Source organism: Mastigoproctus giganteus, chromosome 11, assembly GCF_048544385.1.
Source record: "Mastigoproctus giganteus isolate SK-2022 chromosome 11, ASM4854438v1, whole genome shotgun sequence".
Classification (NCBI taxonomy): domain Eukaryota; kingdom Metazoa; phylum Arthropoda; class Arachnida; order Uropygi; family Thelyphonidae; genus Mastigoproctus; species Mastigoproctus giganteus.
The window spans coordinates 33,967,090-34,111,268 of NC_143585.1; the positions used below are offsets into that span (position 1 = coordinate 33,967,090).

Consider the following 144,179-nt stretch of genomic DNA (forward strand, 5'->3'; position numbering starts at 1 on the left):
CAAGAACCGCTGTATCAAATTTTCTTGTAATGCACTTGACCACAGATTTGAGCTGTGGGGAAGCTGAGTGAGTACAGTAATACCCCGAAGTTACGCGATAGGTGGGTCTGACGAGAATCGCTTAAGTCGAATTCGCATAAGTCGGGGTACAACTTTGCATATAAATACATAAATTTTGTTTAATTGGGACCAAGAACTAACAAAAACACTAGTTTAAAAGAAAAATATTTAATAAAATTGCAGTTTTTTATACATATTAATATAAAATATGTATTAAAAAAATAAATGAGTTACGTAAAAAAAAGTTATTTCGATGTCGATGGCTTCATAAAATCTAACAAATTCGTCTGACGACACAGCGCCTTTTTTTTTTTTTCACGCAGAATTTCTTCGTAGCAAGCTAATAATTTTTTATTCCTTGCTTTGTAGCTATAACGTTTTCTTCGTTGGAGTCTGTTTTCTAAAATTTTTAAGCCCTTTTCAATTGAGCTGAGACCTGTCAAGCTTGCAATTCTCATGTGCTTTTCTGGTGGAACTGTGTCTGAAATGTCGGATACTTCGGTGATGTTTTGCTCACGCATCTCTATGAGCTCATTCATTGTCAGCTCCTCACAATGTGAATCCAACAGCTCGACACTATCACCATTGACTTCCAAATCTAATTGCCTGGCAAGATTAACAACTTCTTCTATCATATGAGCGACATGATCAGTTTCTGGCGTTGTTTTCGTCTCGTTTTTGAAAAAAAAATGGACAAAGTTTCTTCCAGACACCATTCAATGTTTTTTGTGAATTTCATCCCAAGATTCTTCAATGATTCTTACGGCACCTAAAACATTGAATTGTTTCCAAAAGTCTTTAACATATCTTACTATTTTGTCTCATACCTTCAATTCAGACGTGCAAACGAACGCCTCGTGTAGTAGGCCTTGAATGTTTTGATAACTCCATGGTCCATCGGTTGAAGCAAGCTAGTTGTGTTTGGAGGCAAAAGCACAACTTTCACACGTCGGTCGAAATTAATTAGGGTGGCAGGAGGGTGACCGGGTGCATTGTTAATTAGAAGGATCGATTTAAATGGAATCTGTTTAGACTTGCAATAACGTTCGACTTCGGGTATGAAGTGGTGCCAAACCAGTCCTCAAAAACGAAGCTGTCACCCAAGCTTTATGATTTGACTTCCAAATCACTGGTAAGCTAATTTTAGATATATTTTTTAAAACTCTTGGGTTTTCGGAGCGATAAATTAAGAGAGGTTTTAACTTGCAGTCACCAGCTGCATTCCCGCCGACCATCATTGTCAATCGGTCTTTGGAAACCTTAAAGCCTGGAAAATTTTTTTATTCGTGAAAACGATGTAATTTCCGACAAAAGCTGAGCGCGAATTCGAACGCACACATAAATATGACAGTTGGAATGCAAATTCTTGTATATGTGTGCATCTCATGCAGCAGCAAAGTTGAATTTTGTTCATCTTTTGCTCTCACTCTCCGCCGTCGCACCGTATATCGATAGCATATGAAAAACGACCTTGAAGATAGTGGGCGGCAGTGTTGCCAAACGAAAAAATTAAGAACCGCGTAAGTCGGGGTATTACTGTAGAGACAAACTACTAGAAGGTATGGTTAGGCAATGTACACCACCCCATGGTCATGTAGCCATCTTAGTAAATTCAAAAATCCCATCTAGGCACATTGCCCTTAAATATGAGAGTGAATCTCACATTAAAGGTAATAAAAGTGGAGATCACCGTTTTTATTGCCTTTAATAATAGTAGGCACCCTCTGTATAAATAAAAGTGGAGACTCTCTGTCTCTACTTTCATTCAGCCTAGTTGTTATGCTCCTAAAAAGCTTACCTAACTGTAGGATTCCCCTTATCTAATGTAAATGCAGTGGCATTTGCTGATGACCTCGTTCTAGCGGCCAACACTGCAACTGGGTTTGCAATGTCTGCTTGAGAGCAAATTCCCTTCTGTTGAAGAGATGTCTCTTAATCAATTTAAAAAAATAGTGGACGATATCTCTGGTCCCTTTGGTGCAGGAGAAGGTAAAGGTCCGACCTGGTTGGTTTGTTTTGGGTGAGATGTTACCATCACTTGAAGTATTAGACAGATGGGAATACCTTGGGGTTGAATTTTCCACAACTGGGAAAATGTTTGGGACTGACTTTGATCTGCTTCTGGGAAGGCTAACTAAAGCTCCCCTAAAGCCGCAGCAAAGGTTCTTTATTTTAAAGCACTATTTGATACCCAGATTTTGTCATCTTGTACTGGTCAACTGGGTAATTTAATGCTTTAAATCTTCAGATCAGGTTGGCCATTAAAAGATTGTTAAGATTACCCAAGGATCTTGTCACTCCCTATCTGTATGCTGATGTCTTTGCTGTAGGGTTGGGAGTTCCCTCCCTTCGGTGGGTTGTCCCGGTCCTAAAGCAGAGACATCTAGAGAAGCTTCAGTGTTCCTCCCCTTTGATTAGGGCAATTGCTTCTTCCCCTTTAAAGGAGGAAATTAATAATGCCAGACCACTGCAGGTTGATGAGTGTTTCTTCAGACTCCAGCAGTAAGGTGAAAGTTAGTTGGCGATTCCTTATCACAAGACCTTTGATGGTCGTGCTCTGGAAAAGTCAGCCAAAGTCCTTGCCCAGCAACAGTGGGTTGAAGATGGGATCCAGCTCTTGGCTGGTCATTTCTATATTGACTTGGTCAAGACCCATATAAATGCCCTCTCCAGGATGTCTAGAGGGCGGTCTTCAGATCGATCTTGTAGGGCAGGGTGTGATGCTGTAGAAACACTTTCTCACATTTTCCTCCGGTGTCATAGGTCCCATGGCATCAGGAGTAAAAGGCATGATACTGTGGTGAATTTAGTGAACAATCGTCTAAGTCAGAAAGGCTGGGTAATTCTCTAGAGCCTCATTATAATACTCTGAAAGTCTTAGAAAGCCAAATCTGTGGGTGAAGGAAGGAAGGATCAACATATGTCTTGGATACTCAGGTTGTAGGCTCTGGGTTCTCGCTAGAGACTTCCCATAGGCTGAAGGAGAGAAAATATGATAGAAACGTCAGTCTTAAGCAGCTAATTAAGGATCAGTTTAGTATTATGCCAGTCGCATCAACAGTCACTTTAAATTATCGAGGTGTGTGGTGTTTAACCTCAGCAAACCTCTTGCAGTCTCTGGGTTTAACCAGATCTGATCTTAAAATGATCTCAGACTGGGTATTACAAGGAACTCTTGGATGCTGGCGGGTTCATCAGTAGTTGACTAGTGTGGTATGGTGACCCTCCAAGTTGGCCTTTGGCAGGCATAATTGCAAAGTTACCACAACCATAAGAGTGGGAATTCAAATAAATAAATATATATATATACAGGGTGTCTCAAAAATATTGGTACAAACGTTTAGGAGAGGTAGGTAACGTCTAAAGGAATGTGAATCGCATAGGAACCCATAACTGGAAACATCACGGGAAAATAGTAGCAGAAATGACACAAGACAATAATTAGTGGAAAACATTTATTTGACATAATATTAACAATGGAGTACGATATGGATGCATTTCATGATACAACAGATGCTCGAAGGTTCCACCATGAGACGCGATGCATGCGTGACACCAACGCAGCATGGATTGATGGACACAGTCGAACACACCTGGAGTTTCTTTGACAGTTGCAGCCCAGACGAGTCTCGCCACGAGATCCATTTCCGTCTCCAGAGGCGATTCATACGCGATAGATTTGAGGGCCCCCCACAAAGAAATCAAGGCTCGATAAATCAGGTGAGCGTGGGGGCCAGGCAACGGGTCCACCACGCCCAATACATCAATGCCAAAACGCCTGTTCAAATGGTGACGAACACACCTTCCATAATGGGCAGGTGCCCCGTCATGTTGAAACCAAATGTTGCGTCTCACATTTGCTGTGACATCGTCAAGTAACCCTGGTAGAACTTGTTCAAGAAAGATCCGATATTTAGTGAAGTTCATGCGGGATATAACAGATATGGGCCGACTAAGCAGTCACCGACCATACCTGCCCACACATTCATTGCGAAGCGATGTTGTGCCGCATGGGGTCGCACACCGTGTGGGTTGTCGTGAGCCCACACATAAGCATTGTGCTGATTGAATAAGCCTTCCCGAGTGAAATTAGCCTCATCCGTGAACAAAACATATGCTGAAAAATTCGGGTCTTGAACACTTTCTCAGAGAAACCACTGCGCAAAAGCCACACGTGCAGGATGATCTTGGGGAGCAGTAACTGAACTCTTTGGAGATGAAGGGGGTGTAAGGAATCGTCGTGCCAGACACACTGTACACTGCAACGAGACACTCCTAAGGCAGAGGCAACGGCACGTGTGCTGGTAATAGGATTATTCTGGACGGCATTCAATACACTTTCTTCCATGGTGGCAGTTCGCTTCGAACGTGGTCTACCCGCACTACTCCTGTTACCTCTAAATGACCCATAATTGCACAAATTTTGATGCACATGTGCAAACGGTGGTCCGGTACATGTCTGTCTGTCTGGGAAGCGTTCTCCATAAATTCTTTGAGCTTCTGCTAATCCATACATAGGTGAATGTCTGCCAGCTCACAGTTCGTATATCGATGCATGCTCATCGTGCGGCGACTACTGCTTGAATGAGTAAACCAGAAATTTTCCCTCTCGTGAACTGAAAAACAGCACCGTCTACCGGCTAACGATGCCGTTTCCGGTTATGGGTTCCTGTGCAATTCACATTCCTTTAGATGTTACCTACCTCCCCTAAACGTTTGTACCAATATTTTTAAGACACCCTGTATATATGGATAGGCAATGTACTCCACCCCATCATGGTCATGTAGCCATCTTAGTAAATTCAATAATCCCATCTAGGCACATTTCCCTTAAATGTGAAATTGAATATCGCATTAAAGGGAGTGGGGTGATGGCAAACTATTCTGTCATTGCCAAACCATACTCGACACCACGGACACCACCGGAACAGCTGGTGTAATGCACAATGTATGAAGCTAAAAAAAAACACCAAAAGTAAAGCATGAACTTCTTTTGCAGACCTCTACCTCAAACCTGAAAAACTAGAAGAAACTTAGGCCTTCTGGTAGCACAGTATAATCACCTTTCCCCACACAATGGAAAACACCACAGTTCAAATCCAGTCATTGATATAAGGAATTTTATGGGTCTTTTTCACCATGTGCTGAGTTCATCAGTTTCGGGAAAGGGTCGAACTGTTTTTTTCCCTCCCACAAACTCAGATTATTGTCCAGCGTACAGAGAAATCGATCACAGAGATGCAATTTACAGACCTAATATATACGGAATATATTGCCTAAGGTGCTGATGTGCCAAAACCGCTATAACACTAACAACAAACAGGGCAAAAGTTAGTCAAGATAGAATATAAGCAAAAAAAGGAAAAAGAAAATATTCCTGAACCAAGTTTGCTTCAACCATTAACAAAGATTCTGACCCTAATTTAGTTTGAAAAGAACTTAATGGCAAGTTTCCTCCAGTCTAGTAAGCTGAATAAAGAAAGGTCTCCTTCACAGATTGCATATTTCCTGGGAAAACAATTTTGTAGGTATCTGCAACAGAAGCATGCTGTCAGAACTTCCAAAGGATTAAAAAAACAAAAAAAAAAAAAAACTATCATATTAGGGCCACCCAAGATGGAAGTCATAAGCTCCTTGCATTTTGTCCATAAATTGGGTGGGTACCTTTTCTTCTCGATTTGCCTGTTTTTCTGGACAAAAAAAAAGTGAGTTTCTAGGGGGATGATCTTGCTTTCCATGCCTAAACTAACTCGGGCACAATGTAAAAAAAGCCCATAAAAGTTCCTCGGGTCACTGATGGGTTTGAAACCGGTCCCTTTTTCACCAGTGTGGGATTATGGTAGTTATAACCGCTGTCCTCCTGCACAGACACTTCTAAAGTGTAAAAATTTTATCAAAACAGCATAAGCATAATTTTGCAAAATTAAGCAAAACTTTTCTAATTTTGGTGCAACACAGTCCTTGTATGATTAGCATTAGCATTAGTGGTGGCAAATGATGCAGGAAAACAAGCCAAGACAGTCTTTTGCCTTTAGCCAGTGGGTGGTCGATTGCTGGAACAAACTTCCATCTGTTGTTGTAGAAGTTGATAGCTTAAATAGATTAAAGGCAGAACTAAACAAACATTTGGAGTGAGTGGATGGGTGAATTGAGAAGGTTTTTTTTTGGCTGATGCTGTATAAGCTTGCTTTCTTGCATCATGTGCCTTTGGTAATGCTAATGTGTTTCGTGCCAACTTGACAAGAATATCTTGTAACGTTGGCACGATACCTTTTGTGCCATCAAAAGATATCTGCTCTGCAGTGTCATCAACTTTGCTTTTGCAAGCAAACCCTGTTCCTATTTAACCTATCTATTTTGTACAATATATTTCCACTTTCACTCACAACAGTGTCACCGAGAACAACTAGCCCTTATGGGACCAGCGCATTCTCCGAACTTCGCTACTATCCTTGAATCCCATAAGATGTCTTTGAACCTGATGAAAACTTCTCTCTAATTTTGCAACCTCTTTATGAAAATACATGGCATCTAAATTTTTACAGTAGAATATTCCAGAGTCTATCTTAAATCATGACCCATTTTAATTATTCTAGCTTTTCCAAAACCTGGAAAAGATGGATCAAATTCAGGTAAGTATAGATCAATCTCCCTTATCATCTGCCGGGGAAAACATTCATGAGCAATTAATGCTTCATCATGTTTTCACTTGTCTTATTTATATCTTGACATCCATTCCGCTTTTGATGCCATCTATATACCTAATCTCCTACGTCTCTTAGAAAACTACTTCAATTTTCGCGGCGATGTTCTCTGGTTCCTAGAATCTCTCCTATCGAAGAGGACCCTTGTTCTAAAGATCGGAACAAAGACCTTCACGCGCCACATAACTGCCGGTGTACCTCAAGGGGAGGGGTCCTGTCTGGCATTCTCTTCTCAGCAATCATGGTGCCATTTGTGACCAATAAGTGCAATTGGATCACATATGCTGACGATGTCAAGCTCCTTACTAAAATATCGCCATCCAACTCGGCAGCCGAAATCACTCAGCAAATCACTAGCAAACTGCAGGACATGGCTGACTACCTCAATACCTTCAACCTCCAAATCAACCCCCTAAAATCAGCACAAATAACTTACTCTCTAAAGGGCAGCCCAACAACGTTGGAGCCTGTGCTTAACGGCTCCTCAGTTCCAAGTGTTCAAACACACAAAGATCTGGGAGTCGTCTTCGACTCCAAACTATCTTTCAACGATCACATAAACCTCATACAGTCGAGGCTGAACTCACTACGCTGGATCGCCAAACAACAGCTGTTCCACACCACCGACCCGGGTCGGTGGTGTGGAACAGCTGAAACAGAAAATCCTTTACCCAACAATACTGTATGCTTCAGAGATATGGGCCTCGGCCGCCGAATCCAACATCAAAAGAATATTCTCTGCCGAATTCTGGCTTCTAAAATGGGCCAACAGCAAACTCCACCTTCCCCCAGCTCTCAGATCAACGCAGTTAGCAGAAGCTCTTCAACTACGCAGGCTCCGGTCCTACATCGCAGAAAGAAGGCTGCTGTTCACCATCAAGATGGCCACCGGTAAAATTACAGAGCCGAACTTCTGGGATCACTGCTCTTGGCGCATTCCTCCCCTTATCTCCGGTCTTCAGCACAGCTGCTAGCAAACCGTAACCGGCTAGTACTAACCGACAGATTCCTGCCAAAGCAAATGCGGCCCTCACTGCAAGCCATCGACGGGTACCTCCAAGAAGTGGTCAATAATAAAAAATACAGGAAGGGTATCCTCGTCAAACTGAAAATGTAAAACTGTGCCTTGTTAATAATCTGATTTATCTTTTTTCTCATGTGTATCTCTTTTGTAAATATGTTTTGTTAACCCCTGGCACCACCATGCCGTGACGGGACTAATTGTATGTCTATCATTGCTGCAATTAAAGATTCTATATATATATATATATATATATATATATAAATAAAAAACCGAATAAGTAACACTCAATATGGTTTTCGTAAAAACCGATCCATCTGGATCTAGTAGTTAAATTTGAATATGATACACACAATGGCTTCAATAGAAATGAATATTTGGTAATGGTGTAATGGTCTGAATGGTGATTTGGGTCTCTTAAAGAACTTTACATTCTTGAACTACATGGAATCTTCCCTTTATTTATTGCAAACTTGCTTTAAAATCGATCGTTCCAAGTCCTGTACCAAAATTCTTGGTCACTGCATTTTGTCCAGAAAAGTGTACAAACTTCGGTTGTGACACTCACAAGGTTCGGTTGTGAGTGCCCCATTATATATCTTAGAATAAACCAAATAAAGCTGCAACTCCCTGACACAGTGGAAACCTTCATCTATACAGATAATTTTTCTGTTTCTTGCTATTCGGCAGACATGGGTACTATAGAGAGACAACCCATACTTATTAAATCAGTTACTTTCAGCATCCAAGTCTAATGGCTCACTACTGTCTCAAGAAATTACAATAGCTATATATTTATTTACAAAACATTATATTATATTATAGTATCATATGCGAGTTTAATAAAACCTATTTGTTTAGAATTTTCATGTGGTATAATAGTGTTATTTTATTATTATATATTAATATATACATCCACACGTTGGACAAGATTTTGCAGCTCCGGGAACACTAAGTTTTTAATTATATATAGTCATTTTATTGACTTAATTGTTATATTAAATTATTTTATATAAGTAGCTTATAGACATAGTCAAGCTCCTTGGTTTATTTGGAATTTAATTAGCGATTTTGATCATTGAAAAAAGAAGTTCTGCAGTATAACATTTGTCAGTCAAACGAGTTATTTCAAAATGGGCTTTTAATTCAATATACTGTTATACTGGCGTTTGCTTTTCTTTGGACGGCACGGCTGTGTTGCGGGATTGGTTTCCTTCCTTATATTTCCTTCCTTTAACAAGTACAGGTCACTTTTGAACAAAAGCCGAGAATTAGGGTTGAATTTGAAAGTGTCTGCAATTTTGCCCAGACACGATAGGAGGGAGTAACAGGAGAGATTGCTTCTACAGGGATGGGATACACTTAAATAGTAAGGGTGCAAGAATATTTGCTGATGCTATCGAGGCAGTGTTAGGTGGGTCGGAAAACTGCTAGCTTGGGGGGAGACAAAGACCAATAGATTGACAGTAGCCACTGGCAGAGGTGAAAGAGATTCTTGCACTGCTTCTATAAGAATGAGCAGAAGCCTGAAAAACAAGATGCATGGTATTTCAGAGACTGCTGGGAGCCATTGCGGTACAAGTAAACACATGGGTTGTGTTATGGTAGCTAAGAATAGAAACAGGTGCAGGTATACTTGCGTGTACACCAATGCTAGGAGTTTGGTAAATAAATTTGATGAATTTGAGGTATTGCTCAAAACATCAAAGGCAGATATTGTTGGGATATCAGAGACGTGGTGTCACACGGATATAGGGGATGCAGAACTGCAATTTGGGGAGTACAACGTCTACAGAAAGGATAGACAGGATAGGAAGGGTGGAGGGGTTATGCTATTAGTTAAGAAACACATAAAAACCAAGGAAGTGAAGCCAGTCGACATCGCTAGACAGTGCAGTGTTGAGTCAGTTTAGTGTGACATAAGCATTGGGAGATCAAAATTGAGAGTAGGAGTGTGCTATAGGCCTAATGACTCTGATGAGTATAATAAGGAACTGTACAGGGAAATAGAGTGGGCCAGTAAATCAGAGAGTCTTATAATGGGAGATTTTAATTTCCCAGATATTGACTGGAATTTGGGGGCTGGTTACTCACACACTAGCAGGGCTTTTGTGGATTTATTGGATGATTGTTTTCTACATCAGCATGTTCGGGAGGCAACTAGAGGGAGTAATACTCTTGATTTGATTATCAGCAGTGATTCTTCATGCATTAAGAATCTGCAGATAAATGAACCACTAGGTGGCAGTGATCACAGTGTGCTGAAGTGGGAGTTACTGAAAGAGGTAACTACCATTAGGGGTAAAGGGAAGGGTTATTGCTTCCGTAAAGGCGACTACGATGGACTGAGACAGTATTTAAATTCTATACAGTGGGACCAACTGATGATGTTACCAACAGCAAATTCAAAATGGGAAGCATTCAAAGAACTTATCTTGGAAGCTACTAGGCTTTACATACCAACTAAGAAATATTGTTCAAGGTTTAGGCCAAAATGGATGTCAGATGAACTAATGAGGCATATGGCAGAGAAGAAAAATGCATGGGATACTTACAAATTAACACATGACACAGAAGCCTATGATAGATACAAGTTGATATGCAACCAAGTTACAAAGGAGGTTAGGCAGGCGAAGGCAGATTACGAGAAACCCTTGGCAAGGGATGCAAAGAAAAACAGCAAAGAGTTCTTTACTTATGTATACTCTAGAAGGAAGGGGATGAATCAGATTGGTCCACTTGATATTGATGGGTCAAGTGTTGATGATCCTGCTCAGGTAGCTAACAAACTAAATGAATATTTTGCATCGACATTCACACATGAGGAGTTATTCAGCAAGGGGAATGCCAGAGGTGTATTGAACTCTAGCAGTCAGCTACAGAATCTTGAAATAACTGGGAGTAAAGTGGAGGAGAAACTGTTGAAGATAAACACAAGAAAGGCACCCGGGGTGGATGGGATCTATCCAGTTATATTAAAGGAGGCAGCAAAGGAAGTAAGCAAACCCTTAGCCATAATTATGAGAGCTTCCTTGGACTCAGGGGAGGTACCCATAGACTGGAAATGTGCAAATGTGACCCCAATTCACAAAGGAGGATCAAAGGCTGACACAAGTAATTATAGACCTGTGAGCTTAACTTCTGTTCCAGGAAAATTAATGGAGGCACTGGTTAAAGAAGCACTGCAGGATCATTTAGACAAGACTTCAGTTATAGCTCAGACACAGCATGGTTTTGTTAAGGGGAAGTCTTGCCTGACCAACTTGATTGGATACTATGATGCAGTCACAAAAGAACTGGATGCAGGGAATAACTTTGATATTATATACTTGGATCTTAGAAAGGCTTTTGATACTGTTGCACATGGAAGACTGCTACACAAATTGGAGCAGTGTGACATTGGAGGCAAATTGCTGCTATGGATAAAGGGGTGGTTGAGGGGGAGAAGACAGAGAGTGGTAATCAATGGACACTGCTCATCGTGGACTAATGTTATTAGTGGAGTCCCTCAGGGCTCAGTGTTGGGTCCATTATTGTTTTCTGTATTTATAAATGATATTGATGATGGTATATCAAGCCTAATGTCCAAGTTTGCAGATGATACAAAGGTTGGCAGGGTTGTCAAGGACACTACTGACACTATGCTGCTGCAACAGGATCTGGAAAGGTTGAGCAGATGGGCTGAGAGGTGGCAAATGAAGTTTAACATTGACAAATGTAAAGTACTACACATGGGAAACAGCAACCCCAGAGCAACGTATCAACTCTGTGGTACTACACTGACAGTGGTAGAGAATGAAAGGGACTTGGGGGTGATTGTGCAGGCAGATATGAAGTTTTCTGAGCAGTGCAGACGGGCTGCAAGAGTAGCTCATGGAGTATTGTCAATGATATACAGGAATTTTTCCAGCAGGGATAAGGAGGTGATTATTCCATTGTATAAGGCAATGGTCAGGCCACACCTAGAGTACTGTATACAGGTCTGGAGGCCTCATTTCAAGAAGGATGTAGAGCTGCTGGAACGAGTACAGAGAAGGGCAACAAGATTAGTGAATGGAACAAAGGGGTGCTCTTACGAAGAAAGGCTTAAGTTTTGCAAATTACAGTGTCTGGAGACTAGGCACCAGCGAGGTGATCTGATAGAGGTGTATAAAGCCTTGAATGGTTTAAGCATGCTCAATGCTGATGGGATTCTTCCTCTAGCTCAGAAAAATCACCTGAGAGGGCATAAATTCAAATTGAGGAAAGACAGATGTAGGATAGATGTGCGGAAATTTGCCTTTAGCCAGCGGGTGGTTGGTTGGTGGAACAGACTGCCATCCCTTGTGGTGGAGGTCGATAGCCTAAATAAATTTAAGGCTCAGCTGGACAGGTATTTTGAACGAACAGAGGGGTGAAGTGGAAGTGGGTTTTTTTTTTTTTTTTTTTTTTTTGGCTGATGCTGCATAAGCTTGCTTTCTTGCATCAAATGCCTCTACTAATGCTAATGCTAATGCTATATTTGGTCCCGAGCGTACTGCCAATATACTTGCGTAACTGCCTAGTGGCTTTTATAATAGGACAATGGTCTCGGCCCTCATGAACCATTCGCCAGAAGGGAGTAGAACTTGCGGCGTTGACCAGCGCTGTGTTATCACCACAAAACCCTTTCAATTATAGTCGGATCTTCAGTGCCGCAATGCAAGTTCTTTTATTCTAATCATTCTAATTTACATTCTGAGCATCTTGTAGTAAGAGAACGGGTCGTCTGAGGCAAGGAGGCTTAAACAAAACTTTGTTTATTATTAAAAACATACTAGAAAGGACCATACACAAAAATTCATAGACGTTTTAATATTAATAGCCTTAAGTAAACTGGCGGGTTATACATGAGTATATAAACAGTGATTAATTTACTGTGAGGCAAATATAACACATATACATATATTCTCAGCTTGAGTGATAGTTAACACTAAGACAAGAAAGAGATGCATTCATAAGCCATTTATAGTTGCATTCTTCTTGTGGTATTTCCTCTGGGAGACTCCATCTTGGATGGTAAGTAATGAGTGAAAAGATACGTTATTCTATTTAGTATTATTTACCAATATAGGTACTTAACATTATGGGTATACAATAGCCTAAGTGAGGGGAGATACTAGTAGATTAGAGAGGCTAAAGATATTATATCTTACAAATCTGGGGGAAATAAACCACACTCTTTAACCAGACTATTATCGGGTATTCCCTTCGTTCTCAGTCCGTCGCCTTGGAATTCTCTCTTCCGCTCTCGGGTCGCTGGCTCTTCCGATGTCTTCTCTTATAACAGTCTTTCTCCCTGGACTTCCTTGCTTCGTTCTGACCTCTCCATTTCCTCTCTCTTCCAACCGTATATATTTCCTTCTTATCATTCGACAGTCTGGTCTCGGTTTGCGCGAGGGTGCTCGCCTTTTGCCCTCATCAGGGGGCTAAGGGCGGGGGGGAGAAAGTGCTTTACGAGAGTGTACGGTCGGATTTGTTGACCTACCTTTCGTATGTGGTCGTTATCAGTGGCCATATTACTATATGTGACGGAAGATTAGCATCACGTGACGACGGTACTTCTGTTTGTTCGGTGCGAACTTTCGAGCCGCCGAACTCTTAGAATCTCCGTTTCGTGCAAAGACTGATTATGGAGTGCGCCTTATCCCTATTTGGGCGGCTGACCAATTTGCATAGAGGTGAAAAACAGGCGCTAGAAGAAAACACTTCTCTACCCGAAAAATATACAGCGTGGGAACATAAAGAAAAAGGGTATTGGTAATATTATCGGTAAAATGTACGCATTTTGCACCCTTCACGGCCACCACTGAGCATTTCGGTCATGGTTTTACAGACATTACAGAACTTATGACCGAAATTCTGGGTGTCCACTCGGGTTGGGTCTTGCTGTGGGGGGGGCGACCTCTAGAAGTATGTCTCCTCTTACAAAGTAAACACATCTTAACTAACAATAGCAATTTATGATAAGCAAAGTCAACATATTGTCTCTTAAGTTCAATTCAAGGCGATGATGAGCCATAAAGGGTTGAAGCACAGGTTGTGACGCTGGGGCAGCGACTTTCCCAAAGTTTTCTTTTGATAGTCTCTTCCTAGGGACTCCTTGTCTTGGGTGCTCAGGAGTTTGGCCTGCAGCATGTGGACTACCCTACTAGGGCTCAGCTATTCACGTTTTTTTTTTTTTTTTTCTGAAGCGTAAGATTTTCTTCCATGTGGTGGTGCGGAGCAACTTTTTCCACCTTCCATGTTCCTCCAGTCAATTGCCTTCTGAGTTGGGAATGTAGAGTTCTTAAGAGCGGCATCCCTTCGTGCCCTGTGCTCATAACGAGGATGGCATTGTGCTGCTTATATGAAAACCTGACTCAGCTGAGGTACAACAGAAAAGTAATGGTCTCTTCCTGTTATGTAGTTTTTTCTTCCGCATGTATCATTTCTCGTACACATCAAAACATGAAAACAAAAGAAATAGTGTTACTGTCCAAATCAGTTATAACATTATTATTTAAGGAATACTAAAACAAAAGAGAGCTGTTTACGAAAGTAGCTGGGGCTACTTCGGCATAATGGATCACCTTGAAGGGATCTATTAATATTCGTTGATCTGTAACTAATACAATATAAAAATATATAAAGAATATATATGTACATTCTTTATATGGATTGATCATTTAGTACAAGTTATATGGTTAATCATTCCATACTAATGCCCTTTTTGCTTAATATTGAGGTACAGTTAATGGTATATGGATAACATTAGTTCGATATAAAACATTGATGATATATGGATAAAAACTGTTATGGTTAACAAGACTATGATACTATATATATATATTTTTTTTTTATTTTTTTTTTCAACACTCAGTCATCCCGCCACTCTGATTGAGTGGAGCTCTTTCTCATCTTCACTACTCCTTGTTCCAACCATCGGGTATATGCCTTGGCGGCATATACCACGCAATGCTTTTCTGGGTGGTCCCACTGGCATATGAACTGGTCATTCTTCCTGGGCGGTGTCAGTGTCTCCTTCTCCGGGCAGGCAAAGTTCCTGATGTCTATAATGTTTTTATCCGGGAGAACTGTCTTGAAGTAACACAACTGTTCTCTATCCTCGGTGAGGATCGTCCCATAAGTCCTGGTGAGCGGCCTAATCCATGGCCAGAAAAACGTTGACGTGCACTCTCCGCGTTCCCATGGGAGGCCCAGTCGCTGGTCACACAGCCAAAGATTGTAACACTTTAGCTGGTTCGGAAGTGAGGAGGATTTGGTCGCTCCCTTCAATACTATATTCCTGTGGAGTTCATCGCATCCGATGAGAGTGGCTTCCTTTGGGGAGGAGAAGCCTTTCTCATCTTTACAAAACTGAATGTCGATGAACGCCCAGTCATCGAAGGGGAGCAGCGGTGATGGATGGGGCTCTCTGTCGATGGCATCTGGGAGACCGAGGATCGTATCACAGTAGGCCGGAAAGGATGCTCCATGACAGGCTCGTTGGCTGCTGAGGTTTTTGATGGAGGGGAGTGGACACGGGTCGGGCAAAGGGATTGTCCTGCCGAACCGATGTCAGCCGGGGCCACCCATATTTCGTATCGGTCGTTGAGGAAATCCCTCCTCCTGTCGTTTGGCTCCCTCTCGAGTACTGGCAGGATGGTCACTGTATCCCCTCGAGTAGGGGGGTTCCAAGCCGAAAGCCCTGCGCTTCCGGGGCAGGGCGCAGAATGACGGTCCTGTGTGTGGTGTCCAAGCTTCTCCGGGAAACAGACCACGCCGACGGTGGCACTGCCGACACAGATGCTGGGGCCGTCGTTCTGCCCTTGTGCTGGCGCACTGAACGTAATTGGCGTCCCTGCGTTCCAGCAGCGCCTAACGAGCAGCTGGGGTGGGCGAAAAATGGCTCCTGGTTGGCTGAGTGCTGAGGCCTTGGTGTCAGCTGCGGGGGTCAGGTCCTGTTTGGCGTCCTCGTGAGCCATATCCCCTTACCATCAACACATGAGGGTTATGTAAACTCTAGAAGGAAAGGGATGAATGAGATTGGTCCACTGAATATTGATGGTTCAACAGTTGAGGATCCTGTGCAGGTGGCTAACAAATTAAACGAGTATTTTGCATCTACATTCACACATGAGGAGTTATTCAGGAAGGGGGAATGCCAAAGGTGAAGCAAACTCTGGCAGTGAGCTAGATGCTTTTGTAATAACTGAGAGGAAAGTGGAGGAGAAATTGTTGAGGATAAACATAAAAAGGAACCTGGGGTGGATGGGATCTACCCAGTTATATTAAAGGAGGCAGCAAAGGAAGTAAGCAAACCCCTAGCCATAATTATGAGAGCTTCTTTGGACTCAGGGGAGGTACCCATAGACTGGAGATGTGCAAATGTAACCCCAATTCACAGAGTAGGATCAAAGGCTCACACAAGTAATTATAGACCTGTTAGTTTAACTTCTGTTCCAGGTAAGTTAATGGAGGCACTGGTTAAAGAAGCATTGCAGGATCATCTAGACAAGAATTCAGTTATAGCTCAGACGCAGCATGGTTTTGTTAAGGGCTGGTCTTGCCTAACCAATTTGATTGGATACTATGATGTAGTCACAAAAGAACTGGATGCAGGGAATAACTTTGATATTATATATTTGGATCTTAGAAAGGCTTTTGATACTTTTGCACATGAAAGACTGCTGCACAAATTGGAGAAGTGTGGCATTGGAGGCAAATTGCTGCTATGGATAAGGGGATGGTTGAGTGGCAGAAGACAGAGAGTGGTAATCAATGGACACTGCTCAAAGTGGACTAATGTTATTAGTGGAGTTCCTCAGGGTTCAGTGTTGGGTCCGTTGTTGTTTTCGGTGTTTATGAATGATATTGATGATGGGATATCAAGTTTAATGTCCAAGTTTGCAGATGATAGAAAGGTTGGCAGGGTTGTTAAGGACACTACTGACGCTATGCTGCTGCAACAGGATCTGGAAAGGTTGAACAGATGGGCTGAGAGGTGGCAAATGAAGTTTAACATTGACAAATGTAAAGTACTACATATGGGAAACAGTAACCCCGGAGCAAAGTATCAACTCTGCGGTACTACACTGACAGTGGTGGAGAATGAAAAGGACCTGGGGGTAATTGTGCAGGCAGATATGAAGTTCTCTGAGAAGTGCAGACGAGCTGCAAGAGTAGCTCATGGTGTCTTGTCAATGATATACAGGAATTTTTCTAGCAGGGATAAGGAGGTGATTATTCCCTTGTAAAAGGCAATGGTTAGGCCACATCTTGAGTACTGTATACAGGTCTGGAGGCCTCATTTCAAGAAGGATGTAGAGCTGCTGGAACGGGTACAGAGAAGGGCAACACGATTAGTGAATGGAACAAAGGGTTGCCCTTACGAAGAAAGGCTTAAGTTTTGCAAATTACAGAGTCTGGATACTAGGCACCGGCGAGGTGATCTGATAGAGGTGTATAAGGCTTTGAATGGTTTGAGCATGCTCAATGCCAATGGGATTCTTCATCTTGCTCAGAATAATCACCTCAGAGGGCATAAATTCAAATTGAGGAAGGACGGATGTCGGATAGATGTGCGGAAATTTGCCTTTGGCCAGCGGGTGGTTGGTTGGTGGAACCGACTTCCATCGCTTGTTGTTGAAGTTGATAGCCTAAACAAATTTAAAGCTCAACTGGACAGGTATTTCGAACGAACGGAGGGGTGAAATGGGAGTGGGTTTTTTTTTTTTTTTTTTGGCTGATGCTGAATAAGCTTGCTTTCTTGCATCATATGCCTCTACCAATGCTAATGCTAATGCTAATATGTTCTCCCATTTTTAATTAATATAGTCTCAAAACGATCATAATTGCTGCCATTTCTCCATAAACTCCGGGGCTCACATCTGGTGAGTATGGGCTTTGGCACACCCAGGATCCTGAGTTGGATATCATCATTCTTCTCTATCTTGGTGATTGCCTTCTACTTCTCTCTCTCTCTCTCTCTCTCTCAGGGTAACTTGGGAATTTTTTTTTTTTTTTTTGTTTGGCTGGTGCAGCTTAAGCTCAAACTTCCTTACACCATATGGCTAATAATAATAATAATAATAATAATAATAAATTTCTAATAACAAAAACCACGGAATCGGCTCTTCGCAGGAGTCGACACTCATCACTAGACTCCAGTGTTTGGGCGTTTGTGTTCAGTACTAGTCAAATTGTTCATATTAGAAACAAATGAAGATGCACTGAGAGTTTCATCACTTAATTTCCATAATTTCAGATCTGTAAATGTATGTTTATTTTTTACAGATTTCAACATAAAACAAAGAAGTAAGTATTATTACTTTCAATAACGTGTTTTTTTTCCTTTACACTTTAGGGTTAACATTTCTGTTCTCAATCCTGTGATATCATTACACACAACCGAAAGGAAATTATTTAAAATGTGAACTGCGAAGGTTCTATTATAATAATTTTAAATAATACAAAAATGAAAATCCTTTTCTTATATGTATGTTTTTTAATTCTTCCAATTGTGAACGAAACCGTGAGTGGCACCAGCTGACAACAAAATGTTGAAGTAATTGTGGACGCTAAAAGCGATTAATTGTTTGCTTTGGTTTGGTTGCGGTAATTTTGAATTGTGGCAATGAATTGATATGATGTACTGAGATAAAGGTTGTATCTCCCGTGAATTATGCCAATATGGTTAATCTGAATGCGCTACGTGTTATTTCTCTTATAATTTATTATTAATTGGACCAGTTTGAAACTTTTGGTTTATGTTGTAAAGTGTTTTAAATTAAACAATCATAAATTGATTGTTAATAAACCCCAGGGGCTCACATCTGGTGAGTATGAGCTTGGCACACACCCAAGGTCCTGAGCTGGATATCATTATTCTTCTCTTCTTGGTGATTCCCTTCTACTTCTGACTCTTGCTCGCTCTCAGATAGTTGTAATCAATGGACACTGCTCATCGTGGACTAATGTTATTAGTGGAGTCCCTCAGGGCTCAGTGTTGGGTCCATTATTGTTTTCTGTATTTATAAATGATATTGATGATGGTATATCAAGCTTAATGTCCAAGTTTGCAGATGATACAAAGGTTGGCAGGGTTGTCAAGGACACTACTGACACTATGCTGCTGCAACAGGATCTGGAAAGGTTGAGCAGATGGGCTGAGAGGTGGCAAATGAAGTTTAACATTGACAAATGTAAAGTACTACACATGGGAAACAGCAACCCCAGAGCAACGTATCAACTCTGTGGTACTACACTGACAGTGGTAGAGAATGAAAGGGACTTGGGGGTGATTGTGCAGGCAGATATGAAGTTCTCTGAGCAGTGCAGACGGGCTGCAAGAGTAGCTCATGGAGTATTGTCAATGATATACAGGAATTTTTCCAGCAGGGATAAGGAGGTGATTATTCCATTGTATAAGGCAATGGTCAGGCCACACCTAGAGTACTGTATACAGGTCTGGAGGCCTCATTTCAAGAAGGATGTAGAGCTGCTGGAACGAGTACAGAGAAGGGCAACAAGATTAGTGAATGGAACAAAGGGGTGCTCTTACGAAGAAAGGCTTAAGTTTTGCAAATTACAGTGTCTGGAGACTAGGCACCAGCGAGGTGATCTGATAGAGGTGTATAAAGCCTTGAATGGTTTAAGCATGCTCAATGCTGATGGGATTCTTCCTCTAGCTCAGAAAATTCACCTGAGAGGGCATTAATTCAAATTGAGGAAAGACAGATGTAGGATAGACGTGCGGAAATTTGCCTTTAGCCAGCGGGTGGTTGGTTGTTGGAACAGACTTCCATCCCTTGTGGTGGAGGTTGATAGCCTAAATAAGTTTAAGGGTCAGCTGGACAGGTATTTTGAACGAACAGAGGGGTGAAGTGGAAGTGGGTTTTTTTTTTTTTTTTTGGCTGATGCTGCATAAGCTTGCTTTCTTGCATCAAATGCCTCTACTAATGCTAATGCTCTCCCTTCCTCAGGGTAACTCCGAATTTTTTTTTGGCTGGTGCAGCAAAGGCCTCAAGCTTCCTTGCACTATATGGCTAGTAATAATAATAATAATTTCGAAAATTTAATTTATGTTAATTACATAGTGAGGTGTGCCTCTTATTTTATATAGTGTATCTGTAAGATTCAGTTGTTGCCTTCTGTTCTTATTTCAGAAGTGAACCAATTTCTGTTACCTTTGGTTATGTATGCCTATGAATTTTAAGTATAGTGCAGACCACTGGGTTAAACTTCAGAAAAAGACTCGGTTAATATTTACGAGTGGATACCCCTTCCTATCGACTGTTGTGAGTAGTAGATTGACGTAGTCAACCATGGTTAGTCTTAGTTAGGGTGTTTATCCACCTAATTAAACTCTTACCCATGGATCTTTGTGACAGCAAATGATGGCCAGATCTCGCTCTGTCCACTGGTTTGGCTTTTTGGCTGCTAATCACAATTTTATGTTAAAGTGAATGCAATATATAATAGACAGGCCTGTAAACTTGACCTTCGTTTGTAGTAGGAGTTTTCTTAACAGCTTTCATTTCCACTAGTGAAAAAAAGGTCAGGTTAGATTACTCCACTAAGTTCGAGATGGATTCAAGCAAAAAAAATATCACACTAAACTTTACAGATACCATTTTTCTCTAGAATCCATCTTGAATTTGGTGGCGTAAACTAACCTAACTAACATTTAGTGTACACTGTAATTTTTTGGTACAGAGTACACACTAAATGTACACTCTGTACTAAATTCGGAGTATAAAGTAACCTAACCTTTTTTAAAAAGCTATTACAGCAAATTAAACATAAATGCTAATTACAAATTAAACATAAACATAAATAGACAGGCTGTTACCAGCCTATCTATTGTATTCCTGCTGGCTCTACTTTCTTGCAGCATTGCATTTACTCTAATGCAAAATCATGGTGATTGGCAGCCAATCAGCTCGAAGCAGTGGGCAAAGCTAGATCTGGCCATCATCTGCTGTCACAAAAATCTATGGGTAGGAGTCTTTTTCTTTAGTTTAACCCACCACTGTTATAATCAGTGTAATAAAAAAACTCAATAGTTTTTGTCATCACTATTGTACCAAAATTGACCCCCAGGGGCTCACATCTGGTGAGTATGGGCTTGGCACACCCAGGGTCCTGAGCTGGATATCAACATTCTTCTCTTTCTTGGTGACTCCCTTCTATTTCTGACCCCCCCCCCCCCCCTCTCTTCTCTCTCTCTCTCTCTCTCTCTCTCTCTCTCTCTCTCTCTCTCTCTTCTCTCTCTCTCTCTCTCTCTCTCTCAGGTGTAACTCAGAATTTTTTTTTTTTTTTTGGCTGGTGCAGCAAAAGCCTCAGGCTTCCTTGCATCATATGGCTAATTATAATAATAATAAATTTCCAAGAACTTACATTCTGTGAAAGGCGTTATGTTGAAATGAATGTATGGCTGCTGTAACCGAGTAGTCAAATGTAACAGTACAGGTGTCCACAAGAGTATAGTAGTTTCACCATTTGTGATTCATTCAGAAAGATCTAGGTTTGAGCACTTTAGTGGACTGGAGAAATTTCTAACAGTTTTTTCATTCAGGGCTATAGTTAGCCAACCTCAAGTGGAGGAAGTAGAGTTTTCGTCCTTGAGAGTTATTCCAGGTTTTTTGGTCTGCAATGCATGTCATGGAAATTATTTTGTGAATGCAGACATTGCACAATATGGTCTCGGTCACTGATGCACCTAAAACTCAAAACAAGTGAAGGTACAATAGTACATAATTTGAGTTAACTGTGGTTGAAGTCCACATGATGGGCTGAATAATAGTTATGATCTTGTATTTCTGTTTTTAAACTTTTCTGATCTTATATGGTCGTTGTGGAGTATAAACAGAAAAGTTATTTTATTTAACTTCATAAATCTGACACTTTTAGAATTTTTCTCTGTGGGTAGTCAATCAAGAGCACAGCAGAAATAGTCTGGCTAGATTTAAAAGGGAAAAAAATAAAGCAGTTAATGCTAATTTTAATCGCTGAAATTAGCATTAGTAGAGGCATATGATGCAAGAAAGCAAGCTTATGCAGCATCAGCCAAAAAAAAACCTTCCACTTCATCCCTCCGTTCGAAATACCTGTCCAGCTGAGCCTTAAATTTATTTAGGCTATCAACCTCCACAATAAGGGATGGAAGTCTGTTCCACCAACCAACTACCCACTGGCTAAAGGCAAATTTCTGCATGTCTATCCTACATCTGTCTTTCCTCAATTTGAATTTATGCCCTCTCAGGTGATTATTCTGAGCAAGAGGAAGAATCCCATCAGCATTTAGCATGCTCAAACTATTCAAGGCTTTATACACCTCTATCAGATCACCTCGCCGGTGCCTAGTCTCCAGACACTGTAATTTGCAAAACTTAAGCCTTTCTTCGTAAGAGCAACCCTTTGTTCCATTCACTAATCTTGTTGCCCTTCTCTGTACTCGTTCCAGCAGCTCTACATCCTTCTTGAAATGAGGCCTCCAGACCTGTATACAGTACTCAAGGTGTGGCCTGACCATTGCCTTATACAAGGGAATAATCACCTCCTTATCCCTGCTAGAAAAAGGGTGCTAGAAAAATTCCTGTATATCATTGACAAGACACCATGAGCTACTCTTGCAGCCTGCACTGCTCAGAGAACTTCATATCTGCCTGCACAGTTACCCCCAGGTCTTTTTCATTCTCTACCACTGTCAGTGTAGTACCACAGAGTTGATATGTTGCTCTGGGGTTGCTGTTTCCCATATGTAGTACTTTAGATTTGTCAATGTTGAACTTCATTTGCCACCTCTCAGCCCATCTGCTCAACCTTTTCAGATCCTGTTGCAGCAGCATAGCGTCAGTAGTGTCCTTAACAACCCTGCCAACCTTTGTATCATCTACGAACTTGGATATGAATCAATATTATTTATAAATACAGAAAACAATAATGGACCCAACACTGAACCCCTAGGGACTCCACTAATAACATCAGTCCACGATGAGCAGTGTCCATTGATTACCACTCTCTGTCTTCTCCCCCTCAACCACCCCTTTATCCATAGCAGCAATTTGCCTCCAATGCCACACTGCTCCAATTTGTGTAGCAGTCTTCCATGTGCAACAGTATCAAAAGCCTTTCTAAGATCCAAGTATATAATATCAAAGTTATTCCCTGCATCCAGTTCTTTTGTGACTGCATCATAGTATCCAATCAAATTGGTCAGGCAAGACTTTCCCTTAACAAAACCATGTGTCCGAGCTATAACTGAAGTCTTGTCTAGATGATCTGCAGTGCTTCTTTAATCAATGCCTCCATTAATTTTCCTGGAACAGAAGTTAAACTCACAGGTCTATAATTAATTGTGTCAGCCTTTGATCCTCCTTTGTGAATTGGGGTCACATTTGCACATCTCCAGTCTATGGGTACCTCCCCTGAGTCCAAGGAATTGCACAACTACAATATTGCACCTTTTATACTTGATCCATGCTAGAGGTGTGATTTGAACTCATGAACTTTATTCCTTAGGCAAGCATACCACCTGTTGGACCGATTCTGCAGCATAGGTTTGCATTTTGGCTAATGCCTGTGTCTTTAGCTGTGTAGGGATTACAGGAATCAGAGTTACGTGTATTATCTAATAATATATTGAAATGTGATTTCTGTGCTGTTAAAATGGTTGGTATGTGCATATGCATATATACATGCATGTGTGCATACATATGTCATGACTGATTTTGGAATTGTAATGAGAACCAAAACTATGTAGGATATTTCCAGATTTCACCAACAAGTACGTAGGTGCAGTTCTATATACAAAAGCAAGTAAAGTTTATATAAATGCTTGGAAAATCTTCCTTTCTGAGTTACAGCTGTGTTTTGTGTATTTTTAGAAATAGTTCTCTGTTTCAAAACAAGTAAGGAAGTGTGTGTATATATCCAGAAAACACTTCCTTTCTGAGTTGCATCAATTTTGCATGTTCTGTGAACATTCCAACACAACTACATAAATTAGACACCCCACACTTACTATTGGCAGTGTTAGTGTTTGAAATAATCAAAATTTGGAAATTTATTAATTAGTAAAAGTGTTAGTTTTATTTTAAAATGAAATGAAATGATATGATAATAGTATACCACTCTGGATTTTTCTAGTCTATCTAGAGACGCTTTTTCCTTTCATTGTGTATGTGATAATGTTTTGGGTATATGACATTGTTATCCACCAGTCAACCTAAAGTTGCTGAATTAATTTTTAATTTGAATATTTTCACTGAAAGAGGCAAATTTGCTACTCAGTTAACTCTGAGACTCTGCTGTGATGATCATTTCGAGATCCAGAGTTGATTGTTGTTTGGAATGACATAGGGTGTAGCAATAATTTTGAAATTTCAAGCAAATTGTTGATTTTATCTCTTTCAGATGCTTTTTGAATAATATAGAACTAAACAATTGCACTCACCAAAATTGTTGTCACTTGTAACTCTTGCCATCTATTGCAACTCTTATAATAGGAAGCCAGAGTGGTTGTTGAGTTTCATTCTAGATACAGTAAATCCTCGTTAATCTGGAGTAATTGGGGAGAGAGAGGTCATCCAGATTAGTGAAGCAAAAGATAGTCCTAAAAGACAAAAAAAAAAAAACTTAGAACACAAATAAATGGAAAATTTAATGATATAGGTAGTGCTGATAAAAATAAATTTAAAAAATATCACTGTTGGAGCCTTTATTTAAAAACTATAAAAAGGCAATACATTTATCTATAAAAAGCATTTACATTTATCTATAAAATGCAATACATTTATTTATTGTATTGCATTTTAAAAAGGCAATGCAATATGAATAAGTGTATTGTCTTTTTATACATTTATCGGGTGGCACTGGTGTCGCACGCCAACGCCACTTGATCATTGCTGTGAATACCACTTAATTAATACAGCTTCTTCCAGCTTTTGGCTTTTTTATGTCTATCTATTTGATACACTGCTTTTATCACTCCCTACATGGAATTTTAAAGGAAATGTCTTTATAGATTCTGTTTTTTAATATCTGACATAGCCTATTGGCCAGTACCAAATTCTTCAGCAATTTTTTTTCCAGGAACACCAATTTCAAGTTATTATATTATTATTTTTTTTATTATTGCTCATATTATTTCTCCCTGATTGGGGGTTCTACATCATGATGAGTATTGCTACCAAATAAACAGGGTGGTTGTTATGTCTGGTAATACTGTTGGCTGAAGAACTCTCTGACTATCCTACAGTATTAGCCATATGGTGCAAGAAAGTTTGAGGCTTATGCTGCATGCACAAGCCAAAAAAGATTCCCAAATTACCCTGAGAGAGAGAGAGAGAGAGAGAGAGTTTGTTTTTTTAGGAGCATTAGCAACTAAGGCCATATTGCTCCGGGATATGCAGTGGTCATTCCCTGACCATTCCGCATCCTCCATATTTGGTGGTGACGGGCTCGAACCCCGGTCTAATCAAGAAGCGTGTGCTATGCACTGCTGCTCCTTCCCACCTGGCTACGGAGTCGCCAGAGAGAGAGAGAGAGAGAGAGAGAGAGAGAGAGAGAGAGAGAGAGAAAGAAAAAGTAGTAGTAGTAGTAGTGGCATGTGATGCAGGAAAGCAAATGTATGAGCTTATGCAGCATCAGCCAAAAAAAAAAAAAAAAAAAAATCACACCATTCCCTCCAAATGCCTGTCCAGTTCCTCCTTAAATTTATTCAACCTATCAACTTCCACAACGACAGATGGAAGTTTGTTCCAGCAATTAACCACCCGCTGGCTAAAGGCAAATTTCCGCACATCTAGTCTACCTCTGTCTTTTCTTAATTTGAATTTATGCCCCCTTAGGTTCGTAATCTGAACAAGTGGAAGGATCCCATCAGAATTCAGCGTGCTCAACCCATTCAAGGCCTTATATACCTCAATCAGATCACCGCGCAGATGCCTAGTCTCCAGCCACTGCAATTTGCAGAACTTAAGCTTCTCTTGGTAAGAGGATCCCCTCATTCCCCTCACCAATCTTGTTGCCCTTCTCTGTACATGCTCAAGTAAATCTACATCCTTCCTAAAATGAGGCCTCCAGACCTGTACACAGTACTCAAGGTGTGGCCTGACCATTGCCTTATACAGAGGGACAATCATTTCCTTCTCCCTGCTAGCAAAATTCCTATATATATCATTGACAGAACCCATGACCTACCCTGGAAGCCTGTCTGCATTGCTCAGAGAACTTCATATCTGACTGCACAATTACTCGGGCGCCTCCGTAGCCAGGTGGGAAGGAGCAGCAGTGCGTAGCACACGCTTCTTGATTAGACCGGGGTTCGAGCCGGTCACTACCAAATATGGAGGATGCGGACAGGTCAGAGAATGACCACCGCATATCCCGGAGCAATATGGCCTTAGTTGCTAATGCTCCTAAAAACCAAAATAACAACAACAACATAACAACAGCACAATTACTCCCAGGTCTTTTTCATTTTCTACCACCTTAAGTGTAGTACCACAAAGTTAGTACGTTTTTCTGAGGTTACTTCTACCCATATGCAGTACTTTGCATTTGTCAAGGTTAAACTTCAGTTGCCACTTCTTAGCCCATCTGCCCAAATTATCTAGATCCTGTTGCAGTAGCACACTGCCATTACTGTCATTAACAACCCTGCCAAAATTTGTATCATCTGCAAACTTCGACATTAAGCCTGATATACTTTCATCAATATCATCGATAAATATACAAAACAACAGTGGACCTAACACCGAACCCTGTGGGACTCCACTAATAACATTAGTCCAAGAAGAGCAGCACCCATTGATTACCATCCTCTGTCTTCTCGCGCTTAACCATCCTTTTATTCCTTGTAGCAACTTACCCTTAATACCATTCTGCTCCAATTTGTACAATAGTCTTCCATGCACAACAGTGTCAAAAGCTTTCCTGAAATCCAAATATATGATATCAAAATTATTTTTTGCATCTAGTTCCTTTGTAACCACATCATAATATCCTATCAAATTTGTCAGACAAGACTTTCCCTTAACAAACCCATGCTGTGTCTGAATTATTGCTGCAGTCTTGTCTAGATGATCCTGCAATGCATCTTTAACCAGCGACTCCATTATTTTACCCGGAACAGAAGTTAAACTAACTGGTCTGTAATTGCTCATGTCACCCTTCGATCCCCCTTTGTGAATTGGGGATACATTTGCACATCTCCAGTCCGTGGGAACCTCCCCTGAGTCCAAGGATGCTCTCATAATTATGGCTAAGGGTTTGCTTAGTTGTTTGCCGCCTCCTTTAATATAACTGGATAGATCCCATCCACCCCAGGTGCTTTTCTTACGTTTAACTTCAACAAATTCTCTTCCACTTTGCTCTCAGTTATTACAAGATCATTAAGCACCCTGCTACAATTTGATAACCTTCTGCCATTTTCAAACCTTAATAATTCCTAACGTGTGAATGTAGATGCAAAATACTCATTCAGTTTGTTTGCTATCTGAGCAGGATCATCAACAGTCGAACCATCTATATCAAATGGACCAATGAGATTCATCCCCTTCCTTTTAGAGTTTATATAAGTAAAGAAACCTTGCTGTTTTTCTTAGCATCTTTTGCCAAGGATTTCTCGTAATCTGCGTTCGCCTGCCGAACCTCCTTTGTGACCTGATTACAGATTAACTCATATCTGCCATAGGCTTCTGAGTCGCTTGATAATTTATATGCATCCCATGCATTTTTCTTCTCTGTTACAGTCTCATTAGTTCATTTGACAACCATTTAGGCCTAAACCTTGAACAGTATTTCTTAATAGGTATGAAACTTTTAGTAGCTTCCACGATTAATTCCTTGAATGCTTCCCACTTAGAATTTACTGTTGGTAACATCGTCAGTTGATCCCACTGTACAGAATTTAAAAACTGTTGGAGACCACTGTACTCGCCTTTACGGAAGCAAAAACCCTTTCCTTTACCCCTGATGGTAACTAAATCTTTAAGTAAATCCCACGTCAGTACACTGTGATCACTGCCACCTAGTGGTTCTTTTATCTGCAAATTCCTAATACATGAATGATCACTGCTGATAACCAGATCAAGAGTATTACTTTCTCTGGTTGCCTCTCGAACATGCTGCTGCAGAAAACAATCATCCAATAAATCCACAAAAGTCTGACTAGTGTTTGAGTGCCCAACCCACAAGTTCCAGTCAATATCTGGGAAGTTAAAATCCCCCATTATATAAGACATTCCGATTTACTAGCCCACTCTATTTCTCTGTACAATTGTTCATTGTACTCATTGGAGTCATTAGGCCTATAACACACTCCTACTCTAATTTTTGCTTTCGTAGTGCTTATGTCACACCAAACTGACTCAACAGTGCACTGTTCATCTATATCAACTGGATGCACTTCTTTTGATTTTGTTTTTCTTTATTAACAGCATAACACCTCCTCCCTTCCTATCCTGTCTATCCTTTCTGTACACATTGTACTCCCCAAATTCCAGTTCGGCATTCCTTATATCTGTGTGACACCACGTCTCTGATATCCCAACAATATCCACCTTTGATGTCTTGACCAACACTTCAAATTCATCAAATTTATTTACTATACTTCTAGCATTGGTATACATGCACCTATTCCTATTCCCAGCCACTCTAACACATCCCATATACCCACCTGTTTCACGATGACTGACATCCAAGAAAGAGAAGAATGATGATATCCAGCTCAAGGTGTTCTATCACTTTGAGCTTATTAATGATAGTTAAAGTAAAGTGTTTTCTTTTTATTTCACTTTTTAATTCTTTAGAGCCCATAATTATTATAAAATATATTAACTTATGCATATACAATACAAAGCTTTAGATATCTTAAAATACCATATAGATGGACTAATAATAAAATAGCAAATGCTTAAATAAGCGGTACTCACCTTGAATAAATCTGCATGGTTTAATTAGAAAGGGTTGGTTAATATTTAGGTTGAATAGTTGAATTAAAAAGACTAGGGAGGGGCAAAAATAAAGTGTTATTTTGGAAATTAGAATAGGTGCAAGAAAGGGTTGGTTAATATTTAGGTTGATTGGTTGAATTAAAAAGACTAAGGGAGGGGCAAAAATAAAGTGTTATTTTGGAAATTAGAATAGGTGCAAGGAAGCAGGTGTGTACACATCTAATCCTTGGTTGTCATTAAAGTAGGGAAAAATAGTTGAAATTAAATAAATAATATAGTGGGCCAATAGTCATTACGGAGACTTTCGTTGGATTACGTCTTCAGTTGGCAATTGAGTGGGTAGAGAACGCGCGCAACCTATTGTGGCTAATGATTGCCTGATATTTTGGTGGAGCCATTTCTGCCACCTCCCTCGTTGAAGTCGTCGGTGATTTGTGCCACTGTCACTCTCCGGTTGGCTGAAACAATGCAAGACAGACATCGACAGCCACTCATCCACCAACTTTCTCTGCCCACAGTGCTGTCCACAATTTTATGTTATTCTGTAAATGCCGTATTCCCGATACACTCTTGATACTGTTGAATGGGGACAGTACAATTTCTGTACCACCTCCACACTAGAGTGACCCATGTGTTTGGCACCCACTAGCATCCCTCTTTCAAAGTCGGTTAACTCACGACATTAATCCATACTGACATCAAATTACTGTCTGCATGAATGCAGTGATGCAGTGTAGCTATATACCTGCCAAGCGGTGGGTTTTTCCACTAGCGAGAGGGGTGACAGCATCACATTGCCAGGAACCCTGTGAATTGTGTCCTTTTGGTGTATTTAGCATTAGTTGAGGCATATGATGCAAGAAAGTAAGCATCTGGTCACTCCAAGTGTTTGTCTATTTCAGCCTTAAATTTATTTGAGCTATCAACTTCCACAACAACAGATGGAAGTCTGTTCCAGCAATCAACTACCTGTTGGCTAAAGGACAACTTCCGCACATCTATTCTACAACTGTCTTTCCTCAATTTGAATCTATGCCCTCTCTGAGCAAGCAGAAATATCTTAAGCAAGTCCTCAGATCTCCTACTCTTAATATCATTAGTACCAACCTGTAAAAAAATGTCACCTTTTGTGCCCTTAATAGATGATATAGCAGATATCGTCTGCTTTTGCCCCTAGCACACATATTCTGGTCCTGTTCCACATATCCTATCCTATCCTATGTATTGATGATACGTTGACACTTCTCCAATCCAGAGAAATCTGTGAAGTCCAATGATCTTTTCATAATTAGTGTCAATTGTTTAATACATTCTTTGGCCTCCTTCAAAATTGCTGGGTTCCTCAAAATTGGTATCAACTCCAGTTGCATTTAGGCTGAAAGTTTTTCTAATAAGCAGTCGTGTGTGATTTTGAAATCACTAATTTCATCTATCTCAGCCTCGCTTGCATAGACTCTCCTCAGCATAAAGGCTTGTTCATCAGTAAAGACTGATGCAAAATAGCTATTCAGTTCATCATGAGGGTTCGATTTGATTCGCTTTATTCTTCGTGTTCAAATACATTGAAAATTCCTTGACCCCATCCTTTGCTCTCTTAGCCATGGTTTTCTCATACTCAGCCTTGACTTCCCTAACCTCCTTTGTCGTTCTATTGAGCACCAACTTCTAGCTGCTGTAAACTTCAGTATTTTTAATTGCTCTTTAACTTCAGTTAAAGTACTCCACACAGTACTCCACACCTTGAGTACTGTATACAGGTCTGGAGGCCTCATTTCAAAAAGAATGTAGAGCTGTTGGAACGAGTACAGAGAAGGGCAACAAGATTAGTGAATGGAACAAAGGGTTGCTCTTACGAAGAAAGGCTTAAGTTTTGCAAATTACAGTGTCTGGAGACTAGGCACCGGTGAGGTGATCTGATAGAGGTGTATAAAGCCTTGAATGGTTTGAGCATGCTCAATGCTGATGGGATTCTTCCTCTTGCTCAGAATAATCACCTGAGAGGGCATAAATTCAGATTGAGGAAAGACAGATGTAGGATAGATGTGTGGAAATTTGCCTTTAGCCAGTGGGTAGTTGGCTAGTGGAACAAACTTCCATCCATTGTTGTGGAAGTTGATAGCCTAAATAAATTTAAGGCTCAGCTGGACAGGTATTTTGAACAAACGGAGGGGTGAAGTGGAAGGTTTTTTTTTTGGCTGATGCTGCATAAGTTTGCTTTCTTGCATCGTATGCCTCTACTAATGCTAACTTTCTCATTCAACCCCAACATACAAGTATGTCACTGTAGTTATTAGTTGCTGACCAATGAAATTCTTGTGTTTTTGGTGGTGGTGGGATTTGGAGAGTGAAGATTGAAAATGTAAAACAGTTTTTCATATGTATATTATAAATATGCTGTTTGCATTGTTACAATTTGTTATCAGTTAGATATGTTGGCATCTGCTTATCAAGATTATTTTTTGAGACAGGTTTATAGCTGCTATATGCAATCAGCATGGAATTAGAGATTGGAAAGCCAGATCGTAATGGGGATGAAGGAAACAAAGGTGAAAAAAAAGTGAGGAGGAGGATGAAAAAGATATATAAAAAAATCAAGGAACAGGTAAGTTTAGATAAATCTTCATTGCTATAATTTGAAGAAATTTTGGAGAGATTGTATACTATAGTTAAAAAAGATACAGTAGAATGTTAAATCAGCAGCATTGATCAGAGCATTCCCAATTTTTGAAACCTAATACTATATGGTTTCACTCGCAATGAAGTGCATAGATCTTCAACTGCTGTAGAAAGATTATGCAATATAATATTCTAGTTGTGGATAACGTTGCTACTGGTTCATTATAGTGTATTGTCCACTTCAGAAAATTTTCACAAGTGTTCATTCTGAACACACAAGCAGGTGCACCTATTTCATCCTTACTTGGGGGCATGCCTTTACATCGTTTAATAGTGTTAATAATCTTAAACAGTTTAAAATTGTTCACCCAGTAATATTATCTTTTATTTTAATACTCTATTAGACAAAACTCTGAGCAGTACAATTTTTTAAATTGCAAATGTATATTTTTAAATGATTTTTTTTAAAATGAAATAATTCACTGACATTTTATACATAAGTGTGCCTGTTCATTTAACTATTATCAAGCACATGAGTGATACGTAGTGCGCTTTTGAATGCTATTCATTATTCGATATAATGGGTACAAGAATAAATGAAATATTGGTTAGATACAAACTGAAAGGTGAATGATTTCTAAAGGAATTTATATTGCTTTCTCTCTCTAGCTAGCCAGTGTCAGAGTGAAATCTTTTCATCTTAAAATGCTTGTCTTTGGAAGTTTTGAATATTTTCATGGATTTTTTCCCTCTCTATTCAGTGTAGTGCTCTGCTCTGTAATGTTAAAATATTTTATTTTTTTCATAATCTACGTGCATGATTTTCAACCTCCTGCAAGCAAGGGATGGGGGGAGGTATCCCAAGAACCAGAAAGTGGGATAATAGTAGGAGAGTTGGAGTTACAGGGGAGATTTAAGTGGCATTTCAGAGGAGAAAATCCTGAGATAAGCAGGAAAAGGAAGTCACAAGAGTATGTAGGGAGGGAATGGGGATCAAACAGCAGAGAATAGCAGAAAGAGAAGAGAAGGGGAGAAGGTGAGAGTTGCCATCAGGCACCTCCAAGAAAGTGCACAGCATTTTTACCAATTACCAAGGAAATTGTAATCATTTAATTGTACATTTAATTATCTGTACCAATTGCAGAAGGTTTCTAATTTTCAGCTAGTGAGTGTAAAAGATCTATAAAATACATGTATTTCAGTTTTTATTAAAATCCAGGAGGAACTAAGTAAAAGACATTTAAAGAAAGTTGAGTGAATGTATGTTGAGGTGTGTGTGTAAATAAAATATTATTTATTGCCAAATGAAAGAGATAAAATACAAACTGGCTACCCTGGTACAATTTAACAAAGAGTGTAGAGATGAAAATTAAAATCTAACTTAGCAGGGAGGGGAAAACTGATGCAGAAAAATCAGTACACTAAGTAAATACTACAATGAACAAACAATAATGTACAGGTTAAAGAATAATCTTTAACATGTACATCACTTTCAGTGTTTGCTTCAAAATTTCCACCTCGGTAAAGTTTTATAGCCAAGTTCATATGTCCATAAGTCTGGGTCACTCTTGAGTGAAGAAAATATCATTGTTTTGTTAAAAAAAAAAACAATTGCTGTGCTATTAATGAGGGAGAAGCATAAAGCTGGAGTCATCACAGAGAAGGCCTAGGAATCCTCCAGTGAATAAATATCCTTGGATTAAGAGTATCATGTAGTCCAGCAAGAAGATCAAATCAAGCACAGATTTCATTGTTTGAAAGTTCCAGAGCTTTTGTATTGATGGTATCCCAGCATTAACTAATAAAATATTCCTGGAATACACTGTATGTCATTTCAAAACAATTACCTCAATTACCTCAGATAGTTGATTCATACGTCATAAGTGGGTAGACATAAAACAAAAAATACTTGAGTGTATTGTGGCCAGAAATTTTAGAGATGTATAACTTGAAGTTCCAAAAAAGCCTTCAAGATTCTAATCCTCATTGAACCAAAGTAGACTTTAAAGGATAGTTTGGGATTGCATATAATCTACAAAAAATCAACACTTCCCTAAAGGGGAAGTGGTGAATTTTTGTAATATAATCTTCAACCAAAAAAACTGTTAGAAAGGGAGAAATGTGATAAACTGAAGAACATATTTTGACTTCAGGGAATTGATAATTACCTAAAACAATGGAAGTATTTAATAAGCTCATTAAATGGAAAATTGCAACTGCTGTGTAGTTAAGCCATGTGACTTCTCTACCTCCACAGTCAAAACCACGTTCTGAATAAATTTATCATCATCCCAGAGAAAAGAAGCTAACATTGAAGGAAATAATAATGCTGATAAAATACTACCACAGGGAATTGCAACCTTAATAGTTCATAAATTATCAGAGGTAATTTGAGAAAAAACAAATTCCTGACAAACAAATGCCTTAATATGGCTTAATATCTTAATATACCTTAAAAAATACCAAAAAATACTTTACTGGTGACCCCAAAATGAAACTTAAGCATCACTAATTGCAGAAACTTGAATTGAGTCAAAAGCCAAAGCTATATCAAAAAACAGCAAGTAGTACTTTAGAATTCTGTGGCAACTGACTCTACTCACAAACTGCTACAAACACGTAATTGTTGAATGCTACGAGACAAAAACTGAATCCTTTCAAGAAGGGGAGAGCAGACAGAAATAAACCTATAATCAGATACAAATAGGATTTGTAACTTTAGGAACAGGAATGACTATAGATTTTACAAATATTAGGAACTGTCCCAGAGCTAAGGACTCTACAGTATAATTTTACTGAGGAGTTTAAAACAAAGAAAGAAGCAGCTTGCAAACAAAAGTTAGGGGAGTTAGAATCATATCCAACCACTGAGAAATCCAGCAAACCCTTTATAATATGAATCAGCTCAACCATTGAACAGATAACTGCAATGAAACCACAACAAGTATGTTGTGGAACCATACTTGTCTATCAAGTATGGTTCCAACAATTCTAAATACTTTGAAAAAGGTATATCTTAAAAATGTTGGATATGTTAATCCAGTTTTCAAAGTCCAGAAACATTAGAACTCACAGAATTACCTCAGAATTACACATTCCGAATATAACCTGAACAAATCCCTCTATATCTAACCTTTTTGTTTCCATAAATTTTAAGCATGTTTGTGAATGACAACCTTGAGAACTAGATGAAAGAACCTTCTTATAGAAAACAGTTTGTTTCATTTTAAAGAGCATTTTGAATTCAGATATCCACTACAGTTTTGAAAACAAATATATTCTTCAAGTTTTAAACATCAGGAACATTCAGTGAAGTAAAAAGAATTACTTTTTGTATATTTTTATAAAAAAAATAAAAAAAGTTATTTACTTTTCTCTTCTATTAATCACAGAAAGTGGAAAAATCCAATTAATCCAATCCAAGAAAAAAAAAATTGAACATGAATGAAATGTAATGTGTTACATATTGTATATTGACTATCTTGTAAAGATAGACAATGAAATTACCTCCAAATTTCTAAACAGTCCAAGCTCATTTTGTCATTTTCATGTTAAGAATTTTCTTTATTTGCCTTTGTTAAATTTTTGGCTTTACTATGTTTTTTCATAATGGAATGTATTGTTTTATATGAACATATTACATATGGACTGTACTCGTATTGTTTATGAACAATGAATAAAGAACTTTTTTTTTTTTTTTTTTCCCAGATGGAGTTTTACTTCAGTGATTCAAATTTGCACAAAGATAAATTTATGAGTGGATTACTTGAAGAAAGTAAAGATGGATGTAAGTATTAAAATAATGCATTCTCTTGTTCTTGCTTTTCAAGACACATCAGGCACATTTTTCAGTACCTGTTAATAAATTCCATAGTTCAGTTTGAGACATCATTGTTAGAGCAAAGTTATCAGTGTGTTTTAATACAGAGATTACCTCATTTACTCATTAGTCATTAAGTGGAAATTGTTTTAGTATCCAATAAATTTCACAATTTAAGCTCGGACCTTATGTGGAATTATCTATTACACTATGTGACAAAAAAATTGTTTGTTTATATTTAAATGTTTCTTTCTGTATTTTGTGTTTGTGTGTTGATCCCACTGGTGCCATTGATTTTTCTGTAATGTATTTTGGTGGCAGTCATGTGTTAGCTCCCCCTTTCCCACCAAACATTTTAATTTTTATGAAACATATACTTATTTTCAACAGAAAATATGGATTATCTTCCTTTGTAAATGTACACATTCACAAATAAAAATACAGGAAAGTCATATAGAAATTTCAGGTGGGGGAGGGTGGGGGGGGAGAGAGTGTTTAAGAATGTAGGCATTGGTAAAATAAAATTACGGCTTTCTCAGAGCGAATTGTAACAGGTTTAATAAATATACATAGAAACATACAAAGCTTTATTTCTATGTATATTTATTAAACCTGTTACAATTCGCTCTGAGAAAGCCGTAATTTTATTTTATCAATATGAATCCGGAGCGCATAGGCCTTTTTAACCATAGAATGTAGGCATGCAAATTGTCAGATATGCTGTTAAACATCTATTGTACTACATTCACAAAGTGATGAGACATTTAAAACATAGCGTAAATGAGGGAATGTGGCTTTCCTTTTATCAACACTTTCAGAAAAGAATATTATTTCACACTAATACTCTAAGTGAAAAAGACATGAAAAGAAATGGCAAATGCTCCTAAAACAATAATGCCCACAATCAGTTGGTTTGAGTAACACCTTTCCAAATTGCAATCAATTTACCATAAATCTTTCTGATTATAACCTTATGGAAATAGAATGCGATCTCCTTTATAAAGTTTTAAATTGCAGTGTTCCACTAAAACAGTTCTTTATAATTCCTATTTTAAGATAGTAAGAAACTTTTCAAGCAAATAGTGTTATTAATAGGAAATGAAACAACTTCTAATTTGAATAAGGATGATTGTAGCTTTTGAAACAATTAGTTCAAAATACTAAATTAGTCATCCAGAAGGTGGATAAAAGATTCTGTAGTACTTTTGAACAAATCTGATTATAATAATAAGTTAAGTGGCTTACTACAAGATGGGAACGTATCAGATTTTAGATAAAAATCCTGTAATAAAAATAAGAACAAATATCAAAAATAAATTAAAAAATTTAAAATCAGATGGAAAGATTAGTAGTAATTTGCATACTGATTTTATGTTATACAACACATTCTTTGTACATAATTGTTGCCATAAAATTATATAAATCAGATAGCCTTTAAGGCTAGTTAGTTTTAGAAATACTGCTACAGCAAATTTACAAAGTATATGGTGAATATACTAAAACTGTTAATGGATTGGTCCAGATATTGTATAAAAAGTGGGAAGCTTTCAGGGAAGTAATCATAGAAGCTATTAGGCTTTTCATACCAATTAAGAAATACTGTTCAAGGCATACACCTAAATGTATGTCAGATGAACTGATGAGATTTGTGGCAGAGAAGAAAAATGCATGGGATGCATATAAATTATCAGTGCTTTTTTTGGGATGGTACGCAACGGTACGGCATACCGGCACCTTTATTAACAGTGACGTGTGGCATTTGGATGCAGTTCACTTCGAAACTTGTAATATTCCGTAAATTTTTTTTTCACATGTTTACCTGCTATTCAGATAAGCTTAAAATCATTTGATTAAATTTGCATTTTTTACTGTCTATTGTTAAGATATTTTCTGTATAAAACTGTATAACCATTTTTATAATTCTAAATTACTCAGTCGGACCTCTGTTTAACGAAGTCCTTTTATAGTGAATTATTTTGAATTCCCCTTGGAAGTAACATTTTGAAATACTTTCTGTTGAGCAAAGAAAATTTTCATATAGCAAACGGATTAGGAGAGAATTAATTTGTTACACACTGTTCGCATTTCTGACCTTCAGGCAATTAGTGCTGCTGCTGCGCAAATTAAGAGAGCTAAAGGGATTAGCATTCTACAACTTAGTGGTACCTGGTAAAACCTATCTGACTACCTGTCGCACATACGGAGAAGTTGCGCTGTTCAACAGTTAGCAGATCAAGAGGGTATTCCCAATAGGCCCTGGTCCACCTTCTACTGCAGTGGTGTCCAAACTTTTCCCGTACAGGGGCCATATTCAAAAAAAATTCAAAGTTAGATTTCTTTAGTGTGTTACATTTTCCATATCTTGTTGCATGTAAAAGTAAAATTGAAAATATTCGAAACTTTTATTAAGTACAATACACAATTACATTTACTGAACAAAACATTTAATGAGAAAATGTTTTTGATAATTAGCAAAATTTAAAATGCTGTTTTATGTCACTTTCCTTGCGGGCTGTAGATTGGTCACCACTATGAATCAACTGTAAGCGCCCCATTCGAGAATTAGAAAAGTGATTTTCTTTTACCCCGACAAATAAACATCTGTTGTTTCGCGGAAGTGTGTTATCCCAATCTCTGTTTACATGGTCACATTTTGGGCAGTTTCAAAAAAAAAGAAAAGAAAAAAATTCAAATTTAAGAACTAGTGACAAAACCAATGATGATAGAGGGAAAACGAGGATAACGAAGGTATTAATCCTTCTAAACATGAATTTTTGGCATTTGGTGAAAATGAAGTTAGAAAATTGTCAATTAGGTTATAGTTAAATGCAATTTGGGGATACCTAATTGATAAGAAGGTTTCGGAAGAATCGATGAACGCTCTGAGTACAATACCAGTTTTATCGAGTGAATGTGAACGAGGATTTTCACAAATGAATCTGATTGCCAGCCCAACCAGAGCTTCATTGATGACAAAAACGGTTTCTTCACTACTGTTTCTTCAAAATTGTAGACCCACCGCTGACCTGCTTCGACTAGCGAAATATGTCAATTCGTGGCTGCTTCGGAAACGTCATTCAGTAACCGACACACAAAGAGGAAGAAAAGAGGTCGGCATAGGACAGGGGTTGGCAACCTGCGGCTCGCGAGCCGCATGCAGCTCTTTTAACATGTAACTGCAGTTCTTTAACTTTACAGCTCACATGAAGAACAATTTTAAATGGAGTTAAGAGGACTTAAAAATCAAGGATATGTGGAGTGCAAGACTAAAATGCCTTAAAATTGAAATTGAGGATTTGGAGAGGCAAAAGGCTGCCCTTTCAATTCTACACAAATGGACGGCAATAGATGAGTTTAAAATGCAACCAAATTGTGTTCGATGCATGGTGTAGCTTACCGGACCCACATATAAATTTGGAAATATTTGCTTTTGGACTTCTCTCAGTTTTTCATTCAACGTATTTCAGAGAACAAATATTTTTGAACATGAACTATATTAAAAATAAATCAAGAAACCGTCGTCTGAACAATGTGAGCATGTTTAAAGCTTAGTATGTTTAATTACGACATACTCGCATGATGTTGAGAGACTCACTCAAGAAGTTCATCAGCAAAAGTCACATTAATTTGTACCTAATTGGATATTTGTTATGTTTTTTTCAGTATTAATAAATAATATTTCAAAATATATATTTTTTAATAAACATCTTCCCACTCTGTTCCATTTCTTAAAAAACACTCCCCCCCCCTCCTCCCAGCTTGAGCTGAGGTGCGACTCTTTGGATTCTCTCTTTTCTTTTAATGAGATCAGAAACGGAACAGAAAAAAAGGTTGCCGGCATAGGATGTCAGATGAGAACTTAATAAAAATTTGGAATATTCTACAAAAACTATTATGAAATTATTTTTACTTTATGTTATTATTTTTTACTTATTTTACTCACATTTTACTCATTTTTTTATATACAGTATTTGAATAATAGATTTATGTTTAATAAACTGTGTTAATATACTTAATTTGTTGTTCTTATTCCAAAAACTTTACTATTAAAGTAACAATATCAGGGGGAAAAAAATTTTTTTTAGAGTACTTTTCATATCCTTTTAATTTTCAATTTTTCCTGATAGCAAAGAATCAATACCGGCACCTATTGTTTTACAAAAAAAGCAGTGTAAATTATCAAGTAATACAGAAGCTTGTGGTAAATATAAACTAGTCTGTAATAAAGTCACAAAGGAAGTTGGGAAAGCTAAGGCAGATTACAAGAATTCTCTGGTGAAAAATGCCAAGAAAAGTAGCAAAACTTACTTATATTAACAGTAGAAGGAAGAGGTTGAATCACATTGGTCCACTTTGTATATGGTTTAACTGTTGGTGATCCTGCTCAGGTTGCTGATAACCTGTATAGGTATTTTGCATTTACATTTTTACATGAGGAGTTCTTTAGGGAGGGAAAATGCCAGAAGTTCATCAAAATCTAGCAGGGAGCTAAATGATTTTGTGATAACTGAGAAGAAAGTGGAAGAAAAATTGTTGAAGCTTAATGTAAAAAAGTTGCCTGGGAAGGATGGGATCTATCTAATTATATTAAGGGAGGCAGCAAAGGAGATAAGCAAACCCTTATCCATAATTATGAGAGCATCTTTGGATTCAAGAGGGGTTCCTATGGACTGGAGATTTGGAAATGCATCCCAAATTCACAAAGGGGGATCAAAAGGTGATGAGTTATTACAGACTTGTTAGTTTAACTTTTATTCCAGGGAAAATAATGGATTTACTGGTTAAACATTAAAGATGGTTCTACATTAAAGAATTAATGTAGAACCATCTAGACAGGAGTGTAGTTTTACTTCAGTCACAGTATGGATTTTTTAAGGAATGATCTTGTCTGACTAATTTGATTGGTTACAGGATATGATGTAGTAAGAAAAGAACCAGGTGCAGAAAAATAATTTTGATATATACTTGGAATTTAGGAAAGCTCTTGATACTGTTACTCATAAAAGACTGCTGTACAGATTGGAGCAGTGTGGCATTCAGAGCTATTTACTGCTCTGGATAAAGGGGTGGTTGAGTTTGTGAAATCTGAGAGTGGTTATTAATGGATACTGCTCCTCATGGACTAATGTTATAGTTGAGTCTCTAGGGTTCACTGCTTGGCCCATCGTTGTTTTCTATATGTATTAATGATATTGATGGAGGTATATCAGGCTTAATGTCTTAGCTTTTCAGATGATACAAAGGTTGTCAGGGTGGTCAATGACAGTAATCAAGGTAAGATACTGGAAAAAGAACTCAAAATATTAGGCAGATGGTCTGAGACATGTGCAGATATGCAGTACCCTGCATTAACATATATGCAGGGTACTGCATATATGTAGAAGTAATCCCAGATTAATGTTCCAACTATGCTTTTATTACACTCAGCGTCATGGAAATGAAAAATTGTTGGGGTAATTGTGCAGTCAGATATGAAGTTCTCTGAGCAATGCAGAGAGGCTGCTAGGATAACTCTTGAGGTTTTGTCAGTGATATACAGGAACTTTGCTAGCATGGATAAGGTGATTATCGTGTTGTACAAGGCAGTGGTTAGCATACATCTTGAGTACTGCATATAGGTCTGGAGGCCTCATTTTAGGAAAGATGTAGACCTTCTGGAATGGGTGTTGAGAAGAGCAAAGAGATTGGTGGAGGAACAAGGGTGCTTTTACCAAGAAAAGCTTCAGTTCTGTAAATTGCAACATTGGAGACTAGGCACCTGCAAGGTGATGTGATCGATGTATTGAAGGATTTGAGTGGATTGAGTAAGCTCAATGCTGATGGCATTCTTCCTCTTGCTCAGACTACACACATGAGTGGGTATAAATTCAAATTGAGCAAGGTTGGCTGCATGATAGATGTGTGAAGGTTTGCCTTCAACCAGCAAATGGTTGATTGTTGGAACAAACTTCCATCTGTTTTTGTGGAAGTGGTAGTTGGAATAAATTCAAGGATGAACTATTAGAGTGGGTGGAACAGATAATGTGGGAGTTTTTTTTCAGTCTGATGTTTTATAAGCTTGCTTTCTTGCATCATTTGCTACTATTAATACTAGTATGAAAGCCTATATTATTTGTATCAATTTTTTTGTGGTTTTCTCTTAATTTGTTCTGTTATGTTTTTGGATATTATATTGGTCTAAAGCAGGTGAATCATAGTGCCATTGGTGACACCAAGTTTTGCAGTGCATGTGCGTATATTTGGAAATGCCTATGGGTAATCAAGACAAGTTGTGGGTCAGATAGTTTCATGGTAATTATAAGTGTGCTTTGCTATACCTCAAATATGGAGAGAGAGTCCACAAACTATCATGATGGCTGCCACTCAAACATCTACAGATCAAAAAGCTGTAATGCATGACAACAATCTTTTATTGCAGCACTGCCACACAATGCAAATCTGCCAATTCCCTGTCCACCTTCCAGAAAAAAATCTTCAGATTTGGCTGATGAATGTGGTGACCAGAATAATTGGGATGATATCTGAGAAGTTTGTTCAAGTAAAATGCCACATTTCACTAATCAGCAAGATGAGTAAGTGAGTGACTTGGGTCTAAATGTATCCAGTGGAAAGTTCCTGACATATTGTTTAAAGGAGTGGAATCTACTAGATTTCCACTCCTTTAAAAAAAAAAAAAAAAAAAAAAAAAAAGAAGAGAAATGTCAGTTATGCATGTTTTTCATTGTTGCAGAATCCTTACGCCATTGTTTTTATTTGATTGGTCTCCATAAAGAAATTGGTATTAATCACAGTTCAGAAGAGTGGTCTTTTCATAAACAATTCAAGCAAAAGTTTGAAAGCTGTTTTACTTCACATTGGAAATACACCTATTACTATTGCACACTCTTTATGTTTAAAAAAACTGTGGAAATGTAAAGAATGTGTTAGAGAAAATAAAATAATTTATAATTTGTGCGTGCGCATGTGTGTGTGTGGAGACTTCACAGTGCTGGGATTCCTTCTGGGTTTTCAGAGTGGTTTCACTAAGTTTCCTTGTTTTTTCTGCATCTGGGGCAGCAGCAGGGCAGTAGAGCAGTACTAGAGGAGAAGAGAATAGTCTTCTAAAATTAAGTTATAGCCTAAGTAAACAATCCCTTGGTTAATAGATAGCCTTATTTCCACCACTCTATTTCATGATGTGAATGATCAAACAATTTATAAAAGCATTGGATCCTTCAAGCGGCAACTTCAAGCATATATAATCTACTTTACTAAACTGTCTGGTGCAGAAGGGAAAGGTAGCATATTTATTGGTCCACAAGTAAAGCAGATATTAGCTTCACAGGCACTAGAAGAGAAAATGACTGATGTTGATTGAAATGACTCAGTTGTTTTGTCTTATAGCAAGTAGCTTTTTTTGTTACCTTAAGAGTGAACTAATTGACAATTTGATGGGAAATTGCCGAAAAATGGAATGTGGAATGTCTGTTTCCATTTCACTCTCATCTTGATTTTTTTTCAGGCCAAATCTGGGCAGTTCTGGTAAAGAGCATGGGGAAAGATTCCACCAGAATGTATAGTCAAAGGGCGAAGAGGTAGCAAGGAAAATGGAATGAAGCTATGATGGATGAATGTGTCTGGTTCTTGGTTCAGGACCATCAGATCAATGACAAAAGACAAAGACGTTCAAATGTACACTTTTAAGGAAATGTTTTTGATAAACCCAAGGAGGGTTTGTACTTTTTAATTTGTGATTTTTTTCAGTTTTTTTTTCTTTTTTTTTTAGCTTGTTGTTTACTCTTAGAAAAGATTGAATTGGTCTGACCTAGCTGAGTGCTCAGGAGTGAGAGTGCAGAAGCACATGCTCTTTGAATGGACCATGGTTCAAGCCTGCATAACTGCTAAATATGATTATCAATTGTATTTATGTATAAATCTCATATAATATTATTGCATATTTATATTTCTGGCAAACAACTGGTGCTATGCAAAAACTAAGGTCATATTTGGAACAACATATCCAAATTCATAAAGAAATGCAGATAAACAGAACCTTTCTTTTTTTTGCAAATATTTTACATAGTACTACTTTTTAATTTTAATTTAGTGATATAGAATATCTCAGTTATGCCATTCACACATTTAATTCTCTTTTTTATTAATAACCAATGCCACTGAAATAAACATTTTTAAAATCATTTTTCACTTAACATATTTTTATATAATTAACCATTTGAAGAGTATATAAATATATGTACATTTTACATGTGAAAACATAAAAAGGTTGAACAACTGTGGACATATTCAACCTTTTTTTTGAAAGGTCATTTCAAAAAGGTTGGATATGTTCATTTATGTAAGAATATGTATGAATTGTTTCAGTCATTTAGTAGGCACTTTATTGCCATTTTTTTCTTGTGTTTTAAGAACTGTGTCCACATTTTATAATGGAAGGCAGCATCAAAATAGTTTTGAAAATTGGAGGTGATTGCAACTGTTGGCCTCTGTTGTCTGATTTGGGTTTATAGGTGAAATTCAGATGCAGAAGTTGATGAAATTGAATCAAGTGATATATAAACTGATGTAGAGGATATTATCATATCAAAAAAAGTAGCAAGTTTCTTATATTTACATTTTCTTTTTTTTTTTTTTTGATATACTTTTTTTTCACACTTATTTTGGGCAACAAGTCAAAATAAGAACATTAATATTTAAAATCATTCATGTACAAAGTTTTAATTTTTACAAATTTTCAATTCTTTGTGACTTGATTACAGACTAGCTTATATCTACCATGGGCTTCTGTGTCAACTAATAATTATATGCATCCCATGCATTTTTCTTCTCTGCCACGAGTCTCATTAGTTCATCTGACTTCCATTTAGGCCGAAACCTTGAACAGTATTTCTTAATTGATATGAAAAGCCTAGTAGCTACTACGATTAATTCCCTGAATGCTTCCTATTTAGAATTTGCCGTTGTAATGTCATTAGTTGGTCCCACTGTACGGAATTTAAAAACTGTCTAAGACCACTGCAGTCACCTTTACGAAAGCAAAAACTCTTCCCTTTACCTCTGATGGTAGTTATATCTTTAAGTAAATCCCACATCAGTACTCAGTGATCACTGTTACCTAGTGGTTCCTTTATCTGCAAATTTCTAATGCACGAACAATCACTGCTGATAACCAAATCAAGAGTATTTTTTTTTATGAAAACCCCAAACACGAGAGGTATTATAACCTATAGTACTTCCTGGCGCCTCCGTAGCCAGGTGGGAAGGAGCAACAGTGCGTAGCACACGCTTCTTGATTAGACCGGGGTTTGAGCCCGTCACGTAATAATCCCATTATATAAGGCTTTTGTTAGACTACACTTGGAATACTGTGTTCAGGTATGGAGACCGCACCTAAAGAAAGACATAGAGCTTCTTGAAAGGGTGCGAAGACGACTAACTCGCCTGGCGAGATCGGCAAAAGGGTGTCCTTGTGAAGAAAGACTTCGAATATGTGGGTTGCAGATTTTGAAAAATTGGCACCTTAGAGGAGATTTGATTGAGGTGTTTAAGGCTCTGAGAGGCATCAGTAAAATGAATGAGGACCAAAGTTTCAAGGTTATAAATGATGCTAGAACTAGGGGACATAAATTCAAGTTACAGGGGGAAATGTTTAGATTGGACTGCAGGAAGTTTTATTTTAGCCAGCGAGTTATAAATTACTGGAATAAGTTGCCTACATGGATGGTAGAGGCTGACAGTTTGGGGAAATTCAAAGGTCATCTGGGTAGTACCTTCGGGTCATGGAAGTGCATAGGATGATAGGTTTAATTTCCTTTTCTTTTACTAATTATTATTATTTATTTATTTTATTATTTTTTTTATCATTGTTTTATTTGTTTTTTTTTTTTTTTGGCTGGTGCAGCATAAGCCATAGGCTTTCTTGCACCATGTGGCCATTACTAATACTAATACTAATGCCTTTGAGGGCATTTATCTGACTTTTCAAACTCTCACAAGCACTCATCAGAACTCTGAGTTGGCACCTAATTTCTTGACACACACACACACACACACACACACTCTCTCTCTCTCTCTCTCTCTCTCTCTCTCTCTCTCTCTCTCTCTCTCTCTGCACCTAGCACACACAAAGACATTCTCCTTGGCTAGATTATGTCCTGTTCCAGAAAGGTCTGCATATGTTTCACAAGTTGCACATGTTTTTTGGCTGTGATGCATTGAGGAATCACACCCTGAGTCACAGCACTCTTACTACTTTGTGCCCGTTGCTTTGCTGCTCTGGTTGGGACATTATATCCAATTGAATACTATTGATTAACAATGAAAAATTAATAAGATTAATAAATTTAATTATCAATACTACACTATCTAACAGATTTGTAAATGCAGTGATACATATTATGCTATCTAGTTTTATGTTAGAACTACCTATTTACCAGATTTAAAAATTTGAATTCCCTACCAATGATTTGAATTCCCTACCAATGATTTTATATATATAAAATTTTATCTTAAGCAGAAAGAAAATTTAATGCAACCAGTACTGTGAGATGTGTATAACTAATTGTTTGTTTGTGTGCTTATGTAATGTAGTTACAGTAAGGGTGTTCTTCAATTAAGGAAATAAGAATTGGCTTTATTTAATGTTATAGTAGTTAATTTTAAAATGGATATCTTAATTTTTTTTAAAACTAATGTCTTAGCTTTTTGTGGTGTATGTACATGTTTTTCAAGGTTGTTTCAAGCACATATAAAATATGTACTATTAAAATACATATGATTTTATATAATAAAATTTTATATATATAAACGGAAGTGTTCTATGTTACCATATTGAAGTAAACGTATCTATTTTTCTACAAATAATGTCTGTTTTTGAACAAATTATCTTAAAATCTTCAAGTAAATGCTATATCTCTTATCTGTTTCCAAATTATTTTAGTAGACACAGTTTATAATAGATGACACCACAAAAATAGATCTTAAATCAGAGAAAATGAGTGCACCTATTAGCCATTATCCTATTTTGACTAACAAAAACTGAAATTCTCAATAATTCGGATCCAAAGTTGATGATATTGACTAAAGTGATACATAAATAGATGGAGAATATAGTATTATGTCAAAAAACTATTCTTTTTTGTTTTATGATTTTTTACAAATTTTTGTCTTTTATGATTTTTTTTTGTTTTTCTATGATATTTTATGATTTTTACAAATATTTAAAACATTTTTTGTGATTTTCGAAAAAATTTCTGATTTGATTATTAATAGCTTCATTCTAATATTGGGTAATTATGAGGGGGCCTTAAATAAATTATCTACCTACTTATGAAGGAAATGAGATAGAGGCAAAAACCTTTTTTTATTTTTCAGTGCAACTCCCCTAAAGTTCAGTGCACTTGTTCCATTTTGTTGGCAATGAGGAAATATAGACAAATAAAGGTCTTTGTCCTATCCATCAAAGAATGCAGAAAAAGCGACATCCACATATGTTTTTCTTGAGGTGTTGAAACAAGAAACAACCACTGGGGGCCTGATCCAGTCTGTAAGGTGGATGGGTAAGTTCTGTAAAGCCACAGTCCCTCAAAGTAGCAGCAACAGCATGTAACCTGTACACTGGTACATTGTTGTGAAGAATCTGCACACCTATGGACAATTTTCCACGGTCTTTTTCCTTTATGAGATCCCTCAGGTCATAAAGGAAATGTACAGTAGGGATGCATATGACTTTCCAGTGACCGTCTGCTTGTGTTATAAGTAGTGAATGTATATAAAATACCCTTGGCATTCTAAAAAATGGTGGCCATAATCTTGCCAGCTGAAGGTTGTCTGAAATTTTTTGGATAGGGGAGAATTCTTGTGCTTCCATTGCATTGATTCTTGCTTGGTCTCAGGATCCCAGTGATGAGCCTATGTTTCATTTCTTGTAACAATTCTGGAGATGAAAGTTTCAGGATCCCTTCCATAAAGCTCTAAATTCTCTTCACAACACTGTACTCTGAATTGCTTCTGCACAGCAGTCAGAAATCTGGGGACCTACCTTGCACTGACCTTTGTCATCTCCAAATGCTCATGGAGGATGGTTATAACTGTCCTCTCAGATATGTCACATTCCTTAGAGATTTGGGACCCTTTAAACTGCCATTCAGCACAAGTTTCCACAGCATGGCACATTTCTGGAGTGGTCTCTGTTACAGGCCTTCCTGGACATGGATCATCTTCGATGGACTCTGTCCCACTTGAATTGTTTTGACCAGAATTTCACCCAGTACTCTGAAGGTGCACTTTTGCCATACACAGCCACCATCCTTTCATGAATGGCCTTTGGCCCATTTCCTTCTTTGGTGAGAAACTTGATGACTGAATGATGCTCTAATTTCAGCAAATCCATAATTTGATACATGCAATTGTCTTCCTTCTTTCTGTTACAGCAACACAACCTAAAACATAGTGAGATCAAAATTAGTATGATTCAAGTTGAGATCTGTAGGAACATGATAAATCATGAATCATTGAAATATAACTATGGGAAGTATCTTAGGTAGATAATTTATTGAATACCCCTTGTAGGTTGAAATAAGTACATTTAATATTTAAAATCTTTTTTGCACAAAGTTTTCATTTTTATGGATTTTCAAAATTTCTTGAAACTCGCTCCACAGAGCCAGCTGCTAGCAGAAAATTCACTACTCAGGGGACCACACACTTTCAGGTAATTTGTTCCAAAAAAGGTCAGAAATTATCAGAAATTGTAGTAATTTAAAGCTCCACTTTATTATATTACCTTTTTATTAATTTTTTATCATTTCTTTGCAATTTATGAAGCTCTATCTGAGTTCAAAGGCAGAATTTTTAGTAGAATTAAGAAACATCTCTGTATTAGTTTGAATTCTCTAGAGTTAGGGAATTTATAATTAAAAAAATTATTTTCTCACTTTTATTAATTCAATAAACTATAATATTGTCACATGGAAAAGTTATTTAATTATATTTATAGTTATATAAACTTATATAAAATTTATAGTTATATAATACCCCATATAATTCCATTTATAGATCTAATCAAAAGGAACTTGCCTTTTTATTTGAGCTGTTTGTTGAATGTTTATTTGTAACTCAAAATTTGTATAATTTGCACATAAGAATGTTCATATTTAATGATCGTTGTTTGTACTTGTTTTTGCTTATGTAATGCTAATATACAAGGTGAAACCTGTTATAACGCAATGTTTGGGGTTCAAAGAATCACATTACAATATAAGTGGGATAGCATTAGAAAATTCTAGCCATTTGGCATTCAAACTTCATATGTACCATCAATTTTGCTTGTCTCTTTTTTTTTTTTTTTTGCACGATTGCAATACTACGTCTAAGAAAAATCATGGAAAACTGCTTTTCCATGTGGTTGTAAGGTCATCTGAAATCATTTGTTCGTGTGACATCCGTTGACCATACTGAAATGCTTCACCAACATCTGGAACTAGAATGCCAGAAAATCTTAACAGTACCTGGAATTTTTGAACACTTCACCTTTCTTTAAAGGTAAGGTGGCTAATTTTTGGAACACAAAATAGGCTGTAACTTGGAAACAAAGTAATTTTTGGCATATGTCCATATAAACATTCTTCATTGTTTTCAGTTCCTGAATCAATCCTGAGAGTAAAGCCCACATGTTACAAAACACCCTTATTCATCTAGAGGTGTTTTCCAAACTGGGGTCAGCAAACCCCTGTGGGGGTCCACAGACCAGTTCCAGAGGGTCCATGAAGCTTTCAGAAAGGGTGTCAAGTAATGTGTGATTATATATACGTAGTGGTCTGCAAATTTTTTTTTTTTTTTTTTTTTTTGAAGGGATCTGTAGATCTCAGTAGTTTGGGAGCCGCTGATCTAGAGTAAATATATATTTTTTTATTATTATTTTTATTTTTTATTTTTAAAAAAAACGTTTTATTTCTTGGTTTTAAAATTAGTATGAGATTGGGGATTAGATATGACTTCCATTTGATAAAGTATGTTCTGGAGTATGAATTCTGCGAAGCAAACAAAATATCATTTGTATTGCCTTTGGTTTAAGCTTGTTTGTATAGCCTGCTTGAGTTTAGGACTGCCTTAGGTTGTTTTATTGCCAATTGTTTGGTGAATAACGGATGCCAGTCAAGTTAATCATTAGGATATATTTGAAAAAAGATGAAAAAATTGTAAAACTCAGTAAGGCAAAGCTAGAATAATGTTCGGCTAATAATTTTTATCAAAATGTTTACTGTTCTGATGATAGCGAAAATTATTTCAGGAATTTATCTTCACCATAACTGAGATTTAAAACCGAAAAAAAGTGATATGTGTTCCCACTATTTGTGAAGAACATTGCCATGATACATGCATTGTGCAAAAAAAAAAAAAAAGTTCACGAATTAAATAATATTTATTGACATTATTTTAGACTATTTTATGTGGTTATGAGATTACAAGTGATTATAGTCTTAATTCATTTTTAAGACTTAAGTAATCATTATTTTGTGTTCCTATTTACATGGAAAATTTTGAAATATTAAATAATCTGTAAATATTAAATAATTTGTTAATAAATAAGCAGCAATGGCTGGTACAATATACTGTATATAGACACAGTGGCCACTTTTAGGTATAACTATCTAGTAGCAAGTGGCCCCCTCCCTTTTAGCCCTCAGGAGGGCAGCCTAGATTCATTGTGGCATGGGCTCAATAAAGTGTAAAAAGTTTTTTTTTTTTTCCTATGTCATCCCACTGGTGCTCAATTCACTTGATCTGGTGACTGGGGAGGCCACCTAAGATCATTTTTAACTCAAAGCTTCTAAAATCATGGCCTCCCATTTCCTCAGTGAATGTGGATCTAGCACTGTACTGTACTGGCTTCCTTATATATATTCTGCTGGGATACTGGGCATATTTGTGCTGAAATCTGGGAGAACTCTGGACAGCCAGTGCTATATGGGATTTTATAATTCTAAGTGAGAAGAAATGTTTGCAATTTCAGTACACCTGTTTCCAAGGTGTCATTTGGCCAATGGATATTATTAATTTAAGGTGAGTAATGAAGTTGAACTGTCAGTTTTAAAAACAGTTTATGGCTATCAGTTGATTATTTGTTAATTATAACAAGTTATTTGAACAACCAGTAGATGCGCTGGTTGGCTTCTCCCAAAGGAATGGTCACCAAGTCTTTTATTCCCAAGATAACTTTTACTAGTACAAATAATATAAAAAAAAAAATGGTTCTTCCCTAATATCACTCTCTTATCTCCTGACCAATCATTGATCACTTAACACAAAACTCTATGCCTTTGGTGTATCTGACTCAGAAAACCCTCTCTGTAGAGAGCATGAAGATTGAGTTTGTGCTTTATACTCTTGCTACCTGTGCAATGAGTATAAAGCACAAACCCCACAAATATTTATGTATGAGAGAGAAAGACAAACTAATAAAAAAAGTGTTTTGTCACTTGCTTTTGGATTTTGTTTGTAAGACTTTGTAGATGATATTTCATTAATAATGCTGAAAATTGTGTACCTAACAATAACAAATCCCTTCTGAACATGCCTCCATGCCTGGAAATTTTTTTAAAGGTCTCTTTCATGAAATAATGGGTCCCTTTTGAGGATGGAGTCTGCTAGGTTGAGCTCTGTTTTTTTCTCTCTCATTGCCTCTCCTTTGGGGGGGGGGGTTGTGGTTTGTAGGTGTCATTAGATCATCCCTTTTGGGATGGTTACATTGGTATTAGTAGGTTGGGCTCTGGCAGTGTGGGATGTTTTTTTTTTTTTTATTATTTATGTTGTTTTTATTTAGCTTTATTGCTTTATAGTTTTTATTTCATTTTATTGATTTTTTTAAAATTTATTTATACAAAACCATGGTTGTGGCCTACCCTGGCATGAATAAGTACTGGGCTTGAAACAACTGAACAACATTACATGCATGCGCTGCACATCAGCCATTTTTACAGAGTTTCTATATCATCACTGTGTACTATGGTAGAGTTGAACTTGTGTTCATGGACCACCCTACGGAAGACATCATACATGTCCACATCACCAATAGTAATAAATATATAGATTATATAGTACAATTTATGCATTGTAGTGTAATAAAGGATTCAAATGTTTTCCCCATTTTAATTAACAGAAAAGTACCATATTCAATTTAATATTTTGGTTGTTAAATTGAAGAGTTATTGATTCAGTTAACTTTTCCACTTCTACTATGCTTATTCTTTAATACAATTAAAGAAATTGTCATCAGTAAGTTTCCTGAACTTCCTTCCCCTGTTCCTGTTGCCAGTTTTAAACAATTCATTATTTCTTATTCAGCAACATGCTTTTCATAATTTTTTTTTACTCTGTCATTGGCTTAATGCCAGTCTCACTATTTTTTTGTCACAAGTACAGAACAATTTAAAAGTTGGGATTTCATTCCACCTCATTTAAGAAATTAATTCACTGGGCAAGTGCACCATATACACTGAGTGGCCAATTTTTAGGTAAAGAGCTTGCACCTGCTTAACAAACTCCAAAGAGCTTATGCAAGTGCTCAATTGGATTGAGACCTGGTGACTGGGAAGGCCACTGCAGTAGGCTGAATTCACTCTCATGTTCCTGGAACCATTTCTATACAGTTCTGACCCTGTCACATGGTGCACTATCCTGTTTGAAGAACCCATTTACAGCTGTGAAGGATGTGTCTGGTCAGAAACAATTTCCAGATAACCTGTGCTATCCAAATATTGCTCCACTAATATCAAGGAGATCAAATGTGCACCACAAAAACACTTTTCACACCATTTGACTGCTGCCAACCTGTATTGTTGACATCTGCTGGCAGAATGGCACATTATTAGATTATTTTGTGGTTATGAGATTACAGTGGATTACAATCTATTTTGTTGTATACACTCATGAGCCAAAATATTATGACCACCTACTTAATAGCGTGTTGGGCCTAGTTTTACCATAACTGCTTGCATCTGGACCTAAGTAATCATGACATTGATTCCACAAGACCACAAAAGGTGTCCCCAGGTATCCTGGACCAGCTGAACAGAAGGATGTTCCCGAGTTCAGCAACAGGGTGAGGAACTGGTGTGGAATGGCAAATGCTATGTTCCACCGCATCCCCACAAATATTTGATAGGATTGATGTTGATGGAATTTGGTAGTCAGGAGAGCACAGAAATGCTTGGACATGATCCTCAAACCATTCCTGCAACAATGTGGACCTTGTGACATTGGGTATTCCCTTGTTCAGGTGATATTCTCTTGTTGAAAGAGTCCAGTGCCATCTGGATACATGGGCACCAAGTAGGGCAAAACTTGGTCTGGAACAATGCCAAGGGAGGATCGGGTGGAGGCTGAGTTCAATGCTGGTGACCTTGATGTCCATGAAAATATCCCCCAAACCATCCCACCACTGCACAGTTGGAATAAAACATGCTGGCATGTTTTATTCCAACTGTGCTGTCTGGTTGCAGCTCTTCACCTTCTTGCTTTCGAATAAGCACCCATTCATTGGCATAATAATGATGGAACTTTGATTCATCAGACAAGGCAACTTTTTCCATCATCCATTGTTCAGGTATGTGCTCCCGTGCCCACTGCAGGCAAGTGTCTGATTCTTGGTCATCATGGCCACATGAACAGGTTGCCTACTCCATAGGCCTATCTACAAGAGTATCTACTGGATGGTGTGCTCGGAAATGTTTCTCTGTGAATCCTGGTTGTAGTCCACTGTTAACTGACGGATCATGATCTGTTTGTTGTCCCAGACAGCACGTGCCAGCCACTGTTCACCTTGACATTCAACAAGTGTCAGTCTCCCTGTCACAGTATACTGGGTGGTTATCTACCCCTCTTCAGACCATTCCCGTCACACCTTCACTAAGGCCGCCCTTGATCAGCTGAAAATGTTTGTGGTTGCTGAGATGCTGGCCCCACCTTCCTAGCACTGAAAATAATTTCCACCAGGAATGATTCACCATCAGGTCTGTCCCTTTCTTCATTATATGGACTTTTTACTGATGGACTGACAGGCATTACCCATGCCATCACTATATAATATGTGGCACCAATCAGTTTCATCACTCCTAGATGCTGTAGGATGCATCCACTTGTGAAAACAGGTGGTCATAATGTTTGGTTCATGAGTGTGTATGAGATTACAAGTTATTATAACCTTAATTCATTTTTTAAGACTTCGTAATCATTATTTTGTATTCCTCTTTACATGAAAAATTTTTATATATTAAGCAATCTATAGGTGATGTTAAATGATTTGTTAATAAATGAATAGCAAGAGTTAATACAGTGTACTGAATATAGACGTAATGCATAGTGGCCACTTTATTAGGTACATCAGCTAGTAGCAAGTGGGAGGCACTCTTAGCCCTCAGAACAGCCTGGATTTGTTGTGGTATGGACTTGACGAGGTGCAAAAGGCTTGCAACAGAGATGTCCATTTTGACTCAAATGATTCTCACAGTTGTTGAAAATTGGATGGTTGTGAATCTCTACTTCAAAATTTTTTTCCCCATCATCCTATAGGTCCTTAGTTTGATTAAGATCTGATGACTTGGGAGACCACCTAAGATATATAAATTGAAGCTTCCAAGATTATGGTCTCCCATTTTCTCAGTATATGTGATGGCATACTTGGTTCCTTATATATTCTTCTTCCTAATATTGGACCTATTGAGAATTGTCCAATACACCTGAGAATGGTATGTTATTAAACTATTTTGTTGTGGCAGTTCATGTACAGTTGAACATGAAAATCCAATCAAGGTTGCAGTTTCCAAGATGCTCATATTGACGTGTCTGGTACAAGTTACCTTTCCACATTCAGAGTCACTTAAACTTTCATGTTGTCCAATCGCACACTGAATAATCTACATTATTATTATTGTTGTCAGGAAGTACACAAACCTGAGACCTTATTATTATTATCTGTTTATTGCTGTGCTCTAGATCCACCCCCTGGACAGCATTCAGCTGGGGGAGGGTAATTATTACATTGCAGGGACATATGTCTGGGGTTACATGGAGCCACATGTGTGCTTAACCTGAAAGGAACAGTATTTACAGAATTCTTTAATTACATACTTGAAAATTGTGGAATACTGTAGTACCCCAAACTAAGCAAGATAATATTTGATAAAAAGCTGGACAAAAACGTGAAGTACAGTAAACCCCCGCTATTTGTGGTATCTGTATTTGCGGTTGCTGATTTAATATAAAATGAAACCTAAAAAAATGTGAATTTTAAATCACCGTGAACATTTTCCGCCATAAAAAAACATGGGCGTGGCTAAAATCATCTTTCCCTGTCAAAACAGCGCTCGGTGGGTGGGGGGAGAGGGCTTACAAAATCACGAGCGTGGATGTTTCTCACTAATCCTTGTTCAGTATGTGCTATGCGCTTGTCATGGAAGGTTTCGTTGTTTGCTTTTAATTTATATGCTTATAAATTGAATAAATTTATCAATTTATAAATTGATATTGCTTACAAAAGTGAAAAATCTACCATTTTGCAGTATGTAAGTGTAAACAGACTTTTTCGAGCGTGTTAACGGAAGAAAGTGACTTTATTGTGGACAAATTCTTTTCTAACCCCTACAAAAATATGGCTACGAATAACGAGGGAATTGTGAAAAGATCAAAGAAGGTGATGACATTAGCGACTAAAATTCAGTTATTAGACAATTTCTAATGGTGAAAGTGTCTTGTCAGTGGCAAAACATTATGAAATCAATAAGTCAACGGTACGATCAATCAAGAAATCAGAAGAAAAAAATCCGCTGTAGTGTCCGTGAAAACGTGCTAATTGCTTCAAAAATTTGCTCTGTAACTCGTGATATTAAATTAGAAAAAATGGGAAAAGCTTTAAATCTGTGGATAGAAGACCGAACTCAAAATAAAATTCCCTTAAGTTCACTCATCATTCGTAAAAAGGCAAAACACCTTTATCAAAACTTTAGCAAAACTGGTGACAGAACTGGCGGGATAAGTTTCTTAGCTATAGCAAAGGCGCTGGATTGAAAGACTTGTTTGAAATTTCTAGTAAATATTAATTTAATATTAAATTGTTTCTTATTTTCATTTCGATGCCTTACGCTTGCATTTCACTATGTACTGTCTATGTACATAGTCATATTATGAAGGTACATATAATACTTACATAGACAAAATTTTAGATTAGTTTTTCTTATGTATTTCATACTTTGGAACGGAACCCCTTTATTACTATTGGAGCCTTAACTCAGTATTTGTGGCATTTCTCAGGAACGTAGCCCCCGCAAATAGCAGGGGTTTACTTACTGTATATGTACAAAAAGGTATTTCCTTGGTTGAGGCAGTCCATATTTTCCTTTTGGTGCTGTTCCTGTGAGTCATAACGATAGATTTATGTATGTGTCCATTAGCTTCTGGCATTTGTAGATGTGCTGCTGGTAGAATTTATCCAGGTTGATGGTTAGATTGTTGATCAAATCAACCATGTTTCCTGGGAACATGCGTCTCAGGCCTGTGAGGTTGCTGAAACTGATACTCAGTGGGAGTCTTGTGTCCATTTGACTTCTTTTGGCATTTCGGGGAGTTTTTATTAGGTCACTGATGTCAAGTCATCCTGTGATTAGCTTGGTCAGTGTAAGAAGTTTATCTTCCACAATTTGTCGTTTCCGTGGTGTGACTTCGAGATTGATGTAGAGTTGGGCCCTAGAAATAGTGTACTAGTTGTTGGTCTGCCAGTTAGCATTAACAGAGGCATATGATGCAAGAAAGCAAGCTTATGCAGCATCAGCCAAAAAAAAAAAAAAAAAAAACTTCCACTTCATCCCTCCGTTCCCTCAAAATACCTGTCCAGCTGAGCCTTAAATTTATTTAGACTATCAACTTCCACAACAAGGGATGGAACTCTGTTCCACCAGCTAACTACCCGCTGGCTAAAGACAAATTTCCACACATGTATCCTACATCTGTCTTTGCTCAATTTGAATTTATGCTCTCTCAGGTGTTTATTCTGAGCAAGAGGAAGAATCCCATCAGCATTGAGCGTGTTCAAACCATTCAAGGCTTAATACACCTCTATCAGATCACCTCGCCGGTGCCTAGTCTCCAGACACTGTAATTTGCAAAACTTAAGCCTTTCTTCGTAAGAGCAACCCTTTGTTCCATTCACTAATCTTGTTGCCCTTCTCTGTACTCGTTCCAGCAGCACTACATCCTTCTTGAAATGAGGCCTCCAGACCTGTATACAGTACTCAAGGTGTGGCCTGACCATTGCCTTATACAAGGGAATAATCACCTCCTTATCCCTTCTAGAAAAATTCCTATATATCATTGACAAGACATCATGAGCTACTCTTGTAGCCAATCTGCACTGCTCAGAGAACTTCATATCTGCCTGCACAATTACCCCCAGGTCCTTTTCATTCTCTACCACTGTAGTGTAGTACCACAGAGTTGATACGTTGCTCTGGGGTTGCTGTTTCCCATATGTAGTACTTTACATTTGTCAGTGTTAAACTTCATTTGCCACCTGTCAGCACATCTGCTCAACCTTTCCAGATCCTGTTGCAGCAGCATACTGTCAGTAGTGTCCTTAACAACCCTGCCAACCTTTGTATCGTCTGCAAACTTGGACATTAATCTTGATATACCATCATCAATATTATTTATAAATACAGAAAACAATAATGGACCCAACACTGAACCCTAAGGGACTCCACTAATAACATTAGTCCACGATGAGCAGTGTCCATTGATTACCACTCTCTGTCTTCTCCCCCTCAACCACACCTTTATCCATAACAGCAGTTTGCCTCCAATTGTGTTCCAATTTGTGTAGCAGTTTTCCATGTGCAACAGTATCAAAAGCCTTTCTAAGATCCAAGTATATAATATCAAAGTTATTCCCTGCATCCAGTTCTTTTGTGACTGCATCATAGTATCCAATCAAATTGGTCAGGCAAGACTTCCCCTTAACAAAACCATGCTGTTTGAGCTACAACTGAAGTCTTTTCTAGATGATCTTGCAGTGCTTCTTTAACCAGTGCCTCCATTAATTTTCCTGGAACAGAAGTTAAACTTACGGGTCTATAATTACTTGTGTCAGCCTTTGACCCTCCTTTGTGAATTGGGATCACATTTGCACAACTCCAGTCTTCCTTGGACTAAGGAAGTTTGCTAAGTGTTTGCTTACTTCCTGTGCTGCCTCCTTTAATATAACTGGATAGATCCCATCCACCCCAGGTGACTTTCTTGTGTTTATCTTCAACAATTTCTCCTCCACTTTACTCTCAGTTATTACAAGATTATCTAGCTTACTGCCAGAGTTGAATACACCTCTTTCATTCCCCTCCCTCAATAACTCCTCATGTGTGAATGTCGATGCAAAATATTCATTTAGTTTGTTAGCTACCTGAGCAAGATCATCAACAGTTGAACCATCGATATCAAGTGGACCAATCTGATTCATCCCCTTCCTTCTAGAGTTTACATAAGTAAAGAACTCTTTGCTGTTTTTCTTTGCATCCCTTGCCAAAGATTTCTCGTAATCTGCCTTCGCCTGCCTAACCTCCTTTGTAACTTGGTTACAGATCAACTTATATCTATCATAGGCTTCTGTGTCACATGTTAATTTATATGTATCCCATGCATTTTTCTTCTCTGCCATATGTCTCAGTAGTTCATCTAACATCCATTTAGGCCTAAACCTTGAACAATATTTCTTAGTTGGTATGTAAAGCCTAGTAGCTTCCAAGATCAGTTCTTTGAATGCTTTCCATTTTGAATTTGCTGTTAGTAACATCATCAGTTGGTCCCACTGTATAGAATTTAAATACTGTCTCAGACCATCGTAGTCACCTTTATGAAAGCAAAAACCCCTCCCTTTACCCATGATGGTAGTTACCTCTTTGAGTAAATCCCACTTCAGCACACTGTGATCACTGCCACCTGGTGGTTCCTTTATCTGCAGATTCTTACTGCATGAAGAATCATTACTGATAATCAAATCAAGAGTATTACTCCTCTAGTTGCCTCCCAAACATGCTGATGTAGAAAACAATCATCCAATAAATCCACAAAAGCCTTGCTAGTGTGTGAGTAAGCAACTCACAAATTCCAGTCAATATCTGGGAAATTAAAATCCCCCATTATAAGACTCTCTGATTTACTGGCCCACTCTATTTCCCTGTTCAATTTCTTATTATACTCATCAGAGTCATTAGGCCTATAGCACACTCCTACTCTCAATTTTGATCTCCCAATGCTTATGTCACACCAAACTGACTCGACACTGCACCGTCCAGCGATGTCGACTGGCTTCACTTCCTTGGATTTTATGTGTTTCTTAACTAATAGCATAACCCCCTCCTCCCTTCCTATCTTGTCTATCCTTTCTGTAGACGTTGTACTCCCCAAATTCCAGTCTGTATTCCTTATTTCTGTGTGACGCCACGTTTCTGATATTTCAACAATATCCGCCTTTAATGCTTTGAGCAATACCTCAAATTCATTAAATTTATTTACCAAACTCCTAGCATTGGTGTACCTGCAAGTATACATGCACCTGTTCCTATTCTTAGCTACCCTAACACAACCCATGTGTTTACTTGTACCGCATGACTCTCAACAGTCTCTGATATACCTTGCATCTTGTTTTCCAGGCTTCTGCTCATTCCAATAGAAGCAGTGCAAGAATCACTTTCACCTCTGCCAGTGGCTACTGTTAATCTATTAGTCCTTGTATCCCCCCAAGCTAGCAGTTTTCCGACCCACCTAACACTGCCTTTATAGCATCAGCAAATATTCTTGCACCCTTTCTAGTTAAGTGTATCCCATCCCTGTAGAAGCAGTCTCTCCTGTTAACAAGTACAGACCAGGCTGAAAAAATTCTACCCCTTGAGCCTTGCACAGTCTTTCCAGGGTTGAATTGATCGACAAGGCTCTCATCATATACCCCCTCCTATCGTGTCTGGGCAGAATTGCAGACACTTTCAAATTCAACCCTATTTCACGGCTTTTTTTCAACAGTGACCTGTACTTGTTAAGCAATTCTGCCGGTCTCCTACTCTTAATATCATTAATGCCAACATGTACAACTATATCACCTTTTGTGCCCTTAACAGATGATATCTGCTCTACAATGTCATCAACCTTTGCCCCTGGCAGACATACCCTGGTGCCGTTCCACCTATCAGTTGAGCCATTTCAAGAGCTAGTATTCCAGGTTGAGGAACTTATTGAAGTGTGTTGTAGAGGCCAATGAGCAAATAGTTGCTGCATAAAGAGGAATGGGGTAGAGACATTGAAGCACATATTTCTTGACCAATTCAGCGTAGCATATCCCCATTAGTTCCTGGTGGATTGCCCACATACAGCATTCATACGCAATCTGTTCACTTGCTTTATATTACATGGTACAACCACACAATGCCATAACTGAAGGGGTGCTCCATTTCATGAGAATGGTAGGTGTACCCAATAAAGTGGCTACTCAGTGTGGAATTATTATTAATGCATTGTTATTAACATTTATCAACTCATTTACAGATATTGAATTGGCAACATTTGCAACGTTCAATAGAATTCGTGCCCTTACAGATGATGTGAAGGATATTGCCAAAGCATTATCTTCATCTGAACTTCTCCAGGTTTGTTTATTTTATCTATTTTTGATACAGGTTGTATATTTCAAACTGATATATAAAAAAAAATTGAACTTTCAAATCTCATTAATCCTGTAATTTATGATGTATTTTTAATATGAAGAAATTAAGATTACATTATGATTTGGAATACACACTGTTGTTAAATATATGGTATTATTTATTCAAGATATTGATGTTTAGAAAATCTCTGAGTGATAATGGATGTGCAGTAAATGAACTTACAATTATGCAGGTTAAAGTTACTTGGTGCTCTTAAAAAAAATACCCTTTGATGCTACACTCATAAATATCTAATTAAATTTACAAGTGACTTATTTACTGTTTAAGAAAATATAAACTAGTTTTTCAGAATTCCAGTTAGTTTACATGCAAGATTTGCTGATTTGTGTGATATAATTCTCACAAATGTGATTTTAGTTTTAAAACAGGCATGTGATAGTGTATCATTTTATTATTTTGTTTTAATTTACTTTATTCACATTATGATCATGGTTCTCATTCTCTTAGTGGTGTAATTTTTTTTTTTTTTGGCAAATTTATAATTCAATAAAAAGATTAACAGATAGCATAATTTATAATTCAGAAATGAAATTAATATGACATTTAAAAGAATTAACTCATTAATAAGAAATCACATTTTAATGCCAACTGTGAAGAATTGCACATGGGCTAAAGTTCTGACTTCAATGTTTTTATGCAGTCTACCTCCAACCATCCTGCTACACATCCAAAAGTCACTTTCCCTTTATCTTCCAATTGGAAGGCACTTTCCCCTCAACTCCCAATTGGAAGCCACTTCTGACAGTAGACTTACAGAATTATAGTAACCAACTTGCAAGTCTTTCTATTTTGACTAGTGCAGCAGTAGGATTTCTTTCTGCCACACTCTGTAGAAAAGGGTCTTGGTGTGAATCTTGTCAAAATTAGATGAATTTTTATGGCTTCTCACATCAGAAACTTGTGTGTGTGTCCTCCCTCCTTCCCCCATTTGGTGTTGAGATGCAGGTCCACTCAGTTTGAGTTTTAAGTTCTAATTTTTTGGTTTTGTTCTATCCACCTTCATACTATGTTAGATTTTCAACAGGAGCATGAAAATTCATAAACATTCTCTATATTGCAAACTGGAGTACAAAATGTCTGTTAAATGCCGTCCTATACAGTGAAGGTTGTTTTAGCATTAGTAGAGGCTTGATATACCTTTATCAATATCATTGATAAATATACAAAACAACAATGGACCAAATCCCCAGGGGCCCTCACATCTGGTGAGTATGGGCTTGGAAAACCCAGGGTCCTGAGCTGAATATCATCATTCTAATCTTTCTTGGTGATTTTACTTCTCTCTCTCTCAGGGTAACTCAGAAATTTTTTTAGCTGGTGCAGCATAAGCCTCAGGCTTCCTTGCACTACATGACTAGTAATAATAATAATAACACTGAACTCTGGGGGACACCACTAATAACATTAGTCCACGAAGAGCAGTATCCATTGATTACCACTCTCTGTCTTCTCTCACTCAACCATCCTTTTATCCATTGTAGCAACTTGCCCTTAATGCCATACTGCTCCAATTTGTACAGTAGTCTTCCATGTGCAATAGTATCAAAAGCTTTCCTGAAATCCAAGTATATGATATCAAAATAATTTTTTGCATCCAGTTCCTTTGTGACCACATCATAGTATCCAATCAAATTGTTCAGACAAGGCTTCCCCTTAACAAGCCCATGCTGTGTCTAAATTATTACTGCAGTCGTGTCTAGATGATCCTGAATGCTTCTTTAACCAGTGACTATTATTTTCCTTGGAACAGAAGTTAAACTAACAGGTCTGTAATTACTCGTGTCACCCAGGCTTAAATTCAAATTGAGGATGAGGAAGGACGATTGCAGGATAGATGTTCAAAAGTTTGCCTTTAACAAGCGAATGATTGATTTCTGGAACAAAGTTCCAGCTATTGTTATGGAAGATGATAGCTTAAATCAATTCAAGAAAGAACTAGATAAACTATTGTAGAGAATTGATAGGCGAAATGGAAAGTTTTTTTTTTTAAATTGATGCCGTATAAGCTTTCTTTCTTGCATCATATACCACTACTAATGCTAATACTTCTGCTAATGACTGCTAATTATCAGATCAAGAGTATACTCTCTCTCTTGTAAATAGTCATCCAATTTAAATATTTAAAATAGTCATCCAATAAATCCACAAAAGTCTTGCTAGTGTATGAATGACCAACCCACAAGTTCTAGTCAATATCTTGGAAGTTAAAAACCCCTATTATAAGACATTGTGATTTACTGGCCCACTCTATTTTTCTGTCTAATTGTTAATTGTACTCATCAGATTCATTAGGCCTATAACAAACTCCTACCCTCATTTTTGCTTTCCTAGTGCTTATGTCACACCAAACTGACTCAACATGCACTGTCAACTGGATGCACTCAACATGCACTGTCAACTGGATGCACTCAACATGCACTGTCAACTGGATGCACTCAACATGCATCTATGTCAACTGGATGCACTTCCTTAGATTTTGTTTCTTAACTGACAGCATAACCCCTCCCTCCCTCCCTCCTTCCTTCCTATCCTTTCTGTACGCATTGTACTCCCCAAATTCCAATTCTGCACTGGTTATGTCTTTGTGACACCATGTCTCTGATATCCCAACAATATCTGCCTTTGGTGGCTTGATCAGCACTTCAAATTCATCAAATTTATTTACTATACTCCTAGCATTGGTGTACGTGCACCTGTATATATGTATAGGTGCATGTATATACAAGAGTTGTAGACAAGTATACAACTCTTAGTTACTCTAACACAGCCTGTGTATTCACTTGTTTCATCACCCCCAGCAGTTCCTGAAACCCCCAGCAACTTTCTTTCTGGGCTGCTGCTCATTCCAATTTTATTCTCGATTTTTTATTTACATAACAGCAAAATCTAAAGTAATCAAATCAGATGCACTTCATCCATCCAAAATGAAAGTTTGGTGAATATGGCCACAGCTGTTTTTCATAAAAAATCATCATGTAATTATTCATGAACTTGTTTGGTGCATTTTCTCATTAGACATTGCAAAAGGTTTTTGATGCTAGCCTTTGAAACACCCAAATGATATTTAATAAGAAGTAAACACTTTTTCTGCATGTGATATGGTCAGGTTAATTATTCGCAATAGATAGCATTTCCAGTGGACTGCTCTCTGGGAGTTGGTGTTTCAATCTATATGTACCTTCCCAATAGCTCCAGAACAAAAGGCAAGTATGATATTTGTTCCAAAAGTAATAAGACTGTGAACAGAACTAGTTATTTTTGAGGGGAGAAGTGGCATTATTGAAATAAACGTACTGGGAATATTGGGTTATTGGGCATTGCTTATTATCAGTATTGTCAGTTGTAAGGAAATATCAATGGAGTGTAGGTGGGCTGAATTGTGCATACAGTAGTACAAATGGAATCTGATTGCACAATATTGTTCCAGAACTATGGAACAATATTATGCAATCAGGTTTTGTATTTATTTGAGGAAACCTGCTTCCAAAACATTACTTGTGATGCAAGAAGCCTATGGCAAGGAAAGCATGATGTTCTGGTGATATTTGTTGGCATAAACCATGTTCCTAAGGCAGGAAACTCTGTAATGGATGAGAATCTGACAGGATGCTCCTTATCCTTCCAAAACAAAGGTTTGATAAATACAGCTACTACTATTGTTCATGAAAATCATTATACAATTATTTGTGAACTTTTTGATTTGCACTTTCAATAGGCAGTGTATATGCAGTGTCTTGCAGACTGATAGGAATAAAATGAGTTTGAAACTGTTGGATTCCCTGGTTGTTAATGCCTTCTCAAATGTAGTACTGTCTTAACATTGTGCATGTACTAAGTCTTAACATTGTGCATGTACTAGTTCTTGACATTGTGTGTTGAGAAGGCAGTTTTTAAGAACTTTGTAATGCATTTACAAAGTGCCACACAGTGAAATCCTATACTTGCAGTATAGCATTTCACTGTGTGTGTGGGCCATATTATGTTAACTTTTGACAAATAATGGTGCACATTTTTCAATTAAAGCAACCAACCAGCTAGCCAGCCAACCAACAGATATTCTTCTTCATTACAAATAATGCCACATGTCACACTGTTTCCAGTTTTCCATAAGAAAAGAGCATCAATTTTACCACATTTTTTACAGTTCAGATTTAGCTCCTTATGATTTTTTCACTCTTTCTAGTATTGAAGAAATAACTCTGGAGCCATTGATTTCTATTGACTGAGACATGCTTAAAGGTTGTGGAGGTGAAATTAAAGATGCTGTCAAAGAATGGTTAAGACTATGTGTTCTACTTGTGGGTAACTGATAGGATAAATGCATTGTATTTAAAGGGTGGGGGATACTTTTAATGTATTTTCCTTTAGAAAAGACAAAAGCCTTTTACAAAACATTGATCTCTCAATAGCAAATCAAATTTTATACAAAATGTGTCAGTCTCATTGTAAAGTAATTAACATGGAGTTGTACTGGTCTCATACTTTTACTGCAAGTAAAAGGCTCTACTCCCTAAGAAGTATACTGCTATTTATTTTAAATACATACCATTACCTAGATAGCCACTTCATGTTCACTGAAAGGAGTACTGATATAATTAAAAGTGAAAGAGGAAAATTGGCGCTACTGTAGCGTGCGCCAATTTTGCCGGCGGTATAGTGGAAGCTAAAAATATGATATTTGAATCAATATGAATGGGGGGGGGGTTCATGGCACCATCTTGTGGGGTACTCTTGTCTTAGCATCATCTTGTACACACCCTTTCCTTCGGGGTGATGCCCTTGATGTCTATACTGCTCCAAACTTTCAATCGATTAGGACAAAAAAATCCACACTCTTGGCAACCAAGGGTTTTAGGTTTTGAAATCTAATGCTGCAGCGGCCCCTGGCCGCTGCAGCATTAGATTTGTGTTGTGATTTTTAAATTGGGCAATCACTGAGTGTCGCTCAACCTCAGCAATAACCCTTTCCTCACTGCTACCTATTTTCCCTGGTGTGGATTAGAATATTGGCAGCGAGAACGAGGCATGTAATAACACAGAACTTGCATTCTATCTGGTTAATTGTATAAAAGTGAAATATATATATATCGATTTTCTAAATTTCAGCTCATAATAACAGCAAGGATTTGATTAAAGTTATAAAAATCATATATTTAACTCTTTATAGAGTTCTGCATTCTATCTTTTAAAGGCCTGACAACCTAGTAATGAAATATTTCCACGATATATGAGATGCTAAATGCTAGTTTAAAAGGGAGTTGGTTTAGTGCAATAGTTTCAGTCATGAGAGAGAGAGAGAGAGAGAGAGAGAGAGAGAGAGAGAGAGAGAGAGAGAGAGATAAGATATTGTACCATTTTTGAAGAGTTATCAGAAGGCTAAATTGGTACATAGTGAATTGCAAACAAAGTTTGTTATAAAATACATTAATATCAAATTTAATGCAAGTGAAAGTGTGCTCTTTTTGTAGCAAACATGGTTTGCTTTTCACTACCTTAAACAATTGAAGGTTTTGCCAAATGTATAGTATTGTTTTGTATTATTATGAGTACAGTATTAACATAGGATGAAAGGAAACTAGTTAAGCACCAGGAGAAAGAAAAAGGTCCTGTTATTTACCTATTTATTTCAGGTATTTTTGAATCTTTCTTTATATTCAGATAGTGAAAATTATAATGTACCCCACACATAGTCTCCTGACTATGTTTGGAGACTAGGTACATTACTAGGCACATAACAACCTAGTTTTCAGTTCTGCAATTTGAAGAACTAAACACTAGATTGTACTTTTGGTAAGACCACATTTTCGTTTCCTTCACCAATCTTGTTGCCTTTCTTTGCACTCATTCCAGAAGAGAAGATCTATATCCTTCTTAAAATGAGGCCTCCAAATCTGTACAGGTCTGGAGGCCTCATTTTAGGAAGGATATAGATCTGCTAATCAGGAATAAATATAAAATAAGAGGAAAAATAAATAATATAAATAAAAAAAATAATAAATGTAATAAATATAAATAAAATAAGGGTAAAAATAACAGAATCTCTTCTTTAACCAGAGACTCCATTATTTTTACTCGAGATGGGGCCTAACCATTGCTTTATACAATGGAATAATCACTTCCTTATCTCTACTAGCAAAGTTCCTGTTATCATACCCATGAGCTGTTCTGGCAGCCTGCATTGCTCAGAGAATCTGATTGCACAATAACCCCCAGTTCTTTTTCTTCCACTACCCTGAGAGTGGTACCATGCAGCTGATACATTAATCTGAGATTTCTGCTACCCCAACTACCCTTCAACTGCCATTTCTCAGTCCATCTGCCTAATTTTTTTTGCAGTAGCTTACCCTGATTACTGTCATTAACCCCCTTGCCAACCTTTGTATCATATGCAAAGTTAGACATTAAGTCTGATATACCTTCATTAATAAATATAGAAAACAACAGTGGACCAAGCACTGAACCTGGAGGGAAATCCACAAATAAGATTAGCCCATGAAGAGCAGTGTACATTAATAAGTATTTGCTGTCTTCTTCCATTCAACCATCCCTTTATCCAGAGCAGTAACTTCCCCTTAATGCCACACTGTTCCAATTTGTACAGCAGTCTTTAATGTGCAACAGTATCAAAAGCTTTCCTGAAATCCAAGTATATGATATAAAAAATATTTTTTTCATCCGGGTTAATGCATTGTAATATCCAATCAGATTGGTCAGACAAGATCGCCCCTTAACAAATCTATTCTGTGAGTGCAGTATAATTGCATTCCTGCCTAGATGGTCCTCCATTATTTTTCCTGGAACAGAATTTAAGCTAACAGGTCTAGTTACTTGTGTCACCTTTTGACCCCCTTTGTGAATTGGGGATACATTTAAACATCTCCAGTCCATTGAGACCTCTCTTGAATCCAAAGATGTTTGTATAATTCAGGCTAAGGGTTTTCTTACTCCCTTTGCTGCCTGCCTGCCTTAATATAACTGGATAGAGCCCATCCATCTCAGGAGCCTTTATGTTCTGCTGTAATAATTTTTCTTCCACTCTCTTCTCAGTTATCACAGAATCATTTAGCTTTCTGTTAGATTTTGAGGAACTTCTGGCATTCCCCTCCCTAAAGGACTCCTCATGCATGAATCTAAATGCAAAATGGGCACAAAGAAGTGGTGTGACTTGGAGGAAAACTGAGGGGGGGGTACGATTCTCCAACACATCACGTCCTAAAAAAAAATGTGCAACTTGTGAAATGTTTGCTGAATTCTCTGGAACAGAACATGATCTAGACAAGGAGGATGTCTTTGTGTGTGCCAGGTGCAGAGTTTGTCTAGAAATTAGGTGTCAACTCAGCGTTCTAATGGGCATCTACGAGAGCTTGAGGTGTAGGGTAGATGCCCTCGAAGAAATTAATATGAGAGGTCCGTCAAGCTCTCAGCTGCCCAACTCAACGCAAGAGCTCACTCCTGGGCATCAGGCAACACAGCGGCAATCTCCAAGGCAGAATGCGCTGGTCCCAAAGGAACTAGTTATTGTTGGTGACTCAATTGTCAGGGAGACGAGACATATATTCTGTAAAAAGGATAGATGGAATAGGACCAGGGTATGTCTGCCAGGGGCAAAAGTTGATGACATTGTGCATATATCATCTTTTAAGGGCACAAAGAGTGATATTGTTTTACACGTTGGCACCAATGACATTAAGAGTAGGAGATCTGCAGATTTACTTAACAAGTACAGGTCAATGTTGCAAAGAAAGTTGTGAGTTAGGGTTAAATTTGAAAGTGTCTGCAATTCTGCCCAGGCACAATAGGAGGGAGTACATGATAAGAGCCTTGTCAATCGATTTGGCCCTGAAGGGAATGTGCAAGGCTCAAGGGGTAGAATTTTTTTTCAGCCTGGTCTATGCTTGTTAACAGGAGAGACTGCTTCTACACAGATGGAATACACTTAAATAGAAAGGCTGCAAGAATATTTGCTATCAAGGCAGTGTTAGGTAGGTCAGAAAACTGCTAGTTTGGGGATGATTCACAGACTGAAAGGTTAAAAGTAGCTGCAGGCAAAGGTGAAGGTGATTCTTGCACTACTTCTATTAGAATAAGCAGTGGCCTAGAGCAAGGGGTGCTGGGGGTTTCAGGGACTGATGGCAGTCATTGTGAAACAGGTGGTTATATGGGATGTGTTAGGGTAACTAAGAATAAGAATAGGTGCATGTATACCAATGCTAGAAGTATAGTAAATAAATTTGATGAATTTGAAGCGTTGGTCAAGACATCAAAGGCGGATATTGTTGGGATAGCAGAGACATTGTGTCAGATAGATATTAGGAATGCAGAATTGGAATTTGGGGAGTACAATGTGTACAGACAGGATAGGAAGGGAGGAAGTGTTATGCTGTTAATTAAGAAAAACATAAAATCAAAAGAAGTGCATCCTGTTGATATAGATGAACAGCACACTGTTGAGTCAGTTTGATGTGCTCTGTGAAAGCAAAAATAAGAGTAGGAGTGTGTTATAGGCCTAATGATTTGAATGAGTATAATGAACAATTGTACAGTGAAATAGTGGGCTAATAAATCAGAATGTCTTATAAATGGGGGATTTTAACTTCCCAGATATTGACTGGAACTTGTGGGTTGGTCATCGCACACTAGTAAGACTTTTGTGGATTTATTAGATGATTGTTTTCTGCAGCAGAATGTTTGAGAGGCAACCAAAGAGGATAATACTCTTGATCTCATTATCAGCAGTGAACAATCTTGTATTAAGAATTTACAGATAAAGGTATCACTAGGTGGCAGTGATCACAGTGTACTGATGTGAGATTTACTTAAAGATATAATTACCATCAGGGTTATAGGGGAAGGGTTTTTGCTTCCGTAAATGTAAGTACAGTGGTCTCAGACAGTTTTTATATTATGTACAGTGGGATCTACTGATGATGTTACCAACAGTAAATTCTAAGTGGTAAACATTCAAGAAATTAATCATGGAAGCTACTAGACTCTTCATACCTATTAAGAAATAAATGGTTGTGAAATGAACTAATGAGACTCTTAGCAGAGAAGAAAAATGCACGAGATGCATATAAATTATCAGGCGACACAGAAGCCTATGGCAGATATAAGCTAGTCTGTAATTAAGTCACAAAGGAGGGTGGTGGTAGTAGTAGCAGTAGTGGCATGTGAAGCAAGAAAGCAAGTGTATGAGCATATGCAGCATCAACCAAAAAAAAAATCCGTCTAAATGTTTGTCCAGTTCTTCCTTAAATTTATTTAACCTATCACTTCCACAACGACAGATGGAAGTGTGTTCCAGCAATTAACTGCCTGCTGGCTAAAGGCAAATTTCCACACATCTATTCTACATCAGGTTAGGCAGGCGAAGGCAGATTACGAGAAATCTTTGGCAAAGTATGCTAAGAAAAACAGCAAGGTTTCTTTACTTATATAAACTCTAAAAGGAAGGGCACGAATCTGATTGGTCCACTTGATATCAGTGGTTTGACAGTTGATGATCCTGCTCAGATAGCGAACAAACTGAATGAGTATTTTGCATCTACATACACATATGAGGAATTATTAAGGTTTGAAAATGGCAGAAGGTTATCAAATTGTAGCAGGGTGCTTAATGATTTTTTAATAACTGAGAACAAAGTGGAGGAGAAATTGTTGAAGTTAAAACATAAACATAAACAAAGGCACCAGGGGTGGATGGGGCCTATCCAGTTACATTAAAGGAGGCGGCAAAGGAAGTAAACAAACCCTTAGCCATAATTATGAGGGCATCCTTGGACTCAGGGGAGATGTGCAAATGTATCCCCAATTCACAAAGGGGGATCGAAGGTGACATGAGTAATTATAGGCCAGTTAGTTTAATTTCTGTTCTGGGTAAAATAATGGAGTCACTGGTTAAAGATTCATTGCAGGATCATATAGACAAGACTGCAGCAATAATTCAGACATAGCATGGGTTTGTTAAGGGAAAGTCTTGTCTGACAAATTTGATTGGATATTATGATGTGGTTACAAAGGAACTGAATGCAAAAAATAATTTTGATATCATATACTTGGATTTCAGGAAAGCTTTTGACACTGTTGCGCATGAAGGCTACTGTACAAATTGGAGCAGAATGGTATTAAGGGTAAGTTGTTACAATGAATAAAAGGATGGTTGAGTGGGAGAAGGCAGAGGGTGGTAATCAATGGGTGCTGCTCTTCGTGACTAATGTTATTAGTGGAGTCCCACAGGGTTTGGTGTTAGATCCATTGTTGTTTTGTATATTTATCAATGATATTGATGAAGATATATCAGGCTTAGCGTTGAAGTTTGCAGATGATACAAAGGTTGGTAGGGTTATTAATGACAGTAATGGCAATGTGCTACTGCAACAGGATCTAGAAAATTTGGGTAGATGGGCTGAGAAGTGGCAACTGAAGTTTTTAACATTGCCAAATGCAAAGTACTGCATATGGGTAGAAGTAACCTCAGAAAAACGTACCAACTTTGTGGTACTACACTTAAGGTAGTAGAAAATGAAAAAGACCTGGGAGTAATTGTGCAGTCTCATATGAAGTTTTCTGAGCAATGCAGACAGGCTGCCAGGGCAGGTCATGGGGTTTTGTCAATGATATAAAGGAATTTTGCTAGCAGGGAAAAGGTGATTGTCCCTCTGTATAAGGCAATGGTCAGGCCATGCCTTGAGTATTGTATACCGGTCTGGAGGCCTTATTTTAGGAAGGATGTAGATTTGCTTGACCATGCACAGAGAAGGGCGACAAGATTGGTGAGGGAAATGAAGGGATCCTCTTACCAAGAGAGGCTTAAGTTCTGCAAACTGCAGTGGCTGGACACTAGGCACCTGCAAGGTGATCTGATTGTGGTATAAGGCCTTGAATGAGTTGAGTACGCTGAATTCTGATGGGATTCTTCCATTTGTTCAGATTACGAACCTAAGGGGACATAAATTCAAATTGAGGAAAGACAGGTGTAGAATAGATGTGTAGAAATTTGCCTTTAGCCAGCTGGTGGTTAATTGCTGGAACAAACTTCCATCTGTCGTAGTGGAAGTTGATAGGTTAAATAAATTTAAGGAGGAACTGGACAAACATTCAGAGGGAATTGTTGCGTAACTTTTATTTTATTTATTTATTTTTTTTTGGCTGATGCTGCATAAGCTCTTGCTTAAGCACTGCATAAGCACTTGCTTTCTTGCATCACATGCCACTACTACTACCTCTTCAGTTTGTCAGCAACCTGAGCAGGATCATCAACAGTTAAACAATAAATATCAAGTAGACCAATGTGATTCAACCCTATCCATTTACTGCTAATATAAAGATGTCTTTGCTACTTCTCTTGGCATTCTTTGCCAGACCTTTCTCGTAATCTGCCTTAGCTTCTCTAACCTTCTTTGTGACTTGATTACAGAATAGTTTATATCTATCATAGGATTCTGTATCACTTGATAATTTATATGCATCCTGTATATTCCTCTTCTCTTTCACATTATCAGTTCATTTGACATCTATTTACATCTAAGCCTGGAGCCATATTTCTTAGTTAGTACAACAAGCTTACTTAGATTTATTGGACAAGAGTGAAGGAAGTTTTTAAGGAATGATCCAAGGTGCATTTTAACAGGTATAGCATGTTTTGATAAAGAGCACCACTAGGATCGTTAAATAGATACAAGTTTTTTTAGTAAATATGCTCTTATTTGGTGCATTATTATTTCCTGCATATAATAACTGACATTCTAGTGGATGTGTTTTATGAAATTTATTGGACCAATATTTAGCAATTATTTATTGTTTTTCATAGATATATATCAAAGGTTGTGTGTATACTGTAGCAGAAGCACCAGATGTTTGTTGCGGTGCACTCATTGAAAGAATGAGTGGGAACATTTATTTTCAGATGTTCAGAAAAGAAAGTTCTGTTTCTTTGTGCATATGAAACTTGGAGGTTTTTTTTTTTTTTTAAGTTTACTCATATTAATCAAGAATTAGTACATATTTTTTATTACATAATTAGTACATATTTTTATTATATTAATCACAACAGAAACATGAAATACATGTTATCTATCAATTTTTATTGAAGTCCTGGAGGAAATAAGTAAAGTACATTACAAAAAATGTTGACTGCATACTATGATCTGAGGTACATGTTATTCTTTTCTTCTTTTCCCATTAAGCATGCTGCTTGTTGATTTAGGGTAAATCATCCTCCCATCTTCTTTTTGGCCTTTCTCTACTTCACTTTAGTCAACTACTATTCTCATGTTGCTTTTTGTTTATTTTATTAAATCACAGACACTCCACGAAATATATTTTGCATTTCAGTTTTTATTAAAAATCCAGGATGAAATAATTAAAGTATTGCAAAACCTTGAGTAAATATTATATTGTGAAATATGGGCCATGAAGTGAAAACAATCACTTTTATATATTATTAGTTAATTAATTAGTAATTAATTGGTAACAAGGTAGTTACTTACTTTTCACTTCTGTTAATCAGAGAAAAAGAAATAATTTAGTTAATTTAAAAAATAAAAATACAATGTGCCTGAAATATAATGTACTGTGTACATTACCCAACTTGTTTTGAAACATCCTCCAATAATATGAAAAGAGAGCAGACATTAAAACTGGTTTAACCTTTAATTGACATAAAGCTATGGTTAATCCATCTAATTCTGTTTACTTTCATTTTTCATATAGATATCTACTGATGGAAAATTAGTTAGGAGAACAAAACCTGTGGCAGAGATGGAAAATATTGATGAATGTACTATTTATGTAGAAAGGCTTCCTCCAAATGTAGACCATGATTGGCTGAAGAATCTTTTTGGAAAATATGGTAAAGTAACTTATGTAAGTCTTCCACGATTTAAGCATACAGGAAACCCAAAAGGATTTGCTTTTATTGAGTTTGAGTCATTTCTTCCAGCACAAAAGGCTTGTGAGGTATAATTCTTTTTACTCTTCTCTCTTATAATTATTAGTTTTCCTTTCCTTTACCCAATAATTTCTTTATGAGAATTTGACTTTTGATTTTAGACTAATTCATCTGTTTATCAGAAAGGTTAAAATTTGAGTAAATTAGAATTGCGCTTTGGACCAATGAGTATTACTGAAAAATTCCTTTATTATAATTAATATATTATTGAGTTAGTTTATTGAGTTATTCTATTTTGGATATATTGAATGAAACAATAGAGGCAAATTTTATAAGCTAAACAGCAGTTTTTAATTAAACAAAGCGATTTAGCTACTGTTCTTTGTAAAATCATAGTTGTGTATCTCTTTTGTTGTTATTTATATAGCACATTAGTGTCTGAAGCCATTTTGCATTATGTCTTATAAAAGTGTGTATGTTTGCAGGTTGATTTTAATATTGCATGGACTGAAAAACTCAGAATAACTCATGAGTGAAGAACCTACTTCCTGTGCCTTACATTAGTCAATTACTCCCCTGATGTTAAGGACCTTTAAGAATTCTTCTGGTCTCTAACAGGATTCTAATCCATACATCTCCAAACAAGTAGGAAAACCACTGTGACGATCCACACACAGCTATCAGATTTTTTTCATACTTTGTGCAGAAATTAAAGTATTTTTTTTTTATTTTATGGTGTCTCCAGAACACAAAAGGTTATTGGCATCACTACTACTGAAGTACTGTGGGTGATTATAACCTTTATGCAAGTTGGAAAGCAAGAAGCAACTTATTTGACATGAATTTCTCTAGATTGTAATTTTCAGGAAATGCATAGAGGAAGGCAATTTATATAATTCTGAAATAGAGGGAATAAATGAAGAATAAGAATAGTCTTTGAAGAAGAATAGAACTTTGGAGTTTAACTGAGAATGAATGCAGACCAATTGCTACCTGTATTCATTTGGACATTTGAAAGATAAAGTAGGAATTTCAATGCCAATTCAGAAGAAAAATACAGTAGATTCTCTGTGTATGCAATTATTTTGTTCTTGAGACTTCTTGTATACTTGAAATTCATGAAAACTTAAGAAACAATAGATAATGGGGGTTATGTTCTAAGATCTATTTCAAACTTTTATAAAAGTTTTTTTTTTTTTTAAAGTTCTAATATTAATAATGTAAGGTAATACAAATAGAAAATCTTAAAAACAAAAGTTTAGAATAAATGAGTTTATTTACTTAAAAACTAAAAATCTTACATAATATTTGGATACTAATCGGAGTCTGTCACCAATGGGTGCACTGTTCCCAAAGTTCCCGTTTCAGAAACACTGTTTGAACGACTGAAAACTCCAGTAGCATTGGCTGTCAGGCTTTCTTCTTCAGTTTGAACAACATTAGATTATATGGAGCAAGTGTGCTCTCAAGATCTCTTCTTGTCGAATTTCCACAAGCATATTCAGCATAAAGATTCTGAAAAATATTGATATACAATCTTAGAATATCTTTTTTTTTTTTGTGCCTTCTGTACGTTGGAAATGGTGAAGAGGTTCATAGATGCAGTATCATCCTCCTCTTCATTTTGTGCTTCACACTCTAACAGTTCTTCTACAGGCAACTCCTTCATGACTGTTTACAATTTCTGTGATGTGTCATCAGGCTGAAGGCCATGAAAGCCTTCACCACCAAGCCGTCTCCCAAGTACTACCAATTCAGCAATGTCTTCCATAACTTCTTCTTGGATGTCCTCTGTTGGCTGCTGCATGTAAACATATTCTGGCCATAGTATCTTCCAACATTTGTTGTGGATTCTTTGTTTGTCCATGCACCATGAATATTGTCAATTTCTTCCATCAAAAAGTCACGAAGATTTATCTCTGGATTTTCCAAGGCATTTAACATTGCTTTAAAGGTTTGCATTTAAATATAATTTTTTTAAATGTGGAAATGATGCTTTGATCCATTGGCTAAATTAACAAAATAGTGGGCAAAAATGCAACTTTAAAGTTTTGTTCATGATTTCCAGTAAATGACTTGGGGAATTATCAGTTAACAACAGTGCCTTCTATTGCAAATTCTGCCTTTTATAATATCATTTAACTTCTGGGCAAAAGTCCTTTATGAACCAGTTGTTGAACATTTGTCCCATCATCCACACTTGGCTGTTGAACTTACACTGGATTGGTAAGCTATATTTTTTAACGTTTTTCAAAGCTTTCTGATTTATAAATTAAAAAGGAGTTATGCTTAAAAATCTCCTTCTGTGTTTCCATAGAATAGCAGAGTTAAAAGATCTTTAGAGACCTTGAATTTTGGAGCCTTTGCTTATTCCTTATAAATAAAGAAATAAAGGGCCTTGCTGGCATCCTCTTCCAGTACAGACCAGTCTTATCTACATTAAATACCTGCTTTGATTTGTAGCCTTCCCTCTGGATTAAATTTAACAATTCATTAGGATATCTGTCAGCTTCACACTGGTCGGCACTTGCAGCTTTGTCACTAAACTTAATGTTGTGCATATTATAACCTTTCAAACCATCTCTTACTTGCTGAAAACTCCAGGACTTCACCACTACTTCTTTCAGTTTGCAGGTGCTATAAGATGTTTATGGCCTTTTGCTTGATGATGTTTCTATCAACTGGGATATACTTTTGATTATTATCTTCTATCCATGTCATCAACAGTGATTCTATATGCATCATTAATGGGTTTCATGAACATGTAATGGTTTTTGCAGCCAGAGGTCTTGAATGCTGCACAGATGACTTGATGGCATCCTTCTTTGTGTATAGCCGACCGGGCTAGCCGAGTGGGTAAAGTACCTGCCCCGCAACCCAAAGGTCGCGGGTTCGATTCCCGCCTCGGGCTTGGATCAAAGTACTGCAAAAACCTTGGGAGGTGCAATATGGCCACAGAAGCCGATGCGCCAACAACTATCAAATCAATCAAAATCAACCTTCTTTGTGTAAATGGTGCGCACTGTTAATTCCAAATGCATGTCCAATGCATTTCTCCAGCTGTGGTCCTTGAGATAATTTCAAACTTCTCCAAATTCATCATTATATTTTTCTCCTTCATGGGTCCAGACATAGTTGCACTTTTGCAATTTTTATTAGATGCATAAATTTTGTAGAACAATTTTAAAGACAAAATACTAATGACGGGGATGATCTGATGATGATTAGATGATGATTATAGATGGATGACCCCTCCATGATGATTTTAATTACAATTTTTTGACTCCTAAAAACTCGCCCTTGCTTGTAAACCAATGGACCATACTGTATTGTTTGTGGACCATAATGTAGCAAATACATAATGTGTTGTTTCTCATTCAACTGCATGCCAAACATCCACACACAGCACAACAGATCCACAATATTGTGTACCAATAGTGTTTTTAGTGCAACCAGTCATTACATATTTTGAGAGAGTGGCATGCGATAATTTTTTTTTTATATATAAAAACCTCAAACACAAGAGGTATTAGAATCTATAGTACTTAGTACCGTGCATGGGTTGGAGGTTGAGAAGACGAAAGAAGATATTTGTTGACATTAGGCTTTAACTTCTGTAGTCTGTAATTTTGAGGAAATACGTATGAAGGAAGGTTGTTCCAGAAAACGGCAGATGAATTAATAAATGAGGAAGACGAAAAGTTGGTTCTGTGAATTTTGAAATAAATGGACAGTAAATGGATGTTGGCTGGTGGCAGCATGTGTTGTACTATTTTGACAGAGTAGGAATTATTAGAAGCCAATTCAGAACAGTACATCTATGTGACAGAGAGTGGAGAGACTCTGTTAAAGATGAGTCATTAATTAACCTAACTGCCCTCTTCTGAATGGAATCTAGAAGCGTGTGAGAGGTTTGGGAGTACTGCCCCCAGATGTGGGAACAATATTCCATGGCAGGGAGGATTTGCAATTGGTACAGAGTGAACAGCTGTTTAGAAGAAAAGTAAAGCAGAGACTGAAAGAGAAAACCAAGCAAGTTTTTTTTAGATGCAGAGGAAGCAATATTTATCTTGCCTAGAAATCAGAGTGTCACCAAAGGTAAGCATAGCAGAAGAATCCTCTTTGCAAGATATAAGACAGAGAGTTTTAGAAGGATTGAAATCAACTAAGTTGTCTTTCTTCCACTGAAGAATTACCTGGAGATTGGCATCTAGTCCCTTTGTTACTGTACCATAGTAGTTAATCAGATTGGCCAGAGAAGATCTCCCCTTAACAGAACTGTGTTGTGATTGCCACAGAACTGCATTCCTATAATTGATATTAATATAAAGCATTCATTGAGTTATGAACATTCAAGTATCCAGTAATAATAACTTGGAGAAAGTATTTCAAGAATAGAAAGTCAAAGTTTTTAGTGAGTTGTATGTTTGGGAAAGCAATATAGACAGCAAATGAATTTTACAGAATACATATAGAGATTTTGTAAATGTTTCAGTTTTTGTTTCAGTTTGTTTATTAAAAATTCAAGAAATCTCCATTGATTGAGTAAAAATGACTAGATATAACAATTGCTTAGGTGTGTCTACCTAAGAATTAAATATTATATACATGATATGAAGGAATATTCATTCAAGAAGTTCCACAACCTGGAACTTCAAAGTTCTGAAATTCAAGGCCCAATCCTGGAGTGTGTTGGTGTATTTTTTTGTAAACAAAAAAAAAAAAAAAAAGAAAGAAAAGGAAAATTAAAATGTGTGTTAGTGAGAAATATATGAATTGTAGCATCCATGTACTATTTTGACTTCCAATCTACATTGCTGATCATCAGAATTTGAAAAGTATGGAGTAAAAAAAAAAAAAGTATTTGTCACTTTTGGTGCTTTTACCATGGTCTCACTTGTATAGCACTTAACTTTTTGTGTAGCACTTTTAACTTAACATTTTTGTATCAACAAAGATGGCTGTTATTGTTGCACTTTTGCATTCTTACATTTAAAAAATATATTATTCATACTTGCAGTCATCAAAAAACTGAATTGTAAATATATCCCAACCTGCCTGCTTGTGTGGCTATTATTATTTATTTTTATATATATACCCTAAGGTTAAGCAAGGTGGTGATAATGCACTAGACAGAGTTATCTCCACTTGTTATTATGTAGTAACAAGAATCTTCACCCATTTCTCTGTAGGTTGTGGGTGCCACCATATCAATCTATACCTGTTGGTTACCTCTAATATACCAAGCATTTTTATGATATTTGAGCCTTGCACATGGGAGCATGGAGGAAACACAGGCTATTACTAATAGTCCTACCCAACAAAGGATTTGGTTACTATAGAATGACCAAAATGTACTTATACTGCTGATTACAATTCAGTTATTGCAGATCTTCAGGGATAGCAATAAATAAAAAAAAGAGTTAGCTTATCAGTTTTAAAGTGGAAAAATCCTGCCATTACTAATTGATTATGTTTGCAGACAAGGCTCATTTCTTCATTGGGGATGTGAAAATCCCCATAGAAATGTTCTTCATCATGTAGAATGCGCCATATTTAATTAGTAAACTAGAGCATCAGTCTTCTTTCACACGTCTCTCTCTCTCTCCGATGAATCATTTTTCCATTAAGACAGTGCATATCTCCACATTATCAAATGTGGTGATGGATTTCTTAGGCGCCTCCGTAGCCAGGTGGGAAGGAGCAGCATTGCTTAACACACGCTTCTTGATTAGACCGGGATTCGAGCCCGTCACAACCAAATACGGAGGATGCGGAAAGGTCAGGGAATGACCACTGCATATCCCGGAGCAATATGGCCTTAGTTGCTAATTCTCCTAAAAACCAAATAACATAACAACATAACAATGGATTTCTTTCTTAAAAATTTAAGTAACCATATACACCGATGAGCCAAAAAATTATGATCAGCAAGTCGTTATGCAAATCGAAGCACCTGCAGCTGAACTACAACGTGTCCGCGGGTCAAGACATGGTATAAAAAACAACTGATACTGAGCTCCATTAATTAGTGTTACTCTTGTTCTTCAGATGGGAAAGGCAGCGGACGTAAGCAAATGTGGCAAAGGCCAAATTGTAATGGCCAGATGACTGGGTCAGAGCATATCTGAAACGGCACGGCTGGTGGGGTGCTCATGGTCAGCCGTGGTTAGTACCTACCGAAAGTGGTCCGAGGATGGGGAAACCCACGAACCACCAGCGAGGTGTTGGTTAACCACGGTTCATTGATGCTCGAGGTGAGCGAAGGCCTCCCAGATGGTATGTGGCAACAGAAGGGAGAGTGTGGCGCAACTCACCAGTAATTGGAATGCTGGTGATGGGAGTAATGTGTCACAACACACAGTACATCGAACCCTGATGAAAATGGGGCTGCGTAGCTGCAGGCCACTCTGAGTGCCCATGCTAACCACAGTTCACTGGCGACAGTGCCTACAATGGGCACGCAAGCATCGAAACTGGACCTTGAGTGATTAAAAGAAGGTTGTCTGGTCTGATGAATCACATTTCCTGTTGCACCATGTGGACGGCCAGGTACATATGTGTTGTTTATCGGGAAATGATGGTGCCTGGATGCACCGTGGGACAAAAACAAGCCAGTGGCGGTGGTGTCATGTTTTGGGTGATGTTCTGCTGGGATAACCTTGGTTCAGTCATCTATGTGCTGGGCACTCTGTCTACCACCTACCTAAACATCATTGCTGACCTGGTACACCCTTTCATGGCAATGGTCTTCCCCTCTGCTGGTGCCGTCTTTCAGTAGGATAATGTACCGTGCCACACCGCCCGGATTGTTAGAGACTGGTTTGCAGAACATGAGGAAGACTTCTAGGTATTGCCCCAGGCTCCAAAATCCTCAGACATCAATCCCATCGAGCATCTGTGGTTTGTGTTGAAACAGCAACTCCAATCTGCAGCGTCTCAGCCACAGATCTTACAGGAGTTAAAGAATATGCTGGTTATGTGTTGGCACCAGATACCACATTACACATTTAGAAATCTTGTAGCGTCCATGCCTCACTGGGTACGAGCTGTTTTGGCTGCACGTGGTGGACCAACATCATATTAGGTAGGTTGTCATAATGTTTGCCTCATTGGTGTATTGTCAGATCACTTTTAAGAAAGGTTTTGAGTGCAGTTCGCCACAACTATTTTATTTATTGTAATGCATTTCCTATCCTATAATGTGGGAGATTTCTGGAGGGTTATGCAATTGTGTACTGTAACAGTTTGCATTTCTTTCAAGAGTTGAGTTGAAATCGATGCTGTTGTCAGAGAATTTTATATTGTTAACAACAGTGACAAACTTTGCTTTCACTTTGAAAGTGGCCTATATTGAAAATATTGTTATATAAAAAAAAATCATAACGTTATGCTTTTAATTAGATATACAGCACTGCATGCTTAAAATATTAAACAATAATATAAAAAATAGATTTAAAACTGTTACATCTTTTGAAGATCCTGTATAAAATTCTGTTCATAGTAATTGCACTTCACTTTTGTTATAGTCTGATATTAGACATTTATAAACCAAATTTCTCTGCAGGATTTTGCTGATCATATTGATCAGGACTCTGAAGATGATGGTGAAGAAGAGTTGGAAAAAAATGAACAGGGTAGGTGTTTAAAAATAAATCATAGGTTCTCAAAATTTAGATTCTCTATCATTTTAAATTGCATCAGCCATCTAGATTTTGTTCATATAGAGTAATTCCAAGAAAATTTTTGAAGTGGGTACTGTTGGACTGTTTCATTTTCCCAATCTTTTTTCTTCTTGGAAGATATTCATAAGTGATATTTAAAAATGATTCATAATGCTCACTTTTTTGTCAAAAATGCATCGTTTACAAACTTTGACAATTTTTGGTGATAACTCTGAAGTATTTCAATGAAATAAAACACTAAATCCATGTGAATAGAATTAATTTTACTTTATTGTTATAACATATGGAATTCTTCATGACGATATAATGAATTCATATTGTCATTTGATTGGAGGGTATGGGTTTGAATCTCATTGTGACTTCAGTAATTCTTAAAGGCTTCTTCAGTCAGGACATAGTTAGCTGATCTTAGGCCTGGCATAGCCAAGTGGTTAAGAGAAAAAGTGCACTAGCATATGCTTTTTTGAGTGGACTGTGGTTTAAGCCCACGACTTCGTGGTGATTTATTGTAAACTCCTCTGATCTGGTGGTCATGATGGAGTATAAACAAGAGTATATTATATATATATATTTGTTTTTTTTTTTAAATAAAGGAGAGGGTTTCAGCTTGCCCAACATGCAAATTGATTTGGTTAAAGCACTTGTATAGACATAATATTACAATTAATCATTTAAATTGGTGTTCAGTATGAACTGGCATGCCATGACCATAGCAGTTTTTGATATTGCTACATTTCTGTATTCTCTGCAGAATCCTATCATCAAGCCAAAAAATAGGGAGATTAATACAAAAAGACAAAACTCAGAAAAATTGACATTTTTGATCTTGCTGGAAGGAGAGGGAACTGAAGATAGGATTCTGTAGTGAATCAAGAATTTTAGTTATTTGAGTTGTTTGTTTATCAGGATTTGTAAGGCTATGCCATAAGTTACAACAGTAGATTAAAATTAATTGTATTTGTGTGGATGCAGTGTTTACTTTCATTGAAATACTTCTAATTTTCTATATAATATTATTCCCTTACTGTATACTTTGAACTGTGAAAAATAATCATATGATTCAAAAGATGTTCTCATTAGACTGATTTGTTTAGTCTAATGGATAAATACTATCCTCTAGGGGGTGGCTAATTAGATCATTAAACACTTGAACTACATTAATGGAAAAAGTACCTAGAGAAATGTCTGTACTAAGTTGGTTAATTGTAAAACTAATGAGCTTGACTTCTGTGTTGGTAAGATTATGGAGTCTGTGTGAGGACACATAGACTCCATAATCTTACCATAATCTCGAGATAGTGTTGGCATTCGAGGTGAGTGGACGCGCTTCATCAGGGCTCCTCAGTTAAGTGGATTGGATTACTGTTGATTATTGTTTTTAAATATTTGATTTATTTAGATATTGTTGGATTATTTTGTTATAGGTTTTCCTGTAACAGTTTGATTTTTATTATATTATAGATATCATTTTTTAAAGTTAATTTTCATTGATATTTAGCTAATTTTATAATGGTAATTACGAGATCTACCTTAAACACTTCACAGGGTATAGTGACTCACATGGAAATAGCCAATGGCGATTTACAGGTTAGTCATGATTTAATCCATTGCGGAACCTGTGGAATGTTTTCCAAGGTCGAAATGGTGGCTAATCATGGCTCACCTGGGGATTCTTTTCTTTGCGATTGATGTAAGGAGTGCACCGATCTTAAATTACAATTTGGTGCACTGATGGAACAATTTGAGTCACTGAAAATACGGGTGCTTGTCCTCGAGAATAATGCATCTGGGAGCTCGACAGGGACTCAAGACTCCAGCAATCTACCAAGTGATGCACACCTGATTCAGGCCTCAAAACAGAAAAACCAAGTGCAAACTACTCTGGTTCAAAAGGACTTTGTTTTATTGGGACACTCCATTGACAGGGAAATGGGGAATAATTTTTGTAATAAGGATAAGATTATGAATTTGTAGATAAAGGAACCACTAGGTGGCAGTGATCACAGTGTACTGATGTGGGATTTACTTAAAGATATAATTACCATCGGGGTAAAGGAAGTGTAAGTACAGTGGTCTCAGACAGTTTTTATATTGTGTACAGTGGGATCAACTGACGATGTTACCAACAGTAAATTCTAAGTGGGAAGCATTCAAGGAATTAATCGTGGAAGCTACTGAAAGTTTCTTACCTATTAAGAAATACTGTTCAAGGTTTAGGCCTAAATGGTTATCAAATGAACTAATGAGACTCGTGACAGAGAAGAAAAATGCATGGGATGCATATAAATTATCAAGCGACTCAGAAGCCTATGGCAGATATAAGCTAGTCTGTAATCAAGTCACAAAGGAGGTTAGGCAGGTGAGGGCAGATTACGAGAAATCTTTGGCAAAGGATGCTAAGAAAAACAGCAAGGATTTCTTTACTTATATAAACTCTAAAAGGAAGGGGATGAATCTGATTGGTCCACTTGATATCGATGGTTCGACTGTTGATGATCCTGCTCAGATAGCAAACAAACTGAATGAGTATTTTGTATCTACATTCACACATGAGGAGTTAAGGTTTGAAAATGGCAGAAGGTTATCAAATTGTAGCAGGGTGCTTAATGATTTTGTAATAACTGAGAAAAAAGTGGAGGAGAAATTATTGAAGTTGAATGTAAGAAAGGCACCTGGGATGGATAAGAGCATCCTTGGACTCAGGGGAGGTTCCCACGGACTGGAGATGTGCAAATGTATCCCCAATTCACAAAGGGGGATCGAAAGGTGAAACAAGTAATTACAGTCCAGTTAGTTTAACTTCTGTTCTGGGTAAAATAATGGGGTCACTGGTTAAAGATGCATTGCAGGATCATCTAGACAAGACTACAGCAATAATTCAGACACAACATGGGTTTGTTAAGGGAAAGTCTTGTCTGACAAATTTGATAGGGTATTATGATGTGGTTACTAAGGAACTGGATGCAAAAAATAATTTTGATATCATATATTTGGATTTCAGGAAAGCTTTTGACACTGTTGCACATGGAAGACTATTGTATAAGTTGGAGCAAAATGGTATTAAGGGTAAGTTGCTACAATGGATAAAAGGATGCTAATGTTATTAGTGGAGTCCCACAGGGTTCGGTGTTGGGTCCACTGTTTTGTATATTTATCAGTGACATTGATGAAGCTATATCAGGCTTAGTGTTGAAGTTTGCGGATGATACAAAGGTTGGTAGGGTTGTTAATGACAGTAATGGCAGTGTGCTACTGCAACAGGATCTAGAAAATTTGGGCAGATGGGCTAAGAAGTGGCAACTGAAGTTTAACCTTGACAAATGCAAAGTATTGCATATGGGTAGAAGTAACCCCAGAGAAACGTACCAACTGTGTGGTACTACACTTAAGGTGGTAGAAAATAAAAAAGACCTAGCAGTAATTGTGCAGTCAGATATGAAGTTTTCTGCACAATGCAGACAGGCTGCCAAGGCAGGTCATGGGGTTTTGTAAATGATATACAGGAATTTTGCAAGCAGGGAAAAGGAGATGCCTGACCATTGCCGTATACAGAGGGACAATCATCTCCTTTTCCCTGCTTGCAAAATTCCTGTATATCATTTACAAAACCCCATGACCTGCCTTGGCAGCCTGTCTGCATTGTGCAGAAAACTTCATATCTGACTGCACAATTACTGCTAGGTCTTTTTTATTTTCTACCACCTTAAGTGTAGTACCACACAGTTGGTACGTTTCTCTGGGGTTACTTCTACCCATATGCAATACTTTAGATTTGCTTCAGCATGTACAGAGAAGGGCAACAAGATTGGTGAAGGGAATGAAGGGATCCCCTTACCAAGAGAGGCTTAAGTTCTGCAAATTGCAGTGGCTGGAGACTTAAGTGCCTACGTGGTAATCTGATTGAGGTGTATAAAGCCTTGAATGGGTTGAGCACGCTGAATTCTGATGGGATCCTTCTACTTGTTCAGATTACGAACCTAAGGGGGCATAAATTCAAATTGACGAAATACAGATGTAGAATAGATGTGCGGAAATTTGCCTTTAGCCAGCAGGTGGTTAATTGCTGGAACAAACTTCCATCTGTGGAAGTTGATAGGTTGAATAAATTTCAGGAACTGGAGAGGCATTTGGAGGGAATGGTATTATTTATTTTTTTTTTTTTTTGGCTGATGCTGCATAAGCTCATACTTGCTTTCTTGCATCACAAGAAATAATTTGCTACTACTACTAGAACTAGGCTATGTCTGCCGGGAGCAACTATTAATGATGTCACCAACAAATTGTCAAATTTTAAGGGGGTAAAGAGAATATTATTATTCATGTGGGGACTAATGACATTAAACTTACATGATCTGACGATTTGTTGGAAAAATACAGGACCATGCTGAGGAAATGCCGCGAGCTAGGCCACAATGTCTGTGTCTGCAATTCTGCCCAGACATGATAGGAGGGATTATATATTAAAAGCCTTGTGGATTAATTCAAGACTTGAAGGACTCTGCAAAGTTTTAGGGTGGAAATTTCTAACAGTATGGCCCACACTTGTAGGTAGAAGGAATTTGTTTTGTAGAAACAGGATACGCTTAAACAAAGGTGGCACAAAAGTTTTTGCCAGTATTATTGAGTATATCTTAAAGGTTCGGGGAAACTGCTAGTTAGGGTGGGATGTAAGTAATACTGACACGCGTTTATCTGATAATATTGGTCAAAGTAACTCTTGCACATACCTCAAGAGTTCTTATCTGTTACCCCAACTGGACATATTATCTAGATGTTCTGGGGGCAGAAATGTTTCAAATGAGCAGGTAGCTAATGCCAGAGGAGCGAGCCTAAAAAATTTCAAGGGTTGCATTATAGTTGTTAAATATACAAGAACAGTAAGTCTTAATTGTTTATATAGTAATGTTAGAAGTGTCGTCATTAAAATGAGCAAATTCAAACTGCTGGTTAAAACAAGTAATGCGGACATAATATGGCTTACAGAGACATGGTGCCACTTGGAAATTGGGGATGATGATGAATTTCAGTACGGTTTGTATAATGTATTTAGGAAGGATAGGGTAGATAGGAGGGGTGGTGGGGTAATGCTTTTTATCAGACACAGACTGAGTGTGACGATAGCTTTCCCGGATTCAGACGTTTCACATGCTAGTATAGAATCTGTATGGTGTGAGATAGTTGGAAACAAAGGTATAATGCGTGTAGGAGTAATCTACAGACCAGGTGATTGTGAAGATTATGACGAAAACCTCTACATGCAAATGGAATGGGCAAGTAAGCGTCAATGTCTTATTATGGGTGATTTCAATATGCCTCTAATTGATTGGAGTAAATGGGAAGGAAGCTCGACACGGGGAACAAAATTTTTAAATCAACTAGATGACTGTTATTTGTATCAACATGTCAGGGAAAGTACTAGAGAAAAGAATATCCTAGACCTCATCATACCCATGAATCAGATGATATAACAGGGCTGACAGTAGAGGAACCAGTAGCAGGAAGTGATCACGGATCAGTGGATGATGATCAGAGAGGTAGCAGTTGTAAAAGGCAAAGGAATGGGTTTTTAATTTCAGAAAAGGAAATTACGATGCCTTAAGGTACTACATGGCCTCTATTAACTGGGTAGATATCGCACAGAGAATGAATACAATTTAACTGTGGTATGCTTTTAAAGCATTAATCACAGATGCCTTGAATGCGTATTTACCATTAAAAAAATACTCCATGAGGAGGGTTCCAAGTTGGATGAATAGTGAAGTTGCCACATTACTTGAGCAGGAAAAGGTGGCATGGAAATATTACAGAGCAATAAAAAGTACTGAAGCCTATAACAGCCACAAGATGATCGGTAATAGAGCCAAAGAAAAGGTTCGACAGGCAAAGGCAGTTTATCAGATCTCTCTAGCAAACAGCAAAGATGGGGGGGGGGAATAAGGAATTCTTCACATGTTTAAATGCCAAGAAGAGCAGGACAAACCAGTTCGGACCTTTACGTAAGGGAAAGGGGATAGTATTAAATACACCAGCTGCTGTTGCAGATGAACTCAACAGTTATTTTGCATCGATATTTACAAATGAAAAACCTTTTGTGACAATGGAAAATTGTGGGAGCAAAGTTGAAAAATATATAATTAATGATAATGAAATTTCGCAAGATTATTTAATGAAAAAATTTCGCACTTACAGGCCAGTAAGGCACCTGGAGTTGATGGAATATACCCTATAATCTTAAGGGAGGCGGCAAGTGAGTGCATTGAACCATTGAGGCTAATTATGCGAGCATCACTAGACCCTAGGGAGATTCCGTTGGATTGGAAAAGTGCCAATGTATCTCCCATACATAAGGGTGGCTCTAAGAGAAGTGGGAAATTATTGACCTGTCAGTCTGACTTCAGTGGTAGGGAAAATCATGGAGGCAGTGATCAAGGGTGGAATTCAGAATCATTTGGATAGAACTGAAATTCTCAAGGGTACTCGGCATTGTTTTGTAAAGGGAAAATCATGTTTAACAAATCTGGTTCGCTATTTTGAAAGGGTCACTCACGAGCTGGATTTAGGGAATAATTTCGACATTGTTTATTTAGATTTCACCAAAGCTTTTGACTCAGTCCCACATGAGCAGTTGCTTTATAAGCTGGAACAGGTTGGAACCACTGGGAAAATCTTTAGATGGATAGCAGGATGGCTTCAGGGCAGGAGGCAGAGGGTTGTGATAAATGGCTATTCCTCAGATTGGGTTGATGTAAGAAGTGGGGTTCCCCAAGGATCAGTATTAGGACCACTGTTGTTTTTAATTTTCATAAACGACATCAATGAAGGGATAGAGGGCGTGATGTCTAAATTTGCAGATGATGTTAAACTTGGTAGAGTAGTTAATGATCACTGTCAAGCTAAGCTTCTTCAGAGAGACCTAGATAGACTTCAGGGAATGGTCAGAAAAATGGCAGCAATGCTTTAATCCAACAAAGTGTAAGGTATTACACCTGGGAAACAGTAATCCCAAAATAACTTATTCACTTGGTGGAGTTCAACTAAACCCAGTACTGGAGGAAAGGGACTTGGGTGTTACGATACGGTCAGGCATGAAATTCTCTGAGCATTGTAAACAGATTGCAAGGAAGGCCCATGGTGTCCTATCGATGATCTATCGAACTTTTGCAGGTAGAGATAGGGACGTGATAATCCCATTATATAAGGCTTATGTTAGACCACACTTGGAATACTGTGTTCAAGTATGAAGACTGCACCTAAAGAAAGACATCGAGCTTCTTGAAAGGGTGCAAAGAAGGGTAACTCGCCTGGTGAGATCGGCAAAAGGGCGTCCTTATGAAGAAAGACTTCGAATATGTGGGTTGCAGAGTTTGGAAACTAGGCACCTTAGAGGAGATTTTATTGAGGTGTTTAAGGCTCTGAGAGGCATCAGTAAAATGAATGGGGACCAAAGTTTCAAGGTTATAAATGATGCTAGAACTAGGGGGCATAAATTCAAGTTACGGGGGGGGGAAATGTTTAGATTGGACTGCAGGAAGTTTTATTTTATCCAGCAAGTTATGAATTACTGGAATAAGTTGCCTACATGGGTGCTAGAGGCTGACAGTTTGGGGAAATTCAAAGGTCATCTGGATAGTACCTTCGGGTGAGGGAAACGCATAGGATGATAGGTTTAATTTTCTTTTCTTTTATTAATTATTATTATTATTTTTTTTAAATTTATTTATTTATTTTTATCATTGTTTTATTTTATTTTTTATTTTTTTTTGGCTTGTGCAGCCTAAGCCATAGGCTTTCTTGCACCATGCAGCCATTACTAATACTAATACTAAAACAATTAGGACCAACTCAACAAGAATAGAATCCAAAAGTGGTTGCAGCATGGGTTCACGAAAGGAAGGTCTTTGATGTCCATATGATGAGATCATATAACAATAACATTTAGATGGAAAAAGCTTTTGGTATATAGAAAGAAAAGAACAGTAATTAATAATAAAATTTAATACCATGTTAAGTTTATACTACTTTTTTGCAAGGTGCAATTCTGCTACCTAAGTATCATGATAAATTTGGCAGATGGGCTGAGAAATGGCAGTTGAAGTTTTAACATTGACAAATGCAATCACTTCCTTATTTTGCATTGACAAATGCAAGATAAGGAAGTGATTATTCCATTGTACAAGGCAGTAGTTAGGCTGTGTTTTGAGTGTTACTGTAAGTCTCAATGAGACTTACAGGCCTGTGTACAGGCCTGTAAGTCTCATTTTTAGAATGAATGTAGATCTTCTGGAACAGATGCACAGAAGGGCAGTGAGGTTGGTGAGAGGAACAAAAGGGGTTAGCCTTGCCAAGAAAGGTTTTCATTCTGCACATTGTAGTGTTTGGTGACTAGGCACGTGGGAGTTGATCTAATCGAGGTTTTTAAGGCTTTGAATGGATTGTTCAAGCTTAATGCATTTAAAGGCTTAAACACCTTAAACTATATCAAAAAAATGATTGAAACAAGCTGGAATGAAAATTTTTTAACAAAAACATTCCAATAATCCAACTAATTAGAGGCTAGGTTTGATGAAATTTTCAAATTCTTGTGGATATTGTTTTCAAGGAAGAAAAAATAAGGTGATTGTAAAAACTAGAAAAATAATGCAGCATTATATAACCAGTTCTTACAATAACTTTATTTTTCCTTCCTCTAGATTTGAAAACAATAGCCACAAGGATTTTTAAACATCATTAAAATTGGCCATTAGTGAAATTTGAAATTGATGAAATTTTCAAATTCTTGTGGATATCGTTTTCAAGGAAGAAAAAATAAGGTGATTGTAAAAACTAGAAAAATAATGGGACCGGCTACATATAATATGCACATAGTATTCTCAGTGATTTATAGTGGACCTTTTCAAGTAGGTGGAAGAATATTATTTTTTATATAAGACAATGCTGAGACTGAACTTGGAATATTTTGTACAGGTCTGAAGCCCACAGTGCATTTTAGCCTTAGTGGCTAATGTGCCAATAAAGCCCAAACCAGTCTGGAGGCTATACCTGAAAAAGGACACAGAACTTTTAGGAGCATTCAAAGTAGGGCAACTACATTGATGAAAAGTACTAATCTTTTTTGTAGTTTGGAAGGACAGGGAATGACCAGAGCTTGGCTATGTTGCTTCAAAATAATTTAAATCTTTTACAGATATGGTCAGAAAAATGGAAATTTTTCTGAAAATAACATGCAACCTTTTGCAATGGTACAGAGTTAGACATTTACAGTTCATTAATTACAGGAGGTGATGATGCAAATATTTTATTCTTGTACAAGTGTTAAATCTGTGATAAATGTTCAAACTGTGCACTTTCATGTACTATACAAAATAATCTAACTTGATTTATTAGCAAATCAGCCCTTTTAAAAACATCACAGGTGTTTTGTAGCATCCAAAACTCTATGAAGTGGTGCTCCTCATGTTCATTTTTGTTTCATTTTCTAATGACTGCATAATAACCCCAAAGATGATAATAAGAGGGTGAGATCTTGATGGCTAAGTTAATTGTGACCTACCTGGCACTCCGTAGCCGAGTGGGCAGGAGCAGGAGTGCAGTAGCACACGCTCTTTGAGTAGGCCGGGGTTCAAGCCCTGACTGCTGAATACGGTCGATCTGCCAACCCGCACTGGACCAGCGTGGCAGATTATGGTCCATTTCCCTCAACATGAATTGTTGAGGAGGCTTCCATCCTGCAGTGGGTTGATAATGGCTGCAATTTACTTTTATTTTTTTTTACCTGGATATCAGGATAGATAGCATTAATAGTTATATGGAGTGGCAGTACATTTTGTGAAAAGTTGATATAGATTTCTCCTGTAAGTTGATATAGATTTCTCCTTCAAAATGTTCTTGTTTTTACTCTGTCACGACCACCAGGTCAGTGGAGTTTACAAACGTTAATCATATTTAGCAATCACTGGCTTGAATCCTGGTGCTGCACCACATTTATTGGAATACTGGCATTGGAAATTATCCTTTTGCAGACTTGGACACCAACTATAAAAGTTCTTCCCATGATAAATGAATGGGTTGATGTATCGTGATGAGTTTTGATTGGACCAATAAATTTGAATGGCAGTCACAAGCAATTTAGTTTGGGTTTTAAGCTTTCCGTGTTTGTAACTGAGGGTGACAGGTATTCTTCACAGATAATAAAAAAATTGAAATGTGAGTATGCCCCCCCCCCCATCCAGAAGGTTCAGGATGCTTTTCACAGATCCAACTGCTGGTATGGTAAATATTACTCATAATAGTTCTTTTGTAAACTGGAATGCCAAATTTGTGAGCATGATAGTGACATCAGACTAGAAAACAGAAGGGTAGCTATATTGTGTAGTTCAATCTGAGACATCTATATCTTGAATGAAGAATGTCATGGCAGAAGGATACTTTAAAAAGATTCTCTCTTTTTTTTATTCTGGGTCATGTTAAGTTTAGATCCTTCCAATACCTAATGTGTTGCAGGTATCCAGGACATAAATTTAGCAACTCATCTATGAACCAGCAGCTGTTTCTTCTTCTGATATCAGTATGACTATTTTCTTTCACACACCAGGAGGAACAGGCCCATGTGGAGCACTAGACCAGGTAAAAGACTATGTAAGCTTTTGTTAAAACCACAGGATGAAGGTCTGGAAAAGGTAGAAATAACATATGGCCAGTTCAACCTAAATTGCCATAAATATATAAATGGGAATTTCATTTAAGAGATTGTAGGGTTGTAAAAAATGAGTAATCAAAAAATATTTAATGAAACATTTTAAAGTTATGACCAAATTCATGGACTGACTACTTTATGTAGTCCATGAAGTATTGCAGAGTAAGACATTAGATAAAATAAGCATTTTCGTAACTGTACTATAAGCATTTCAGTATTTTTTCCCCTTAAAATTTCTTGAATGGTTAATATTCAGTGTATTTAATATTTTAGTCTTTAATATATTTATTCTTTAGAGCATCACATGCAGTTAGATCACCCTTCACAGAGGAAACGCAAGAGAGAAGAGGTAGAAGAAAACACAGAAGAAAAAGAAACAAAACATTTGAAAATTGAATTTAAAGGGTCAGAAGAAGATGATAACGATAAAAGTAAGACATCTGAGGTTGGTACAACATTTAATCTTTTCCTGTGTTAGTGTGTACATTGTATGTTATCTAAAACTGTGTATATACAGGGTGTTTCAAAAATGGTCAATAATTTAAAGGTGAAAAGCACAAATTAAAATAAGCAAAAAAGTCCCATTGAACTTCGGGCCACAAATGAACCATTTTTGAGATAATGCACATTTTCTGTTAAGATCTGCCACTGACTATGGGAGCACTAGTTTAGCAAAAAGCTGTGAATCCTTTGCGAAGGGTGGTTTTATTAAACATAAGATAATACAATTTTAATTTGTTTCAACACCACGGGATTTTACAGATGTTACATGTTACAGGCAGCACCTGTAAAGTGTTCAAAATGCTGTCCTTGTACACAGCTTTGTAGTCTTCTCTGCATTGAGTTGCGAATCCTCTCAGGAATTTCTGGGTCATTTCTGATTTGCTGAAAGGCTCCTTCAACCCAATGCTGCAGTTTCTCAACTGTGTTAATGTCAGAAATGTATACCAAGCTTTTTATCCCAGATACAAAAATACATAGGGTTTAAGTCGGGAGGCCACATTACAGGCCCACCTCTACCGAGTCACATCTCGAGCAAAATGTGCCATGCACCATCCTGCATAAACCACATGTTCTGGTGTTGCTGAAGTGGAACATTATCATCATCAACAAGGAGATCTGGAAGAACATTCTGTAGGAACTGAAGGTACAGCTCTCCTGTTAGCCTGTTTGGCAGAAAGAGTGGCCCAATTAGACTGTCTCCTGGTAGTCCTGCCCAGACATTCAATGAGAAACATTGCTGATGGCGTTACTCATCAACTGCATTAGGATTTTTGTCAGACCAAACGCAACAGTTATGAAAATTAAAAATACCATCACGAGTAAACCCAGCTTCATTAGTGAATAAAATGTTGTTTAAAAATTGGGGGTTTGGGACACACTGTTGTTGCATCCACTGGCAGAAGTTCTCTGGGAGGATAGTCTGTATTTTGTTGATACCTTGCACATGCTGGATATGGTAGGGATATGGTAATTGGCAATGTAAAATTTGCCACACACTGCTATGAGTCAGTACATGCTCTTGCAGAGCAACCCTCCTTGTCGAAATTCCTGGATTTTGTTCTATTCTTTCTAAGACCCTTTCCTCAACATCAGGTGTTATGCTTCTGGGCCTACCTGTTTGTACTCCATGTGTGAAGCACCATGTTCTCTAAGGCATTGATGATGTACCCTGATGAATGTGCGCCTGTTGGCTGCCTTCAGTGGGGAAATGCTTCTTTGTACAAATTTGCAGCCTCGAGTGACTGTCATTGGCTTTGCCATACATGAAGTGCATGTCCGCATACTCTTCGTTGCTGTAACCGCTTTCCATGTTGACTATCCTTTGAGAAGTATTAGTATGCCTTCTGCATCTCAGAGCATTGAGAGAGGGGAAAGGGAGAGAATGAGCATAACCTAAACTAAACAAACAAGTTAGTGGTGGATCCCAACTCTGTACAGTTCACCTTGTCAGTGGTGGATTCCAACTAGAAATGTGCAATATCTTGAAAACGTAGGCTTTTTTTTTTGCATATTATAGTCTGTACAGTTCACCTTTAAATTATTGACCATCACTTTTGAAACACCCTGTATATAGCACTGTGTGTGTGTGTATATATATATCTAACTGTGTACACAGCAGTAGTTCTCAAACTTTTTTGGACATCACCCCTTGTTTCCATGAACTCATCCATGCCCCCCCTGCCCCACTATAAAAGGCATTATTTGGACTAGTGGTTTGCATGATGCACTAAGGAAGATAATAAAAATTTAAAGAGTAACAATTAATTGCCCATTTATTAAAAATCAATAAAACTTTTTAGTTTAATTAATTCTAAATGGATGAACTTGATACAGTTGGACCACCTTTTCAAAGTCTGATAGTCATTTAGTAAGAGTATTAGATACCAGATTTAATAAATGTTCCGCTGTTGAATAAATTCTTAATATGATGGATGGGCTTCATGATGTGATATCAATTTCCCAAATTCTGGTTTAAAGTCACTTAGCAGGAGTCTCATTTAAAGTTTTACTTAGCAGTAAAACTTTAAGTGAGAAGCGAGGAAGGTGTTTTGCTCTAGGCTTTAGACTGGTCAATTGTAAATAAGCGATCATCAGCACACTTGGAGGGGCCCACTCCTCTAGGACACCTCTGCCGTCTCATTGCCTCTTATCAGTTATGTATTTACACATATACAGTAAAACCTTGTTAACTTAAAGTATAGCTCACTCATGCAAGGTAAGCCCCTGAGCATGGCCATAATTTTGAACAAGATGGTATTAGGTATATGCAGCTTTCTTGTAGGAATCTGCAATCCATCATTACTAATTCGAAAATTTCTATTATTAAAGCCAGCTTGAAAGAATGAAAGGAGCCACTCATCAAGAATAGTGCACCAGACAAGTTCATGCAGAGTGGCCTTGTTTGAATACTACATACGACAATCTGGTTATGAACTAACCAGATTGTGGTATGTATGATGTGAGGATATCAAGCAGAGGATCATATTGTGGAGTATGCCCTCTCAGGTGATTTTTCTGAGCAAGAGGAAGAATCCCATGAGCATTAAGCATGCTCAAACCATTCAAGGCTTTATACACCTCAATCAGATCACCTCGCTGGTGCCTAGTCTCCAGACACTGTAATTTGCAAAACTTAAGCCTTTCTTCTTAAGAGCACCCCCTTTGTTCCATTCACCAATCTTGTTGCCCTTCCCTGTAGTCGTTCCAGCATCCCTACATCCTTCTTGAAATGAGGCCTCCAGACCTGTATACGATACTCTAGGTGTGGCCTGACCATTGCCTTATACAAGGGAATAATCACCTTATCCCTGCTAGAAAAATTCCTATATATCATCGACAATACACCATGAGCTTGCAGCCCGTCTGCACTGCTGCACTGCTTCATATCTGCCTGCACAACCACCCCAGGTCCCTTTCATTCTCTACCACTGTCAGTGTAGTACCACAGAGTTGATACGTTGCTCTGGGGTTGCTGTTTCCCATGTACTTTACATTTTCCCATGTACTTTACATTTGTCAATGTTAAACTTAATTTGCCACCTCGAAGCCCATCTGCTCAACCTTTCCAGATCCTGTTGCAGTAGCATAGTGTCAGTAGTATCCTTGACAACCCTGCCAACCTTCGTATCATCTGCAAACTTGGACATTAAGCTTGATATACCATCATCAATATCATTTATAAATACAGAAAACAATAATGGACCCAATACTGAACCCTGAGGGACTCCACTAATGACATTAGTCCACGATGAGCAGTGTCCATTGATTACCACTCTCTGTCTTCTCCCCCTCATCCACCCCTTTATCCATAGCAGCAATTTGCCTCCAATGCCAACTGCTCCAATTTGTGCAGCAGTCTTCCATGTGCAACAGTATCAAAAGCCTTTCCAAGTATATAATATCCAAGTTATTCCCTGCATCAGTTCTTTTGTGACTGCATCATAGTATCCAATCAAATTGGTCAGGCAAGACTTCCCCTTAACAAAACCATGCTGTCTGAGCTACAACTGAAGTCTGGTCTAGATGATCCTGCAGTGCTTCTTTAACCAGTGCCTCAATGAATTTTCCGGGAACAGAAGTTAAACTAACAGGTCTATAATTACTTGTCGCCTTTTGATCCTCCTTTGTGAATTGGGGTCACATTTGCACATCTCCAGTCCATGGGTACTTCCCCTGAGTCCAAGGAAGCTCTCATAATTATGGCTAAGGGTTTGCTTACTTCCTTTGCTGCCTCCTTTAATATAACTGGATAGATCCCATCCACCCCAGGTACCTTTCTTGTATTTATCTTCAACAATTTCTCCTCCACTTTACTCTCAGTTATTACAAGATTATCTAGCTTACTGCCAGAGTTGAATACACCTCTGGCATTCCCCTTGCTGAATTAACTCCTCATGTGTGAATGTCGATGCAAAATATTCATTTAGTTTGTTAGCTACCTGAGCAGGATCATCAACAGTTGACCCATCAATATCAAGTGGACCAATCTGATTCATCCCCTTCCTTCTAGAGTTTACATAAGTAAAGAACCCTTTGTTGTTTTGCTTTGCATCCCTTGCCAAAGATTTTTCGTAATCTGCCTTCGCCTGCCTAACCTCCCTTTGTAACTTGGTTACAGATCAACTTGTATCTATCATAGGCTTCTGTGTCACGTGTTAATTTGTATGTATCCCATGCATTTTTCTTCTCTGCCATATGTCTCATTAGTTCATCTGACATCCACTTAGGCCTAAACCTTGAACAATATTTCTTAGTTGGTATGTAAAGCCTAGTAGCTTCCAAGATAAGTTCTTTGAATGCTTCCATTTTGAATTTGCTGTTGGTAACATCATCAGTTGGTCCCACTGTATAGAATTTAAATACTGTCTCAGTCCATCGTAGTCGTCTTTACGAAAGCAATAACCCTTCCCTTTACCCATGATGGTAGTTACCTCTTTGAGTAAATCCCACTTCAGCACACTGTGATCACTGCCACCTAGTGGTTCATTTACCTGTAGATTCTTAATGCATGAAGAATTACTACTGATAATCAAATCAAGAGTATTACTCCCTCTAGTGCCTCCCGAACATGCTGATGTAGAAAACAATCATCCAATAAATCCACAAAAGCTTTGCTAGTGTGTGAGTTAGCAACTCACAAATTCCAGTCAATATCTGGAAAATTAAAATCCCCCATTATAAGACTCTCTGATTTACTGGCCCACTCTATTTCCCTGTTCAATTTCTTATTATACTCATCAGAGTCATTAGGCCTATAGCACACTCCTACTCTCAATTTTGATCTCCCAATGCGTATGTCACATGACTCGACACTGCACTGTCCAGCGATGTCGACTGGCTTCACTTCGTTGGATTTTATGTGTTTCTTAACTAATAGCATAACCCCCTCCTCCCTTCCTATCCTGTCTATCCTTTCTGTAGACGTTGTACTCCCCAAATTCCAGTCTGTATTCCTTATATCTGTGTGACGCCACGTTTCAGATATTCCAACAATATCCGCCTTTAATGCTTTGAGCAATACCTCAAATTCATTAAATTTATTTACCAAACTCCTAGCATTGGTGTACCCGCAGGTACACATGCACCTGTTCCTATTCTTAGCTACCCTAACACAACCCATGTGTTTACTTGTACTGCATGACTCCCAACAGTCTTTGATATATCTTGCATCTTGTTTTCCAGGCTTCTGCTCATTCCAATAGAAGCAATGCAAGAATCACTTTCACCTCTGCCAGTGGCTACTGTTAATCTATTAGTCCTTGTATCCCCCCCAAGCTAGCAGTTTTCCGACCCACCTAACACTGCCCTCTATAGCATCAGCAAATATTCTTGCACCCTTTCTATTTAAGTGTATCCCATCCCTGTAGAAGCAGTCTCTCCTGCTAACAAAAATAGTATATTTTATGACTTTACTTGAAAGATGTTCCAAGTGTTTAGTAAATGTAAGCTTGTCAAGAAATTTTAGAGAAGAAGCCACGGACAGTTATTTGGTTTGAATTTGGAAAACAGGTGGATGTGAAATATTAACCAACCTTTAACCACCATTGTCTTAGTTTTAGCAGAGAATGTGGATAATTTATATACAGTGGGCCACTGAGAGAGGTCTGACATGAATAAATGGATCAACAGTGTGAGAACATCTCTATAAAGCCGGCTTGAAAGAATGAAAGGAGCCACTCATCAAGAATAGTGCACCAAACAAGTGGTCCAAGAACAGAGTCCCAAAGGCAGTCCCTAGTAACAGAGTGGGAAATGGAATTAGAGCCAGAAATGATAGAAACTGTATAGTTTTAAAAGTAACTTCTTAGAAGGTTATATAGAGAAAAAGGACAATCGGAAAGATGTAAGCATGCAGATAGACTAGACCACCATAATAGATCAAAGATTGCAAGGACATATTTAGAGTTTGCAGAATGAACTCGAGAAAGGGATTCATAGTTTTTCCTCAGTATCTTGTACACATCAGAAACTGTTGATCAGCTGAAACTAGAGAAATGGCTCTCATGGCAATCTTTCAAGTGTTTCGGTGAAATGAAATAACAGAGAAATAGGACAAAAGGATTTACCACTCAGGATGGTAGGCAGTTTTAGAATTTAAGAAGAGCTGTCTTCCTTCTTCTTCTTCTTTAATGCTGCCGAATGGCGTTTGCGACTTCGTTTTGATATTGTTCTCTGTCTAGCGCTGCGTGTAGAATTTGTGCTGTTGTCATGTGAAGCCAGGTGTTGATGTTATCTAGCCATGCCATTTTCGGTCTGCCTGGGCGTTTCTTCCTGAGAACAAGAAAAGTACTTTCAGTAAGACATTTGAAAGTTGTCAGTTGAGCTTTGAATTTCTGATCAACCTTTAAATACGTGTCACAGGTCATGCAAGTGATGAATTCCTGACTCATATCAGAATTGCCTACTGTCATTTCCATCTGAGTCATAATATCCTTGGACAAAGTATTCAGTATGGATCTTGTAACAACCATCAGTAAGGTAAGTATTAAAGTAACAAATATTAAGAATTAACTTGAACAGAACAGCATTGAAATCAACAAAATATTAGAGTAATTAAGCAGTTACCCAAACTTTTATCTACTACTGAACTTAAAAATTTAAGCTAATGGGATGCATATGAAAAGAATATTACTTAGTGAAATTAATTTTAGAAAAAACTTAAAGATATTTAAAAAATTATAAAAATTTGTCTACTAATCCAATCTTTAATAAATCTGCTTTAATATAATCCTACAGAGCCCACTGCCCAATTTATGCTCTCTGTGAATGCCAACTATTGGAGAATCCCGTTTAACTCTACATCTTGCATTTTCCACATTCTGACTAAGTTTCTTTTTGATTTCTTTTTCTTTCTTCTCCATCTTTCTGCTGCATTTTTCCTGTGTTTTTTTTCCCCTCCTTTCTTATGCACATGTCATATATGTTGTGTAACAGTTGAGTTGTATGCTAAAGCATACAATACAGTATCTTTCTTTCTCACCTTTTTCTTTTTCTACTTTGCTTTTCTTTTGTCAGTATTGTCAATGATATCTGGGTTTGTAATTCTTATAGCCAAAAACAGTTTAGCAAATTCCAACTTTCTATCTGGGTAACATGATAAACTTTCTATTTAAGCTTGTTTTAGGTATTTTAATTTTCAAACTTTGCTTTACTTGGGATTTTTTTAGATTTATTTTGATATCCTCTCTTACAAGATCCAAATTTGCAGATGTCTTTGAGATACAAGGTCTGCTTGGTTTTGGTAGATTGTGTACTCTTCCCACTTCATCAGACTTCTTCACAATTTGCTTTATGGTCTTTATTGTGGATGGTTTATGTCCAAAAAGTTCTTGAATTGGCATACAGCTTCTGTAGCATTTTCATATTTTGCATGTTGCATTACGGTTTCAATCTTCTCCTTCATTGTGAGACATCCTATTCTCATAGTACTTTTTCTATGTTCAAATTATTATGAAACAATAAAAAAAATTATAAACTATTTTCAAATAACTTATACTTATTTACATCAGAAATTATTCAAAATAGTTTCCTTACTTATAAATAATCCTGTATAAATTAAGGATATAACTTTAAAATATGGCCATAATGACAGGTAAATTTCCAATTGTGCTATATAATATGTAGTAATTATTATTAATTTGAAAGAAATACTTCAGTGTTCTGAAGTATTTCTTTCAAATTCTGATGTATCTTATCATACAGATGTAAATATATTTAAATGTTTTATGAGTTCCACCTTCCAGAAGTTTGTAAATACATAATTACATTGCATTTCATAATAGCAACCATTAATTTCAATCAGCTGTTCAACTTGAGATCTTTGATTTCAGTAGGTTTTGCAGCTATCTGGTTATTCTTGTAAACCTGATTTAATAATCAGGTTTACAAGAATTATGCTTAGCTATAACAAAATTGATTGTTAAGTGGATGGTATAATCAAATGTGAATAACACTAATGCAACCACATGAATTTCCATCACGTAAATTTTGTGTAAAAAGTATTACATTAAATAAGTTAAATTCCCACACAATATTTGTAGAAGAATAAGAGAAATTTACCTCAATAGAATAAATAGAACACTTCTTAATGACACTCTCCAGAAAATAAATGAAAATAAAATTAATGCAAATTAATATAGTAATAAAATTAATTAAAAAACAATTAACAAATTAAAACAAGTTCAACGCAAATTTTGAAAAAAAAGATTTCCCTTCCTGAAGCTGACATGGCTTTTCGACCATGTCTTAATCACAGGAATGGAAATTACCGCACTTGCCACATCTCATAATGTTGTTAAACTCTCCTTAAAATCTCTGTATTCTGATAAACAAAAATACCTTTCCCAGGTTAGGAAACTTTGCAACAAATAAAAAAATTGTTTATGTCCAAACGATTGGTCAGTATTGAAGACTTCCATAGATTTGCAACGTGAAGCACAGGCCACAGAAATAAAAAAACAGACACATCAACAAATTGAATATATTATTGCAGGTACCAACCCAGGTTCATATGAGTGTTTCTGTAACCCCTTTATATATGTACAATGGGCCTACACACAATTCAAACACATTCTCGCGAGCTTCAGGCCAAGTGTATAAGAGTTACAACTCCTCCCCTCCACAAGTTACAATGGGCTTGCACACAATCGGAATGCTTCAGCTAGTTCTCGAACATCCCCTCACCCAACGTGCCTATGTATCAACAGGTTATGTGATAATTTCCATTCCTGTGATCAAGATACATGGTTGAAAAGCCACATCAGCTTCAGGAAGGGAAGTCTTTTTCAAAATTTGTTTTAATTTGTTAATTGTTTTTTAATTAATTTGATTACTGTATTAATTTGCATTCATTTTATTTTCATTTATTTGCTGGAGAGTGTCGTTAGGAAGTGCTCTACGTATCATATTGAAGTAAATTTCTCTTATTCTTCTACAAATATTGAAATACAACGTAGAATGTATTGATCATCGTAGCTCTGTCTTATACTAATCAATCTCCCACACAATAGAACTGCTTAATAATTTGCAGCATTTCTGGATTCCATGTTGAATTCATTAGGCCCATTGAGAAATTATTTACTTTTGCTGTACTAACCAAAAAAAATTATTAAAAAATAATAACAATAAATTAATAAAATAAAATAACATCACTATTTGACTCCTTCCTCACATAGTAGTATCAACAAAGCTGAACTATGAAATTCCCCCAGCTGTCAGCCTGAACTGCCTATGGAGGCAGCTTATTCTGACATTTAACAATTCACTGGCTAAAAGAAAACTTCCTGCAGTTTAGTCTAAACCTCTTCTCCATAATTTGAATTTATGGCCCCTAATTTTGGAATCATTTATAACTGTGAAAATTTTACCCTCATTCATTTTCCTTTTTACTCTGTCAAGTCTCCTGTAAGGTGTTGAGTTTCCAAGCTCTGTTGCCCATATATTTGAAGTCTTTCCTCATGTGAAATCTGAAGAATCGCCAAGCAAATTGCTTGTCTTTGGACACTTTCAAGAAGCTTGGGTTTTTTTTTTTTTTTTTTGTTCTCTGAGCAGTGCAGACAGGTGCCAGGACAGCTCATGGTGGTTTGTCAATGATATGCAGAAATTTTTCCTACAGGGATATTTTGTTGTACAAGGCAATGTTAAGCCACATCATACGTATTGCATACAGGTCTGGAAGCCTCATTTTAGGAAGGATGTGGATCTGTTGGAACAGATGCAGAGAAGAGCAGTGAGGTTAGTGAGGGGAACAAGCTTGGATACTAGGAAAGACTTCATTTCTGCAAATTGCAGCATCTGTAAAAACTACTAGTCATCTGCAAGTAGGTCAGATTGAAGTGTTTAAGGCTTTGATTGGATTGAGTAAGCTCAATACTAATGAAATCCTTCCTCTTGCTCAGACTACACACATGAATGGGAATAAATTAAAATTGAGGAAGGTTAATTGGGAGAGATGTATGTAAATTTCATTTCTCTAATGGTTTGTCTAGTTCTTTCTTAAATTTATAAATTCAAGAAAACTAGATAAACTATTAGAGAGGATGGACAATTGATATGGAAAGGATCCCCCCCCCATTGGTTGACTCTGTATAAGCTTGCTTTCTTGCATCGTTGTCACTACTAATACTTATTCAATTGTGGTCTTACAATTGCTTTATAAAGTGGGATCATGGACCTTCCTTGCTGCCTGTCCACACTGATTGGAGAACTTAATGTCCATATCATAACTCCCAAATCCATTTCTTCCTCTGCTGTTTTTAGTTCAACCCCAACAAGTTATTTTGAGGTTGCTATTCCCAGAGTGTAAGACCATGCATTTTTCTGCATTAAAAGATATCTGCCATTTTTCTGACCATCCTAGAAATTTATCTAGATCATCTTAAAGAAGCATTGCTTTTGCATGGTGCCCATAGTTAATTGCTCTACCGATCTTGACATCACCTTCAAATTTTGACATTACAATTCTGTATCCATTTGTTGATGTCATTTAAGAAAATCAAATCAACAGTGGTACCAGTATTGATCCTTTGGGAATCTCACTCATTAGCACTCACTCTGAAGAGTAAAATTTAATCACAACCCTCTTCTTTGTGCCCTGCAGCCATTCTACAAATCATCTAAGGATTTTTCCTTGTGATCCCAACATATTCCAGCTTATACAATATCTTCTCATATGAAACTGGGTCAAATACTGTGCTGTTATCCAAGTAAACTGTAAATATTATTCCCTACATGCAGCTCATGAGTGACTCTGTCAAAAATAGCTAACCAAGTCTGTTAAACATGTATTTTTCCCTCTACAAAATTATGCTGTGTTTCCTTCTGAATTCTATTTCCGTCTAAATGATTCTGTATTGCACTCTTTGTCATTGCCTCCATGATCATCCCTACCACTGAAGTCAGACTGGCCAGTCAGTAGTTATACCCACTTCACCCTTATTTATTGGTGATATGTTGTCACTTCTCCAATCCAAGGAAATCCCTCTTTAGTTAAGTGATGCCTTCAAAATTACTGGATATATTTGGTGACTGTTTATTACCTTGATGTTTTATGTATGAGTAATGGGCACTTTTTTCCCTTCTTCCTCTTCCACTTGTAAGAATATGGGAAAAATTAGTTTGCATGATTTTGGATTGGATCTTCACACTTGCCAGTGTGTTATTGTTTGTGCATTTCTGTGTTTAGCTCTAATGATCTTAGTTATAACTGCAATCTTTTGTTTCTTTTTACAGCAGAATATGAAAATTACTGCACCAGATTCTGTGCAAGAAGTTGAAGTAAACAAGGAAGATCAGAAAATAAAATTTAAGAAAAAGAAAAGACGTTCAAGAAGGAAAACTAAAAGTTCAGATGAACTAGAAATAATATCCCTTCGTGTTATGCCAAAGTATGTTAACACTGCAATAATTCAATCTTCTGTTCTTTAAATTTAATGCTTATGCTACTTAAATTAAAAATTAGAATTTACAGTATTTTGAGGATAAAATAAAACTTTCTCAAAGTTTTATTTGCAGGTGGTAATGCGAGTCAGTCATCTATGTGAACTTCGTTGATTGACTAAACTTTGTCACGGAACAATCTCACATTATTGCCATATGCATGGCTGCACAATCCCAGACACCCGGTTGCAACTAGAAATGGCTTTGAGAAAAAATCTGGTTGCCACTTGCCTTGGCAACCAGACTTTTTTCAGTTATATTTAATCAGTTTAGTAGAATTAAGCTAGCCAACTATTTTGGCCTTAAGATTTTTGAATTTGCTTATAGAATATTGCTTTAAAATAAATGGAAATTTGAATGACATTTGGCATTTTAATTTAGAAAAAAGAAAAATATAAACATGTTGAAATAGCTGTTTGAAAAATATATCACTAGCATCACTAGCATTAGCATTAGTTGAGGCATATGATGCAAGAAAGCAAGCTTATACAGCATCAGCAAAAAAAAAAAAAAAAAACCTTCCCATTTCACTCATCCAGTCACTCCAAATGTTTGTCTAGTTCAGCCTTAAATTTATTAAAGCTACCAACTTCCACAACGACAGATGGAAGTCTGTTCCAGCAATTGACTACCTGCTGGCTAAAGGCAAACTTCTGCATATCTATTCTACAACTGTCTTTCTCAGTCTGAATCTATGCCGCCTCAGGTTCTTAATCTGAGCAAGAGGAAGTATCCCGTCAGCATTGACCCTGCTCAAAACATTGAAGGCTTTATACACCTCAATCAGATCACCTTGCTAGTCTACAGATGCTGAAACTTGCAGAACTTAAGCCTTTCTTTGTAAGCACACCCCTTTGTTCCTCTCATCAATCTTGTTGTTCTTCTCTGTACTCGTTCTAGCAACTCAGCATCCTTTCTAAAATGAGGCCTCCAGACCTGCACAGTACCTTAGGTGTGGCCTGACCATTGCCTTGTATAACAGGATAATCACCTCCTTATCCCTGCTAGCAAAATTCCTATATATTCCTGTTTGAAACTGATTTGCTAATCCCTGTTTGAAAAATATATCACTAATTCAATATGATAAACTACTTACTATTGTAATGTTTACTTATATATTAGGTGAGTTGAAAATAAAATTTTGAACACTTTCTTTCATTAGTATCTCACAATTTTGGAGTTGAGCCATACAGAGAATATTTTAAGACCTTGTATCTTTTCTGAAAATGGAAGTAAAGCCCTGTAATGGTGGTTGTCATATTCTTCTTGGTTTGATTCCAACTATAGTTGTCTACCATCTGTTCAGAAACAAAGGACTGCTTGGTGACTTGTACCTTTTGGTGTATCTATCATTTATAGACCTATGGTTAACTGTATATTGATTGATTGTAGGTATTTTCCAGCCTTCTGGCTGCTCTCTTTTCTGACCTGTGTAAGCTTGCTGGTTGTGGAGTGTTACATTCTGCTTGTTATAGTTGTTTTCTCTGCCTCTGTCTCAGGCCTCCTTGGATCCTCTTCTTCTCATGGTTTTCAATGACTAAGTTCCACAGAAAACAAAAATAAATGCCAAAATATTGAGACACCATATTTGCAATTTGAGGTCACAATTTTTTCATAAGATCACAAATGTATTGTCTACATATCTTGCCCACAGTAATGGATATTATTAGATAATAAGAAAGTGTCTCCTGATTCCAGGTCAACCATGAAAAACCTAAGTGTGCTTTCTCTCTCTCTTTTTTTTTCTCACAAACATGCGGTATGTTGAGGATTGGGGGGGGGATCCTTGTTGACATGGTAAAGGTTGTGGGCTCAATGAAAGCTAATACCCTATATCTGTGTTTCTGTATTTTACTGGTTCCATTGTGTGTGTGGAGGGGGGAGGAGAATGGAGTGTTCCCTTGTTGGTATTCTGAGTAAACATCTGCAGTCTGTGTGACATTTATAAATGTTGTGTGCAGGGGAATCAGAGCTAGTGGGTGGGCTGATTTTGCAGTTTGAGATTGTTAGTAGGGTGGGGGGACTGAAGTCCTCCATAAAAAAAAAAATAACAGTACATAATGAATCAGTGAAATGAAACAAAATGAAATGTGTTTCGTGTAGCAATATAGCAATAAAAGTTCACAAGCTTTGTAAATATCCCCCCCTCCTTTTTTCCTAGTAGCAAATGTAGTTTTGGACTGATTTAGACTTAATTATTAGGTAGCGTAATTTTTACCTTTGGCCAATTTGATAAATTAAACTTTCTTGTTAAAGGTTTCCATACAAGCATTGAAATAATTTTAAAAATTGTATACAGAGATGCATATGATTTTCAAATTGAACTTGAATATAATTCATAGTACATTGTTTCTTAAGGTCAGGAGTGGGAGTGCAGTAGCACATGCTTTTTGAGTAGACCAGGGTTCAATCTCCTGACTGCTAAATAGCATTAATAAAGGCACATGATGCAAGAAAGCAAGCTTATATAGCGCCAGCCAAAAAAAACCCACCTTAATTCACCCATCCACTCACTCCAAATGTATGTCTAGTTCTGCCTTGAATCTATTTAATACTGCCAATCTGTCAACCTGCACTGGACCAGCGTGGCAGATTATGATCCTTTTTCTTTAACATGACTATGACTTGTTAGGGAGGCCTCCATCCTACCGTAGATTGATAATGGCTGTAAATTTATTTATTTACATTGTTTCTTATTCAACCATATTAAAGTGACATTCTTTACAACTGTGACATTTTTGGATAGCATGCTTATTTTTTTTTTTTTTTTGTTAGCCCTATTTATAAGCCATTTAAAAAAAAAAAAAAAAAACATGAACACATGGTACATAACATATCTTATTTAATTTGAATTCATTTAGCTCAGTATAAATTACTTCTATTTTTTTTTATTCTCTTTGAAAATAACAAACTTAGAAAAGGTCTGGATTTATGTGTATTTTTAATTATATTTTATTTTTTACAATATGCTATGTTTTGTTTATAGAAAAGAGTGGAAACGCTGGAGGAATAAATACCTTGCGCTGCAGAAAGCAACAATGACACGGATTAAAAAAACACTCCTTCAAGAAGGTTCATATCATCATCATGATTCAGAAGAACTAAATAATGTGTCAAATTTATCAGAATCTGTCAAAAATAAAGAAGTTAAACATCATAGTTTTCTTCCAGGTGTTATTATACGAGTGCATGTACATGATTCTATTAACAATCCTTTGGAATTTAAAGTAAGTGATGTCATTAAAAATGAAAAATTTGTGTGTTATTAATATTTTATAATCTCTTGTCTATCTTGTATATCTTTTGGAAATGTCTTAGAAGATATAAAAGAGTATCTTCTGAGAATTTTATATGAAAAAATTAAGCAGAAAGTTTTCTCAGATGAGTAATAAGTTCTACAAAAGCTTGCAAATTGTAATGACATTACTTTATGCAGTATCTAACTGCTGTTTTTGCCATTGCTGCACATCTCAAAATCAGTTCCCAGCAACTTCACCTTCACAGAATCAGTAGGTTTGTTAAGATTATTGGCCTACTCATCCAGCTACAAATACTGCAGCCTGTGACATGGATTTTGTCCAGTGCATGTGATGGTGCAATTTCTTCTTTGTCCTAACACATTTTTAAAAAAAAATTTGTGCAAAAACCATTTCATCTCTTTCAAATTTGTCCTTGATTGTTTTGTTTTTCAATCATTTATAAAAATATTTAGATGTGATCAACAATTAAATATTTAATAACAAAAGAATTGTTAAATTTTGCCAACATCCAGTAGACCAGGTAGATTATTCTTCCGTAATTATCGAATAGATTATTCTTCCATAATCTTTTTTAAAAACTAAAGCTTAAGTTGATGTTAAGAACAATTAGCATTTTAGCATTAGTAAAGGCATATGATGCAAGAAAGCATGCTTATACAGCATCAGCCAAAAAAAAACCTTTCCCATTTCACCCATCCATTCGCTCCAGATGTTTCTCTAGTTTTGCCTTGAATTTATTTAAGCTGTCCACTTCTACAATGACAGATGGAAGTTTGTTCCAGAAATCAACCACCTGCTGGCTAAAGATAAATTTCCGCACATCTATTCTACAACTGTCTTTCCTCAATTTGAATTTATGTCCCCTCAGGCAATTAATCCGGGCAAGAGGAAGAATCCCATCAGCATTGAGCATGCTCAAACCATTCAAGGCCTTAATCACCTCAGCTCAATTTGAATTTATGTCCCCTCAGGCAATTAATCCGGGCAAGAGGAAGAATCCCATCAGCATTGAGCATGCTCAAACCATTCAAGGCCTTAATCACCTCAGAGGTGCCTAGTCTCCAGACATTGTAATTTGCAAAACTTAAGCCTTTCTTCGTAAGAGCAACCCTTTGTGCCATTCACTAATCTTGTTGCCCTTCCCTGTACTCATTCCAGTAGCTCTACATCCTTCTTAAATGAGGCCTCAAGACTTGTATATAGTACTCAAGGTGTGGCCTGACCATTGCCTTATACAAGGGGATAATCACCTCCTTATCCCTGCTAGAAAAATTCCTGTATATCATTGATTGTCCTGCAGATAGTCGGTACTACTCAGAAAACTTCATATCTACTTCCTCTTGCTCTATATCTTCTTCTTCTTGCTCAGAATACTCACCTGAGAGGGCATAAATTCAAATTGAGGAAAGACAGTTGTAGGATAGATGCGCGGAAGTTTGCCTTTAGCCAGCGGGTAGTTGATTGGTGGAACAGACTTCCATCTTTTGTTGTGGAAGTTGATAGCCTAAATAAATTTAAGGCTGAGCTGGACAGGCATTTGGAATGAACGGAGGGGTGAAATGGGAGCGGGTTTTTTTTTTTTTCCTGGCTGATGCTGCATAATCTTGCTTTCTTGCATTGTATGCCTCTACTAATGCTATCTGACTGCACAATTACCCCCAGGTCCTTTTCATTCTCTATCACCCTGAGTGTTGTACCACACAGGTGATACAATACTCTGGGGTTACTGCTACCCATATGCAGTACTTTACATTTGTCAATGTTAAACTTCAGTTGCCCCCTCTCAGCCCATCTGCTCAACTTTTCTAGATCCTGTTGCAGTAGCGAATTGAACACAGAACTGTGTATACAGATCTGTGTGTGACCATGGAAAATATGAAAATGTCTTTAGAAGTTGCTGCTTAAATTGTAATAAATTATTTGTGTAATGTATTCTTCCAACAATGTCTAAACGTGTCATTGATATGTTTAAACAATTTGACTCAGCATGAAATGTCTCACCACAAAATGTAATCTCTAGTAATTTAAACTGTCTTCTGGCCTTGAAATAATTAACACAAATATGTGAAACTGAAAATTGGGGTAAATGAAACAGGCACTTGTGGAAAAACAAAACCAGTGTCTGTCTGGTTTTCTAAAATGTAAAATTGGCAACATTAAATGACAGAGTGGTTGCCACACAATTTTCCTCAGGGGTCTTACTTTGCAAGACCCTTAGGAAAATTAACCTTTAAAGGTACATGTTTTATTATGCTACACTGACAAAACATAAGTTATACATGGCTCAGCAGCAGATTCTAAGTAATCATGAGAAATGTTTGGATTTTGTTCTTTGGTTTTCATTTGGGGTGGAGGCGGATGGTACAGGCTTCAGAACAATTCTGTTGACTAATGAGGTGCAATTCCAACTGGATAGTAATATAAACACCCAGAATTGTTGAATATAGGTAATATCATATCCACATGTTGCTGACGAAATACCACTGCATTTCCCACATGTTACTAGGTCACTGTCATTAAGGACCATTATAATATTATAAGGGTGCTTATAATGATATTCATTGAGTGGCGATTCATCTGTGATTCCGTAATGCACAGTACCATAAACTCCTTATCCAGCTTGTTATTCCCAACCTTCAAGCTATAGGTTGCTTGGACGCAGTGGTTTTCATGAAGCACCGCTACATGTGGCTCACCTGTTTACTTGGCTGATTTTTAATATATATCTCAATATATTCCTCAGTCCATGTGATTATTGGTTTGAAGTTAAAGATGTAAGACAAAACCTTGCAAGATGTGAAAGGTGACTTAGCAAGGCATGTTAGGAACATTTAAATTGAAATATTACAGATGACAACTAATGATGTGTTTTCACAATTCCAGCTTATTGTTGGCATGTCAACCAATTTGACATTTATTAACATCTCACATGGGTATGATTTGTGATCAAACCCATGTGAGATGTTAATAAATGGGTATGATTTGTGATCTGAATTAAACTTACATAGCTGTTAACTGCTGTACAGTGCTATTCATTCCTAATGACACTCTATAGAACTTCATCTTTCATAACACAATTTCATTCCACATTGTCTGATTTGCAGTTTTCTGCCTACATGCCTTCAAAGTGACCAGTTCATTATTTTCACCCTGCACATTATTTATGATTGTTCATTGCAGGAGCAGGTAAAAGCCATAGAAAGTGTAGCATACATTGATGTTACAGAAGGAGAAGATATTGCCTATGTTAGGTGTACAGATCCAAAAAGTGCAGAACGGTTTCTGAAAGATGAAAAGTCAGAATCTCTGGGATGCTTGGATTTATTAAGAGGTATCTTAAAAGTATATTAATACATTTTATTATTAAAAACAAAACTTTCATTTAGTTTTTAAATTATATTATTTAAACAGCCAGGCCCATTTACTACAAATACATTTGTCTGATTTAGAACTTAACGCCGATGAGCCAAAACATTATGACCTACATTTTATTATTAAAAACAAAACTTTCATTTAGTTTTTAAATTATATTATTTAAACAGCAGGCCCATTTACTACAAATACGTTTGTCTGATTTAGAACTTACGCCGATGAGTCAAAACATTATGACCGATGAGTCGTTATGCAAATCGAAGCAACTGCAGGGGAACTACGGTGCATGCACAGGTCGGGACATGGTATTAAAAACACCCTATACTGAGCTCCATTAATCAGTGTTACTCTTGTTCTTCAGATGGGAAAGGCAGCGGATTTAAGCGAGTTCGACAAAGGTCAAATTGTAATGGCCAGACAACTGGGTCAGAGCATATCCGAAATGGCACGGCTAGTGGGGTGCTCACAGTCAGCCGTGGTTGGTACCTACCGAAAGTGGTCCGAGGAGGGGAAACCCACAAACGCGAGGTGTTGGGCGACTATGGCTCATCGATGCTCGAGATGAGCGAAGGCTCTCCCGGATGGTACATGGCAACAGAAAGGCAACCGTGGTGCAACTAGCCAGTAATTGGAATGCTGGTGACAGGAGTAACGTGTCACAACACACAGTACATCGAACCCTGCTGAAAATGGGGCTTGGTAGCCGCAGGCCGCTCAGAGTGCCCATGCTAACCACAGTTCACCGGTGACAGGACCTACAATGGGTACACAAGCATCGAAACTGGACCTTGAGTGATTGGAAGAAGGTCGTCTGGGCCGATGAATCGCATTTCCTGTTACACCATGTGGATGGTCGGGTACCTGTGCGTCGTTTACCTGGGGAAGTGATGGTGCCTGGATGCACTGTGGCAAGAAAACAAGCCGGTGGTGGTGGTGGTGTCATGCTTTGGGCAATGGTCTGCTGGGATACCCTGGATCCAGTCATCTATGTGCCAGGCACTCTGACTCTACCACCTATCTAAACATCATTGCTGACCAGGTACACCCTTTCATGGCAACAGTCTTCCTCTCTGGCAGTGTCATCTTTCAGTAGGATAACGCACCATGCCACACTGCCTGGATTGTTTGAAACTGGTTCACCGAACATGAGGAAGACTTCTAAGTATTGCCCTGGCCTCCAAATTCCCCAAACATCAACCCCATCGAGCATCTGCAGTTTGTGTTGGAACAGCAACTCCAATCTGCGGGGTCTCAACCAAGGAGTAACCAGCAGATCCTTTAACTCCTGTAAGGAGTTAAAGGATCTGCTGGTTACGTGTTAGTACTAGATACCACAAGACACATTTAGAAATCTTGTAGCGTTCATGCTTTGCCAGGTACGAGCTGTTTTGGCTGCACATGGAAGATCAGCATATTAAGTAGGTGGTCATAATGTTTTGGCTTATCAGTGTAAAACTTGTATTAAGATATCACTTCACTAAAATACTGGAAGTATCATCAATGACTATAATTTTGAGGAATTCTCCAATTGAACCCTTTTGTTTTGTTACAAGAAAGTTTTTACGTGTATATATATATATATATATATATATATGCCACATATAATAAGTATATATAGGCTTGCCCTTCACTTGGTACACTGTACTGTTTGGCCTACAGTATCATGAGAAAGTTTTAATTTAAAAAAAAGTTGCAAGTGTTATAAAACATTATACTATTTAGCAAAATAGGTTTGTTACCAAGGACATCATGTGGAGGTGCTTTACCCTGAGTTGCCCCGATATTGTGCTGTGCATTTTAAATAAAAACACACCAGTGGAAAAGAATATGGCTATTAATTTAAATTTTATTTCATTCTTCATACTGTGATTTTGGTGCCTTATCAGTGAGTAAATAGGCTATGAGTGAACCTAACAACCCAGCGTTGAGAAATATCCACACTGTATGAGATGTTTGATGGTGCAGAAGTTATAAAAATAAACTGAGGCTACCTACTTGTACATTGTTTTCTAGCTCTCATGGCATGAGGCCTTTGCCCTAATTATGTTGAACCTTTGTGCTAATTATGTTGAACTTTTAAAACTTCTGCACCATCAAGCATCTTATATTGTGGATATTTTTCATCATCTGAATAATAAATCTCATATTGTGATCCATCATTCAGAGACATTGAAATCAATAGAGTTTGGCCTCTTTTGATTTAGTGTTTTCTACTCCTTATACAAAAAAAAAAAAAAAAGAAAAAAGAGAGAGAGAGAGAGAGAGAGAGATTAAATAAGCAAATATACTTCATTGAAGCTATGATTATATGCTTGACAGCAAACCTCAATGCTACTTGCAAACTGAGGTTATGCTCTTCTTGTATAAGAGTAATTCAAAAAATAAGTTACACCTGACCATTGTAGCCCAAGAGACATTTATTGAGGTAGGTAACATTATGCAATAGAAAGCATATACCTTGCACTACTTTTCCACATAGTCACCGAGTTGGTGTAAACACTTCTTGGAACGTCTGACTAAACGTTCGATTCCCTGATGATAAAAATCCACTCCTTGGTCATTCAGCCACCATCAAGCTGCTGTTCGCACCTGCTCGTCGTTTGCAAATCATCCCCCTTGATGTTCTTTCAGCTTGCTGAAGATGTGATAGTCACAAGGCAAAAGATCGGGACTGTACAGCAGATATTGCCATACCTCCCATCCAAAACTTTGGAGCAAGTGTCATGTTGTGCATGCATTGTGTGGCGTAGCGTTTTCCTGAACGAGAACAACACCTTTGCTTAACTTTCCAGGCCTCTTGTTTTTCATGCCTGTTCACAAAGACCACAAAGGCTGTTCCCCCATACACCGCCACAGTTATTTCATGATGAATCTCGGAACAATTCAGACGTTTTGCCCACAAAAGTCGTACTGTTCCATGTACCTTGAACTTCGAGTAACATTCTAGCTGATGTGCCATTATGAATGCTTGATTCTACACAACTGTTACTGCTACGTCAACGAAACTCGCCTCCCAGGGGGTGCATGATATGAACTCCATTCGCACAGGTGCCACATTTGTTGCGCAATGAAACCAAGAGATGGCGGCAGGTGTAACTTATTTTTTGAATGCTGCTTGTACAATAATGTTTTATAGTTCTTGTAGAATGAGGCTTTTGCCCTAAATCCATTAATATAGTTATTTCTTGAATTACCAAATCTGTACATTTTTACAACCAGCAAGCAAAACTCATTTTGATTGTTATTTGTTTTTTCTTCACAGGACAACCTCAAAAGAATGTTCATGAATGAAGTGTATTTTTTTTGATGTTGATGGTTTCAAACATTGCAATCTAAAAGTTATTTAGAGGCTGTTTGTTGATGCTTTACATGAGTCTAATACCTCATGTAAGAATCTTGGAACCCAGAAATCCTGAGTTCTCTATTACTAATTATCAGTGAGTCACTGATCTAGTTCAGAAATAGCAGGACAATGTTATGACCTTCTAACGAATTTCTCCCCATGCAACAAATCTAAGCTTTGACTGCTGACTTTTGGCTACTTTTACTGGAAACCAATGAACCCTCATAGACTGAGAGTGAATGCAAAGATATTTATGATTTTAAATTAGTTGGACCTCCATATAACAAAATCAGTTTTTCACTTGAAAAATTTGTTAAAAAGAAATTTCATTATAAAGAAATATGACCTTTTCAACAATGAAAAATACTGTAATTCAACATTCAGAAATATAGTAAAAGATAGGAAATAAATCAGAAATAAGTGGAACTGAATAAATTTTCTAGCATTTTAAGAGAATTAATTTATTAATACATACATATTAAGAAATGACTACTTACATGATGCGCACAATATATTAGTACACTTTCAAGAATTATATTGTAAAATATTTGGTTATTTTTTGTTGTACCCTGGATTTTACTGTGCATTGTTCATAAAAATGTTCACATTTGTTTAAACACTCAAATATATTTTCTGGCACATTATCTTTCCACTGAAGGCCTCAAAGAAAAGTTTCAAATGCTGCCGACATTTCATGTTTGGAAGGTTTAATATTGTCCTCATTTTCATCCAGCTCATCGCTGATATTGTCACTAGTTCTTTTGAATAGTCTCCAAAATGTTGGATTCATTCGGATATTTAGCTACTATGACATCATTATCAACTGCTAAAAATTCGTCAAGAACAATTTCTCCATTGATCAAACCACTCGCTTGGAGTTCTTTCCAAGAATGCTCAGTATCTTGTAATAGTTCATCGCTGTTAATTGGCATTTTAGAAAAACCTGCTTTTGCGAAACAATTCTTAATCATTGTTTTCATCACATCTGACTCCACACTTTCATCAACTCTGATGTGCACATCCACAAATATATAAGTTGGTTACTATTCTTAATATAATTTTTATCGACATGTGCCTTCGGTAGTGCATTTTCAAATTCTTAATAACGCCTTGGTCTTGTTGGCTGCAGTTTGGATGAGGTGTTTGGAGGGAAGAAAACAAACTTCACACTTGTAAGTTTCAAAATTACTGAGTGAAGGTGGGCAGGGCAGTTGTTGACAGTCAATGCGATTTTTCTGTTTTCTTTCTTCATCTTTCTATCGAAATTTAAAATCCATTGTTCAAAAATTTCACTTATCATCCAAGATTTTATGTTGTAGTTGTAGCCTAACTCTAATGTCTTTACCCCTTTGAAACATCTGGGTTGTTTACTTTTGCATATTACTAAAAGCTTCAGTTTTTCATTACCAGCCATATTTGCACCAACCAAGACTGTAATTCTCTCCTTAGTATTTTTACCACCTAAACATTTATCACCGTTAAAAGTCAGTGTCTTGTTCAGCAAACATTTAAAAAATAGACCTCTTTCATCAATGCTGAATATATCTTTGGGCTCGTGGTTTTCCATAATTTTTTTCAAAACTCTTTCTTTACAATGGGTACAGTCCTAGCCCTCTTCCTTTCTCAGGAATAACGGTCCATTATGAGGGAACAATGATTCCTGAAGTGGTCCATCTGAGAATGGCACTCACTGAGAATAAATGATAGTGTAATTCTTCTTGTGCAGAGAAGTCCTACTTATTGAAGATTAAGAGTCATGTAATTTGTGATTTTCTTCACAGAATGTGATGTACCATAGTTGGCTTTTATGCATACAAGTTTGTTTTCCAACATAGATATATACTTGAATGGAACATTTACACTACTTGTATGGTAGTTACATACTCTGTAGCTTGAACCTTTATAGCTCTAAATGCATATGGGCTTCTGTTATCTACACCCTTTGGTATCTCTCTTTGTGAAAACTTATCACATTCTAGGTGGCCAACTCCTACGCTGAGAATGGCTAGTTACCCACCAACGAAGGGACAACAGTCCCTGAAATGGTTCTTTTGGATAATGATACTAACTGAGTATAAATGCACTTATACTTCTTGTGGGTGGAAAATGCTACTTATTTGAAATTTTAGAGTGAGGCAATTCATTACTGCTTTGCTTCACAAATATGTGATACATCATATATGATGCTGTCACATACAAACTTTCATTTTTTGATATGATATTATATCAGGAAACAAATATTTAAATAATGCATTTGCATTAATTTTACGGTATTTTTAAGATTTCTAGTACTCACTTTATTGTTATTCTTCTAATTCTTACCTAATTACATTCAAAACTTATTTCATATAAACTTATATTAAAAGAAATATTTTTTAGGTGAAGAAGAAGAGGCATATTGGCAAAAAATAGAAAATGATAGGCAAATAAGATTCCAGAGTAATACAAGACAAAAGAAAAGAGGTAGAGATAAGGTAAATACTTGCTTTTGATTAGTTTAAACCAACTAATTTAATTAAATATCAGTTTTTAATTATAAAGTATGAAATTAAGTAATTTTTAATTAAACATTTTTTTCATATGTGTTAACCACTGAGTATTCTCATCTAAGGATGGTCCTTAAAGTAAGATAACATAGGTATTTAAGACTTTTAATCATACCATTATGAAATGCTTAGTAAGACATCTGTCCCATCATGGGATGAGATTATTTATACCCCCCCTCCAAAAAAATCTGGATTCAATCCTAGTAGTTGACCACTTTATGCTGAACATGTACATCTGTGCTGAAGTGCCTATTAGAAAGATGCTGCTTTTAAGGTTTGTTATTTGTTATTTGGATTTTAGGAGCATTAGCAACTAATGCCATATTGCTCCGGGATATGCGGTGGTCATTCCCTGACCTTTCCGCATCCTCCGTATTTGGTGGTGACGGGCTCGAACCCTGGTCTAATCAAGGAGCGTGTGCTACGCACTGCTGCTGCTGCTCTTTCCCACCTGGCTATGGAGGCGCCTGCTTTAAAGGTCCAAACAAATGAAAGTCTGAAGGAGCCAATGAGATGCCCCAACACCTTCCACCAGTTGTTTCAACCATTAATGTTTCCTTACATTCATCACAGATATGTGATTTTGGTTTCTCCAGTGTTTGACAGTATCTGTAAGCATTGCTGTGGACCCACATTCCAGTATCCCCTAAGTCAATAATAAGAATGCCTTTACAATACCAAATACCAAAGCACACTTGCCTGACATTTCCTTACGGTCAAATGTGGTCTTGAATTTTTTTAACTGCTGGGATCCAAGGTGCTTCCGTGTCATCGAATCTTATTTCATTTCTGACGTGTGTTGATGCACTAGCATCTTATCTCCCATCACAGACCTGTTTTGAAACCAGTTTCAAACTCTTTGTTACAGTAATTATTTAACAACTACAGACTCACCTGCATGTTGCTGTGTGCTATTTTTCAGTTGCTTGAGTACTTAGCATGCACCAACTTCATGGGATCCAGGCTGCTGCATAAAAGACTTGTATGCAGTTGTCTTGGACAAACAAATTTCCTACATGGATAATTTTCACCTGCCTGTTTGACAAAGTTCAGTGCATTTGCTAATGTTGCTGTTATCTTGTTAGATATCTGCTTCTCTTGGTTTGTCAGAAATGTTCACATGCTTCTTGAATTCATTATGCCAAAAACAGACATGATTCTCTGATATTACATTCTCCATAGGCAGAAACAAGTTCCAGATGAATTTCATTTGATGTAGTTTTTTTTTTTTTTTTTTCCTCCAAGTAAAAATTGAATTACTGAATGTTCTTCCACACTGGACCATATCTCTAGTGGCACCACCATTTTGCTCTTTACCTGCTAGAGCACCATTTATTTGAAGTTTTCAGAAACACTATACTCATACCTTGATTAATTTTATCTAAGAGATGTAGCTGAGTGGTCAGGCATGAGGTGCATAAGTACATATACTTTGAGTGACTGGGGTTTAGCCCATGACTTCTAAATATGGTGGTGTTCCTTGTTATCTCTATATATTATGAACTCCTCTGACTGTATGGTCATCCCGGAGTATAAACAGAAAATTTATTTATTTATTAATTTTATTTTGGTGTGATTAAAAGTATTTTCACAAATACTTTTCAGACTGCTCTCATATACACAGTACATCTGTAAAGTAATGGGAAGGGGGGAAAGAAAATGCTCACACAAAGAATTTATGAAGATGCTAGTAAGTGAGTTTTATCTTTAGCTGAAGAGGCAACAGAACTGTCAGGTTTTAACAGAGGTGGAAGTATAGATGGGCAAAACTTGCTGCCAATAGCTTTGGCAAGAGAGCAGTATGCTTTGCTACTGTTTGGACAAGAAGCAAGTTTTCTACTCTTAGCCTGTTCAAAATCTAGTTTGGATTAATTAATAACTGCTTTAAAATTGTTGAGCTTTAATGTAAGCAGAAAATGAATCTGGAAATTTTTATGCGAGCAAGTTGTGATATGCAACGTCTTGGACTGCTTTAGCACATTTATTGAGTTTAGATGAAGGATGAGTGTGGAATAAAGGATTTCATTCCTACAGGAATAACTTCAATAATGCGATCTGAGCAAATATTGACAACAGAGGATTTAAAACAGTAATCCAACCAAAGGAAAGAATAGAAATCTTGCAGGTCATCCCATTTCTCATTCTTGTAATGCCAAACAACATGAAGCTGAGAAACAGCTACAAGAAAAAGGCCCCATTGGCGAACAGACCATTACCAATTTGTGATCTGAGGTACCTAGAGGACCACTCACCATTACCATGTACTTTGAAGGGTTGCTTCTGAAAAAAAAAGATGCAAGGGTGTTGCATGTGTGGTTTAGATTGTCTGGAGAGAAAATTTCTTTCCCTAAAGAGGGTTAGCGAGATCAACTCCTCCCTCACTACCACAATTCACCACATTTGACTTCTACTAACTCCTCACTCCTTTTTTAAGATAAAAATGAAGTTGAATGGGAAATTGATTTAGTACTATCTGAAGGAAATAACTTTGGAGGAATTTCAAGCATTATTGAAATTCCTCCAAAGTTATTTCCTTGTGTATTACACACACAATAATAAATAATTATATTACACACACAATAATAAATATATATTTATTTTTTTACTATTTTCTGGTTTCAATTTTAGATCATGGCCAAAGCAAAAAGAGTTGCACAGCAGAAAAACAGTCATATACGTTTTGAAGATTAATCACTTTTTCAAGAAAGTGAGAGAGAGCGAAGAGAGGAATGCTTTTTGCTAGTTGCTCACGAGAATTTTAATGTACATAAAATATAATGCTGTTTTTAGTGTATGATGATGATATTTTATATTACATGTACCATTTTTTCACTGTTTCTTCATGTTAAAATAAATAAATACATTCTGCCATCTGTTATTTTTTTTTTTAAATTTGTCCATGATATTATCATCTTTCTTTATTTGAATTTGTCTCATATTTTAAAATAATTATCATAACTTTATTTTCAATGTGTTGAACAACCAGTTGTTATTACTAGTCACATAAGAACATGTGCTGTTATGATAAATATGTAAAGCTAAGATATTGTTTCTTATTTTATTAACCAGAAATCTGGTTTTTTTTTAGTCTTTTTTTTTGAAACACCAAGAAAATGATAGAAATGTAATATTTTTATGAACAGCAGTCTGTGAAAGAATTTGTAAATCAGGAATAATTTTACCATAAATACAAAATATAATGAGATGATGCATGCCAAAAAAAAAGGGGGGGGGTTTTCCCTCCTATCTTTGTTACTTATTGGTTAGTTTTAGATTTGCCAATTGATGCAAGTATGCTGTGTTGGTCAATGCACTCATTATTTAATGCATGTATCATACTTTTTTCTGTATACACTATAGCATTATATATAGAAAAAAAAACGAAGTGCAGTATATTAATATATTATGCTGCACAATGTTAGATAAGGTGGTATAGTTGTGATAAGATTTTGTCCCAAAATTTGACAGTGGACTTGTTTCAAGATTGCTGGATTTTAGACTTTTTACTGTATTTATTTATTTTATTATTTCTTTTCTGTAACCCTTGTTTGGGATAATTATGTACTATACACTATGATAAATGTCAGGAAAAGCATTTACTATGCTAGATAGAGCCAACATAACAAAGCAATGAATGGAGCCCCTGTCCTATCCTTGCCTTAATATGATTGTTCCTTTGTTAAAAATGCTGAATAAATATTTAAATTATTATTTGTGGCCTCAAATTTTCAGTCTCACAAAAATTCGTGCCAGCCAGCCCTGATGCTAGATCAATGCGAGTAATTAAGAAAATAAAGCATCAACACCAATTTTATCACATAGAACTTTATTGTATTGTACTACACTTTATACTGTATTGTACATGGCTCTAAAATATAGGTTAAACACAAATGTTGAAAGTATTTCATTCTCGTTCATTTTACTTTCGGATGGTAAATGATGTACATTTGCTGAAAGTGTGCAAAAGTTCATAAGAAGTTGAGCTTTTGAATTCCTAAATCAGGTACCAAAATTATTTGTTCATAAGATCAAACATTCATAACACATGTTCATAAATCAGGAGGTTAATTTTGTTGAAAATAAGATCCAACAAAATCTGTCATGAGCTCTCAGGGCATTCATTAATATAGTCAAATCTAATTATAAGCATTTTCTCCATAATCAAGATTTTTTTATGCCTATGGATTTATATCCTACAATTTAAGTGCACCCAGAAATTTCAGTTCTTTCTAGTAAATTACAAGTTCCCTCTTTCATAATAAATTTTTTTAATACCCATAAATTTACATCCCATATTTTAGGCACACCAGGAAATTTCACTTCTTACCAATTGAAATGGATTCCTCTGAAGATTATACAAAAACCACACACACACACACGCACGCACACAAGACTTGAATGACCTCAAAATTCAATACACTGATTGATTGGTGGTGGGGGTTGAAGTTGTTTATTCTTCGTAGCTCCATGACAACCAACTTCCCTTTTCTTTTCTTTCTTTTTTTTTTTTTTTTAAATACGGACATTACATCAGTTTTAAATGCAATGTTAAGTTACTTATAAATGTTTATGTAAATCTTTGTTTATATTTATGTTCTGAAAGTAAAGTGACATGAAGAAATTGGAAATTACCTTATATGATGAAACTTACCTCCTTACTGCTTTCATATGGTTAAGGTAAAATTAAATTGGAACTTTTTAAAATTCTCTAACTAATGTTCATTTCTTTCTCTAATGTTCATTATGGAGAATTGCTCCATGTTTTAAAATCATACTGCAGAACCAAGAGTTGGAATAGCAAACTTTTGAAAAACATCAGTTCGTTTGTGAATAATGGGAGGAAGGAGTGTTGTTAAAATATGAGTCTTATTCCCATGGTGTAACTTGGACCTGTATGTTGGGAGGATTAGTAGTGGAAAATGATGCAAGCTTATACAGCATCAGCCAAAAAAAAAATCCAATTTCACATATCCAACCTCTCTGATAGTTTGTATAGTTCTTTCTTGAATTTATTCAAACTATCCACTTCCACAACAATGGACAGAAGCTTCTTCCAGCAATCAGCCACCCATTGGCTGAAGGCAAACTTCTATACAGCTCTTCTGCAACCATCATTCCTCAGTATGAAATTATCCCTTTATGTGCATGGTCTGAGCAAAGGGAAGAATCCCATGAGCATTGATTTTGCTCAAGCCATTCAAAGCCTTAAACACCTCAATCAAATCACCTTGCAGGTGCTTAGTCTCCATATGCTGCAGTTTGCAGAACTGAAACTTTTCTTCGTTAGAGCTGGTGCAGAGAAGGGCAACCAGTCTTGTTGCCCTTCCGAACAAAAGTGCAATTGTGTTGTTCAACTAAGATTAGTGAAGTATGTTCTGTTAACATGCTATTAGTAAAGGCAAAAGATTCAAGGGAAGCCAGAATTTTTTTTGCATCATTCAAGAAAAAAAAAAGTAAATTCATATATTTGCTCTTATCATACTTTTTTTCTCTTCTAGAAAGTACCAATCCAGCAACTGCCTCTTAAATTTCACCTGAGTCCCCACCCCCAACTATCAGAAGGCAATTTATTCCAGTGGTTGACAAGCTAACCAAAGTAAACTTGTCCATTTATTAGTTTTTCCTGGTAGTTTGTGTTTGTCTAGTGGTTTTTGTGTAGAATTTAAATGTGAAAATTCCACTAGCCCTTCCCCATTCAGTGCTCTACATGTCTCAGTCAGTTTGCTCCCCTGTATGTCTACTTTCTGAGCTCTGCGATCCACATCTTTGTAGTCTCTCTCTTCTAGATGTGAACACCCACCTTTGGACCCTTTCAAGAGTTTCTGCCTTTCTTTAAATGCTGCCTCCAAAAATGAACAGAATATTCCAAATGGTCTTATCGTTGACTTGTATTGCGGAACTATAACCTCTCTAAATGGAAAGATATGGGAAATAAATGTTTACTAACATTTATGTTTTCATCTTATAATTTCAAACTCTTTCCTCGTTTTTATATCCTTCAGCTCTATCCTTTCCAGTATATAATTTATTCTTGGATTATTATTTCCCAACTGTATAACCTTATATTTGGCATCATTAAAACAATTGCCATGTCTCTGATCACCCATGAAACATATTCAATTTATTTTGAATGTAGCTAAGCCTGACTTGTATCATTATTCACTCTCCTGACCATCTGGATATTTCAACCTTTTACCCTTTATCCCTTCATCATTCAAAAAATAAACAAAGTCTCAGCACTGAACCTGGGGACTCCCTCTTATAATGCTGGTCTCACTTTAAAGATTGATCATTTATAACAAGTCTGCTTTAGCCATCTCCTGTGTGGAACCGTCATATGCTGAAGTCTAAGTACAGTCAAACTTGACTATGGCAACCTTTGAAATATAGTTTCTTAATTGTCACTTGGAAAAAAAAACTCCATATAAGTTTCTAGTGAGATTGAGTGGGTACCTTGGTTACATCATTTCCAAGTTGCACCCCTCCTACACAAACGTTTCGAGTGAACTGACTAGCCATATACAAGAGTCAGTCCTCTTGGGCAAAAATAAATTTTTTAATTGAGTTAGTATCATGAAGTTGATATCAGTTTCCACCAAGGATTGGTGATAAAGTTCCTTTTTAAGTTATAAGAAAATACTCAGCTGTTCCAGATTCATTAAAAATTAAGGATTAAGGAAATATTGGAGGATCTGACCCAATGGGTTACATTACATAAGTTGAATATCTAACAAAAACTAAGCTGATGGTTTTTAAAGGGGCTTTCAATTATGATCGTCCACCTACTGCACGTATATATAATAAACAAATAGCATCGTATGTTAAAACCAACAAGTATTTAGGAATAACTAGATGATAAGTTAAGTTTTACAGAACATGTGGAAAATTTAGCGAATAAAGTAAGAACTTTTAGTGCTGCTATAATAAGGATAACTAGAACAGAATGGGGGTTAAATAAAAAATCCTTAGATTGTATTATAAGGCTGTTTTCCTGCCAATTGTTTCATATGCTGCTGGTATTTGGTATAGGAGGGCAAATATTGTTAGAATAAAAAATAAATTAAATTCCATACAGAGGGCGATGTTATTAGCAATTAATCGAGTATGTAGGAGTTTCAACGAATGCCCGTCAGGTGATAGCTGGGGTGTTACCCCTGGATTTGCATGTGATATATAGAGGGATGGTGTATCATATAAAGAAGGGTAGGGAAGTTAGCTTTATGGGAATAACTTCTAATACATCTGTTAATATGAAAATTGAGATAAAAAGAATATTAAATGAATTATATAATATATGGCAATGTAGGCGGAACGATAGTACGACTGGTCTAGTCACCAAATACTTTTTGCCAGATGTTCGCTATTTGTCGTTAAACAAAAAATTAGATTGGTTTTTCCCAGCTATGACGGCTTCTTTTATACTGACAGGGCATGGATCATTAAAGGCAAAACTCAGTTGGGTATGGCGAAAGATAGTTTTTGTATTTGTGGGATTGAAGAAGATTGGAAACACGTATTATTGGATTGTAATCTGTATACTGAAGAAAGATCTTTGTTGTTTCAAACAGTTTTAATAAGTAATGTTAATGAATTACACTTGCTTGTCTCAGATAGAGATAGATTTAATGTTTTTCAACATTTTTGTCTTAGTGTGACAATTGCTGCAAGCCACCCAGTAATATTCCAGTTTTTTTTTTTTTTTTGTTTCATTCACTTACCCATAGTTTGGGGTTTTTTTTTTTTTTTTAGTTATTTTTGATATTACCATTTTTTAAATTTTTATATAGATACTGTATTTTTAATTATTTTATTTTATTTTATTTATATATACAGGGTGATTCACTACCAGTGCAACAAACTTGCAGGAGGTTTAGGGGGCACAAAGATGTATCGGAATCACATAGCATTGCAGGGTCCGAAATGCTTCGTCATGCGGTAGAGGACATTGAATGGAAGGTTGCGTGAACAGCGATCCTGCTGGAAGTCAGTATTTGCGAACCGTTTCTGTTGAAGAAACCAAGTAGCAAAAGTCCTCCAGAGTGGATAATCCGCAGGCTCTAATGATTGGAAGCGTTTCAGATGGTATGAACTCATTAGTTTGTTGACAGTATCCTCCATACAGTGGATTGGGAAATACCCAATCGTTGGCCTATCGCTTGAGTACTCGTACTCGGATTGACTTCTGCAAGACGTAGGACATTCTCCTCATTGTCTGGCGTCCTTGTCGTTCGCTCTCGATTCATGGTACCTCGTGAAACAACTAGTCTCACGTAACCTGTGCACATGTGAAAATCGTATGATGAGCACGCCTGTGCGGGAAACGTTCCTGGTACAAGCGCTGAGCGGCGCATCCATTACAGTCCGCAGCTCCATATGCAAGGTGCATGTCGGCCAGTTCAACGTTTCAATACTCGTCCATCCTACTGCCTCGGGAACCGGTTCGCAAATGCTGACTTATAGCGGGATCGCTGTTCACGCAACCTCCTGTTCAACATCCTCTACTGCATGACGAAGGCATTTCAGACCCTGCAATGCTATGTGATTCCGATTCATCTTTGTGCCCCCTACACCTCCCTGCAAGTTTGTCGCACTGGTAGTGAATCACCCTGTATAAACATTTTTTTTTTTTTTTTGCTGGTACCCTGAGGATACCCCACACTCAGGGTGCCCAGGATTGGGCACCCTGACTGCAGGATTTGCTGGCATCCACTGGTATAGCACACCAGCCGGTGGATGCGGGACTTTGTGCTATAGTACAGACTATTATAACAGCCGGGAGTTGGCTGTCCAGGAGGTCCAGGGACAGCTGCTCCCCGGTGGAAAAATGGCCTGACAGAGATAACACATACTGCAGTATTGTAGTGTGTGTTAATACTATGTCAGGCCCATTGAACAGGGATTATTTCCTCACAGACAGATGGAGATAGGCATATGCCTAGGGGCTGCCATAAACAGGGAACATACACATACATGCACTACTCCTTTACCTCTAAATGACCCATAATCGCTCAAATTTTGATGCATATGCGCAAACAAACGGTAGTCCGGTATATGTCTGTCTGGGAAGCGTTCTCCATAAATTCATTGAGCGGCTCGTCCATTGCCTTCTGTTAATCCATACACTAGGTGCAAGTCTGCCAGCTCACAGTTTGTATATCGATGAATGCGATATATGTGCGGCGACTACTGCTTGAATGAGTAAACCAGAAATTTTCCCTCTCGCGAACCGATGAACAGCGCCGTTTACAAATCAACTTACGGTGACGTTTCCGGTTATGGGTTCCTATGCGATTCATATTCCTTTAGATGTTACCTTTACCTACCTCCCCTAAACGTTTGTACCAATATTTTTGAGACAACCTGTAGATGTAATCTACATTGATATAAAAATGGCTTTTATATCAATATAGAATTGGAAAGAGATGCTGGCACACTACCTAACTGAGAGCAAAGTGGAGGAGAAATTGTTGAAGATAAACACAAGAAAGGCACCTGGGGCGGATGGGATCTATCCAGTTATATTAAAGGAGGCAGCAAAGGAGGTAAGCAAACCCTTAGCCATAATTATGAGAGCTTCCTTGGACTCAGGGGAGGTACCCATTGACTGGAGATGTGCAAATGTGACCCCAATTCACAAAGGGGGATCAAAGGCTGACACAAGTAATTATAGACCTGTGAGTTTAACTTCTGTTCCCGGAAAATTATTGGAGGCACTGGTGAAAGAAGCACTGCAGGATCATCTAGACAAGACTTCAGTTATAGCTAGGACACAGCATGGTTTTGTTAAGGGGAAGTCTTGCCTGACCAATTTGATTGGATACTATGATGCAGTCACAAAAGAACTGGATGCAGGGAATAACTTTGATATTATATACTTGGATCTTAGAAAGGCTTTTGATACTGTTGCACATGGAAGACTGCTGCACAAATTGGAGCAGTGTGGCATTGGAGGCAAGTTGCTGCTATGGATAAAGGGGTGGTTGAGGGGGAGAAGACAGAGAGTGGTAATCAATGGACACTGCTCATCGTGGACTAATGTTATTAGTGGAGTCCCTCAGGGTTCAGTATTGGGGCCTTTATTGTTTTCTGTATTTATAAATGATATTGATGATGGTATATCAGGCTTAATGTCCAAGTTTGCAGACGATACGAAGGTTGGCAGGGTTGTCAAGGACACTACTGACACTATGCTGCTGCAACAGGATTTGGAAAGGTTGAGCAGATGGGCTTCGAGGTGGCAAATGAAGTTTAACATTGACAAATGTAAAGTACTACATATGGGAAACAGCAACCCCAGAGCAACGTATCAACTCTGTGGTACTACACTGACAGTGGTAGAGAATGAAAGGGACCTGGGGGTGGTGGTGCAGGCAGATATGAAGTTCTCTGAGCAGTGCAGACGAGCTGCAAGAGTAGCTCATGGTGTATTGTCAATGATATATAGGAATTTTTCTAGCAGGGATAAGGAGGTGATTATTCCCTTGTATAAGGCAATGGTCAGGCCACACCTAGAGTACTGTATACAGGCCTGGAGGCCTCATTTCAGGAAGGATGTAGAGCTGCTGGAACGAGTACGGAGAAGGGCAACTAGATTTGTGAATGGGACAAAGGGGTTCTCTTACGAAGAAAGGCTTAAGTTTTGCAAATTACAGTGTCTGGAAACTAGGCACCAGCGGGGTGATCTGATAGAGGTGTACAAAGCCTTGAATGGTTTGAGCATGCTCAATGCTGATGGGATTCTTCCTCTAGCTCAGAAAAATCACCTGAGAGGGCATAAATTCAAATTGAGGAAAGACAGATGTAGGATAGATGTGCGGAAATTTGCCTTTAGCCAGCGGGTGGTTGGTGGGTGGAACAGACTTCCATCCCTTGTCGTGGAAGTTGATAGCCTAAATAAGTTTAAGGCTCAGCTGGACAGGTATTTCGAACGAACAGAGGGGTGAAGTGGAAGTGGTTATTTTTATTTATTTATGTTACTTTTTTTTTTTTTTTTTTTTTTTTTTTTTTTTTGGCTGATGCTGCATAAGCTTGCTTTCTTGCATCAAATGCCTCTACTAATGCTAATGCTAATGCTAACTGTAAAAAGACAAATTAATTAGATGTGAACTTGAAAAAAAAATGTTCTATCCTCTCAGACCAGATTACCATAACACCACTGTGGGATTACTGTTACACATCAAGTACCTTGCATTTGTCAATGTCAAACTTCAATTGCCAGATCTCAGACCATCTGCTTAAATTTTCTATATCTTGTTGCAGCAGCATACCTTCGTTACGGTCATTAACCACGCTGAGAACCTTTGTCATCTATAAACTTTGATGCCTGATATACCTTCATCAATATCATTAATAAATATAGAAAACAACAGTGGGCACAGCACCGAAATCAGGGGACACTACACATTAGTCCATGAAGAGCAGTGTCTATTGTTAACAACTGTCTTCTCCCACTCAATCATCCCTTTATCCATAGCAGTAACTTGCCCTTAAAGCCACACTGCTTCAATTTGTAAAGCAGTATGAAAAGCTTTCTTGAAATACAAATATATGACATCAAAATTGTTTTCTGCATCCAGTTCCTTTTTTACTTCATTATAATATCAAATCATATTGGTCATACAAGATCGCCACTTAACAAATCCACGCTGTGACTCCAGTATAAGCGCATTCCTGTCTAGATGATCCTGCATCACTTCTTTAACCAGAAACTTCATTATTTTACCCGAAACAGAAGTTAAGCTTTCCAGATATACTCAGTGATCACTGAATTATGACCACCTCTTCCTTAATGGACTATACAGCATATCCCGCAGCATAAAAAGACGAACAGCTTCCTACGCTAGAGCAGTGGTAATTTGCATGGGGTCGTGCAAGTGAAAGTGATAAAGCAGCAGTTATGGGGATAGATATTGTGGAATTTCAAAAGGGTCATGACTGTGAGAGCTCGTACGTCTATTGCTTCCATATCGGAAACGGCACATCGTGTCAGTTGCTTACGGCTCACTGTGGTTAAGGTGGACAAAGAATTGTGTTGAAGGTCAAACCACCTCCCACTGACAAGCTTTAAAGGAACATGCATGGTTGACCTTTGTGGTGAGCGAAGGGTGCCATGAGTTGCACGGGCTGAACAGGAGGTCACTATGCGATAGTAAACATCGCAATACAATATGAAGAATACAAGAACAATATCCAAAATGACAATGCCCTGCTCACTCAGACGTATGGGGGTTATGGTACCTCTATCAAAAACATGAAGAGGGTTGAGCAGTTGATCATTATTCCACCCCACACAAGAATACCGCCTCCACTGTAAGAGTCCCGTTCTCTGATATTGGATGGATGGTACCACATTTTTCGTTGTCTCCAGAAGACATAACGTCTAGAATCTGTTTGAAGGCTAAAACTGGATATCAGAGAACAGAACAGTACCTCATTTTCCAGGGCCCCATATCTTAAGAGACAGGACACTATAGGGTTTTGTCTTGCTGCTTAGAGTTCTGGTTGACATAGCCTTCAAGTGAAGACCAGCTCTTTTTGTAATGGTCCCTGTCTCCTGAAACTGCTTCCATAGTGACTAGACAACACTATGTGACAAATTAAGCAAGCCACCATGTCACCTCCGCCTGCGACTACCTAGCTTTAAAGGCGTCCAACAGCTGGCCATCCCAAAGAATAATCTAAACGACGTCTTACCATCCCGAGTACTGTAGACGTGGCTATCCCACGGAGCAACCCAACAAACGGAAATTAAGTGATGTGGTCACAACCCGTGAGTTTATAGGCATGTATCATTTGCACAATGTGCGGCTTTGTAAGTTTTAGATCGATTTCTATCGAATACTCGAAAGGTTATTATAATAAATATTTGCTTTTGCCAGCACTGTTCACAATAAAATAAACATGAAAAACATTTTATTCTGCTAATTTTGACGATCAGTGTAGTATATATTCAAACTAACTGTTCCTACAACGGATGGAAACTTGAATCCAACGGTGAATCAGCCATTGGCTGAAGCCAAATTTTCGTACATCTGTTCTGCAATTATCCTTCCTCAATTTGAATTTATTTCCGCGCATTATGCATATTCTGAGCAAAAAGAATCCCATCAGGCTTGAGTTTCATCAACCTATTCAAAGCCTTAAAGACCTGAAATATATCACCTTGCAAGTGTTTAGTATCCTGACGCAAATTTGCAGAAACGAAGCCTTTCTTGGTAAGAGCATTCACTAATTTCACTGGTGATATACAGGTATATCATCGGTGATATACCTGTATATCACTGATAAACCCATGTTCTGTCCTGGCAGTCTTACTGCATTACTCAGAGAACTTATAATTATTATTATTATTATTAGCCATATGGTGCAAGGAAGCCTGAGGCTTATGCTGCACCAGCGAAAAAAAAATGATGATATCCAGCTCAGGACCCAGGGTTTGCCAAGTCCATAACTCACCAGATGTGAGCCCCAGCCTGCACATTTTCCACAGGTCCTTTTCATTTTCTACTACCCTTAGTGTAGTACCACATAGTTATTCCGGGATTATTGTTGCCCATAAGCAGTATCTTGCATTTGTCAATGTTAAAATTCAATTTCCGTTTCTCAGCCAATCTGCCTAATTTTTCTTGATCTTGTTGCAGTCGTATACCTTCGTTATTGTTGCTAACTATCCCGCTAACCTTTGTATTATATCATCAATAAATACAGAAAACATCAATAGGCCCAGAACCGAACCCTGTGGGACTCTACTAACATTTGTCCAAGAAGAGCAGCGTTAATTTATAAACACCCTCTGCCCTCTCCTACTCAACCAGCCCTTTATCCATAGCAGCCACTTTCTCTTAATGCCACACTGCTCCAATTTGTACAGCAGTCTCACATGTGCAACAGTATCAAAAACATTCCTGAAATCTAAGTACAGCATATAATATCGAAATTTATGCTTTGCATCCGGTTCCTTTTTCATTGGATCATAATCCTGTCTGACCATTCAAATTGGTCAGACAAGATTTCTCCCTTAGCAAAACCATGCTCTTAAATCCAAAGATGCTATCATAATTATGGCTACGGGTTGATTATAATTGATTAGATCGTATAATTGATTAGATCGTATCCACCCTCAGGTGCTTTCTTAGGTTTAACTTCAACAATTTCTCCTCCACTTTCCTCTGTTATTACGAAATCATTTAGCTCCCTGTTAGAAATTGATAAACTTTTGGCCTCCACTTCCCTAAAGAATTACTCGCCTGCGAATGTAGATGCATTATACCTAATCAGACTGTCAGCCATCGATATCAAGAGAACCAAACAATTCAAACCCTCTCGTGTGCTGTTAATATAAGTAAACACAGTAATTCTTTGCTGCTTTTCTTGCCAGTGACTTCTTCTAATCTGCCTTGGCTTGCCTAAGAATTGGTGACTTGCTTGTAGACTAGCATTCAGAAGATAATCACATTTATCACCTAATAATATAAATTATCAGGTGATAAAGGTGATTATTTTCCTGAATGCTTCCCATTTAGAATTTGATTTGTTGTATCATTAGTTGGTTCCACTCTACAAATTTTAAAAACTGTCTGAGACCACTGTACGAAGGCAAAAACCTTTTCCTTTACCCTTGATGGTAGTGACATCTTTAAGTAAATCCGACATGAATACACTGTGATCACTGCCATCTAGTGGTTCTTTCATATGCAGATTCTTAACGCACGAACAATCTCTGCTAACGAGATAAAAAGTTTTGCTCTCTTTTTCCGCTCTCTCTCTCTCTCTCTTGTTACCAAACATGCTGCTTTAGAAAGCATTAGCATTAGTAGAGGCATACGATGCAAGAAAGCCATTTCACTCCTCCATTCGTTCCAAATGTCCAGCTCAGCCTTAAATTTATTTAGGCCACAAAAAAAGATGGAAGTCTGTTCCACCAATCAACCACCCGCTGGCTAAAGGCAAATTACCGCAAATTATCGGTTCTGGGCCTATTGATGTTTTCTGTATTTATTGATGATATAATACAAAGGTTAGCGGGATAGTTAGCAACAATAACGAAGGTATACGACTACAACTGTCTTTCCTCAATTTGAATTTATGCCCCCTCAAGTTCTTAATCTGAGCAAGAGAAAGAACCCCAACGGCATTCAGCTTGCTCAACCCATTCAAGGCCTTATACACGTCAATCAGATCATCTCGCAGGTGCCTACTCTCCAGGCGCTGCAATTTGCAGAATTTAAGCCTCTCTTGGTAACAGCACCCCTTTGTTTCCCATCAGCAGTCTTGTTGCTTTTCTTTGTACTCGTTCTTGCAACTCTACATCCTTCCTAAATTGAGGCCTCCAGACCTGTACACAGTATTCAAGGTGTGGCCTGACCATTGCCTTGTAAAATGGGATAATCACCTCCCTGTCCCTGCTAGCGAAATTCTTAGATATCTTTGACAAGACTCCATGACCTGCCCTGGCAGTCCTTCTGCACTGCTCAGAGAACTTCATATTTATTATTATTATTAGCTATATGGTGCAAGGAAGCCTGTGGCTTATGCTGCACCAGCCAAAAAAAAAATTCCCGTGTTACTCAGAGGGGGGGGGAGAGAGAGAGAGAGAGAGAGAGAGAGAGAGAGAGAGAGAGAGAGTCATAAGTAGAAGGAAATCACTAAGAAAGAGAAGAAAGATGATATCCAGCTCAGGACCCTGGGTGTGCCAAGCCCATACTCACCAGATGTGAGCTTTTTGACTGCACGACAACCCCTAGGTCTTTTTCACTTTCCAATTCCCTGAGTTTACACGGTTGTTTTATTTATCTGAGTTCACAAAGTTGTTACGTTTCTCTTGGGTGATTGCTACCCATATGCAGTACTTTGCATTTGTCAATGTTAAACTTCAGTTGACACTTTTCAGCCCATTTGCCCAATTTATCTAGATCCAGTTGGAGTAGCATACTGTCTTTACTGTCATTAACAATCCTGTCAACCTTTGTATCATCCGCAAAATTGGACATTAATCCTGAGATACCTTCATCAATATCATTGATGAATACATAATAATAATAAAAAAATTAAAAAAATGGGCCCAGCCCCGAACTCTGGAGAACTTCACTAATAACATTTATCCACGAAGTGCAATGTCCATTGATTACCACTCTCTGTCGTCTCCCACTCAACCATCCCTTTATCCATTTTAGCAACTTATCATTAATGCCATACCTCTCCAGTTTGTAGTCTTCCACGTGCAACAGTATCAAAAGCTTTCCTGAAATCCAAGTATACGATATCAAAATTATTTTTGACATTCAGTTCATTTGTGACCACATCATCGTATCCAATGAAATTGGTCAGACAAGACCTTCCTTTACCAAACCCATGCTGTGTCTGAACTATTACTGCAGTTTTGTCTAGATGATCCTGCAATGCTTCTTTAACCAGCGACTCCATTATTTTCTCCGGAACACAAGTTAATCTAATAGGTCTATAGTTACTTGTCTCACCTTCTGAACCGACTTCGTGAAATGGTGATACATTTGCACATCTCCAATTCATGGGGACCGCCCGAGTCCAAGGAACTCTCATAATTCTGGCCAAGGGTTTGCTTACTTCCTTTGCTGCATCCTTTAATATAACTGGATAGATTCGATCGACCCCAGGTATTTTCCTTAGGTTTAACTTCAACAATTTCTCCTCCACTTTGCTCTCAGTTATTACAAAAGCACTTAACTCCCTGTTAGAGTTCGATAAACTTCTGGCATTCCCCTCATTGAATAACTCATGTGTGAAAGTAGATGCAAAATACTCGTTCAGTTTATCAGCTAACTGAGCATGAACATCAATAGTCAACCCATCTATGTTAAGTGGCCCAATCTGATTCATCCTTTTCATACTAGAGTTTACATAAGTAAAGAACTCTTTGCTGTTTTTCTTTGCATTCTTTGCCAAAGATTTCTCGTAATCTGTCTTCGCCTGCCTAACCTCATTTGTGACTTGATTACAGACTAGTTTTTTTATCTGCCATAGGCTTCTGTGTCACCTGATAATTTATATTATGCATTTTTCTTCTCTGCCACGAGCCTCATTAATTCATCTGATATCCATATAGGCCTAAACTTAGTTGGAATGAAAAGTCTAGTGGCCTCCAAGATTAAGTCCCTGAAGGCTTCTCATTTGGAATTCAACGTAACATCATCAGTTGATCCCACTGTACAGAATTAAAAACTGTCTGAGACCAGTGTAGTCACCTTTACGAAAGCAAAAGCCCTTCCCTTTAGCCTTGATGGTAGTTACATCTTTAAGTAATTCCCACATCAGTACATTGTGATCACTGTCACCCAGCGGTTCTTTTATCTGCAAATTCTTAATGCATGAATAATTACTGCTGATAATCAGATCAAGAGTATACTCCCTCTAGTTACCTCTTGAACTTGCTGCTGTAGAAAACAGTCATCCAATAAATCCAAAGAAGTCTTCCTGTGTGCGATTGACCAATCCACAAGTTCCAGTCAATACCTAATGTTAAAATCCACCATTATAAGAATTCTGATTTACTGGCTCCCTCTTATTTCTCTGCACAATTGCTCATTATATTCACCAGATTCATTAGGCCTATAACACACACTTACTCTCATTTTTCCTTTCCCAGTGCTTATGTCACACCAAACAGACTCAACATTGCATTGTTCGCCAAAATCAATTGGATGAATTTCCTTAGATTTTGTTTCTTAACTAACCACATAACCCCCTCCTCTCTTCCTGTACACATTGTATCCCCAAATTCCAATTCTTCACTGCTTATATGTGTAACACATTTCTGATATCCCAAAAAATCTGCCTTTGCCTTGACTAGTACTTTAAGCTAATCAAATTAACTATACTCCTAGCATTGGTGTACATGCATGCATGCATGCATACATGCACTTGTTTCTACTCTTGGTTACCCTGACACAGCCCATGTATTTATTTGTTCCACTGTGACTCCCAACAGTGCTGGAATTCTCCATTGCCTTCTTTTCATGCTGTTACTCATTCTAAGAGCAGTGCAAGAATCACTTTTGCCTCTGTCTGCAGGCCCGTTAACCTTTTAGTCTGTGTATACCCCTAAGCTAAGAGTTTTTCGACCAACCTCGATAGCATCAGCAAATATTCTTGCATCCTTTTTATTAAAGTGTACCCATTCCTGTAGAAGCTCTCTTCTGTCAACAAGCACAGACCAAACTGAAAAAAATTCTACCCCTTGAGCTTTGCACAATCTCTCCAGGGCCAAATTGATCGAAAAGGCTCTCATCATATACTCCATCCTATTGTGTCTGGGCAGAATTGCAGACACTTGCACATTCAACCCTAACTCGCGGTTTTTTTTCAACATTGATCTGTAGTAGTTGGCCAAATCTGCAGATCTTGTACCCTTGTCATTAGTTCTGTGTACAATATCACCTTTCGTGCCCTTAACAGATATCTGTTCTACGTCAACTTTTCCCCTTGGTCCTGTTCCAACTATCCTTCTTGCATAGTATATTCCGTCTCTCTGACAAGTCACCAACAATAACAGGCGCCTCCGTAGCCAGGTGGGAAGGAGCAGCAGTGCGTAGCACATGCTTCTTGATTAGACCATGGTTCGAGCCTGTCACCACCAAATACGGAAAGGTCACGGAATGACCACCGCATATTTCCGGAGCAATATGGCCTTAGTTGCTAATGCTCCTAAAAACCTAACAACAACCAACAATAATGAGTTCCTTTAGGGCCAGTGCATTCTGCCTTGGAGATTGCCTGATGCACAGGATTCAGCTTTGGCATTTCGCATTTTGCTCATTTTTTTAGACTTGTGATGTGTCAGAGAATCGCCCCCGAACCACAGCACTCTCACTAGTGTCATGATTTCTGCTTAGTTTAATTAATAATGGAATTTAATAAGATTAATAATAAATAATTTTGATTAATTGATAATACTAGACTAACAGATTCCTAATAGTGCTTCACATTACGTTTTGTAGTTTTACATTATACCTTATGCTATCAGTTCAAGATATATATGTTGTGCTATTTCTTATCGATTACAATATGCAGCTAGTTGAACAATACTGGTGCCAACACTGGGCGTCATAACTTTCAAGTCACTAGTTAAATTCAAAATAAGAAGCTAACGAACGGTACTAAACCTATTTAATCTTTGTAAAACACAATGTAATATATTAATTAACGAAGAATACGGTAAAACTATCTAAATACTTATCCCTTTACAGCAGCCAAAAATGGACTGTTCTCTTCCATGACCAGAGTGGCCCCTGTTGCTGTGTAGTTTCTGTAAATGTGTTCTGAGGTTGATTATTTTCTGTCTGCGGGACAAAAAAAAGAGTTTCCGCGAGAAACAACCATGCCTGTGACTGACTAACTCAGCCACGTTGCGAAAAAGACCCATAAAAATCAACTGGATTCAAACTCAGGTGGTCTTTTCCACCAGGTGTGGGGAGGGCGACCCTACAAACAGATGAATTTGACAGAACGTGGCAGAGATTTTAAGTCAAAGATCGAAAAGAGAGTTGACTCCAAATTAGTCTGACAGATATTATCAGAAGGGACACATGCACAAGTACCACCTTCGAAGCGAGAGAAATCACAGTGACAATTAGGTCAATAAAACAGCAAAATTTTATAAAAAAGCTTAAGCTGTTGGCAGGAGCTGAAAATTCGTTGGCTAGTATATAAATAGTCTTGTATGCTGGGGAAATTTTCCATAAATTCCACTTAAAAGGGAGATTCAGATTGGATTGCAGGTTTTCTTTAAGCCAATGAGTTAAATATTGGAACAAGTTGTCTCCATGGGTGGTTTACACTGGCAGCTGGGGGAATTTCAAAGCCCAGCATCTCTTTGGCAATATAACTAATATTGTTTTTCAGGTTGGGCAAATATCGACCAGTATTGAGTCCATACCTGTTGCTTAGAGGGGAACAGGCATTCTGTGTCATCAGACATTGTCTAAAACACTGATGGATCCAATATCTTTCTACTTCAGAAGATTTAGGTCTGGTTGGCCTGCCTCCCTAAAATCCATTCATGCACACCTCAGTGGTAAGCCCTGTAATGTTACTTAGGTACAATGAACATGTAGATTGATTCTCTTCAAGGCGCATGGTCAGTGTGAAGATGAAAAGAACAAACCCTCCAGCACATGACAGCACAACAAAACAAATGGCCCTCAGTCACCAGCAGCTTTCATTCCCCCTCTTACGGCAGCAAGAGGGTCAGAGTGGAAGCAGAGGGCGCTAAGAATCTCTGGGTATGACCAGGCTGCCACGCACGGAAATTGAACTTGGCCTGTTACAATGAAAGATTGCTCATTGGTGAAGACAGGATATTAGAGCTGGAAAAGGAATTAGAAAATGTGAATTGGAATATAATCAGTCTAGCTGAAACACAAAGAAATGAATCACTTATAAGTTTATCAAGTGGAAATCTGCTGTACACCAATGGAAACACTGAAAGGAACGAAGGTGGAGTTGGCTTTCTGGTCCATAAAGATATAAAAAACATTTTGGAATTCAAAAGTACACCATTAAGGGTGTTAAGACTACTACTCAGGATTTCTAAGGGGGGATACAAGCTAAAGGTTCTAATGGCTTATGTACCAACATTGAGCCATGATGATGAAGAGGTTGAAGAAATGTACACTGAAATTGAGTCTTCTAGATGAACAGAAAACCCACTACACTATCATAATGGGGGACTTCAATGCTGGGGTTGGAAAGAGACAAAACAGCACAGAAAGGGGAACTATAGGAAATTATGGAATTGGTGAAAGACTTGTGGAATTTGCAGAAACTCGAGGAATGTCAGTAATGAACACTTTTTCAAGAAAAGGGTGAACAAAAAGTGGAACATGGAAGAGCCCAACTGGATTAACAACTAATGAAATCGACTTCATCCTCACTTACAATCCTGAACAAGATAAAATGTTGGAAATGATCACAGAATGGTAAGATGTACTTATTATATTAGCCATATGGTGCAAGGAAGCCAGGCTTATGCTGCACCAGCCAAAAAATAAAATTCTAAATTACTCTGTGTGTGAGAGAGGGGGGGGGGAGAATCACCAAGAAAGAGAATGATGATATCCAGCACTTGATATAGATTTAAGAAAAGAAAGGAAAGTCTTTGAGATAACATAACAGGAGAAAACGCAGTATGTACTGGAACTTAAGAACAAGTTTGAGATTCTGCAACCTGTTCAGCACCAGGATATCGACGAGGAATACTACAGCCTTCTGAAAATGATAAAGTCCAAGAAACCTATCGGTAAAAAGAAATCCAAAGAAGAAAAAATTAGTCAAGAAACACTTGTCATGATGAACTGAAGAAGACAAATGAAGAGCAAGATAAACACTGACAAGGATAAAACTGAGTATGCCAAGTTATGCAAAGCCATTAGAAAGAGACTCAGAGAAGACAAGATTTAACACAAGAAAAGTAGAACAAGCATTAAGGGAAAACAAGACTTAAATCAGCAAGCCATGAGCAGTAATATAGAAGAAAGACAAATGATACTGAAGAATAGAGATGGTATACTTATAAATAGCAGAGAAAGCATAATTCAAATTGCAGAAGACTATAGAGAATTATACGAGGAGTGAGGGTATGATGATAGCAGTGGGGAAGATGATTCACAAATTAGTAACACACATGAATACCCGATACCCTTCCTGATGAGGTAGAACATGCATTGAAGAAAATGAAGAATCACAAAGCCCCAGGGAAAGATGAAGTTACTGTAGAATTGTTAAAACTGGGAGGAAGGGACATGACAGAAACTGTCAACTCTTCACAAAGTGCATTAGAAAAGGTGTGACACCTAAGGATTGGAATAATGCAATCACAGTTTTGCTGTATATTGAGATAGATCAGAAATTGAAAATTACAAACCAATTAGCTTGTTATCCCACATCTACAAGTTGTTCACAAAGGTCATTACTAACAGATTAGAAAGAATACTTGATGAGAATCAACCAAAAGAGCAAGCTGGCTTTAGGACAGGATTCTCAACTATAGATCAACTTCATGTAATATCACAGCTAATGGAGAAAGCAAAATATAAAACACCATTATATGCCTGGCATTTGTGGATTATGAAATGGCATTTGACAACATACAGCATAAGGCAATGGAAAGACAAGGCATAGATATCCCATATATTATGATTTTTAAGAAAATATATGAGAATGCTACTTCCTTTATTAGATTAGACAAAGAAAGCAGCAAATTTAAAATTGAGAAAGGAGTTTGACAAGGTGAACCAATATCTCCAGTTGTTTACTGCTGCCCTTGAGGAAGCTTTCAGAAGATTAAACTGGTCGCAGAAAGGAGTCAATGTGAATGGACAGTACCTAAACTATTTACGATTTGCAGATGACATTGTGATCATAAGCCATGATCCCAAAGAATTATAGGAAAATCTTAATCAGTTATGCAGTTTTAGTAAGGATTTCAAACTAAAGTTGAATATGGCTAAAACAAAAGTAATGATGAACAAGTATGCCACAGAAAGGAATATAAACATTGAAGAAGAAGTAATTGAAAAGGTAGATTCATATACTTATCTGGGACAAGTCATTAGCTGTAATAATGATAAATGGCTGGAAGTCAAGAGAAGAATAAATTTTGGATGGATAGCATTCAGTAAATATAGTCACATACTGAGGAGCAATATCCCAATTTGTCTGAAACGTAAAATAATGAACCAAAGTATACTCCCCACCATGACTTATGGAAGTGAAACTTAGGCACTCAACAAAAGAATGGAAGAGAAGATGAGAACTACACAGCAAAGAATGGAACGAATTATACTGGGAATCAGACTGTTAGATAAGAAGAGAAACACATGGATTAGGCAGCAAACTCAAGTAAAGGACATTCTTATCAAAACTAAAGAACTAAAATGGTCTTGGGCAGGACACATAGCTCGAAGACATGATGACAGATGGACTAAGAAAATAACAGAATGGTACCCAAGAGGAGCTAGAAGAAAACCTAGAAGACAATGACGGATGAAATTCACAAGTCTGTGGGTAACTAATGGATGGCCATTATATTAGGAACTGGAAAGTTGCTGGAGAGGCCTCCATCCCGCAGTGGAGTGAAAATGGCTGATGATGATGACCTGTTGCTTATCTTTGTTAATGACTCTAGCATTAGTAGCGGAAAATGATACAAGAAATCAATCTTATACAACATCAGCCAAAAAAAAAAAAAACCTTTCCATTTCACCTGTCCATCCCCTCCAACAGTTTGCCTAGTTCTTGAATTTATTAAGCTATCTATTTCTACAAGTTTTCTCCTGATTTAAATATAGAAAAGGTAACAATTATAACTAGTCAATTTTGCTTCAGAATGATGGATCAGAAAAATGGAAATTGCAGTTTAATGCTTCTAAATGTAAGGTTTTGGCTATTATATAGAAATCCATAGTTACTTATAAGCTAGGTGAAGAGGAGTTAAAATCGATGGAGACAAAAAACAAACAAACAAAAGACTTAAGGGTTATGGTATAACAAGATATATAACTTACCATGCTGTGTAAGCGGGTGGCTAGGAGGGCATATGGAGAAAGGATGTCATTGTTCCTTTGTATAATACAATGTGAGACCTCACTTAGAATATTCTCATTAGGTCACAGTGCTACACCTGAACAAAGACAGATCTTGTAGGGAGAGTTCAAATAAGGTAACTAAAGGAGGGATAGGAAAGGATATCAGGGTGGAGTTATGCTCGTGGTTAGGAAAGAACATGAAATCTATAAATGCACCCAGGGGTCCTCATGGGTATCACACTTGGTACAATCACCATTTTTCCCACACCAAGTAAAGACGCAAGGAATTTTTATTGGTCCTTTTCACGTGGCTGAGTTAGTCAGTCTTCAAGCAAGGGTGGCCTGGTATTTTCTCATGAAAATTCAGATTTTTCATTCAGCAAACAGGAAATTGACCACAGAACACAAAATCTGGACATTATATATGGTGCAGTATAGCCAAAGCTGCTGATGCATCTAAAACCCTACAAGGATAGCACCCAGTTGACATGGATGGTCAGTGCAGTGTTGTCAGTTTGATATTACATAAGCACTAGGAAAACAAAAATGAGAGGAGTGTGTTATAGGCCAAATTGACTGCTGAATATAATGAACAACTATACTGTACATAGAGAGGGTACCAATAAATCAGAATGGAGGATTTTAACTTTCCAGATATTGATTGTAAATTGTGAGTTGGTCACAGAGTAGCAAGACTTTTCTGGATTTGTTGGATTTTTTCTATATCAGCATGTTACAGAGGTGAGAAAATGCAATGTACTGCTACTAATCATGTGATTAGATCATGTGACTGCTACTAATCATGTGATTAGTAGCAGTACCTCAACATGCATCAAGAACGTTTAAATAAAGGAGCTACCAAGTGGCAGTGATCGTAATATTCAACAACTTTCTTCTCCAAAAGAAAAAAAAAAAATTCACTGTAAGGAATATTTTTTTCTTTGCAAATAAAAGTGTCAATTTCTGACATGTTTTTGGAAGTTAATAATGTGGCTTTCGATATTTTCTTGAAATTTAGTTAAAAGATCAAATATAAATCCAAGAAAGGTTTTGTAACAATATAATTTCCAAAAAAACAATTACATGTATATGTGAATAATGCAAACTTATTTTATCCAGTGCACAATATGATGTTTTATATTTGACACCAGTTTTTACAATTTATAATGTGGCTTCCAATATAAGAATTTCCATGAAATTTTGTTAGTAGATGTAATACATACCCAAAGAATGAATATATAAAAATTTTGTTTTCAAAAAACAATTTGATGTGAGGAGTGTATAACTTTTTTTTTTTTTTTTTTTTTGCATATAGTCTATTTCTTTTCTGTTCCTAATGTACATAAGGAGGGAAGCATGCAGCTGCCTTATCTGAACAAAATTAACTATGGGTACAGCACAGTAGGGAGTAGGCTAGGGTTCGGTAGTTCTAGTTCTTGCTGTATGACACATACAGCAAATGAGATAGCTCCTTTCTAAAGCCAGCCTCAACATGAGGAACTCTTACTGTACTCGGAATAAGCTAAAAAGGCTTAGTAGCACTTCATACTTGACCCTGTATTTTTCCTGTGTGTATCATGATAACTTAAATTTATGGAATTTTCGTGTTAATTTTTGACACAACCAGGAAACGTTGGCAATAGTTGAAAATACTTTTTTAAAGGTATCAGAAATTTCAGCTTTGTGGAAAGAGTAGACAAAGGTCACGAAATTGCTGAAATTTTGTGCAGTTCCAAGTTAAATTCATATGAGGTCCCAAATGTCCTTTTGAGTTAAATCTGATTTATACCAGAGTCCTATCTGCCTTCCAATTTTGCCATTAACTGTGTGTAAAAATGCTTGTTAACTCATATATACATACAGTGCTTTTTTTGGGATGGTACGGCGTACCGGCACCTTTATTAACAGTGACGTGTGACATTTGGATGCAGTGCACTTCGAAATTTGTAATATTCCGTAATTTTTTTTCACACGTTTACCTACTATTCAAATAAGCTTAAAATTATTTTTTTAACTGTCTATTTTTAAGATATTTTCTATATAAAACTGTATAACCATTTTTATAATTCTCAATTACTCAGTCGGGCCTCTGTTTAACGAAGTCCTTTTATAGCGAATTATTTTGAATTCCCCTTGGAAGTTACATTTAAAACAGTTTCCGCTGAGCGAAGAAAATTTTTATATAGCGAACGGATTAAGAGCGAATTAACTCGGTACGCACAGTTCGCATTTCTGGCCTTCAGGCAATTAGCGCTGCTGCATGAATTAAGAGAGCTAACGCATTCTACAACTTAGTGGTACTTGTAAAACCTATCCGACCACCTGTCCCACATACGGAGGAGTTGCGCTAGTCAAGAATGAGCAGATCGTGTATTCCTAATGGGCTCTGGCCCACCTTCTACTGCAGTGATGTCCAACCTTTTCCCGTACAGGGGCCATATTAAAAAAAATTCAGTTAGATTTCTTTACTGCGTTACATTTTCCATATCTTGTTGCATGTAAAAGTAAAATTGAAATATTTGAAAATTTTATTAAGTACAATATGCAAATACATTTACTGAACAAAACATTTACTGAACAAAACATTTAATGATAATTTTTTTGATAATTAACAAAATTTAAAATGCTGTTTTAGTTCACCTTCCTCGCGGGCCGTAGGTTGGACACCTTTGTGAATCAACCGTAAGCGCCCCGTTCGAGAATTAGAAAAGTGATTTACTTTTACCCCACAAATAATCATCTGTTGTTTCGCGGAAGTGCGTTATCCACGTAATATTTCCTTATCTCTGTTTACATGGTCACAATACCTGAACATCCGGCTGACACCGATATTTTGGACAGTTTCAAAAAAAAGAAAAGAAAAAAATTCAAATGTAAGAACTAGCGACAATACTGATGATGAGAAAAGGAAAACGAGGACAACAAAGGTATTAATCCTTCTAAACATTAAATGTTGGCATTTGGTGAAAGTGAAGTTAGCATTAGCATTAGCATTAGTAGAGGCATTTGATGCAAGAAAGCAAGCTTATGCAGCATCAGCCAAAAAAAAAAAAAAAAAAACCCCACTTCCACTTCACCCCTCTGTTCGTTCAAAATACCTGTCCAGCTGAGCCTTAAACTTATTTAGGCTATCAACCTCCACCACAACGGATGGAAGTCTGTTCCACCAACCAACCACCCGCTGGCTAAAGGCAAATTTCCGCACGTCTATCCTACATCTGTCTTTCCTCAATTTGAATTTATGCCCTCTCAGGTGATTTTTCTGAGCTAGAGGAAGAATCCCATCAGCATTGAGCATGCTTAAACCATTCAAGGCTTTATACACCTCTATCAGATCACCCCGCTGGTGCCTAGTCTCCAGACACTGTAATTTGCAAAACTTAAGCCTTTCTTCGTAAGAGCACCCCTTTGTTCCATTCACTAATCTTGTTGCCCTTCTCTGTACTCGTTCCAGCAGCTCTACATCCTTCTTGAAATGAGGCCTCCAGACCTGTATACAGTACTCTAGGTGTGGCCTGACCACCGCCTTATACAATGGAATAATCACCTCCTTATCCCTGCTGGAAAAATTCCTGTATATCATTGACAATACTCCATGAGCTACTCTTGCAGCCCTTCTGCACTGCTCAGAGAACTTCATATCTGCCTGCACAACCACCCCCAAGTCCCTTTCATTCTCTACCACTGTCAGTGTAGTACCACAGAGTTGATACGTTGCTCTGGGGTTGCTGTTTCCCATGTGTAGTACTTTACATTTATCAATGTTAAACTTCATTTGCCACCTCTCAGCCCATCTGCTCAACCTTTCCAGATCCTGTTGCAGCAGCATAGTGTCAGTAGTGTCCTTGACAACCCTGCCAACCTTTGTATCGTCTGCAAACTTGGACATTAAGCCCGATATACCATCATCAATATCATTTATAAATACAGAAAACAATAATGGACCCAACACTGAGCCCTGAGGGACTCCACTAATAACGTCAGTCCACGATGAGCAGTGTCCATTGATTACCACTCTCTGTCTTCTCCCCCTCAACCACCCCTTTATCCATAGCAGCAATTTGCCTCCAATGTCACACTGCTCCAATTTGTGTAGCAGTCTTCCATGTGCAACAGTATCAAAAGCCTTTCTAAGATCCAAGTATATAATATCAAAGTTATTCCCTGCATCCAGTTCTTTTGTGACTGCATCATAGTATCCAATCAAGTTGGTCAGGCAAGACTTCCCCTTAACAAAACCATGCTGTGTCTGAGCTATAACTGAAGTCTTGTCTAAATGATCCTGCAGTGCTTCTTTAACCAGTGCCTCCATTAATTTTCCTGGAACAGAAGTTAAGCTCACAGGTCTATAATTACTTGTGTCAGCCTTTGATCCTCCTTTGTGAATTGGGGTCACATTTGCACATTTCCAGTCTATGGGTACCTCCCCTGAGTCCAAGGAAGCTCTCATAATTATGGCTAAGGGTTTGCTTACTTCCTTTGCTGCCTCCTTTAATATCACTGGATAGATCCCATCCACCCCGGGTGCCTTTCTTGTGTTTATCTTCAACAGTTTCTCCTCCACTTTACTCCCAGTTATTTCAAGATTCTGTAGCTTACTGCTAGAGTTGAATACACCTCTGGCATTCCCCTCGCTGAATAACTCCTCATGTGTGAATGTCGATGCAAAATATTCATTTAGTTTGTTAGCTACCTGAGCAGGATCATCAACACTTGACCCATCAATATCAAGTGGACCAATCTGATTCACCCCCTTCCTTCTAGAGTTTACATAAGTAAAGAACTCTTTGCTGTTTTTCTTTGCATCCCTTGCCAAGGATTTCTCGTAATCTGCCTTCGCCTGCCTAACCTCCTTTGTAACTTGGTTGCATATCAACTTGTATCTATCATAGGCTTCTGTGTCATGTGTTAATTTGTATGTATCCCATGCATTTTTCTTCTCTGCCATATGCCT

General features: G+C 37.5%; 1 protein-coding gene across 1 annotated transcript; it reads left to right on the plus strand.

The window, feature by feature from the left end:
* The first annotated feature begins 17,989 nt into the window (after positions 1-17,989).
* Larp7 (La related protein 7) lies at positions 17,990-118,531 on the plus strand. Its single transcript, XM_090384723.1, has 12 exons — positions 17,990-18,102; positions 31,217-31,350; positions 35,073-35,151; positions 59,761-59,861; positions 72,651-72,896; positions 80,396-80,465; positions 91,503-91,651; positions 102,940-103,094; positions 106,133-106,373; positions 109,587-109,737; positions 115,501-115,595; positions 118,296-118,531. Exons 2-12 carry the CDS (start codon positions 31,243-31,245, stop codon positions 118,356-118,358), a joined length of 1,458 nt encoding a protein of 485 aa, XP_090240849.1. The 5' UTR covers positions 17,990-18,102; positions 31,217-31,242; the 3' UTR covers positions 118,359-118,531.
* Positions 118,532-144,179: the final 25,648 nt, after the last annotated feature.

Excerpts from the sequence above, each read along its gene's own strand:
- Larp7 (XM_090384723.1), top strand. The coding sequence starts at position 31,243 with ATGGAATTAGAGATTGGAAAGCCAGATCGTAATGGGGATGAAGGAAAC. Across the intron at positions 106,374-109,586 it reads ACAATCCTTTGGAATTTAAA|GAGCAGGTAAAAGCCATAGA; the intron begins GTAAGTGATGTC and ends TGTTCATTGCAG. Across the intron at positions 109,738-115,500 it reads ATGCTTGGATTTATTAAGAG|GTGAAGAAGAAGAGGCATAT; the intron begins GTATCTTAAAAG and ends AATATTTTTTAG.